Consider the following 144,179-nt stretch of genomic DNA (forward strand, 5'->3'; position numbering starts at 1 on the left):
AAACTGCCTCACTGCCGTCCGTCCTGACTTCAGATTCTGGTGAAGGGGACATTGTACTCAACAGGGAAATCAGATTGTAGCTCGAACAGAACACTCTCCTTCTTGTGGGATTCTTCCATCACCCTCCACCTCTTAAATGAGAGTGTGCCTGCACCCCCCTACCCCATAGTGGAGCAAAAGCTTTTGTGTTGCGCTCTCCTCCAAGCTACCCAGTCCCAGCCCCCTCTCGAATATCTGTCTTCTTGGAGTGTAGATGGTCCATGTTGCCTACATCTCCCGGATGAGGCTGGCTTTTCTGATTAGTTTAAGTTTGCCTTTATTAACAGAACTAGAGTACGTTCTTACTTGCTACTGTGACTTAGCAGTAGTGAAATAGTACTTCGGACTTACTGTGATAAATATATTCCCAGCCCTCATTATTCTCCCAGTGTTCTGTGAGGTGTTGATACAGGGGGGAAGGGACGGCAAAGGCCAACTGGGCTAGTGCCCTTTGCGGTTTGCAGAGTGCTTTTTATGTTTGTTCTATTGGTCTCTCACAACAATCCTATGAACTAAGTATATTGCTTCCTCCATTCTATAGATAAGGAAACAAGCCCCCCCCCCCAATATTAAACACTTTGCCAGCCACATAGTCAAAAATAACAAAGCTGGGACTCAAATCCAGTCTTTCTGACTCTGCCCACTGGGACATAGCATCTTTCAGCTTCGGGAGGCTTCTTGACTTGCAAGGGTCAGTCCAAAGTGGCTAAACCAGTACCAGGACTGACCCAGCAACCCTCCTTCTCTGTATAAGACCTTTTCTTCTAAACCTCTTGGGAGTTCTTAAGACACCATTCTAAAGGTTCTCTTTAAGGATGTTCTTAGATACACATTTATTTTAAAAATCCCCAGGCTTTCACAAGCTTTTACTTATTAAGCAAAGCTCTAAGGGAAAAAAATAGAAGGCTAATAATTCAGATGCACATTTGCATACATTACATAAGGCTTCTATAAGGGGTAAGGTTCTCTAGTTGCAGGCTTATTTTAAGTTTTAATGGGATGACTTTGACAGAGCAGAAATAGCAGGCTTCGTACCAGCTCAGTGACTTAGGTGGCAAAGGCATTTCTGCGGTGGAAAGTGGGGCTCCTCATCTCATCTCATCTTGGGAGGCAACACTGGATTTCTCTTGTTGATCTCCGGCTGGGATGATTAACAACCATTTGCTTGGCTTTCATCTCCCCTGGCTGGGGCTTTGCTTTCATCTCATTCATTGCTCCAAACCCTCCCTCTCTTCAACTTTTTTTTTTTTTTTAAGATTTTATTTATTTATCTGAAAGAGAGAGTGTGTTTGTGTGCAAGCAGGAGGAGGGTAGTGAGCAGAGGGAAAGGGAGACAGATACTGCCCACTAAGCTTGGATCCTGATTCCAGTGGGCTGGATCCAGGGGGACCCTGGGATCATGACCTGAGCAGAAGTCAGATGCTTAGCAGACTGAGCCACCCAGGCACCCCCTTGCTTCAACTTTTAATGCACATTTGAGATATGTCAGCCTCCCTAAGTTATTTTTACACAAGCAGAGCAAGAAACCACGGAGTCACTCCTTGGAGCCCACCACATCTGGTTTGCTTAGGCAAAAACAATACTCCCTCAGCCATCCTTATTTTTAAAGCAGACAGACTCCTTCCACAAGGACTTGGGAGACTTAAAATGTTGGAGAAGGGGATGAGGGAGTGAGTGGCCCAGATGACTCAGATGTGGAACTGTAGGTGTTTATTTTCTATCTTGATCTTTGTGACTGCAGCCCCAAAACACAGTACAGTGACTTAGGCTTTGCAGTTGACATAGCTGATCTCAGATACTTTGCATGCTTCCATCATCCTATCAATAGTAACCTTTTCCCTCTTGGGGGACATTGTGGGGCTCCGTGTCCCTCTCAATCTTCATGCTTCTCGACTCCTATATGCAACTTATATTTACATGGGTCACTCTTAATTTCAGCAAAGTCTCTCTCTGAAAAGGCTTCATTTTATATTACTCAGATGCTCATGTTTTCACTGCCTCTGGAAGTACAAGCTTACCGATGCTTGTCTTTCGGTGTTATTCTAAGGTAACAAATCATTTTTCATATTGAAAACTAGATTCTTGATCTCACAAACTCTCTGGAGTGAACCTAGGCAGTCTCCACTTCCAATTCTCCCCGCTCTGTTGAGTGAATGAACCCCATCTTTGCTCCTACTGTCCCTTTGCAAGAAATGTTTGTCTTTCAAAAGGCATAGAGTTAGCTCTCAGTAAATGTTCAAGGAAAAAAAAAAAAATCCTACGGCCGCAATGCTAGTTGGTGGTGGTTAAAACTAAAATTAGATCCCAATCTCACTTAAACAAGTATTTTTTTATGAAGAAATACATTAACATAGGTTAGGACATTTGGACAACATCCAGCCCCTTTCAAAGCTCCAGGCATGAAATGTCTCTCCTGGGATCCCAGGAGCTGGATCATCCCTTTCTCTTAATCCACCCAACCTCCCCTCCCTGCCTTCTGATCTCCATGGGGAGATTCCTTTTGCTTAGAAAGTGACAGATAAAGTCAGGCGAGGAGCCTCCATCATGTTCTGGGCTAGATGATCTCAAAGGGCACAGCCAGCCTGGCTTTCTAGGTCCTCAGGCCCTTTGCAAAATCATGCCTACTGGGTTAAGAGTTCAGGCTCTGGAACCAGGCCTCATTCAAACCTCAGCTCTGCAACACACCAGCAGACTGAGAGGAGGGACAGAAACCAATATAGACGTGCAGATAATTTAACCTCTGCCCATCTCTTTCTTTCTTTTTTCTTTCTTTCTTTTCTTTTTTTTTTTTTTAAATAAATCAAGGGTTGTCATGGATGTACTTCTTACAGGTGAGGATTAAAGAGGAGGAGGCCCATAAAATCCATATCACAGAACCAGGATGTGAGATATGGAAGAATCCCAGTAAAGGCTACTGCGTATTTTTGCCAAACAGACAAAAATTCAGAGGCCATAAGGGAAAAAAAAAAAAATCAAGATAATGAGGAATGAATGAAAGCAAATTTCAAGAATGAATATCAGTGGCACTCATAGTTCTGTTAAAGGGGGAAAAAATGAAATATGCAGGCATAGTATGAAAGACTATAAATATATCTAGATGATTAACATCAAAAAGAAGGATTTTTGTTGCTGTTATTGTTCATGAGCTTTGCCAAATAAAACTGTGGCTTTTATTACATTTGCAAGCCTGTTAATTAGAGTCCTATTGGCAAAATCTACCCTTTTTGATATCCTCAGTAAATGAATTTGGGGATCAGCGATGCATAGAAGGAGTTAAACATCCCTTTCCTCCTGATTTCACTATATCACTTGCAGAATCTCTAGGATAAACTACAGAGACTAAAAACTTTTACAAAATAGCAGAAAATGTTTTTGGAGAGCAAAGCCTATGGTGGGGTGCTCTGACTCTATGAAACATATGGGAGCCTGCGTTACTAACTTGAGTAGACCTGGGCTGTGGCAGAAAGGCTCAACTTTGTACTTCAGTCCTGGAAATGTATCAGATAACCTGGCTGGTTTGTACAATTTCTGCAAGTCCATAAAAAACGATGCAGGTTACTTTCCCGAGCAAATGTGTCCTTCGTGTCCACTATATACAGCACACTGCCTGTGGTGTGGGGAATCCAGGGATGAGTAAAACAGCCATTCCCTACGGACTGAAGTAAGACACAATGTTGCAAACACCGTGATCCACAGGCGCCCTGGGTCCCATCAGTAGTGCGCTTCTCTCTGGCTACAAGATAGGGAGACGCTTCCCAGGATAAAAATACCGTCTGGCATCCAACACGTGCTGATTGATCAATCAATAATCCCCCCAGAAGGGAATCTCTCATACTGCCATGCTAGGGGGCTTAAAGTCCCTCTGAGACCTGTCACCAATTTTAAAAGTAGGGTCTTAAATTAGCAAAAAGAAGACATGTTTATCCGATCAGCATATGGCAGAAAGTTGGGAGAGAGTTAGCGAATTGACGATGAAAGTAAGATTCGGAAAGATCGAGCAGGCTGGGAGGATGGCCTGAAACCAAGAAAAATGTAAAAATTTGTATTAAAAAACCAAATATATAAAAACAGGAGGAGAGAGAGAACTGGCTGGGAAGCAGCCTATGTGAGAAGACATAGGGAATGATTAACTAGAAGTTCTTCTTGGTTTGACTACAGGCTTCTTTAACGAAACCAAATGTCATCATTAAACCGTAGTTTCCTTCAGGGCAGGGATCGCATCTTAAGTATTTTAATAGCCCTTCTTTGCCGACCATAGGACAAATACAGAGTATGCGCTCTATAGAACTTTCTTAAACGGGGTCAAAAGTGAAAAAGCTTAAAGCAATAGGGCTCCACTAAGGAAGGGGCTGTGGTCCGAAGCCCCAGGAAAGGCTGTCCACGCTCCTCTCCTGGACGACTTTCCTGAGGCTGCTCTGGGCTTTCTCCTCTGGTCGCCTTAAGCTGATAACCAAAATTAGAATCCTCTGTGTGACTTAGAAGGCTGACCTGATGCCTCCTGACCTCTGACCTCTGACTTGAGGGGACTCTGCTTCCTCACCCAGCTCCAGTTTTTCGGTTCCTCCAAGACCCCTGAAGGAGGGCTGGGCTCTGCAGGAAAGACTCCTCCCTCCAGCCCACCTCACACACGTATTCTACCTGCTTCTCCTGCCTCCCTCTGACATGTTGCTTTAACTAACTCAGGGAACCACTCCCTGAACGGCAGCCCAGAGCCCAGCTCTCTACTGTACGCTCTCCTGGTTCCCAACCATATGTGCTTTCTAGCCCTATCTGCAGTCCTCATTCAACGTCAGGCTCAGCCACGACACTTGCTGCTACACCATGAACTCCATGAGGGCAGAGACGTTGGCCGTCCTGCATCTCCACCACTGTATCCCGAGTCCCTAGGCTGGTGTTTCACAAACTTGAGTGCCCATGAGTGACCTGGGGGACACTGGTAAGCTGCGGATTCTGATTCAGCAGGTCTGGGGTAACACTTGACACTGCATTTGTTCCAGATGATGCTGATAGTACTGGTTTTCTGATTGACTTTGAGAGGCCATGTCCGGCAGTTCATGGATGCTCCCTGCCTTTAAACCAGCCCCTTCTTTCCATCCTTCCAGGCCTTCACGGGATCCCCTCATATCTCTCACTCAGATGCTCTGGTCCCCCAGCGGCTCTTCCTGCCTCTGTTCTTCCTAGAGGTCCAGCTCCTGGGCCACACACCTTCAAGCGTCCTTCTGCAATGTAAGCCTAATTATGTTTCTCCCCTTTTTTTAAAATTGTTAGAGACAGGGACACCTGGGTGACTCAGTCGGTTAAGCGTCTGTCTTCGGCTCAGGTCATGATCGCGGATCCTGGGATCGAGTCCCACGTCGGGCTCCCTGCTCAGCAGGGGGTCTGCTTCTCTCTCTGCCTGCCACTCCCCCTGCTGGTGCTCTCTCTCTCTCTCTCTCTGACAAATAAATAAATAAGTAATCTTTAAATAAATAAATAAAAACTTTATTTTTTTATATGACTTTTTTTTTTTTTTTTTTTAATAAAAGACTGCCTGTCACCTTGTAGGAAGAAGAAACAAATGAAAACCGAGTTTCTCAGTCTGGCCTTCAAGTCTTAACCCTGCCTACTTTTCTGGTCCTACCTCTTCTGCGTCACCAATCCTGCACCCACTCTCTCGGCCTCTCAAAGCTTTTGTGGATCCTTGAACTCACGAGGCGGTGCCATCCCTCCCTACCTTAGCTGGGGCAGTTGACTTTCCTTGGATTACCCTCTCCAGCTCCATCTGCCTGTCGGAAATCCACACTCCTGATCCTCTGTGAGAAGCATCTCTAGTATTCTTCTCTCATGGAGAATTGGCTGCTCCCCAAATTGGTTCTGCAGCAGCTCCTTGTGCTAAACCAGTTCATTTACAAGGCGGCCTTCTCCTTCCTGCCGTGAGTCCTCCAAGTACAAAATGGCGTCTCATTCATCCCTATAACCTTCATGCCTGGCACGTGGCTGGTACGTCAGGCTTGTGTAATGTTACCGTGCTCTGCTCCAAATGCAATATTTTAAGGGGGATTCTTGGACACAGTGGAGTCCTTCTAAGGAAGGATCATTGGTATTGGTCCAAAATTCCGATGAGAAACAGTTCAAACAATGATCTAAACATGAAGCCTAGAGAAGATGTGCTGACACATAGTAGGTGTTCAATAAATATTTATGGACTGAATGAGCAAATGAGCCATAAGAGCTCTCTTCATTATGGAACGCTGAAGTAAAGGAAAGATTGCATGCATTCTGAATTATCTGTAGGTCAGGAGCTCAAACATTATATCAAAGGCAGATATCTCAGTCCAATAAAAAGAATGAATTTTTAACAAGACCAAGATGTACCAAATTTCACTTTCTCTAGGAGCCACCCAAGTGATCTCATTCTTTTTCAAATATAAAAACTAAGTGATACGACTTAAGTCTCTGGACCAGTGAGAGTTATTTTTGTGGCAAATGACAGGGAAAAAAATTAAGTCGTGTGTGATTTATTGCCTCAGATGGAGTCATTAGGTGTCCCTCTTTCTCCTTCCAGCTCTGGCCTTCCCCTGTGCTGACTTCAGTGTAAAGACCCCCTGGCCCTGTAACTCCAGCTCGCTTCTCCCAGAACAAGGGAAGGACATTCCCCCACCCTACAGCTCTTCTGAAGGAACCTTCTGGAACTGTGGCCAAGAGAAGCCCATGGCCCCAGGAAAGTGGTTCTCTGATAGAACAGAGAATCACATAACAATGTTGGATCCAGTGCACCTGAGGGAGGGGGACAGACACAGGGCTGAGAATGGAAGAGAGGGCAATTTCCCAGACTAAAACGGGCTAAGAATTTACCCACAGGAAAAATAAAAGCAGGAGGACGAAACCACAGTTTGCCCCCACGGCCTAGATACTTGCTTCAACAATAAAACATGTAACTGCATTCAATATTCCATTTCTTGCACATAATATAAATTTGGTTGACAACCACTGGTTATTAAATACACCCAAGCAATTCAACCTACATTTTACTAACCTGGTAAGAATTCACTAACCAAAGGACTTTTGTGCATTGACCTTCTTTATTCATTTCTTCAAAAAAAATTTATTGTATTGAGGATATAATGATGAGAAAAACTGTCCTCATGAAGCTTACAATCTCATAGAGCAGGCAAAGAAGGACAAAAAAAATCACAGAGCAGGTGGCAAGTAGTGTGAGGAAATAACCTATCTCCATATGATCGTATCAAGATACAAAAAGATAAAGCCAAAGTTTAATCAAGCTTCTTCGTGACTAAATATCCATTTTCTCTGCTAACCTGACCAGCTGCCTCTTGATGATACAGATTGGAAGGAAAGTTATTTCTTGCTGAAGTAATTTCAGTGTTTCCCTGGCCCCCCAGAAGAAGAAATGCTATCCGCTGGCTTGGAGCACTCAGTTTCAAACCCAACAAACACTCACGGACGTCCCATCGTGGACACTGAAGTCACCACCTCCAGAGCACAGAAAACAGCAGATTACTTTGATGAAATGAGCGGCTCCTATCCGTGGCTGGGTCTCTGAAGAATAAAAAAAGGAGAAAGTGAGGAAAAAAGCAATGTCTCGATTCCCACACCGTTTAATTCCTTATGTCACCTGTTCTTCCGACTCTGGTCCTGTTTCCCTTATTTCTCTCAGGCGGATGCTTTGAACCTCTACCATGATCCCACAAGGGGTAGGACCTGTCAGATGTGCCCTTTGCTGTGGACATTCTTTGCTCCATCTGTAGTGACACGGCTTCCTTCCTTCATACCTTCCGTCAGAATCTGCAGTAAGGTTTGAATGATACTCTTCCCTCAGGTGGAGAACACCGATGCTCTATTTTACTTGCCTCTCCAGCCTCGATCGTGTGTTTCAAGTTAGTTAGGTCCTGGATGATGGCAGGGGTTGTTGGGTTACAAAGTTTCCCAGGATTCTGTTCTCTGCCTTTCGCCTGATTTTTAAAAATTTTTCCTGTTGCTTATCGAAATCTGAGCAGTTATTAAGAAGCACACCGTACTTAAACTGAGTTGGGGAACATCTAGGAAATCACTCTGGATTATTTCGTTATCCCTCTTACAGGAAGCCCAGATGTGCTACACTCAGGTGATCTAAGAGGCAAGGGGTTCCATGGTAATTGCTGGACCACAATGTGGGCCCAGCTGGGCTGACATTTTAATTTGTCTCTTTTGTGGCTTCCATTATCCTGGGGACCAAGGTATAAACGTGTCTGGAATCACAATATGTGGAAAGTTAGTAAAATTTTGGAACAGTGCCAGGACCATTCAGTGCTTGGGATGGATTTCTTGGAGTCTCTCCAAATGTACGGGCCGTCCATTGTGCCATGTGGCCAGACTTGAGTCTAGAGAGACAATTAAGATGAAATTATGTTTACTGCAGCCTAGTTGCACAATGGAAAAAAACTGAGGTGAGTGGTCTGGAGGAGGTTGCTTCTGTGTTTTAGAAGACTTTCAAAGGTTCCACAGAGGAATGATGCTTGAGTGTGGTGAAGTTTGGGGATGCTTAGAAAGCAGTTACGGTATAAATATAAAAGGTGATTTAAAGGGGAGATGATGGCTGAGGCTGGAAAGGCTCTGGGTTTTTGGCAACTGTGCCGTCTCCTGAAAATGAAGGTGACTTGATATGATAAACAAAAGCATGGGATTCTGGTTTGGCCTGGGTTGGTAACCTAGCTTCCCCACTTGTTGGCTGTAAGTTTCTGAAAAAGTTGGTTGCTTCTCAGAAAAGCTACAGTATCATGAAGTTAGGGCTAAATTAGTTAATACATACAAAACTTTTAGTATAATGACTGGCACTACGAAGTGTTCTGCCAAGCCTTATAAGGAGACAGTCTAAAACGTTCTATAAATCCAGGGGTTTATAAGGCTTTTGGGGTCTCAAAATTTCCTAGGAACTTGATGAAAACTATGGGTCCTTGTGCCGCAGGGGAAAATGTGCATATACAAAATTTTTGTGCATGATTTTAGGGAATTCAAAGACACAAGGCTGTATAAACATAGACTTTAGGTTAAGATCCTTTGCTCTAGGGCTAGGTCCATTCCAAAAAAGAGAAAGTCCTCTGTTTTATTCATTTTGTATAATTTTTGATCATTTATAATCACAGGTACATAGCTTTTTAGATGAGGAGGGATTTTTTTTTTAATATTTTATTTATTTATTTGACAGAGAGCCAGACATAGCACCAGCAGGGGGAGGGGCAGAGGCAGAGGGAGAAGCAGGCTCTCTGCTGGGCAGGGAGCCAGAGGCGGGGCTCCATCCCAGTATGCTGGGATCATGACCTGAGCCAAAGGCAGATGTTTAACCTACCGAGCCACCCAGGCGCCTCTGAGGAAGGGATTTTAGCTAGTCTAAATCCCTTCCCCCTTTTTTGGAATAACAACATTAAAATCCTAAGAAAATACCTGGTGTTTCAGATAAACAGGGAATTGTATCAATTTTACATTTCTATAATTTAAAAAATCAGTTCTCTTTTTATCACCTACTCTTCATTTTGAGATATTCTGTAATATCTCGTATACAAGATATTCTTGTATTTCCCCTCTCTTCCTAACCCTGTACTCTGAAATACATCGCCCTCAGAAGCTCACGTCCGTTCAAAGCTCCATGATGAATACAAGGATCGTTTACTCTGTGTATTTTAACTAGCATATCAAAACCTACTCTGCTGTACCCATTTGATATTGTGCTATTTGTTGAACTGTACTACTGGAGTATAACTTCATCAGGTAGGAATTTGTATGAAAAGAGTTATCAAATACCTATAATGGGATGGGCTTGATTCCTTCCTCCTAGGATGCACAAATGAATAGAACCCAGACAAAGATGTGTGTCTCAGACTGCTTATAGTCTCACAATAAAAATGATCTTTTCTTTTGGACAATTATGACTGGGTTGAGATTCAATTCATGGATGGGAACTGAGGTATAACCTGCAAGTTTTCAGCCAAGTGAATGTCACCAAAGCCTCCATTGCCATCCCTCAAGGACACCTGCCTTCATTTGTTTAAACAATTGTTGGCAGCATGGGCACCATTAAACACAAAATAGCCAAAGTGTGTCTGGGCAAAATCCCATCCATAACTCCCCCCTCTGGCAGGAGCCAAGAACAGTAGCGGTGAATCGGCCCCGTTCGGGAGCTCATCCCCTGGTTTTTTCACTGCAAAATGTATTTTAGCACTTCTATTTCGCTTCCAGGATACTTTGGGTGACTTTTGAGGAGAAGGTGAGCAAGAGAGCAAAGGTCCTGGGGTTTGGTAGTTTGTTGTAGTTAGAATGGAGCAGGGAATATGGCTGACAATGTGGAAAAGCAGCAGATTAATCCAAGGGAGAGACTGGAACATGAAAAACTGGAAGTAGCTTGGATTAAGTGATGGGCAGAAGGCAAGAGACAGTAAAAGGCTTTGAAATGTTGTACTCTTGTACTCTTGTTCAATCTGCTTCTGGATCCCCAGACGCAGTGCGACACAAAGTCAGTGTCACTAACATTTCCCTGGGATCTACGGCCTCTGGGCAACTCACCAGACCTCCCTCAGAATGTTACTGCAGGCCCAGAGACAAAGGACAAAGACAACAGAGTTGAGGTGGTGCTGGCAGGTTGGGGCAAGCCTCCAGTCACCTCAGCTTCTTGTCCTGTTTAGGGGGACAGACCCCAGGGCTCCATTCTGAAGCTACTTTGGATGGCCAACGTTACAGGAACTATGGCTCCAACACACCCATATATTTGCCTTCCCTACTTTGCTTTTTCTACCTAGAAAAAAGTCTTACCCCTTTTTGCTAACCTCCACATCTAGAACCCTATCCCTGTCTGGCTAAGTATGCTCCCTAGTTCTTGGGGAAAGGGGAGACAGTCTTCTTGGTGTTATCAGAAGAATCCAACTCAGACTTGCTTCAGCCCTTTCTTACCTGAGATGTCCTGTGCACTGGGCTAAGAACCATAGTGGAAAAGCAAAAGTTATGTTCATGACATCGAGGAAGGTGAAATCAACCTAATGAGTTGCGTCATTTGCTCAAGAGAACACAAGCATTTACTTATGATTTGGTAATGCAGGGACCTTCCTTATATGCACCCATAATTTGCAAGCCACAATATTTTTGGCAGATGACTTGCTTATCTCCTCTCCCAGGGAACGCTTTGACAGACAACAGTATAAATATCCTGTAGCCTGGGCCCTTGGTTTCGTAAACAACCAGGAAAGAAGCAAGGCATTTTGCCTGATGACCAAGGAAGACTCACAAATAGGCTTCTATAAACAGAGGGCAATTGTAAAAGGGAAAGATGACAGAAGCGACAGCTTGGTCCATCCTTTAAATATCTTGCCCATGACACCACCCAAAGGACCCTCTCAGCCCAGACCCATATTTTAAAAAACCAGACCTATTAATATAGTTGGGCTCTTGCTCGAGTCATACAGAATACATCAGGCAAATTTCTTTCATGATTTTGTTCACAACACAAGAGGTAGTTACCTCCCACAGACTAAAACTGGAGATCCTTAGCTATGGGCTAGTAGGCAAAACACTTTGAATATTTCGAGGCACGCTATCTCAGAATTCCAGCTTTTCGGCGGAAATCATATGAGCTGGCCAACTGCAATTCATCAGTTAAAACCCTAAATAATAATGGTGACTGGCTATCTCTAGCTTAGAAAAAAAGAATTTATCCAGCACAAGACCAATAAAGGTATATATACATCTATGCACATGTGCACACACTCACCTGTACACACGCACGAGCCCAAGTCCAGAACAGATCATCTTTCTTCACCTAGAGGAGGTTAGAATGATGAATACATTGCTGTCATCTCATTTCTGCAAGCACTTAGGTTCTTTAATAGTCGACGTTATCTCTGACAGGGAGTTTTCTATCTTGGAATGTGATTGGATAGGCTAATGGAAAACAAAAATGTTCTTTGCAAACACAAGGGCAATAAAGATGCTTAATGATAAACCTTGCATGTTATCAAGTACTCAAGGCCCCTTTTAAATCAAAGCAAGCAATGGTAAATGGTATCAGGAAACCCAGAACATTAAAATTCAAGTAAATTTCAATTCCTCTTGGAAAACAGAATGATTGTTGTATGAAACCTTCTAAAAATAGTGATAGCTAGCATTTGCTCAGTACTCATAATCGGAGGAGCACTGTTCTATGCACTTTGCATATATTTTTTCATTTAGTCCTCAAAAAAACCCTCTAAAGTACTAAAAAATGAAATTTGAAGACTTTTGACCAGTGACTAGATGATACAATCCTGTGACGGAAAAAAATTTTTCAGTTTCACCCTTACAGAGCTCTTAGACAATATATTTCAAGTCATAGCTAAAGTTATCCTTGTATCGTAGGTGAATGTTTCCATGTGCTTCCATTCCTCAGCACTCTAGTTCCCGGTAGCCATAGGCATCTCTGAATGTTCATGCTTTCTCAAAGAAGTAGAAAATGCAAAGTGACCAGTCTTGTCTCTTCGGAAGTAGAGTTATCTCATCCACAGCAAGTGCAATGTAACCAAAGACTTCCAGGATTGCTCAGGGAGAAGCACCATTTCCTTTGGTTCTGCATCCACGTTTCCAAAGGTGTGGCAAGGCACACCTGTAAAGACGATCCTCATTAATAAGGTGAGGTATTGCCTTCATTTTCTAAGGGCTTAACATAAACTCAGAACTATTTACCTAGGAGATAAAAGGTCAAGGGTTGCTGAGCTGCAGATGAGCATAATATAAAGGAGAGAAAGAGAGAAGGGGAAGGAGAAAGGAGAGAGAGAGAATGAGAGAGACTGATCTCAGCAAGGGGAAGAAGTAGGGGCTCCCGCACAGACAAGGCATATGAGGCACGGGAATGAAAACTAAGAAAAGCCCAGATCTATTAAGGCTAGTGATAGGCTCTACACAAACAGCTGTCATTTAGGCACTTACCACACCTGGTAAATTAAAGCAAATCAAAACACTTATTATACATGGGGGTTGCCTGGGTGACTCAGTCGGGGTTAAACGTCTGCCTTTGGCTTGGGTCATGATCCTGGGGTCCCGGGATCCAGCCCCGCATTGGGCTCCCTGCTCATATATGTTTATATTTCCAAAACAAAGTGGCCTCCTAGAATATGTCTGATCCCCTTTATGCCTCATGAAGACCACCACAGTGATCTTTAACCTGCAATTTGACACAAAGTTACCTTCGTTCACTTTATCTTCTTCCTCAGCTACTTCATTCTTGGAAACTTTTGAGGAAATTGAACTTTGATTTGTTTCTTTTTACTTTTAAAAAATCTTTTGGTTCAAAAAACCCTCGACCATCATTAAACTGGGCCAGGATGCATTAAGTCTGAATAAAGGACAAAGAATGGGAAGGGAGAATGCTTTTTGCCTCTCTTCACATAAACACATTAGAATCACTTTGGCATTAAACATGAAGGGGAGAAGAAGCTTGGGTAATGGATGACTGATCCCTACTCTCCAACTAAGAAGGCAAAAAGTTTCTAAAAACTTTGAGGTTTATGCAGAGCAGACTTTTTTAATGAAATGTGGGCTGTAAGAATTTTTTATGTGCAAAAACCAAAATGGGGTTTTCTGGCACAGTGAGTTCTAGTTCTTGCTTTGGGAATGTCTGACTTTCACATCCATTTACTAATGAGAACTAAAAGCAATATTTCATATTTGTAAGTGCTTGACATGAAAATGAAGGAAGACTGTTTCAGTCAATCTTGTTTGGTTGAAAGAAAGAGAGGTGCAGTCAAGTTACTTCACAGAGTTGGCACTGGGAGAAGATGAGATGGGGGGAAGGGAATTGTTTCAAGAACTACCCAGCAAGGACCGGACAAGAAACACACCAGGACTGGAGGCACCCCTAAGTAATCCTGTCTTACCGCCTTCACTTTCTTTCTGTGTGTTACTCCGGCTTCCTCAACCTTCACTATCTCTTCCGATCCTTCAAAGTTTGAGCCCGCATATGGTTCACGGCATCCTCCCACAATCTGACGTGGATGCCAACTGGCTGAGTGTCTTAGCTTCCCATTGCCAAATCTCCAAGACAGGCATCTGATTGGCCCCACTTATCATTTTAAGCTAGTCTATACAGATGGCTGGCCGGGTTACAGAAAGGGCTGCCTTCAAATCAAGTGTCTACCCTTTGGTCCACTCATTTGAGACAAGGGACAAACACGTAGCCTGGAGCATGACTATTTAGAAGGATTTCTTTAGAGGAGTATTTGGATGGGACAGGTTGAGATAAAAATCTCTACTTTGCCAACAGAATATGTGGAAACCAGTGTACTCATCTTCCTTCTGAGAGGAGCTTATCTCAGCTAATCACCTTCATCACCTCTACCACCAGTCCATCTACCACTGTCTCCACGACTGACCAAGCGCCTAGGAATCTGCATACTTCGATATCAAAGCATGAGGAATTCCAACAGAGTGCCAACAACAGTATTTTTCATGTTCCAGGACCACTCAATGGTTTTATTTTAGAGTAACACGCCAGTGAGCAATAAAATATTCAAATAGGGATAATAGATATTACTCTACCTACTCCCATGGCATGTATATTAATAGGAATTCAATTAATGCAGGTGCCCAAACTGTATTGGTGAGTGTTGGGAGATCTAAGTCAGCTGACCTCAGCATTTGGTAACCTAATACAGAGAATTAGTTCAAAGAATATTTGTAATAGGGACGCTTGGGTGGTTCAGTTGGTTAAGTTTCTGCCTCAGCTCAGATCAGGATCCCAGGGTCCAGGGATTGAGTCCCACATTGGGCTCCCAGCTCAGTGGGGAGGCTGCTTCTCCCCCGCCTGCCGCTCCCTCTGTTTGTGCTCTCTGACAAATAAATAAATAAAATCTTAAAAAAAGAAAAAGAGTATTTGCAATAATGACTAATTGTAAATGCCAAGGCAGGGTTGCAAAAGACTATAAACCCTGGCATCAAGCAAATATGGTTTCAAATCACAGCTGTCTTATAATAACTGTGAGACTTTGGCAAAACTGCTACTCCCCATAAATCATTTGTAAAGTGGATATAATAATGACCCCTTCATAGGAGTTTTGTATACAGTTAGGCAAGAGAATGTTTATAATATTATTTTTAAAAATAAATATTTAGACAAGAAAATTTAGGCGTAAGTTATTGCAAAATGGAACGTAGTAAGCTCTCAATAAATAGCAGTAATGGTTCCTATTACTATCACTATTTTGAGTATAATATCCTTACCATGGCTGTTATGGGGATGGAGGAATAGAGATGAGAGTTATGAGGATTATCTTCAAACACTACACAGTCTTAAGAGTGATGATATAGACCTGTGTATTAGAAGTGGGGCATACCTAGAATTTGCACATGCACAAGTGGAATTCAGCAGAATGGTGGAGTAAGTGGGAAATGTTATGTGTGAAATAATCTTCAGTGATAGTCTCTAATCAGGAAAAGGAGGTTTAAATTCTGGCGAATTCTTCATAGGGATCATGGCTCTTCGAAAAGAAAGGATTGCTCCTAGTGTAAAAGTTTATCTGTGGTAATGTAAAAAGCCAGGATGCCTCGGATTTTCATAACCGGGACATGAACTCCATGGAAAGCATCAAGAACTGCAAATGGAAAGGACCCACTGGATGGAATACCTGGAAGTCACGGTCAGAAACCAGGGGACAGCCCACTGCTTGGGGGTACATTTCACTTCCCCGGGGAAGCCTAAACCAGGCTAGAGTCCCCGGCTGTATGTTTTCTTCCTGTGTTTTCCCTACTAAAATACTCACTACACAAAGGCATGACTTGTTTAAAGTCCATCTTCTGTGCTAGGTTGGAAAATCTGTAAGACCCTGACTCGCTATTCATAACTTTATATCCGCAACTAGCACCTACTGGTACATGGTAGGTATGCCACGAACACACGCCAAGTGAATGAGTACAGGAATGCAAGAATGAATTCAGTAATGTACGTGGAATTCAGAGGTGATTTCATCATATATTGTTCTGCATTTTTCTCTAATATTTATAAGGGTTAGTCCTGACTTCCTGTTGACATTATAAATTGCATTGAGACACAGCAAGAATTTTGCATCCTATGTCTCTACCACTACAAGACATCCAATTACAGGCATAAATCCTCAAAGGGTCTTTCTAAGCTCTTTGCTAATAATCTTTCTTACCCTCTACTCTCCATATCCTATCTTCTATTTTCTATATCAATGCAGAGATTACACCTCAGTCTCACTATTAGATTGTAAACAGGACTTTGGTTATTTTTATCACCAGGACTTACTGCTTGGTAAAGGTCCCATAAATAAATGAGTGAGTAAGGGAATATTTGGACAGCATATATTTCAAAGCATACTATCAAAATGTGCAGCCTTCTAGAACTTCACAAATTGCTGTTGTGTTCCAAGCTTACCATTTGTGTAGAAATATAACCTCTCAAGCCAACATTTTATATTTGAAATGTCTCTTTGTTGTTACCATTCACACAAATGTTGAAAGTTTCTTCTTGATAACAAGGCAAATTTTACCTTTGCGTGAAAATATTTTTTAAAGATTTATTCATTTGAGAGAGAAAGAGAGAGTGTGTGTGTGCATGTATATGAGCATAACGAGGGGGAAGGGAGAGAGGGAGAGAGGGAATCTCCAGCAGACTCTCTGCTGAGTGCAGAGCCCAATGTGGGGCTCGATCGCAAGACCCTGAGATCATGACCTGAGGTGAAACTACGAGTTAGACGCTTAACTGGCTGAGCCACCCAGGCATCCCTGCATGAAATATTTTTTATAATTTTAGGATAACTAGAAAACTTCTGTTGGTAAAAATAACATACCCACTTGCTTTCTAGTTAACAAACTCTGAGACATCCAATCATTTCATTCAATAAGCTTTTTTGAGCACCTCTTAGGTTTCAAGCACTTGAATTACTCAGATGTCCCTGGAGAAGGTCAAAGTCTTCATGTAGCATAGTCACCGTCAGAGGGTCTGAAGATTGAAGTGTAGACTGTTCTTTTTCAAGGATCCCTTCAGTCTCACCTTGGTCCTGCACATTGACTCCTGCAAAGCCCTCACAATAGACCACTACCTGTATTGAAGACTTCTGAGTCTGCAAAGGTAATTCCTCTATATTCCCACTAATTAGACCCTGGTCCCAAACTTCCGTACTATCATGTGGATTTTTTTCTACTTTATTCATCCACCTTCCTTTTTAACACCTAGACAGCATATTTCACAATAATCTTTCCTTAAAATATATAAAATATCTCTCTGTCAGTGTTTCCTCATCTCTAAAAGAAGGGTATATAGAATTTGGGACAATGCAATGGATTCAGAATACCAAGGAGACAAACGGGCTAACAAGGAGAAATAATCCCTGAGTGACAAAGGAAAACCAACACAACTCTAGCAATTTTGAGGAGAGAACAAGTTTTACTTTCTTCTTGTCCACTTGAAGAAATGCTCCTACTTCCATATCCTGCTTACACTAGATTCTCATGGAAATACCGAGACAAAACAGATCCACAGAATTTTAGGGCTCGAAGGGGTCTTTGCAATTCTCTACTCCAACATGGATTAGCCACAAATATAATGAACTTTAAGCCTTAGGGTCCATCACTAGCATTGGCCCCTCCCAAGGCCTTGGGAGAGGTCTAAGCAATGTGTTCACATGGTCACATTTTTAATTAAACATAACCATTATTGGTAAAGACCACAGTCTCTGCAGCCCAGCCCACCTCCTTCAAACTCACCCTCACGCTGGGGGAACTGGGAAAGCTGTGGGCATTTGTGTTGTTCTGGCTAGGGATCTATTGAGGTGGAGGTAATATTGGCCTGGGTTTACTGGGTTATATACACATACACGTGGATCTCAGCCATTTTAGCGTGTGGCTGTTCCTTTGAGCTGTTCCAGTGTAAGGATGAATTCTAAATAGTTCCACTGTCCATTGGGCCAATTTACTGGCACCAGGTCCCAAAGATGTAGGATTAGGGGCTATTTCATTATATATATATATATATATATAATTGAATTGAATATATATATATAATTGAATATATATAGTCAATATATATAATTGAATATATATAATGAAATAGCCCCTAATCCTACATCTTTGGGACCTGGTACCAGTGCACTGGAAAGGGATGGTAGGGAAAAGATAAAATTACCTTTCTATTCTCTCTGGAGAGAAGAATATTGCAAAAATCATTGTCATATGAAGAAGAAATCAGCCCCCCAAATGTGGGAAATATGTAATAAAGGGTTGTCTCAGATAGCTAATTAATAAACATTTATTTGAATTTTGTGATGTTTATGGTATTTTTACCCTTTTAAAATTCATTGTGATTTTGTTACTGATTTTAAGTATTCACTTTCATAACTAATTTTGCATCTAAAATTTTATTTTATTTTTCTTAAAAAAAGGATTATATAAGCATTAGTCTCCCTAAAACCCGGATTTGGCCCTTGGCCTACTTAATCACCTCTTCACATTTAATAGGTGAGGCCAGACCATATCACATAGTTCACAGCAGTCCTGAACTAACCTAGGTCTTCTGGCTTTCTGTTCATTGCTATTTTAACCTATATTATATTACTTTTTTTTTTTTTTAGATTTTATTTATTTATTTGACAGACAGAGATCACAAGTAGGAAGAGAGACAGGCAGAGAGAGATGGGGAAGCAGGCTCCCCAACAAGCAGTGAGCCCGATGCGGGGCTCGATCCCAGGATGCCGGGATCATGACCCGAACCGAAGGCAGAGGCTTTAAACCACTGAGCCACCCAGGTGCCCCCACATTATCTTTCTTTTGAGAAGTACCCAAAATCTTTTTAACTCTTTTTAAGAACTTTTAAAGGTCTCCACTTAAAAAAAAAAGGCAAATAAGAAAAAAAAATCCCCTGACCACAGTATGTAATAATAATAAACACTTATATAGCATTTCTTATATGTTAGGCATTGTTCGAAAGTGTTTTACATATAGCTCATTTAGTCCTCAAAACAACTCTGTGACTAAGGTAGTATAATATCCTCATTTTCAGAACAGAAGTTTGTCCATAGATTGGCTAAGTAAGTACAGCAAGGTCACAGTGAGCGGAGACCAGAACATCCTCTGTATTGTGGAGCTAGCAGCAAACATTTTCTGAGACCTTACAAATGTTCTAAGCATTTTGTTGAGAGCTGTAGTGCATTATCTCATTCAATCTTTACAATTGCCTGTTAAGATAAGCAGCATTATGACCTTGTCTCAGAAAGGAGAAACGGAAATGTAGAGAAATTAAAGGACTTGCCCAAGGTCATGTGTCTCACAAGGGGCAAAGTCAGTACTCAACGGCCCAAACCTGACTCTAGGGCCAGGGCTTTTAGTCTCTACATGATAATGTCCATCAAAGAAAACACTTTCAATGTCCTTCTACTATTGCCATATTCTCTGTGGTCCCTCTCTCCTAAAGTTACAATTAGAATGGGTACGTGGGCAGAATTAAAGACTGGGGTTAGCAGCATAAAGGACATAGTAACCCGCTTGGACATCTCTCCTCCGACTTGTGGGATACACACACACATACATATAATCCCATTGTATACACACACACATTTGGATCTTAGTGGAGTATGTATGTGTTCTTTGGAAAATGAGCTCTGGTAAGAATTTTCTTGGTGGAGATGTGGAGCGGGTTGGTGAGGGCATGTACCTGTGTATGATTTTCTGGGCATCTGATCCCTGTCCTCAACATTGGTTGTCCCTTAGAGATGGCAAATTTATTTTTGTTTCATATTCTGTGATAAAGGTAAGAATGGCAATCAGCAGATTAGTGATGGAGATGCCGAAGAAAGTTTATAGAGGCTGCAAATCCCTACACATGGCAAAAAGAGAACATAAATACAGGGGCAAAATGTAACCCCCAGGCAGTGACAGTGACCTTGGTAAAGTAGAGAGTACTTCAAACCCAAATAGCAGGTACTGGGCTCCAGCAGGTACCAGATCACACAATTTTTCAAGAAAAACTGGAAATCTAGACTTGGGGTGTAAAATCTCACTTGTAAAAATTTTAAAGTAATTTTATTTTTTTATTTATTTTTTTTTTTTCCAATAAAAACCCCCTATGCTGGCTCACATTGTGGAGGCAAACAAACAACAACAAACCCCACCATCCGTAGGCCTCTCCCTGGACGTCTGCTTTGTATGGAGTTAAAATGCAGGGAACTCTGAAATGGGAAATTACAAGAAACAACGGACAGAAATTTGGATCTTGGTAGAATAGTGGTTCTTTGAAAAATGAGCTTCAGTAAGAATTTTCTTGGTGGGGGTGGGTGATTCTGGGTGTGGGATGGAAATGGGCACAAAAGCCATAGCCCCTTTGGATCAGATCCTCTTAATTTCTCCTTTGGAGTAGTAATGGTCTTGGGCCTTGGGAAAAAAAAAAAAATAGCAGGAATCTAATTAACAGCTCAAAGGGAGCAATCAATTTACAATTGTGTGAAGTGCAAATTCCTTTGTGCACAAAACAAATTACAGTATTTGCAAATTTGTAAATAATGCAGCACTTTCTGCTATCCAAATGCTTTGGGTGCCCCAGGGAGAAGGGAAAAGAAGTCTGAGAACGCAAAATGTTAGAAAATGACCTATTGTCTCAACAAATGGAATTTTAAAAATATCTTTAGCAATTGATTTTTTTCAATTGAATCCTTATTTAGGAACTATAATGAGGCCCAGTTCTTAGGTCAGTAGGAGAATATTTAGAGAAGTAAACAATTTCAAGTCCAAAAGTCACAGCATGTTATTAACAGGGTACCTTCTTTCAAAATTACTGAACAGGAAAAATGGCCCCCAACCCTCCCTACACATTGAGTTTCTGGCAAGAACTTCCATTTTATAAAGGCAATAGCAAGGCCCAGTCATAGTAATCATTATGTTCAATGTCAGACAAGGAATTGGTGATAGATAAGGACATGAATCCAGCCAATCTGCTCTGAAGCAATGGTTTTGTGAAATGCTCAATTCACAAATATTTACTGGGGCCCTTTTATAAGATGCTATCACTGTTATTCGAGATTCAAAAGATACCCTGAAGAATGAATGGTGTATTTAGGAAAGTAACACATTATTTTTTTCCAAGATTTTTAAATCTTGGAAATAAAATAAATCATTATTCTTTTCCAAGATTTTACCTGTTGAGCTAGGAATTGAGAATACAAAGTAGGGGTGCCTGGGTGGCTCAGTCGGTTAAGCGTCTGTCTTCGGCTCATGTCATGATCCCAGGGTCCTGGGATCAGCCCCGTCTGCTTCTCCCTCATTTTCTGCTGCTCCCCGCCCCAAATAAATAAATTAAGTCTTAAAAGAAGAAGAAGATGAAGATGAAAAGAAAAAGAGAATACAAAGTAAATGTAACTTCATCCCTGCCCTCAAGGTGTTCACAATCTAATGAGAAAACAGAATTTAAGCCAATCATTTCAATACTGAGATTGTGCTAAAGAAGAGATAAGAAGAGATAAGAAGAGGGTGACACTATAGACAACTTGGACAAGTGCTTGACTCCACCAGAAGATCTTTCTTTTTCTTTCTTTCTTTCTTTCTTTCTTTCTTTCTTTCTTTCTTTCTTTTTAATTTATTTATTTGACAGAGAGGGAGCTCACAAGCAGGCAGAAAGGCAGGCAGAGAGAGAGGGGGAAGCAGGCTTCCTGCCGAGCGGAGAGCCGGATGCGGATGCGGGGCTCAATCCCAGGACCTAAACCGAAGGCAGAGGCCCAACCCACTGAGCACCCAGGCGCCCCCACCAGAAGATCTTTCATCAGGAGATGAAAATCACCAGGTGGAAGGGCAAGGAAAGCATTGGAAGTGGAGGTGAGTGGACTATTTATGGGCCTGAAGCCGGCAAGTGACAGTTCAGATGTGTGCTTTCCAAATGATTCTCTTCCCTGTGTTCTCATTCACTGTGAGATGAGTGCAAATTGGTTAAACCTATCCACAAAATATTTTAGCAAATTGTACCAAGAGCCTTAAAACATATTCACATCCTTTCAGTTAGAAATTCCATATCTAGGAATCAGAGGGGCTGCCAGAAACTTATGTATGAGGAGGCTTATCATAGCATTATTTATAACCATGAAGAACTGGAAACAGCTTCTATGTTCAATAATGGGGTAATGGCTAAAGAACGTCCTATGTGTGTGGGGTGGATGTATCACCTTTTAAGAAATATTTCAAAACAAGCAAAAATTATTTCTAAAAACAATGTCAGTTAATAAAGTATCATCCTAATTTTGTAATAAGAAAGTTAAAAAGTAGTTCTCAATGTTGGTTGTAATTTTCACCCATATCTTACTTTTCTGAAGGTCTTTCTTATTTTATACATACCAGACAGCAAAAGGGAGGAAGTTTCTCCTTATCCTGTGTGAAATCAAAAGAACTGCTTTTTGTTTTCTTCCCTCTCAAGAGTGTGATCCAGGGATTCACAAGTCACTCTCTTAAGTCATATTCTCTTTATGCTATCCAGGCTGGTTAGAAAAGAAAGGGAGACCAGGTGAAAAGTGGAAGAGAAAGGAAGGATCCAGAAGTTGAACACTGACATGAGCACAGTGAAGGACGGTGGGAGAGTCGGGCTTGTGAGGACCAAAAGAAAGGGTGAAGGTTTGTGCTGAGAATGAGTTACTGGATTGAAGATTTTAGGGGTGAAACATAGACACATATAAAAGGGTTCAATATAAGAAATGTCACAATGCAGCACACCCTTAAATGTCAAATAAATGTCCCTCTGGATAATTAATGTTACAAAAATTTGGAGGAGTTTGGTGGAGAGAGCCATTTTTGGGTCACCTACATGGATCAATGAAGCTATTCCCCTAAAAACTCCCTTTAGCCATCTTTGTCAGAGCAAACAAAGCTGTAGATTACACTCTCCTGGCCATCCTTTCTGGAGAACTTAGTTATGGAGAGCTCAAAGAACATCATTGTGAAGGGATTTTAACTACTAAGAGGAAAAGTTATATGAAGGATATGATTGCAACCAATTTGAATCTAAAATACTATCTGAGAAAATTCAATCTCTGCACAAAAATTCACTTCACCCTTCAATATCTCCTATCCTTTAAAATGTATTCACATAAAATCTGCTTTACAAGAGAGAACCAGCCAGGAACATAGCCCAAGAAATTTACCACTAAATGGGGACACATATGTGTTTCAGTTCTTAGGAAAACTGTGCCTTGCTAACTTTCTCCCTGGATTTCTCCATTCTCTGCATTGAAGAGCAGGTGGTGATTTCTCTCCTTACCTAATCTTCTTGCTGTTACACTTTCTGATCGTTAAGCACCTTCCCCACACCATTGCTATTCTAGGTTATATATGTCTACAACAGCATCAAGGGATCTTTGGCTATCACTAGTTAAATGGATCAACACATTTACCCAACCACAAAACTCAGACCCTTCAGGGGTTTTCCAGTCGATTTTAATCTAATCAAACCTGGCACTGGCAGATTTCCACTTCCTTTGTTCCTTGTGTAGATTTTGGTGTATGTGTGTGTTGGTCTCTAAAAGGGACAGAGGAGGCAGCTGTTGAAAAATGAGATTGACAGTTTTAACCACACAATTTGGTCTAATAGCTTTGATATGCTAAACTTGCTAGCTCCTCCAAGTGTACCTTTCTGATTTTGCATTACAACACCACACTGAATCCCTAAGGAAACCAGGGTTTTTCGTTTGTTTGTTTGTTTGTTCGCGTGTGTGTGTGTGTGTGTGTGTGTGTGTGTTAATTAAAAAGAAAAGGAAGAAAAGAAAGAAATGCAAACCAGTGAAACAGTTCTTTTACATCATCTCCAGATTCATTCTGCGGACCGCAGGCCTTCACAAATCCCGGCCCACTAGAGATCTTTAAAAAAGGAGAAGCTGAGAATACAGATCATGTTCTGAAGAGCGAAAACAGGTGATGTCATAACGCACAGTCCTGTGTGGTCACAGCCAGGGGCGGGTGGGGAGCTCGGGCTCCAGTGAGCACGGAGCTCCACGCCAGTGGGTGAAGCAAGTTGTCTCCGGGGCCAGGAGGACACCGGTGGGGACCCGGCACCAATCAGGTTCTCGCTCGGCGCCTGCCTTTGTTCTCACTGGGGAGCAGGTTTCCGGGAGTCTCGCGTCGGGAACCCGCATTGGACCCGCACGCGCGTTGCTGGCCTCCTCGAGACACTTGGCTACCCCTTCGCCTGTCCACCCCCCCAAACTCTGCCAGCCAGAGCTTTCCCCAATTTCATGTGCCCTCTCTCCCTAGAGCGTGGACGCCAAAATCCTGACTCACCATTTTTAGCTTTGGAAGAGGCAAGTCCAGCCCAATAGTTTACAGACGATTTGTTCTCTGAACCTTTCTTCCCGAGCAAGGCTCTGTGTTCTCCATGTTTCTGATCAACTGTCTCAGAAAGGACCGCTGGGTGAGAGGATAAACCTGTCTTTTTGGCCCTTTCGTGCTGGACAAATAAAGGAACTTTCACTGCTGAAAGGACTGCGAGAAGGTACTTCAGATGGAGGAGAAAACCGCTAAACCGGAGGTTTTGTGTCCACCCCCCCACACACACACACAACTCAATTAGTGGCGTTAATAGATTTCAGACGTCTACCCCTACCCCCCTCCCCACCCAAGACTCAGGTAATTGGTCTTTTGCAAAACAAGGCTCAAGCAAGATACATGATGCAGAAAGTTCTCTGAGATCCCTGGATGGCAAGCATTACGTGACTGCAGTCCTCTTTACAGCTAAGCTATGATTCTGGCTAAGAGAAACCCTAATCACTGCCCTGATAGTGTGAACGTTTTAGCTACCGCCTCTCTCCCGTCCCCAGCCTTTCTCAAGAAGCCAGGAAATATTTAGCTCAGTCTGAGACCCTCTAGCGAGGCTCTAGCTCCCAGTTTTTTATCTCACTCTCCTTACCATTTTTGCAGGGACCTGGAGAAGGGGGCGTGGCTTGTCTTCGGGGAGGGGCTGGGCTTCCAGGGATGTTTTGCATACGACACACCCTCTTCCTCCTATTGGCGGAGGAGCACAAACTGTATTCCCTTCCACCCCACTACCTAACTAACCCGCCATCTCTCTCCAGTTCCGAGCCTCGGAGATAAACTTAACTTGCCCGGAGATTCAAGGCGTCCTCGGCCTCTGTGATTGGCCGGCGTGGCTCCCAACCGGGCTCTGGTTGCTCATTGGCTGCGGGCTAAAGGCCCAGGGGCGTGGCCGGGGCTGTCCGACTGGCGGGAGGGGGCGGTACCGGAGCGTGGAGGTGGTGAAGGTGGTGGGGAGACGGGGGCGGGGCCGCACTGAGGCGCTGCGGCGGCGGCGGAGGCGGCGGCAGCGGTGGCGGCTGCTCGTCCTAGCCTGGCGGGGGCGGGGGTCTGGAGGATGGGGGCGGGAGGAACAACGGGCCGGTGAGGAGCAGCCGCCGCCGTCTCCGCCGGCGCTTCGGCAGCCGCCGCGGTGGTCGCCTCGGGCAGCGCCGCTCGTTCTCGGGCAGTCGCCTCCCATCCCGACATTCCGCCCGGGGGAGGCTGAGGCTGAAGCGCAGCCGGCGGCAGGGGGACGGTCCGACTCCGCAGCGGCGCGGGCGGCCGCAGTGATACCCGGCCCCGGCCCCGCCGTCCGTCCTCTCCTTCGGCGCCCGCAGCCACGATGAACCGGGGCGGCAGCAGCCCGTCGGCCGCCGCCAACTACCTGCTCTGTACCAACTGCCGGAAAGTGCTGCGGAAGGTACGGGCTCGGCCTGGGGTCCAGCCCGAGAGGGGCGCTTCCTGCCGGCGGGGCTCGGGCTGCTCGGCCCCGGGGCGCACTGTTGGGGCGAGGCTCAAAGGGATCCCCCGGCACCTTCCCCACGCCGGGACCGACGAAGGGGGCGTGGGTTGAGGGTGGAGGTTTGCACTGCTGCGTTTTATCTCCGCCGGGACAGATGCTAGTCCCGAGGGGTTGGGGATTTATTCCCCGCCCCCCGATTTTCTTTTTGCTGCCAGTAGTCTGTTTTTCGGCTCACCTCCCTGCCTTGCCACCTCCGGCCTGCTCCTCGGGCTGAGAGAGGGAGCGATCCTCCTCCGGGTGCTGTGGGTGGAGGTCGGTGCGGAATCTGAAGCCTGGTCTGGTCTTGAGGAACCTGGCTCCCTCTTTGCTGTGTGGCTAACTCTTGGCGGGGGTGGTTTTTGTTTATTTGGTCGTTTCTGCCTTTCTTGTGCGCTCTCCCTTAACACGCCTTTTTGCATTCTCCCGACGGCAGTCTTGTGTCTATAGTTCAGTCTTAAAAGGAACTGGTAAAGCAGCTTGAACTTTATGCCCATGGGAAATGCTATTCGACCTTACAGTTCCTCTGGGGTTGGGGGAGGAGGAGACAGAGGTGGACGCGGGTTATCACTCCTCAGCAGTACCCCCCCCGCCCCCGCCCCGTGTAGGTCCAGAAAAATCAGACGTACAAGTCAGCTTATTGCTTCCCCGAGTGACTGATAGAAAGTTTACTCCAGAATTGTTTAGCTTACTTGGCTTAATCACTCCGTTAAGGGATGGGGGAGGGGAATGAGAAGATGTCGCTTTAGACCGAGAAAAGCTTTTAATCAGACTTGAACGGCCTCCACTGGGTAATATAATAATCACTTTCTTTTTCTCCAAACTGTATTTTTACATTTCATTAAGCGGAAACAGTAGTTGAGGTGCTTCTGTTTGTCCAGTACAAATGAATTAAAATTGCTGAGCTGTGCAAATGCATCGGGACTGAAAGGCTAAGACGAATACGGCACCGTTTTTAGTCAGTTTCTCCAAATACAGTGCAATTGGGACTGTTATTTATATATTAAAAATAGAAAGAAAGCATGTAAGTAAGCAAGCTGAAATATTTGCGCTCTTTGTCCAAAAACTGTTTTTCTTCCTCTGTGGGTCAGGCCAAGTGCCAATCAAAGTTGTTTTTCAAGCTTCTTTTCCCTGCAGTAGGGCTGCTGCTTTTTCCCCCCACTATTTTGAGAGCATGAAGAAAGCAAAAGGATTGCAGATTTGAAGTTAATCGAACGGTTAAATATGCCTTAAATTGTGTTTATTGGATATGTTTCTCTTGAAACAGATTTTTATTAAATGTGCATGTTGAGCATGTGCAGTTATTTTTTCCATAAACTCTGGGATCAAATTACAGTTGATACTTGCTCAGCTCATTGTAGGGCAGCTTGTGAGAAATGTAATGGATCAGAAGTGCAGATCAGCTTAGTTGAATGTTAACTCTTTCACTTCAGGGTCAGATGTCATATGAAACTAGCTTTTTAAAAAAATATATTATTATTATTTCCTGACTTCAAAAGTGGTAAGTTATATCTTTAACATGAAAAGATTGTTGGTTGAGACACATCTGATTAAACTCAGGCCTGGTTAAAATAACAGCTAGTTGTTTTGTTTTGTTTTAACTGAATAAGGAACAAAAGGACTATATTGACTTTGACTTTTTTTTTTAAATGGCTCTGGCAATTTGGTAGGCTAATAAAATGTTTGGAGGTGATATTACGCTTCAAAATCTCGTTTTTCTTTAAAGAGAACCATGGCTATGGATCCATCATCACTCTTTGCTGGCATTCTTTATATCTTTCTCTTAGCTTTTAAGAAACTTATTTCTGTTTGCCTAGAAAGAACATCCTCATTTCTAGTCATTCTTAAAAGAAAGAGGTATATGGAAAATGGATATTCACTATTTTCATATTTTGTAATTGCTATGTACCTCTGCCAATATTCCAGCTTTTAGTAACTCCAAGGTATTTAATATTGATTCATGCAGTAGCATGAAATAACTTTAGATGGAAATGGAATTGTTTGAGCCAGTTATGACATGACTTGGCAATATTTGTAGCTTTTAAAGAGTGCTATTCTTAAGTGCTTTAAAAGATACCAAGTGTTTAGCATTTTAAATTCTTCATCATTCTAAAAATAGCATGTAAGAGTTTATTTCTAATAAAGATGATTTTCTTTTTGATAGAAACTATATAACTTTAAAATTCATCTGTAACTCTGAAAGTGTGATTCTTTGAATTTATCTTGTTTTCCACTTAATAAAGTGTTCAGTAATAACCAAGTGAGTCATAGCATTTTGAATTTTAGTTCAGTTCATAATGAAGAATGAAACTCATGCACACCCAGTGTGAATTACTCTTTGCTGTTATAATCCTCATTAATGATGGGGAAAGAGTCACCTTTTATGTGGCATGAAGCTTTTTTCTTTAAGTAGCTTAATTTGTTGCAATGTGTTGAATTTGGAGGGAGGGGACTTCAAAAGGAACTGGATTCACCTTCAATGAAATAACTTGGTTTAAACAATGTCCAAAAATTGAGTTATATATTGTATGAGAGTCACATACATTATTAGAAGTGCTTTTACAATTTTGATTCAGTGTCTTCCAAAGTAGAAAGACTTCTTAAAATATTGAATATGCCTAATTTGGTAGCCTAGGTTAGTAAAAAGAACATATTTCCCATACAGGGAAACAAATGAAGGAACAACAAACTATCCTCACATCTATAACTCTTTCTAAGTTCTGTTATCAATGAAATAATTCAATAAAATTTTTAATAAAAAAGGAAATGCTTCCACTTACTTTGGAAAAGTTAATGAGTTCTGAAGTAAAATACATGTTTCTTGAAGAAATTCCGGTGACAACTGGATAAATTTCAAAGTGGAGTACCAAACTGCATTAAGGTAGGTAACTGTCAGTCCACTAATCTTCTGATGAATGAAAGGGGACATATTACAATGTTTTTGAGTATGGAGCTGCCAGTGCTAGTGAAGTGAATAAAATTGCACTTTAACATTTAAAAATTCTTAATGTGTTTAGGTAGTTTTAGAGATAGATTTTTGTTGGGTATTGCATTATTCCACTTTGTTTCTATAATCAATTATTTTGGCAACTTTTTGGTGGTTTTTAAGCGAGAGGACTCCAAAAATAAAATGGGAAATACTAAATTGAACCATATGAACCTCACTTTTATAATTAAAATTGTCAATTAATAGCAATTTTATAAGGTTCATTCAGTAGAATGTAGAGTGTAATTGCTTTGGCTGATTTTTGTAGCTGTACTCTTGGTTAATTAGGTTTCTTATATATACATATATTTTTTTATTGTCAAAATCAGTTTTTTACTAATTTATCTTTTTACTTATTTTATCTTAGTTTATCTTAACTAGGTAGAGATGAAGCAGTGAATATATGATAGCAAACCATTATACAATGGTTTTCAAGCTGCTTTTTAGAAAGCCCTAAAATGCCTTTTTAAATACAATTACACTTATTCTTAAGTTGTAACTTAAAAATACAGCTACACCAAAATATGTTTTACCAAATTTTAACAAATTGTTTTAAAAGTTATCTTTTGTTACAAGATTATTATGTGCAGGCTGTGAATTAAAGCTTGTTCTGCTATGCTTATACATGTATTTGAACCTTTTTGTTAATATGCTATTGATAAGAAAGATGGTTAAAAAAATATCCTTCCCACGTGTATCTACTCGTTATATTTCTACTGTTATAGTTTTATTTGTTAACAAACTTCCTGTTAACAGTAATTGTTGCTTCATAACTAAAACACATTAAAATCATTGTTTTGTATATTTATATATTGCATAGTTCAGATCCAATTGAAATTTCATTTGTAAAAGGGATTCTGTTACTTCTCCCACCTTCCCACCCCCTGGGAACTGCCAAAACATACCTTCTAATGTAGTGATGGGGGAAGCCACTAGATGTGCTCATGGTCTCTCATAGATCTTGTAGTTTGGTACGTCTCTGGCAGGTCTTTTAATTTGGGGCAAATTAGTTAATTTCCTTGAAGACAAATTTTTTTCTGTAAAATGTAGATAATTTCTGTTTGACTTAAAGGTTGCTGCATAGCTCGAGAGAGAGAATGTGTTAAAGTGCTTGGTAAACCATGAAGTGTAACTTATAAGAAACATATGAGCTTATTTATTTTTCCAGGTCACTGTAGTTCTTTGTGAGTTACAGCAATATATTTCAGTACATAGTGAGTAATTTGGTTAGTCTTCACTTTTCTGTCCTTTTTAACTATGATGTCTGTAAATGAGAGGTAAAGATACTATGCTTTGGTTAGAATGATCAACATACTGGTTTTTGATTTGCATATTTCTATTTATACTTATTCCTCCCCCTCTTATGTACTAATCCAGTGCATTGCTTTTATTTTTTTTAGTAATTAGATAAAATGAAATCGCCTTTTCAACACTTCGGCAGATGAGGAAAATTAGTATTTAGTTTGAAAGGACTAAAAAGTCAAAGATGACTATATTTAATAGAAGTTGGGGATATCTAGGGTAAAGCAAAGAATAGTTCTAATTTAGGGAAAGAGTTATGGGAGGAAAGGTGTCAGTCTCTTCTCCCCATCTCTACCCCATTTTTCCCTTTCGAAAGTATTCGGTAATAACTCAAGTTTTGTCTAGACTTTCATTCACTGTTTTTAGAGTGCTTTCACATTATCTCAGTTGCTTCTCACAGAAAATTTAAGTGCCATGCCTGTATCCTACAACTAGTAAAAGGGTCCATTTAATTCTTAGAACCACTTCTGTAATAAAACAATATTCTTATGGTCCCCTGAAGTATTGAAGCTGCCAGGGAATATCTTCAGTGACTGTGAACGGCTCTAGATCCTCCAAACACTCCACCTGGCCATTCTTTATGGCAATGAATGTCGTCAGTGGTTCTTCAGTGAGTAAAAATGCTCATTTTTGAGCAAATGTTTATCAAAAGCCTACATGGGTAAAAGATCCATTGGAAGTGCAAGCTAGGCAAATAGATTTTAATATAATAGGGTAGAGAAGGTTCAGTTTCCTGATAGGGTTTCAGATTCCACGTTGTAAGGAACTATTAGGAAGCTCAGCTTGTGGAGTTTTGGTGCGCTATCAAAGAAGCATATTCACGGTTAACTCCTTCATTTCCCGACTTCTTAATGTGTGTGTGAGGCCAGATTTTCCTCTCATACTTCAATCAAAACATTGCAACAGATTGAATACAGAGTCAGATATAAAATTCAGCTGTCTTCTATTAAACAGATACTAAAGAGATCTGCAAGCCATAAATGTCACTCTGCTCACTATTTTTTTGTTTTGGAAAATAAAGTTATTTTCCTAAAAATATGTGCCTTATGTTAACATGTAATGGATTTATTATTTTAAGTGAATTAACATTTAACATTTTCTGAGTTTTAATTCCTAATATAGTAAATATTGACAGTTATAATCCATACACAAAATCTCTTTGGTTCCCTCTGAAATTTTTAAGAGTGTGAAGGAATTCCAAGACCAGAACATTTGAGAACTGTTGAGCCAGAGTTCATATACATGTATGGTGCATATAAATGTAATTCTCAGGAATCTATGGGGAAAACAAAAGGCAGATACCGCTCACAGAAAATGTAGATGAGGCCAACCCAGTCACCTCTATTCTGTGTGAGGATCACTTGCAGAGGCTGCCCAGCACCTTTTCAGTGACATCGTAGAAGCTTCTCCACTCTCACAGTAAGAGTTAGGCTAACTAGAAATGATCTTTATTTTTCGTGAGCATCCCCTTACCTGGTAAAAACCAGGGAGGGGGACAAACACGTCTCTGGCTCTGAGAGAATATTGTAAGTACTCGGCAATGAAGAACGGTCAGATCCAAAGATTTTGTCCATTGTGTTCTAATCAGCTGGCTCTTGGCTGAAAAGGAAAGGTTCAGAGTAGTCGGGTTGGCCTTTTTTCTTGAAAGTTGAGACATGTGGGAGAAGCAACAGAAGAAGAGACAAGAAAGAATCGGAGAAGTATTACTGTAGACTGCTGATAACAAGCATTGCTAGAATAAAGGAAAAGAAAACCACCACTGTAGATAGGCGATAGGACAGCTCAATGTGGGAGTCCCTAAATACTGCAATCCTCAAAGACAGGGCGTTTTCTATTTTGCATATAGGGGGTGCAGGTTACTCTGTCCGCACAAGCTACAACAGACAGTCACCTGCAGTTCAGTGTGGTCTTGAAGGCATGGGCATAAGGCTCTATTTATTCGATTAGATCTGGTGAGACCTGTAAATGACGACCAGTATCTAGACTATCCCTACGATACCACTGTGGTGGGGGGCAGGGATGGGGGAGGAGGTGGGATTCATCCATATACAGTAAATACATGGCAAAACCAAAATGATTGGTGATGTGTCCCACACAGTTACCTTAAGTGCATAAGTAGATGAGGTATAAACTACTTAAAAATATATATCCTATACCATCTAAGTCTACAGTTAACATGTAGAATTCTGATTTGTCTTTCAAAAATCTTCAGAGCTTGTGACATCTCCAAAGTGTTTCCTGATCTTTAAACCACTTTCCTTCTAGCTCCTCAGGACGGCTGTTCTGCCCAAATATACTGCATTTATCATACTTAACACATTAAACTGTAATTAACAATTATTTACATATATCTTTCCCCTACTAGGTTTCCTCTTATTTGGGATCTAGTTAACAGAAAGTTTATTTTTAGCAAAATTAGAATTCTCATTTAAAGATCTGTTGCTCTTATAAACATTGGCAGTATACTTATATTGAATATAATATAATCTGATAAAATGAGAACTTTTCTCATTTTCCAGAATAGGTTTGATATTTGTCTGATATGTCTGGTCTTTACAGTCATATTTTGTTCTCTACGAAGAAAGAACACTTTGAGTTCAGTGGCAAAGATGACTTTACCATCTTCATGACCATGGGAATGTTTCAGTGAAATAAGCCATGTTTTGGAGGGAGTTCAGATAGGGGGCTGGAATGTCAGTTCACTAAGAGGGTCAGGACAATGGCCTTAGCTATTGGTCTTTTTCAGAAATGTAAAATAGCCATTGCTTTGTTATGGACATATACTCTACCTCCTGGAATGTGCTAGGTTCCGTAAGGGATGGCAGTTTCGGAATACTAAGGACCTACCTTCAAACTTCCAAGATTCCCTGTAGGCCCCTTTCTAAGGTTCTTTTCACATATTATTCTGGCTAAGCCTTTCCCTCTTCCACTTCCCCCAAGCCCTTTATTTTGGAAATCTCCCAAGCCAGCTGTGATCCCCTTGGCCAGCAAGCACTCCCTTGGTAACTGAACCAGACAACTCTTCCTGGGCCTGGTCTGCCCCTTAGTTAGCCCTTACTTTTTTAGATCCACCCAGAAGTGAGTCACTTTTTGGTCTATGGGCCAGGATATTGACTGCCCCCGGAGGGACACATGAATATTATGGGATGTTTCATGGTGGTTTGGAATAACCTTGCATTTTGTTGCTCAAAGCTTCCAATAAGGAGTAATGGGCATTTAACCTTAGATTTCATGAAGAATGTATTAAATATATCATATATGAATAAGGGTGAACAAGTATAAAAATGGCTGATTTAGGGCCATGTTATTTCCTGGACCAGAGATTTCTTAAAGTGTAAAATATACATTTGAGTGAGACTTATTTTTTGTACTAATTACAACTACTTGTAGTGGAGGTAGGTATATGTTCTCATTTCTAGGTACATATTTTATTTTTACATCTTCCGCTCTTGCAAAGATGAAACTAGTAGCTTGAAGAAATGGAATTTCTCTTTCCAATTATAGATATAGGCTGAATATTGAGAAGGCTGAAATTAACCTCCTGGCTAACTAAAGCTGGATTCTGTGAAAGATTATTGTAATTACCTGAGATCATAACCCTTAGTCTTGAAGTGCATTTTATAATGTCAGTAACGATACTAGCTTCTTTTTTTTTTTTTTAAGGTTTTATTTATTTGACAGAGAGGGAGCACAAGCAGGGGGAGCAGCAGGCAAAGGGAGAAGGAGAAGCAGACTCCCTGCTCAACAGGGAGCCAGATGTGGGGCTCCATCCCACACGCCCAACTGACTGAGCCACCCAGGCGACCCACTAGCTTCTTTTGAATACCTCCTGTGTGCCATAAACTTAACTGTATAAGCCCTGCATATGTATCACATTTAATCATCATGATGATCCGAAAAGAATTATTACATTTTATGGTTGAAGAGTTAGGGCTCAGAGAGCTTTAATTACTTGTTTAAGGTCATAGTACCAATAGGTGGTAGACTCAGGATTTGAAACCAGGTCTATCTCCTTATACAGATACAAACACCGAATTTCCTTACATTACACGTTTTCTTTATGGAACAAGTTTTACAAAATGTGAAATTAATAAAACTTACTAGGACTTGATTCATCAAGAGATTAATAGGGATTTCAAATTCAGATATTTTCTACTCTATTTTTATATTAGGAATGCAAATTTCTTTAAAAGATTAAATCGATTGACAAATTGAGATTCTCATCGAAAGTTTTGGCCTATCTAGTTAGCTCTGTTACCTAGGTCTGTTGTTAATTATTTGATCATTCTTCCTAATCCCAGGATGGATTTTTCCTAACTTTCCAGCAAACATTGACCTATTTCTTTTGCCAATCAGTCATTCATTAGTTCAGCAACACTGATGCATTCAATACTGCTGACATAGATCTGACACAAGACATTGTCTAGAAACATTTTGAGTGTTTTGTTTCTTGAGTAGGACCTCTAAAGAAATGTTCTCAATTTTTAGTGACATTTTGCAGTAAAAAAGAGTTATTTATGAAGATGTAACATAAATGCTCATTTCCACCATATTCCATATTGGCTTTCTGTGGTAAGGCAAAAATGATGCTAGAAGGAAGCCCAGATCCTGGGACTGGTGTCCGGCCACTGGCCTCCCCTTACCTACCTTTTGTATGCGACTTACAGAGGAGTTACCATTGTTACAAAGGGTTTATGTTGGGGAGAGGAGTTTGTGGGAAGATGTGGTCCTGCTATTTGTAAATTAGAACTCTTGAGAGTCTCTCCATAAAAACACAGTAAGATATCTAGTTAACTACTATTCATATTACAGTTATATTAACACACCTTTACTCATTAGCTTGGAAACCTAACCACTAGGTATAACATTGTCTCCAGGGGAAATTGCATTCCAAAATCTAAGTAACTGCTTCACTGGAGGGCTTTCCTAACTTAAATGCTTAACAGTAAAAAGGGTAAATGATTTTGACCAAAAATATTTTGTCATATGTTCCCTCTGAGACTATGTTTGGTTATTGTGTCTAACAGGAAAATTCCGTGGATGCAGTTCTACCCAGTATTCAAGTAGCAGTTGAAATGAAGAAGGGGATAAATATTGGGTGATGGTGAGGTGTTGGGATAACCAAGGGACCAACATCAAGCTGGCTTATCCTTGTATGCTTTATACTTTCTTCCTATGGCTCTGGCCCAGCACAGTTCATTTTAAGCTGGGTGGGATATTTTTTACTTTACATTTTGTCTTTAAGGTAATATAAATGAAAAAAAAATTTAACCCCTCAGAAAGTTTCCTTCTTTATATGAGATTAGGGATTTAACTTGTATATCTTAATTTTTTTGGTATAAATTAATAAAGGAAAACACACCCAGCAAATTTACTCCACCAAAACGGGATTAAAACAAAAATCACCTAAGCTAAAGGTATCTCAGCACTAAATCCCAAATAATATTCAAATTCTTTTCTATAAACCTTTTTGTATAATAGATTAGCTGAAATTAGTGAATTCTTGGGGGGGGTGCAGAATATCTGTGTTGTACTTTTATTTTTTAATAGAGTATGACCTATATAGTTAATAATTTGTAAGCTATTGTTTTATACTGGGTAGCTATTAAGATAACCACAAGGTCTAAGTTTTAATATTCTTTAGGCAAAGTGCATTGTTGAATACCCAAGACTAGTATGAATTCATAAGTGTTCTTTTATGCAAGAGACCTACTTAGTATTTAGTGCCCTTAAAAATGGGGGAAAATATATGTTTAGGCAAATATGAATGTGAAAACAATTCTCTTTTTCCGTAAAATTACATACATTGCCATTTTATGCTTATTCTGTATCTCAATGTTACTACTCCTTCATGGCCTTCATACTTTTAAACAGGCAAGAAATGTAAAGGCTGCTAACATTTATAAACCACTCACATATTATATGAATATCTGTCATTCTTTTATATATTCATTCAGCAAACCTCAGATGCTCCTACCTGTTAAGTGCTGAAAACACAGACAGTGAGGACATCAGGGTTCTTGGCGTAAGCTGGGTGATGATACAGCCTACATCTGGATCTCCGAAAGAGAGCTTCACTAATTATGCCCCTCATTTGACAGATGGTATAGTGTTTGGCAAATTTCTTCTGCAGAGGACTAGATAGTGAATATTTTAGGTTCACAAGCCCAAAGTTTCCGTGCAACAACAACTCAACTCTGTCCTTGGATGGCAAAACCAGCCATAGACAACTCATAGAGAATAAGCATAAAATGGGAATGTATATATTTTTATCAAAAAAGAATTGTTTTTACATTTTTATTTGCCTAAACACATATTTCCCCTCATTCTTAAGGGCACTAAATACTAAGTATGTCTCTTGCATAAAGGAATACTTAGGAATGGATGTGGCTTTTATTCTGATAAAACTTTATGGACACTGCAGTTGTAATTTTATATTATTTTCCCATGTCATGAATATGCTTTTGGGTTTGTTTGTTTTTTTCAATTATTTAAAAATATAAAACCCAGGCAGTAAAAAAAGAGATGGCAGGCTGGATGTAGCCAGCAGTCTAGCTAGCTGACCTCTTGGTGTAGGGGACAGTGCAGGGAAGTGGGCATCAGAGGCCTAGATTAGCTGACTTTTCTGGATTGTGCCTGCTCATTACTAACATATAGACAGTATATTACCTCCCTAAAAAAAGAAAAATTCCTATATCATTCGAACTGTATTTTCATTAGTGCAAAATGAATCCAAAGTTGACTATGAATAAACAGCAAATCTGCAAAAACATCTAATTAGAATGACTTGTCTTTAGTACCTGGTTAGATAACATAATTTGAATCTATCCAAAGTAAAATTTCAAAAAATCTGTAAATACTAAATATCCTTGAAAGCACATTTGTTAGGCCATTAAACACTTATAAACACAGAGTCCCCCCCCCCCTTTTTTTTTTAAGCTATTTTGCAGTAACTCCATGTCATACCTTGTTGGGTTTTTAGTAGGAGTGCCATTATATATTCCACAGCCTTACATTTTAATTACAGTTACATTTTGAGAATTTTGCAAAACCTAACTAGTGAATGATTTGATTTGAGAGAACATAGTGCAAAACTGGTTGCTTAAGAAATGTGTTCTTTGTGCTGGTCAGAATCCCCATGTTAGGATTTCAGAGCTCTGTCATCCATAGTGTCTTTGAGGTCTTGAGTGAGTAGAAAATAGGATAGTTCCCTAGACGCTTCTTATGACTACAGATGGGCAACGCAACACGCATCATACTTTTTCTATAGTGAATTTTAAAGTGTTGAATTCATTGTCTTAATTTCTCCACCAACATTAACATAGTGGCATTCAAGAACTGTGTCATATGGTAAGTGAGACAAACACATACTCCAGAGCTGACAAGGGTAGTACCCGAGTGCTGGGATGGGCAGTATGTGTGTGGAGAGGGTAATTCAGTGGAAACAAACCCCTCCTCTGGTGAGCAGAAGTGATGGCTGTCAATAATTCAAAAATGGAAAATCGTTAATTATTCAGGATACTTTTTAAGATGAAGAGTTTTAAGATTTCACACCGAGTATTTAGTCAGTGAATATAAAATGGCACCATTTACCAGGGTTGCACCCTTGTAAAACCATCAGTATATGGTGTCTTCCATGGTTGAGATCTAATGATGTCTAGAGCAATGACAAAGCTAGTACCAAGTGCAAGATTCAGACCCTGAATCAGAATTTTCACTGAAGTGAAGGTTGACAGACAAGCTGTGCATTTTAATATTGTGTGCTTCATACTAGATCTGGTAGGGAGTTCTTTTGACCAACTCTTGTTATGATTGCATATTGTTATGATTCTATATGAGAGAATTAAATTTCTGTAACCCAAGTACTGATATGTATGATTATGCTTATCTAGTTCTCTTTTATGTTATGAAGTAATCACTAATCTGGTGTTCTTGGTTTTATTTTTAAAGTATAATTGATATACATTATATTAGTTTCAGGTGTACAGCATAATGCTTAGATATTTGTATACCTTGCTGAATGATCACCACAATAAGTCTAGCTACCGCCTGACACCACACAAAGTTATGACATTTTTTTTTCTTGTGATGAGCACTTTGAAGATTTACTTTCTTAGCAACTTTCCATTGTGCTGCCAGTAGTACAGTCACCATGCTGTATAGTCCATCCCCACTACTTATTTATTTTATAGCTGGAAATTTGTGCTTCTTGATCCCCATCACCAATTTTGCCCACTCTTCCACTGTCTTCTCCCCTGTATCTCTCCTCTCCACCCATCTAGTCTCTGTATGAGTTTTATTTTTTGTGTGTTCATTTATTTTTTTAGATTTCCAAGAGTTAACTGAAACCATACAGTATTTGTCTTCCTCTGTCTGACTAATTTCACATGGCATAATAACCTCAAGGTCTCTCCTTGTTGCAAAGGACAAGCTTTTAGTCTTTTTCATGGCTGAGTGGTATTCCATCATATATATATATATATATATATATACACACACATACACACACACACACACACACACACACACACACACGGGACATCATCTTTGTCCATTCATTCATCAGTGGGCATTTAGGTTATGTCCTTGTCTTGGCTGTTGTAAATAATGCTTTCGTGAACTAGAGATGCAGATACCTTTTTAGGTGTTAGGCTTATTGTTCTCTTAAGATAAACACCCAGAGGTGGAATTGCTGGGTCATATGACAGTTCTACTTTCAATTTTTTTGAGGAGCCTCCATACTGTCCTCTATAGTAGCTGTATCAATCTACATTCCCACCACCAATATACAAGGGTTCCCTTCTCTTGTCCTTTTGATGATAGCTATTCTGACAGGTGCAAGGTGATATCTCATTGTGGTTTTGATTTATTTGCATTTCCCTGGTGATGAGTGGTGTTGAGCATCTCTTCATGTGCCTATGGACCATCTTAATGTCTTTGGGAAAATGTCTATTTAGATCCTCTGCTCATTTTTTAAATTGGGTTGTTTGGAGGTTTTTGTTACTGTACCAGTTTTTTATATACTTTCAGTATTAACCTCTCTTCAGATATATGATTTGCAAATATTTTCTCCCATTCAGTGGGTTGCCTTTATATTTTGGTTTCCTTTGCTGTGCAGAAGCTTTTTAGTTTGATGTAGTCCCACTTGTTTATTTTTGCTCTTATTGCCTTTGCCTTTGGAGTCAGATTAAAAAAACAAAAACAAAAACAAAAACAAGAATGATGTCAAAGAGATTAACACCATTGTTTTCTTCTAGGAGTTACATGGCTTCTAGTTTTACATTCAGGTCTTTCATCCATTTTGAGTCAGTTTTTGTGTATGGATTAGGATAGTGGTCCAATTTCCTTCTTTTGTGTGTGGCTGTCCAGTTTTCCCAGCACCAATTTTAGAAGAGATTGTCCTTCCCCACTGTATGTTCTTGCCTCCTTTGTTGTAAAGTAATTGACAATATATGCTTGGGTTTATTTCTGGGCTCTCTATTCTGTTCCATTGATCTACATATCTGTTTTATGCCAATACTATACTATTTTGATTACCAGAGCTTTGTAATAGATGAAATCAGGGAGTGTGATCTTTACTCTTTTCCTCAAGATTGCTTTGGCTGTTCTGGATCTTTTGTGGCTCCACATAAATTTTAGGATTGATGCACTTGGGTTTCTAAAACAAATCCTATGATGTAAAAGCAGCTATTCATGGAAAATAATTTACTTTTAATTGATGGTAAGCTTTTAAAGGTAAGTACATCTATGTGTTTTTTTCTTTTGTTTCCTTTACTAATGGTCTTTATTAAAGCGATTGCAGAGAATGTTTGTCACAGTGGCAAATGGAAAGAATTGATCATTAATGAGTACCTTGATGATAACTCCATTTAACTTCAGATATTTATAGAAACAGTTGAATTTTTTAAAAAACTGAGTAAGAAACTCACTCAGAATCCTACTATCAGTATGCTATCAGATGTTACAGCTTTTGCTTTAGAATGCCACTAAAGTCTGAACTTGCCCTGCCTGTACATTTTAATAGTTTTAGCTTTTAATAAACCACAATGTTACCACTTATCAAAGGTACTCTGGTGTCATGAGAATGAAGTAGTTTGTCTACCGGTACTTCTAGCTAGCTCATTACTTTGTCAGTGACAGGTATACATTTCATACCCATAAAATAGTAGAGGAGTATATTGTTATTATAAAAGGATACTTCTTTTTATTCTATCTTTATAGTCATTTAATGCATTTTAGTGTTTATGGATAATCAACTATTTGACAGGGCTGTAGAGCACTTGAAAACCAAAATGCAATGTCCTGTCAGTTGTAGATCAATTCAATATAAGGGATGTCTCAAATGAAAATGTAAGTCAGTGGGAAAGCTAGATTGAACTCCCAGAAATATTGATACATACGTTTTCTGGATCATATGTAAATGCATAATTGGCTTACAGTTATTTCTAAGAAAACATTTACATTCAATTACTAAGTTTCTCCACACAAGTTTATAGTAGATAGCTGCTTTTCAAGGCCAGTTGAATCCACAGGAGACGCAACCTTCTTTTGCTGGTCAAGGGTTTGTTTTCCTGAATGTCATTGTAACCCCAGCAGCTGCCTAACCACTGGATAACAAGTGTTAGGAATTAACTTGGTTTTGATTGAATGGATATCCTTTCCAAATTGCTAAGATTGACTGTCCTCCCCCAGACCCACCCCTGAGACCGAAGCTGTTGTTTTATTTAAAATGGTTCCTTTGGGGAAAGATGGAAGTGATATATTAACAGAATAACAATTCTGTAAGCTAATAAGCCTATTTAATGTCCAGGACAATGGTTCTTGAAGTGTGGTCCTGGAACCAGGAACATCAGCATCACCTGGGAGTTTGTTAGAGATGCACTATTTGGGGCCCTGACCCAGCTCTGCTGAATCAGAAATTTTGGAGGTGAGGCCTGCCCATTTGTTTTGTAAAAACCCCTCCAGGTGATCCTGATGGGTTCTTAAGGATTGAGAACCACTGGTATACAGTTATTAACCAAATGCTTCTACAAATCAAAATTTTATGTGTTCATCTTATTTCCAATATGCATTATCGATTGTTTGAGAAATGGGGTAAGAAGAGGAAATTGTTTCAAATTAAGTCAGTATGAAATCCCTACTCTTTATAGATAATAAAGAGTATCAGCTCTAGAATCAGAAAGATTTCTTTGCCTGTTTAAAAAAATACAGATTTGAGACCATCTGGTACAACATGCTCTTACCCTAAGAAATATAATGTCTTATTTTATTGTTGCTGGATTCTGAACTTTAGCTTAAGGGAAAAAAAGAGAGTTGGGTTTTAGAAGCTGTTTTATGACTGAACTCAAATGAAAATATCTTTTGAAATTGCTTATTTACATAAAAATAGTGTTTTAGTACCAACATTGATAGACTTGGATGGGTCTCACCATCTTAAATTATTTTTATTTCACAGAAGATTATAATTTTGGACCTTCTTTTTTTTTCCTGAAACAGAAAGAGAAGTGATAATATTTGTCCTAAAGACAGGTTTAGTATTGAAAGATTGGAAGTTTTTGATTGTTTTGTTTGTTTGTTTGTTTTGTTTTGAGTCCCTTAGACAAATTTAAACATACGTGTAAATTATGGATATTCCTCTTTACCTATAAACTCGTTGCTTACTCTTCAATTACAGATGGGATGTCAGAAAGCCAAATCAGGAAGTCTGAAAATTAACACAAAGGAAACTTATGGAATGTCTCTTATACATGGGCTTTCTATAAATCCAAAGGATAAAAGGTTGCTCTTTGAAAGGAAAAATTGCTTCGGCCAGTTGCAGTTCTCTCTAGGATAGTAAACAGAAATAATTTTATCTTCTTATTTGGTTGCATATAATTTTGAGGTAATGGGAGTTTTTCTCTTATCGTCTCTAGCTTAGTGGTAAAATCTAACCTGTGTTGACCTTTCTCAAGAAAAATAACAAACTGTATTAAATTGCCCCCTACTCCTAAATTTCTATTTATGTGTCTGCTGCCCCCAGAACCATATGTAATTACTTAATTCTAACCCATGGAGAGTGATGCTTTTCTATTGACCACTTTTCTATCCTTCTGCGAGGAAAGGACTAATATAGTACCTTAAATAGAACTGTCTCCATGGCAATGGGCAGTCAGCTTTTGACTTTGAGACTCATAAAAAAGGAAATTTAGAAAGGCATTTTCATGGTCTAAAATAGCAGTGCAGCAAAAGGAAGGTATGAGAATATTTCCTGTCAGTTATTGCCTGTCTGATGAAGCTAGCATAACGTGTTTTTTTTTTTTACATAGCACTTTTCATCTGAGCATTTCAAAATGCTATACAACAATCCTTCCCTTAATTAAGGAGCAATAATTATTATCTTCAGATTAATGGAAAATTTGAGCAGCTCAGATATAAGTTTAGGATTGGGGCCCCTGCTTGAGGAAAAAAAGGTTGCTTAGCTCTAGTTGTAATTTTATTCTCATAAAGAATAAAAATACTAAATTATGGGTCATTCTTGATTATATTTAAATAGAATTCTCCGGGGAACACTGGAAGCAGTGACAAGATTAAAAATAAAAGCAACACTTCGTGCCTATTTTTTCCCCCAACTGCTTCCTATAATTTTGTGTCTACAGATCACTTAGGAGACTCCACTGGCAACCTGCCTGCCTTCCTTGTTCCCTCTTGCATCCATACCTACTTAAGAGGAAAAACTTTGGTTCTCACTGTTGGGCCACCTCACCTTCCATAAAGGTCCGTGAGAGTGCTGTTTAGTAGAAGCTAAAGAATAAAACCACATTATCATCTGTAATCTTTTGTCTTTTCTGTATGTATTTCCTTCTCAACTAAGCCTTATCTCAGTAAGGGTTCATTTCCAGGTGAATCATCTCTTACTTTTTAAAGTATCATCAGTAAATGCTTCCTGGTCTGAGGTTACTCTTAATAAGGGAATCAACTGAACAGATATGTGACCTAAATGCAGTCATATACTGGACTGCTCTTTGGATTAGATTTGTGCGTTGAAGTGAATAGTGAATGTATTGTCCATAATAGGTTATTGAGTAGAAAAGTCTGGGTTTCTTTTTTTAAAGGATATCCTTTGACGTCATATGACTTCGTATCATTTTCATTCTTAAAAAGGTAAAGAAACTAGAAGGTGGACTCCAGGGGTGCCTGGGTGGCTCAGTCAGTTGGGCATCTGACTCTTGATTTCAGTTCAGGTCATGATCTTGGGGTCCTGAGATCAAGTCCCACATTGGGCTCCATGCTCAGCAGGGAGTTGGCTTGAGATTCTCTCCCTCTCTGACCCCACTCACACCCACGCTCACTCGCTCTCTAAAATAATTACTTAAAAAAGAAGTGTGGACTCAAATTAGTAATGTCAATTCCCGGGCGATGGGATTGATTGCTGGAAATTATTTTTATCATTTACTTCCTGTTATTGTCTTTTGTTTCCCCAATAAATGTGTATTTCATAAAAATTTTAAGAACTATTACTATTTTGAAATAAGTAAAACAAATAATTTCAGTGCAGAGAGCAAATCCAAATGAGATGATAAATTAAAGGCCCATTGAGACATAAACAAAAGCTCATAGATATAATAGATATCCATAGTAGCTGTGGTAATTGCCAGGGAATAATACTGTGTTTGCAGGTGGTTCATAAGGACTGAAACGTGTAGACATCGATGTGTACAATCTGGAAATGAATGAAGGTATTGTAGCTATCTGGATAGCAGTTTCCGTTCTGTTATCATATGTGTCATTCCAAAATTTCTCTTTAGGAACCTGTTGTACTTACTAGTATTTAAACAGAAATTTAGTTTTTTTTCTTTTTAAATTTGAATTCAAAAGATAGCTGCTATTGTATTGCTCTACTTTTAGACTATATGGGAGATAAGACTTCTTGTACAAATTCCAAGAATTTCTCAAATATTTAATTTGACTATTATATGTTAATCTCGAGGTGTTACTCATTAAGACCTAAGGATAAGGAAAGATGGTTACCGTATGAAATAATTTATTTTTTATGATTTATTTGTTTATTTATTTGAAAGCAAGAGCAAGACGGCTTGTGACAGCAGGGGGAGGGCAAGAGGGAGAGAGAAAGAGAATCTCAAGCAAACTCCCCACTGAGCAAGAGCCAGACTCGGGGCTCCATCTGGGTACCCTGCGATCATGAGAACCGGAGTCAAAGCCAGAGGCTTAGCTGACTGAGCCACCCGGGTGCCCCTGAAACAATTTAATTTACAGTTATTTAATTTATATTTATATTCCCGCATTTTTGAAGAATAAAAGGGCATACAAAATATGACCTAGGTTTCAGTTACTATGTGGTTGGAGAGAAATATATTTTCTGAATAGCTAAGTAAGGAGGTAAAAATGGAAAACATATTATTTTGGCTTTTTACAGATATTCATCAACTGTTACTTTAATAACAGTTATGAAGGCATGAATAAAATGTCAATCATGTAAATACAGTGTGTGGAAAAGACTAGTTAAGTATTAAATATCTTTTTAATTTTCAAAGCAGAGTGATGTGGTCTTGGTGACTGTATTTTTAAGAATTTTTTCAGTCTAAATTTGAATTCTTGAAAATGATCATCTACTCATTAAAGAGTATCTATAACTAGTTACTGTGTTAGTGAGTGTTCCTCACTTAAGTGGCTATATTTTCCAATTCTGTTTTCCATTTTTAATTGAGATATTTGATGAGCAAAATTTTGAATTAAGGGACTACTGTGAGCCAATGAATAGTTTTATAAATTCAGTCTATTTTATAAATCTTTCCTTTAACTTGTTAGTTGATGTTTAAACGTTTTGACTAATTACATTGTGCTTTGTGAACTCAATATTGACTAATTCTAATAATAGCAGATATGTAGCTGATAATGTGACACTGTTCTAAGAAGTCTACGGATATTCACTCATATAATTATTGTCATGACTTGTTTTAATGGCTTCTTACTTACCCCTTTGGTGAGGGAGAGATCCCCAACTTTGGGTCATAGGACGGCCAGACACACAACACCCAGCACTGGACAGATGAGATCGGCAGTTTGTTCTACCTACTCACAGCCCAGGGAAAGAAAACACTGTACACCCCGCAGGGCTGCATGGAGGTTGCACTCAGGAGTGAAAAACTAAGGACTGTGGGTGGGAGGCTTTGTCATATCAAGAGGTTGAGATACCCCTTGGTTCTTGTGGGACTCTGTGATTGGCTTGTTTGAATAATTCCATGGACTGGTGGGGAATCGAAACTTGCTAGTTGGGGAAAAGCATAATGGTACCTGGTCCATGTGGTAAGGAGGGATGTTTGGTCTGGGGACCTTACCCATGTGAACAGCGTGAGGATGGGAATTTATAGTTAGGTTATTTGAGATCCTACTTATTTTATCAGATGTCAAAGCAGCTCATAATGTTGAGCCTTAATTTTAGGCTTTGCACCATACCACCCTTTGAGGTAGGTGTTATTATTATCCTTATTTCATGGATGAGGATATCAGGTACACAAAGTAACTTGCTTAAAACTATGACCACCGTACCTTCAAGGATTTTCTTATATGTTTTCTTTCCTTCAACCTAGATAGAAATTCTCAGTACCCCAAAAGAACAGAAAAGTATATAGAAATGAACTGACCCAGTGTTTTTATTACTAATTGCTGAGTTTTCATCTAAGTGCCCTGATGATTGTATTTCCTTTCCTTTTATAAGTCTGTAAACTCTAATATAGTGAGATACATTTGCATTTCTTGAGTGAGAGTTGTGAGACATAGTTCTCAACCAAGAAAGGTGATAGTTTTCGGTTTTCCTCTTCTAAGAGTGTTGGATACAGAATAATTGATAATTTGGACTTCATTCCACCTAGTATAGAAGGATGGTCTACTGGTCTCCATTTCTAAAGGCTAGTGTTTCTGTAAGTTATATATTTAATAAATACATAGAATGTCTTTTGGTTGATAGGAATTTTGCTGGTTTGCTTGATTACAACTTTAGAACTTGCAGACTTGATTTATCACTACTGTTTAACTAACGGAATTTGTGTACACACCAGGAAGTAATTGATTATTATCTGAGATATATATCCTATTTTTTTACTCTAATGATATCAGGGTATCTCAATTTTCTTGATAAAATTGTTTATCTTTTTTTGTGAATCTGGCTTTCAAATAATTCAAATCTAACTATAAATTGCCTAAATTAACTCCGTTGTTTTTTTTTAAATAGGGCCAGGTCTTTGATATAAGGAAGACAAGTGTTTATTTATAGAGTATTATTTATAATAAACTATATGATAGGATTGAAAGCAGATTTTCCATACTTGAGTTTCTCTCCCTTCATCTTGCCCAAGTTAACTTTTTGCCCATGAAAAAATTCCAAGTCTTGAGTCTGGCATAGTGGGATAATAATAATAAATGTCTTTAGTCTTCCTTTCTGTCTTAAAAAGAGCTGCATTTAAGTGATATAGTGTTAGAATGCAAAATTCTGTCCATTCTGGTGTAGCTCTTAGGCAAATTTGTTCCAGTTGATATGGAAGGGAATGATTTGGGCATAATGGTGAATTCTACATTTACTTTGTGCAATTTCATCTGTGAGAAACATGAGGTAAATTCATTAAAGTGCACCCATCTGACCTGAGCTACCTAGGAATAACCCCTCCCACCCCACTCCCCCAAACACACATGTACCTCAAACATCTGCCCTCTACCTCAGCGCACCAATGTTAGGAGCTCTGCCCATCCTCCTCTGGTGTGAGGCCTTCCATTGGATTTCACATCATCCTCTTTCCACTGCTTTGTAACTCAAAAGTGGGTGTGGAGAGGGTTATAGTACTAACAGTAAATTACTTTGGTTCTTAATGAAGGTCTCGGGGAAACATAATCCAGAATGTAGGAAAATTAGTAAATCTTGTCAGAAATTCTACCTGAAATTTGAATATAAGGCTGCTTTTCATTTGGGGCCTACTATATTCCTGACACAGTACTAGGCTATTTTTCGTACCTTATCTCATTCGATCCTTGTAACAATCTCTTAAGGTTGAGATCCCCGCTATATGAAAGAATAAATTAAGGCTGGAAGAGATTAAATATTTACCTGCTTCTTTAATGCTTCAGTATTCCTGTTGTATTACTTCTCTTTTCCTCAAGGGAAATGTGTATTTTGAAACACGTGTCTATCTTTTTGTAATAGGAAAAACATGATCATCTTGTTTTCTAAATTACAAAATCACATTTTCTGGGGAAAAAAGCTTGTTAGCTGTTGTGGAGAAGGACACCATAGCCTTATAACTTGTAGAATATTGCATGCAGGACTTACAAATCTGTATTTTGTGTTTTGCCACTACAGAAATAAATGTTATTTCAGTGCTTAGCAGTGAAATTAAGGTTTCATATAACATCCTTATTTGAAAATTTAATTAGTTTCACTAAGAAATCAAATAATAGCATTTATAAAATACAAAAGAAACTATTGACTCCTGAAATACAAAAGTCTGTTTTGGTATGTTAAAAGTATTTACAAATATTTGCCAACTAAATTCTGCTTAAGTAATCACATATCTAGTCAGACTTACTAATAATAACTTTATTTACATGAAGGGTAGAGTGACTTAACATTGCTAAGGTCACTTCTACTCTTGATCATAATATAAAATCATCATTTGATTAGTCTCTGAATCAAGTTCTGTTGGTTTGGAAAGGTACTTTGTGTTTGTGAACTTAGTTTGTAGGTCTTGGTTCCACTTGTAATTGTGCCTAAAGAACTGGTTGTTCCCACTCTAATACACTCATCTTGGAACAAAGGTAGGCTGGGGTGCAACTAAGAAAACTAAAAGTTTTTGCTTTTTGAAAGTAAAGTTAGGCTTTGAAGAATTATCAATAAAAACTCATGGGGAAGACCTGTAGCTTCAACCTTTGCCAGTTGGTTGTGGGGTTTTCTGGAACCTAGCTGCCATATTGGAGGAAGCAAAAGCAGCCATTTTGGAGGAGAAGCATGGCACTCCAGCCAAAAGGCAGCACCAACCAGCCAGATGAGGGAGGCATCCTGTCTTAGTGGCCAACCCATCAATTCTGATCACTGTATACATGTTAGGCATACTGATGGTCACGTGACTCTTCTTTTAGAAGAGAAAAATGTGGGTTTTTTGAAGATTGCATTCTAGTGAAGAAATAGCTGTATTTGAAGATCTGTTAAGATTATATGAACTCCCTAAAAAATAAATTATGGACAATAAAGACTCACTAATATATAGAGGCCTAATAATCCTTAATGGTGGAGATAAAATTCTACAATACATTTCTTAATAGAAAATCTGAAAACAACAAGTCCATACATCATTTTGTGAGGACTTGGAAAAATCGTTTACAATAATAGAGATTTTTAATCCTATAAAGCAACATGAATCCTTATAGGTTGTGGATTTTTTTTATTTAATTTAAAAATTTTGTTAGAGTATGGTATGTCTTCTCAACTGGATCATTTATACAGAACAGAAAATGTAGAACATTGAAAACATTTTTAAATAAATTTAAAGTGAAAGTTATTCTGTTATAAAAATATGTCAGTTATGTAGTATATCTGTAATAAGGTTTATTTTCTAATCTTGGTTTCATGACATTTTACCAAAAATTCAAAATCTGAGTTTATCAGCTTTTTAAGAGATTAAGTAAAATGGTTATTTAAAAAAATATTTGTTTTAAACTAGTAAAAATAATGAGAAGGTAATTTTAAGGTATTTTGGTTATTTGTTTCTGAAGACTTTTTTTAGAGATGCTTACCGCATTTTGTATGACCAGAGAATGGGAATACAAAAAGGGCCTTAGAGATGATCTGTTTCATTTTTCAAGTGAGAAAATTGATGCCCTGGAAATTGAACAGGTTCTCTCAGTGCTAAAGAAGAATGTAGGTTTTTGGTACCTTTTCATCATATCACTTTGCCGGTAGCATTTAGTTACACACTGTTGTGTTTACCATTGTTTGAGGTGCTTATGTCTAATTTCACCAGCTAGTTTGTAAAATCCTTTAGGCACCTTTTCTACTTTTTATAGTCTTAAAAGTGCTATTACACAAGCTGTTTAACAATGAAGAATTCAGGGGCACCTGGGTGGCTCAGTCAGTCAGTTGAGTGTCTGCCTTCAGCTCAGGTCATGATCCCGGGGTCCTGGGATCGAGCCCCACATCGGGCTCCTTGCGCATCAGGGAGCCTGCTTCTCCCTCTCCCTCTGCCTCTCTCTCCCCCTCTTTCTCAAATAAGTAAATATTTTTTTTTTTTTTAATGAAGAATCCAGTTAGTGCAAACTGATTTGTTGTTTGGTTGTTTGATTTGAATGTGTGTTTTTAACTTAGAATGCTCTGGATCCCATTTGATATCTTTTTAATGCTAAAAAATTAGTAAAACTTACATCATATGAATGTGCATCTTTATTTTTTTCTAAGGTTTTGTTTCTATTTATTTGAGAGAGAGAGAGAGCAGGAGAGAGAGCACAAGCTAGGGGAGAGGCAGAGGGAGAGAGAAGCAGGGGCTCCATCCCAGGACCCTGGGATCATGACCTGAGCTTCGCAGAGGCAGACACTTAACCAATAGACCCACCCAAGAGCCCCTCTCATCTCTGAGTTGATTAAAAAACTAGGGATTAATATACTAACACTGAGGCCTGAAAAACAGGCTGTCCTTAGTTAACATAAGTTAAATTAGTTACACAGAATGATAAAGAAGAGAAAGGTGTGTGAATAGCATCTATATAGAAGTTAATCTGGAAAAATGGGAGGAGATATCAGGAGAATAACAAATTAAAGACAGTCTTTTTTGATAATTAGAAGATACCTTCCATGGATTTTAATTGTAACGTAATTATAGCTCTTTCAACCAAAACTATACTCTGAGAATTTTGTTGCCCAAACAAATTCCAAACGTTTGGATGTGGGATGATTCTATTCAGTTGTGATTGTTTGTGTGTGTGTGAGTGTGTGTCTTAGGACTAGCCTGAGTCCAGGATGACAATAATTGTTTAAGGCAGGGGGTGCCTGGATGGCTTAGTCAGTTGGGTGTCTGCCTTTATTTCGGGCCATGATCCTGGGGTCCTGGGATTGAACCTCACTTAGAGCCCCATGCCTGGCTCCCTGCTCGCTAGGGAATCTGCTTTCTCCATTTGCCTCTCCGTCTGCCTGTACTCGTTCTTCCTCTCTGAGGTAAATGAATAAAATCTTTAAAAAATTGTTTAAGGTGGTCATTGCCCCAAAAGAGCTACTTAATATCATCATTAAATGTGTAATCGTCTCAGTAATATATCGAGATGTTATGGGGTCAGTCAACATTTGCTGAGCACTGGATCTGAATTTATGATCAAGTAAAGTGGAATTACTTCTAGAATTAAATAAGTGAAGTAGAAGACAAAGCTATGTAAAGGTAGATCAGGTGTCATTTAAGTGAGAAACCAGAAGAAGGTACAAACTTGCTGTTGAATGATTCAATATAGAGAATGTAGGAACTGAGTTGGGCCTGTGGAGAGAAGTTAGTAACACCGTGATAAATATGATGAAGAAGAGACGTGGCATTCCCCAGGTGGAGGTTCAAGGACAAAGGAACAAAGGTACAGAAATATGCAAAGGAGGGTTTGGGAGTCAGCAGATCAGGGTAGTTGAAGCCAGGTGTTTATGGTAGGACCACTTGGAAAACAAGCATTGGAAAGCTAGATAAGGGCCAGAATATGAAAAACTTCACCCTCTTTCTACCACCTTCCCTCCCCTTCCCACCGCACAGCTGGGGATACAATGGTGTATAGTAATGGGATAGTGGTGGTGGAGGTGGGACACATATTAGTCACTGACAGAGACTTTGTGAACAGGTGGTGAGAAGTTGCCATTAAATGTTAGCGTGTTCAGCCTAACAGGAAGTTTGAGTCCTTAAATGCAGATGAAAATAAACACTTGACTCTTGCCAGTCTCCTCTCCCTAAAACTTATATCCTTCTATATTCCTGCCTTATACAATTATATCAATAGATTATTCGAGTCATCCTAAATCTGAGCTGCCCCTTCTCTTGATTTCTTTTCTATCACTTGGTACCACCATTATTCATCCATCCAGTCACTTGGCAGGAAACCTAGACTTCTCTCACTCCTTCCCCCTCCTACCCAGTCAGCCCCTCCATACTGTTTATTCTGTCTCCTAAATAGCTCTCAACAGAATGCCTTTTAATCCACACTGTTTAGTGAACTCATATCTTCTCTCTCCTAGAAATTATAGGAGCCCTCTAACAGGTGTTACGTTCTCCAGACAACCCCATGTCTCTTTGATGTGAGAAATACTTTCTTAAAAGATAAATATAATCTGTTTAATATTGTCTGTTGTTCATATGAAGTCCAGGCTCTTTGGTCTGGCATTCATGGTGTGATTCTTGCCTATCTCTCTAGGCTTATTCCTTGAGAGAGGTTCAAGGATCAGGTCGAACAGTATATAATTCCCGAAACATGTCATGACTTTGCATATTCTGTTCCTTTTACCTGGAATATTGTACGCATATACACCCATCTATTTTCTAGATGGCCTGACACATTTCCATGCCTTTCTAGAGATCTGTCCCATTGGGAAGGCTCTTTTGATCCATCCCCTTGCAGGCAGGGTTAGGTACTTCTGTTTTGGTCGTCTCCCTTATAGCTCCTAATGTCTATTGTAATTGTACATCCATATTTATTTACGTGATGTTTGCTTGAGGTCAGCACTTACGCTTTATCTTCGTACTCCCAGTCCTTAGCCCAAGACCTTTCAAATAAACTTTTAGAAAGAAAACTTCTGGGGGGGCGCCTGGCGTGGGGGGGTCAGTTGATTGAGCAGCTGCCTTCTGCTCGGGTCATGATCCCAGAATCCTGGGATTGAGTCCTACATCGGGCTTCCTGCTTGGCGGGGAGTCTGCTTCTCCCTCTGCCACTCCCCCTGTCTTGTGCTTTCTTGCTCGCTCTCTCTCTCTCTCCAATAAATAAATAAAATTTATTTTATTTATCATAAAAAACATAAGCTATACAAAAGATCATAAAAAACATCAAGCTATACAAAAGCAGAAAATACCATACACCAAACCTCCAAAAGCCGTCACCAAATTCAGTATTGCAAGATACTGCCACTTCATCAATCCAGTGCTGTTATTGTCGCTGAGGTAATTTAAATTAATTAAATCTCAAAGCCATTTTCTTTTACCCCTGCTACATTAGCATCTAAAGTATATGAATGCATTCTTGTATAACTACAATGGGAATTATCACACCTAACAAAATTGGCAATAATTGTGTGATATCTTGTAATATTTCATGTTATTCAGTTTCCTCTCATTGTTCCATGTCTTTTTAGAGTTGACTTTTTCTGACTTAAGTTCTCTGAAACTGTGTCTTTGAAGTCTGTCTTCAGAATAGGCTCTCCTCTTTTGTTGCTCCTGCTGTTTTTTGTTTTGTTTTGTTTTTTTTCCATGCCTTTAACCAGTTGGGTCAGTTGTCCTATAGGATCTTTCATAATCGGGATATTTTTCTGTTTTCTCATGTTGTCTTTTAACTTTGCCTCTCACCCTCTGTTTCCTGTTAATTTGAAATCTGGACTGAAAGCTTGATTAGATTCGGTTTCGAGTTATTTTTAGTACATAGACATTTTCCTCGTCCTTTTTTATGGCTGTATCGATGGGTTAGATTCTCAGAAGTGAGATTACTGGGTCAAAGGATAAATGCATGTGTAATATTTCCAGACATTGTTAAATTCCTGTCCCTGAGAGTTGTTGGATTCTTGCATTCCCACAATTTTTGAGAGTGTCCATTCCCTCATAGTCTTGTCAATAAATACTATGTTGCCTAACTTGGTTATTTGCCAATCTGTTATATGAAATATAATGTTTGTTTTCTCTTTTTATGAGTAATTTCTTCTGTTAATGCCTGTTCCTTGTCCAGTTTTTTTTCTTTGGTTTTGCTTTTTTCCTGTTGATTTTTGGGAGCTCCTTAAACAATTAGAGAAGTAACTATTGTTTGGGGTAAAATTTCAGGTGTTTGTCATCTGATTTTGCCTATGGTGTTTTTGTAACGTGTAAAAGGTGTGTGTGTGTGTGTGTGTGTGTGTGTGTGTGTGTGTGTGTGTTTGAATTACCAGTTCCAGATACAGAGTCATAATTACAAATGTTCCATTGGTTTGTGAATCTGTTCATATGCCAACACAACTCCTAATTATAGAAATATATTTTACTATATGGTAGGGGCTGCATCCCTCCTAAATTGTGCTTTTCCTACAGGGTTTTCTTGATTGTTTGTATGTACTTCATCGATTGAAAGTTTATTTTACAAATGAGCACTTCCATAGAAGTTCTATGACCTTGTAGTAATGAGAAAACCAAAACATCATAATTGTTCTAAGAGCTTCTTGATACTTTGTCTTACTGTGAAGGTGAAATGTAGCAATCTTTTGCAAATGACTGAAACCATTTATAAGGCTACCTAACTCTCTTTTAATTAGGTAACCTTATAAATGGTTTCAGTCATTTGCAAAAAGACTTATCTTTTAAGTCTCTTTCAAAATAGAGACTGTGCACAGAGCCCTGCAGGCAAAGCAGATGTGTGACTGAGTTGTGAGCCACACTAGTCATTTTATTGAACACCATTTGCACGTGAAAAATGACTGATGGTTACTCAGACTTGGTTATCTGGCAGTTTCGATAACTAAGTCACAAAAACTAACCAAGTGAGCCTGCCACTTTGAGGAAAACAACTGACAGAACTTATTGCTCATGATAAAATGTGAGCTTTCATGAGAAAAGAATTTTTGAAAACTGCTATCCTCTACCATGAGCTTGACCACTTCTCCATACTTACAGATGCCTCTGATGTGATGAGTGGTGGTATTAACAAATTTTATTTTTAATATTATAGGTATCACTATTTTAAAAACTTGCAAAGCTCAAGGAGCCAATACTTTCTAAATGACCAGTGGTTAACATTACAAAATCATATGTGGGTAAATGATCCCTTTATTACAAAATAAGCCAATGGATTTTAATGCAGCACAGTAAGAAACTTATTAATAAGGCTTCAGATTGTACATTGCAACAAACTTATAAAAGCTACCATTTGTCCAGTTTTAGTGTAGTATCAAAGAATGTGCAAAATGGTGTGCAAAGGCTATTAAAATAGACCTCTTCCAATTACATCTTTGTGAAGGCCAGACTTCATTCATGTTGTACAATCACTACAACAGATAGCAACATTTTGAATGCAGAAGCAAATATAAGACTCCAGTTCTTTTTAATTAAGCCAGATATTTGCTCAAATGTAAAATAATGCTCCTTTTCTCAAAGATTTTTTGCTGCTGTCTAATTTTCCAAAAAATTCACTTGTGTTAACATGTAATAGATTTATTACTTCTGTTTTTAGTTTTAAATGAATAAATACTTCAAAATGTTCTTTGGTTTAATTTCTTACATGGTAACTATTGATAGATATTACTTACATAAAAGCTTTTGGAGTCAATAATTTTTAGTATAAAGAGGTCCTGATATCAAAAAGTTTGTGAACCATCCACTGAAATGAGCATAACGGGTGCCTGGGTGGCTCAGTCAGTTGAGCGTTGGGACCCTTGATTTCAGCTCAGGTCATGATCTCAGGGTTGGGGAGTCTGCTTGAGATTTTCCCTCTCCCTCCCTCCCCCCATTCATCTTGTGCTCTCATCTCTCTTTCTAAACTAAATAAATAAATCTTTAATAAAAAAAAATGAGCATAACAACTCATGGTTTTAATTGTAATTTCAATAGGCTTTAAATTTACCTATGCTCATTAAAGCACAGTTTTGTAGTTCTCTGTTTGTAGACTTAGGGGTTGACACCGTAGATCAGAAATGAAGTTAATGAGAATTAACTATTAGATTATGATTATTATTTTATTATTCAGATCAGACTTTCTATTCCAGGCAAGACTTAAAACACGACTGTTCTTTCCAAAACGAAACAAAAACTTCTGTTTTTCTTTTAAATTTCATTACAACTAAAGTTGAATGTAATTCAGTGTAAAATCGAACACACTTTAATATGCTCAGCTGTTGTGTTCCTGGGAGGCTGTGAAAGGTACTTTCTCAATTTAAATTAGACCGTAAGTTTCTTGTTATTTTTTTTTACTACTCAGTGTGTAAAGAAGTATTGGTTTTCAGGTGGTTAAAATGCTGATGTTTTGTAAATCTACAAATCAATTGTATTTGATGTTTTTCTCCTGATTCCTCTAAGGTAAGCAAGTGATCTGTATTTTGTTAATCATCCTGTTTTGAAAGATCTGGAAACTGTGCCGGTATCCTGTGTTGCATTAGAATAACCTAAAGGCCTTTTGATTTTGTTACAACCTAGGTGGTAGATGCTGAGTTTAGAAGACTGATTTAAAACTGTGTTTCCCTGGGATACCCAGGTGGCACAATCGGTTAAGCATCTGATTCTTGGTTTTGGGTCAAGTCATGACCTCAGGGCTCAGTGCTCAGACTCTCTCTTCCCCTCCCCCTCTCCCGCTGCCCCTTCCCCTTGCATGCTCTGTCTCTCAAATAAATAAGTAAATCTTTTAAAAAATGAAACTGTTTCCTTCATATACCAAGGAAACTACATTCATAGCATTTTGTTTGTTTGTTTCTTCAAAAGTCTTACTTTCTCAAACTCCCAATTTTAATTTCCTTTAATTAGGACCTAATTTTAATAGTAAAACTTAACTAAAATCAAGGAGAGTTTTTATTACACAATACAAAACTTGAAACATTGTTTGTAGAGAAGTAAAGCCCTTCTTAGTACTTTTGTGGGACTTGAGGAGAGATCCTGTAATTGGTAGCAGGAAAGTATATTGTCTATATGTTAATAGAGAAGTACAGAGTTAGGTAGTTATTATGGACTCCCATTATCTCAGATACAAAGAGTAATAGTCCTCTCCTCGTTGTCTTGGGCTTGAGCCCAAAATTTTAATAACATGTTTAGCAAGTGTATTTCTTAGTTCCGCATCTCTTAAAAAAAAAAAAAAAAAAGTGCTCAACACTGAAAAGCTTATAGAGGAGCGTTTGTTGTTCCGGATTATTAGTGTCACAGCATGTAATAATATTATTACTGATTTCTAGAAAATATTTCAAATTATGGGAAATTTCAGATATTATTTGTTTTATCAATATAAGAAAATAAACAGGAAAAAGTGTCACATAGGGAACCCAGGGGGTGCAGGGAAAGTAATGGATTGATGTCCAGGACTGTTTATGAGTTTGACTTACTGTTGTTTCTCACTAAGAAGACAGACAATGGCCTCAAGTGCACAGGATACTTTTGCCCTGAAGCAAAAGTCTGTACCAGACTCCTGTCCCCCATTGTTTTCATGCTGCTGTGCTATCACACTACAGATACTGTATCAGAAATTGATCTTGCTCTTTAAGGAGCTTATTTATTATTTGAAAGGAGTGAAAAGATAACGGTATATGTTAATAGTTATAAAAGAGAGAAACACAATTGTGAATCTTAAGAATAGGTTTGAATTCAAAGCAGGTCTGGGGAATTGGTAGCAGTGGAGGGGAGACCAAAGGAGATGATACTTGAGCCAGGTCTTAAAGGGGGAATGGATAGAATTTCAATAGACATCAAAAAGGCAAGGCAGAGTCTCAGGAAGCTCTGGTTAAATATATCTAAGTTCCACAGAATACAGAAAAGACCTGTCGTATTAGAACTACCGATTTTTAGGGGCACCTGGGTGGCTCAGTCAGCTAAGCGTCTGCCTCTGGCTCAGGTCATGATCTCAGGCTCAGGGATCGAGTCCCGGGGTGGACTCCCGCAGCTAGCAGTGGGAGGAAGGCCCTCTCCTTCTGCCCCTCCTGACCCCCCAGCTCTCTTTCTCTCTCTCTGTCTCAAATAAATAAGTAAAATCTTTTAAAAGAACTACCAACTTTTAATTTATAGGTGAAACTAACTTGATAGATTTATGCTACTTTGTGGCATTACATGGAAAGTGGAAAAGGATGTGTGTTCTTTACTGCTTGCCTCTGGATGGCCTTGGACACGAACATGATTTTAGATTTACTTCCAGTTTAAAGGATTAGCTTATAGTATGATGCTACTCAAGTAATTTAAGACTGTCCCAGCCCCATATTTTATTTTATTTTATTTTATTTTATTTTATTTTATGAGAGAGAGATTGAGAATCCTAAGTAGGCTTCACACCGAATGTGGAGCCCGATGACGTGGGGCTCAATCTTAAAACCCTGAGATCATGACCTGAGCAGAAATCAAGAGTTGGATGCTTAGCTGGCTGAGCCACCCAGACGCCTCTCCCATATTTGCTTTTAATATTACTACCTTTATAAGTTGGTGTCAGTCTGTGGTTGTACAGGGTGCTAGTGGTCCTTTTGTTTTTACAAGTTTGCTATTTCATAGTCTGTATAAAAATAGAAAAACTTGCCTGCACTTTGCATGGAGTTCACCATGTGTTCTAATGAATAAAATTTAAGAGATTTTTGTTACTAGCCAAGGGAAAGCTCATTTAAAAATTCAGCTATATTGCAGTGCAAGTTTAACTCATTAGCTCCCCTTTGCTATATGGATATACGTGTTTAATTATTTTATTGATGGGATGAGGCCCATTCATCTTTGTGTACTTGAATGATGCTGCTACAGCAACTATTATTACTGATTTCTGCTCAATAATAGTCCTACTTAGTAGGTGAATTAATGTATCTTTAGGCCCACTGTTGGTAAAACACATTTACCAAATGGTTCCTACAAAACGGCACACCAAGGTTTTTTGTTTTTTTTTTTTAATGAGAGTTGCTTAATCATGATGCCTCATTTCTTGGAACTAATTTTTTGAAAAATAAAATAGAAAAAAAAATTCTGTTATTCAAATGATCATTACGTAAAACTTTAAAAAATGGACCAGATGTTTATCTCACACTGTAGTCTGTATTAAGTTGAAATGCTCAAAGATGGACAAGACACTATGCAGGACCACCAGGAGCTGACGGCTTAGCAGGGGAGTGAGAAGGTAAAGAAATCGCTAAAGTACACTGCATGGGGGCACCTGGGTTGTTCAGTTGGTTAAGCATCTGGCTTTGTCTCAGGTCATGGTCTCAGGGTCCTGGGATCAAGCCCCATGTTGGGCTCCCTGCCCAGAGAGTAGCCTGCGTCTCCCTTTCCCTTCACCCCTCCCCGCCAAAAAATAAATAAAATCTTTACAAAAAAATACACTGGATAAGTGCATTGCTTTTAGTGGAAGATTTTGAGATTTCAAGGTAAAATTTCAGGCAGTATGTGTTCGTAAGGAATCGCTGAAATTCAAAGTTAGCAAGGTCTTTGCATGTTCTTCCAGTGACTCTGGCCGGGTTCGAGCTGTTGTTGCTAGAGGGACTTGGTAGGCTTCATTTTACTACGTGTGTTAAAAAGAGTCCACTTCCGGTCTCAGGCCCTGGAAATGAGGCAGGGTCTCCCACCTGTGAAGGGGAATTTTGAGCGCTCTTTGGAGTATCAGTGCATCTCTGCCACGCGCTATGATGCCTGGCAGGGCTCCTGATGTCAGTGGTTCTTTGCACACCCTAGCTCCAAGTCATAGGAGAGATTTTGGCAGGATTTGAAAGGTTCCCATCGTTGGTGCTATTGCCATTTTCCGCTACCAGATCTTTTCTCACAAAATGACCTTGGATCTCAGTTATTATATCATGCAGGTCAACACATATCTTAATCTAGTGTAGGAGAAGTCACAACTTTGTTAAATTGTCTTTTAGGCCATTTAGGTGGTGGGAACACAACGTATATTCCAGATCATTACAGAAATTTAAATTTGAGTTTACTGTAAAATTACCAGTCTGTTATAATTAATCTTAGAGCCTGTTCTTTTCTCCTTTAGGTAGTGATAAGAGTTTTTAATCTCCTTATTCCTTTCCATTTGCCCTTTTCCTCTGAAATATGCAATGTCATCAATTTCTCTAAACCCAGGCCTTATCCCTGAAATTGTCTGCCAAGGAACAAAAAGATGGCATCAGCATTACCTAACAGCATGTCCATCTCTGCCCTTCCTGCGGTAGTTTGTGCCAAAGTCAAACACCTGTAAAGAGTAGAAGGAGACTCAACAACTGAAATGTACTGTTCATATTGATCATTGCAGTTGGCTTTCTTATAGTCACAATTAAAATTTTTGCTTGGGCCATGTGTTTCATAGGCAGGATGCTTTGTCATTGTTGTATGTTAAAAAAATGAGTGTTGAAGGTATTAAATTGCCTTCTTGGGATTTCCTTCCTTACTTATTTATTATTTTGTTTTAAATAAGTTCCACACCCAATGTGGGGCTTGAACTTGCAACCCTGAGATTAAGAGTCACATGGTCTACCAACTGAGCCAGCCATGCGCCCCCTCAGGCTATCTTTAAAAGCTATGGGATCAGTGTGCACTCTGGAGTCAGATTTCTGTTTTGCCATAATTTTTACATAATTTTTATATGGAGTCAGATTTCTGTTTTGCCATAAATTTTATATAATCAGTGTGCACTCTGGAGTCAGATTCCTGTTTTGCCATAATTTTTATATGAAGATTTTAAAAACCTCTCAAGTGTCTCTGTGTAAAGTTAATGATACATATTACTCAATATTTTCTCTCCTAAAGAGATAAATTCATACGTACTTTTTACATTTTAATAAATGGGATGTGCGTGTGTTTTGCTTTCCTGTGATAAACTGGTGAGATAAGTGAAAATGAAATTTAATAATTTTAAAGTATTTAGGAGCAGGAACTTGTAGCACTTAATTCTGCAGGATAATCAGCTTTTTAGGGCCACATATTTTGTTGATTACCTCTAAAAACTCATAATTTTAAGAATTCCTGACTTCCAAGTATCTGAAATTGATTTATATAAAGTTATCTGGCAAATTGCTTAGCTGTTACATGTCAAAAGAAGCCATTTTCTAAATGTAATTAATCTTCATCCTTACAGTGTTTTGTTTTCTAGCAGATAATGACTTAATAGGCATAATCTCCACTGATGAATCTCACACATAACTTCTTTCAGCTATAATAACATACCTGAAAAATGAAACTTTCCTCATGGTAGCATTCTTGACCTTACAACCCTTGTAGGACAATCTTAGAACACATAGAACTGACAGAGTCTCGGTTCCTATTTTATACCTAGTTTTCTTGATTGAAATTATGGAATTTTATGGAAAAAATTTAAACAAATCCTGTGACTACTGTCTAAGACATTTGAAAACAAAGCCTACTTACATTTACTATTGTTTAAAGTTTCTTAAAATTCTCTGTGCCCTTTTATTTTTTAACACGAAAGTCAGCATTTTAGAGATGCTCTTTTTACATAGTGATTTGAACATTATCATCAAATTGAGATTCCGAAGAATGGTATCTTCCAACTTTAGTGCCATTGTAGTTGTTGGTTTTCCAGTTTTAATATGCAAATCAATTTTTATTTTATTTCTATAGTTACTTGTTTAAAAAAGAGTTATTTATTTATTAGAGAGAAAAAGCACGAGTGGTGGGCCCCAGGGAGGGGCAGAGAGAAGGGGAGAGTCTCAAGCAGGCTCCCTGCTGAGCATGGAGCCCAACATGGGCCTCAATCCCTGGACCCCGTGATCATGACCTGAGCAAAAATCAAGAGTTAACTGCTTAACTGACTGAACCACCCGTACCCCTAAAGTTACTTTAATACATGTTTATTATGTTTTTGTTCATTCCTCAGATTTTAACCATTTTGTATCTTTGCATCATCCCAGCTGCCAAAATCAGGACTAAGTGATGCTATGGAGCAATGCTGTACCACAGACACTTTGGCGATGATTAGAAAAATCCTAGATTTGCATTGTGCAAATCTCAGTAGCCACCTGTGACTGTTGTACACCCTCAAAGGTCAGGAATGCAATTTGGGTGCTGCATTTTTTAACTTTATTTAAAGTTAACTTAAATGGAAATAGCCACATGTGACTATTGTAATAGATAATGCAGCTAAAAAACTCGAGAGCTAGCTTTGGGAATTTAGATTTTTTTTTAACTTTTTTTTTTTTTTTTTTTTTTTTTAAGTAATCTCTGCACCGTACGTGGGGCTTTTTCTCACAACCCCGAGATCAAGAGTCACATGCTCCACCAACTGAGCCAGCCAGGCACCCTGGGATTTTAGACTTTCACAGAAACAAAACAAGGCCATTGTACAAGAATCGCTGGTGTGATCAAAGCCATTTGCTTCTGCAGAATAAGATATCAGCTTTATACTTAAAAAGAGGAAAATATGGCGGTGTTATTCCTCAAAATTAGTGCGACTGCAGGTGACTTTCACTTCTAGAACAACCCTTGAGTTCTATTAGGGCAGCGTCTGTTGAGAAAATATAGCTATTCTTATTTGGGGTGTTTGGTCTTGTTTTACATCAGGGGAAATTGGCAGAAAGAAAACTAAAACTAAGACCTCATTTTGAATTATGCATTGCATTTTTTATGTGTTATCTTCTCAAAGCCTCCCCACAAGAGGGAAAGCTAAGACGCTGAATTGATATGATTCTCAGTTGTGAGGGGAAACTGTTTCTCAATTCTTATGGCTGAGGAGGGTCTGTGGAGAGGATGACTTAAAGATTGAGTGGGGAAAAGGCAGTTAACAGGGTTTGGCAACTGCTGGAACGCAGGCTCCTGGGATGAGAAGTCAAAGCTAACTCTCCATTGGAACCAAGGCTACTGCTACGTGTGGTGACTTTACAACTCAATCAGGAAAGTGAGAAGGAACAGTGGGTTTGATGTAGAAGATTTTTTTTTTAAGATTTCATTTATTTATTTGAGAGAGTGTACAACTGGGGCGAGGGGCAGAGGGAGAAGGAGAAGCAGGACCCTCCTGTTCCCTCCCCCCACTGCTCAGCAGGAAGCCCCACTTGTGGCTTGATCCCAGGACCCTGAGATGATGACCTGAGCTGAAGTCAGACGTCCCAGAAGAATGGTTTCAAACGTGTTGATTTTAAGGTGCAAAAATTACAAACAGATGAACTCAACGGCAGCTCAGAATGCCCCACAGCCAGACTGCAGGGCCAGGAAGAGCTAGCTCTGAGCTAGAGAACAGGATTCAGGAGTCAGTTGCCTGGCTTGCCCATTTTCAGTTCACATGCCCTTTTTTCCCTGCTCTCCACCCCCTACCGCCCACCTCCCGCTACAGGGAGTGTCACACAACTCAGTAATTCGGTTTTATGGAAAGAAGATGTAAACCCTAGAAAAGAATGCTGACTTGAGAGAATGAATAGTAATGAAAGAAATGTCAGGGATGTCCAGGGAAAGTGTACGAGCGGTCAAGGACTCCGTAGGATGGGTGCTCCAGTGTGAGAGAGGCAACCAAGAGTGGAGTTGCACAGGAGACAGATCTGAATGGTGCGAGGAAGCAAGAAGGCTGGGGCTTATGTAAGGAGCATCTCAGCTGGGATCTGAAGAGTGTGCTGACATAAAAAGCACCAAGTAGTGGTTGCCAAGGGCTGGGGGGTGAGGGAAATGTGGAGTTGTTGTTCAATGGGTATAAGGTTTCAGTTACGCAAGATAAGAAAGTCCTAGACATCTGTTGTCCAACACTGTCCTTACAGTGAGCAATTCTGTGCTGTACATTTGATTTGTCAACATGGCAGATCTCATGGTATGTGTTTTTTTACCATAATTTTGTAAAAGGGAGAGAAAGGTTTTCTTTTTCTGGAGACTGTTCTAAGAGCAGAAATTGAGACAGGGATTCTTGGAACTGGCTGATTGTTTGTTTGTTTGTTTGTTTTTCCTGAATTACCCTTATTTGGATTCACTCTTAATTTGGTTGAGGGCATTTCTGCAATGACATTAAAATGCTTGGTTATGGGATTGAGTAGTTGTGATCATCAAATCAATAACTCTGCAGAGAAATCATTTATCATTTCAAAAAGCCATTAAAATGCCAAAGATGTGTTTTGAGTTTGTTTTTTGTTTTTTTTTTTTTAATTTAAATGAAGACTCTAGAGCAGTGCTATTTGGTAGAACTTTCTGCATCGCTGCAGGGGAATGTCGGCACTGTCCTTTATGTTGTTAGCCATGGATGTATGTGGTGGTTGAGCACATGAAATGTGACTAGCATGGTTGAGGAGCTGTACCTTTAGCTTTAATTTTAATTAATTTAAATGTCATCCCATGTGACTGATGGCTACTGTACAAGGCAACATAGGCCTAGAGACTTCAGAAAAGTTAATCAGGTAGCAACTTGGTCCTGGGCATTTTGGATTTGAAATAAAAGCTGAGGAAAGAAGAAAATAAATACAATTTTAAAAAGAATAAAAATTTAAAAAGCTGAGGAAAGGTGTCACAGGGTATTACAGGAGACCAGAGCTTCAGCTTAGGGTTTGAAGATGAATCTTTGGGATATGGTGCCATCCTCTTTCTTTTGGGTTTGACCTTATCAACTTTCAAAACATAGAGACAGAAAGTAGGTGGGCTGAGGGGTGTGGTACTTAGAAAAAGGAGTTCACAGTAGAATTTATGAGCTGCCATGATCATTTTTTCAATTTTGCTTTTCATCTTCTTATAAATATACAAAGCAGCTAACTGAGACGGTACTAAAATCCTCACCAGAAAAGGTGCTCCTTTTATAGAAGCAGGAACTAAGCTGATCATTTCAGTAGTGGTGCCATTTAAAAAACGTAACCGAAGAAGGATACATGATGGCAAAACTTACAAATGATGTTAGTTTTCAAGGGCACCAGGGTGGCTCCGTTGGTTAAGCATCTGGTTCTTGGTTTCCACTCAGGTCATGATCTCAGGGTCATGAGATCGAGCCCCACCCCAGGCTCCATGCTCACTGCAGATTTTGCTTGTCCCTCTCTCTCTGCCCCTCCCCATGCTCGCACGCTCTCTCTCTCTCAAATAAATAAAAATCTTTTTTTTAAAAATGATGTTAGTTTTCCCTTCCCTTCAGTGTTTAAGTAGCTCTCTTAGGTCAGCCCACATCATCTCTCCCCGGGGCTATTGCAGTAACTGCCCAACTGGGGAGTTTCTGTTAGTTGGTTTGTTTGTGTTAGTCCCAGGCTCAAGGGCTACATCACCCCCAGACTGTATTATTTAAAAAAAAAACTATTATTTAAAATATTGTATTATTATTAATTATATTACACATCTCAATGTAAGAAATTTTACCTCAGATATCATGAAAATTTTCAATCACATTTTTGGATGCTGTTTTTCACTTTTGAAGTGAATTAGTTAAGTGAGTGTTTTCTCAGCTAATGAACCATAACCATTTTATTACCATAAAATTGGTAAAAGATTTTTGTTAGCACCTTTGCGGTTTGCAACAAGAACTTTAAGGCTATTTGACCTAACGCTCAGGAAATCCACATCGGGGATTCTTCTAAAGAACCTATCCTGAATACCACAGTCTGCCCTCAAATCTCTTTATACAAAGATCCTCATCATAGCGTTATTCATAATAGTGAAAACTGGACATAACTTCAATGTTCAACGAAAGGGGGATGACTGAGCAAGTGGTAATTGTTAAAATGATCTCTTCCTTCATCACCGTGGGTATGCATCTGCTCTGGGCTCTGTCATATGCCGCGTGGTTGGCTGTAGGCATTTCTGTCAGGTTAATCCTTATTTGTGTCTGGCACGTTGTAGATTCTCAATGTTTGCTGACTAAATGAGCAAACGAATGTTGACACAAATGAAATTGAGTCTCTGTTGCTTCTTATCAGTTGGTCAAACGAAGAGATGTTATGTTCTTTGAAGTGCAGCAGTGGACACTTCCATTTGTTATGAAGACTTATTTCAGATTTGAACATCTTCTGTTCCAGAAAATATTATGGTAGGCAGAATAACAATTTCAAGCATGTAATGGTAAAGTCGGTTGATAAATGTCTCAAAGCTGATTTTTACAAACAAATCATATTAGTAATCATTCTTTGTCTCCCAAAGTCCCTTCATACGCTTTTGGTTTTTCTCTCCATGTCTTTTCTCTGAATTTTATGTATTTTTTATAAATATAAACAAAAACCCCCACTTACCTTCCCATTGGCATTTTTTCTCCTCAAACCTGTGGTAGGTCCTCACAATCAGTTTCTCTTAACTGCTCTATTCATTTGAAATGATTCGTCATCAAGGAAATTGCTTTTCACATAGGACTGCATTAGGCTGTATTACAGAGAGTATTTGAAATGTTGTTTCCTATAACTCACAGCAGCTAGCAGAGGGAAGAAATCTGTTATTTTCTTTTAAATTATTTTTCTGGGTAAAACTAGATTTGGGTTGATGTAGACAGGAAATGCCGATATTAGAATTTCTAAATCACTCCTTTTTACATGGAGTCTTCTAGTATTTTTGACCAGTAGGTTAAGATATATTTGTCATCACTTTATAAATACAACCTAAATGCCTGGTCCTTTCTGAAACCTGAGCCGGTTTAGGTTATCATTACTCAATATATTTATTCCGATAGAATTCTGAAAATTGAAGGAGGTTGTGTGCCATGCTCATCAGAGCAGGGACCCTCCCTCTTTTGCTTGCTCTCTATCCTCTGAGTCTGTCACAGTACCTGATCAGATTCTCAAAAAAATCACTCAACGCCTGGCTGTCTCCTTTTGTCCGTTGGTTTTGTAACTGCTGTTCATTGAAGTAAGGGGTTGGGGGTTGCCTGGGTGGCTCAGTCATTAAGCATACATATACGCGTTTGGCTCAGGTCATGATCCCAGGGTCCTGGGAACTAAAAGCCCCACATGAGGCTCCCTGCTCAGCGGGAAGCCTGCTTCTCCCTCTCCTACTCCCCCAGCTTGTGTTCCCTCTCTGGCTGTGTCTCTGTCAAATAAATAAATAAAAATCTTAAAAAAATAAAAGCAATGGATTAGAATAACTATTTTGTGTTTGGTAGGCTCTTTGATTTTAAGGAACAAAAAAGACTCCAGTTACCTCATGGAGAGAGAAAGAGGACAGGATGGAAGGGAGGAAAAGACACAGGAGAGCCCATGATTAGACTTGACTTCGCTGGTCACCCTATAGAAACGCTAGTGCTTTTCCCCTTAGCACCAGACATGTGTTAATGCATCTTTATTGTGTTCTCTGCCTCTTTTTCTGAGTGCTATGTTGTTGCTCTTCTTGTTGTCAGGGTCCATTACTTGCATATACCTCCAGTAACTCTAGAATCTTAACCCATCCAACAAATTGCCCTGTTGTGTTTGGGCAGAACTTCTACATCAAAGCACCCATAGGCGGCAGATCTCTTTCTATGCTGATTCGTCTGATCTGCTCTGGACAAGAGACAAGGTCACATGAAACAGATATTGCCAACATTGGATAAGGAACCATTTACAGTCACTTCCTCGGTGTGGAAGTTGCCTGAGGAGGGCTTGGTGGCACCTGAAGCTTAATGCACTCTTTTCCAGGAGACTCTGTTCTCATGTTCTTCAGTTTCCCACACAGTCTTTATAATCTTTGCAAACCATGGCTGAGTCCCTATTTTGTTTTTATTGAAGTTTAATTGGCATACATTATACTAGTTTCAGGTGTACCACATAATGATTCGACATTTGTATACACTCCAAAATGATCACCCCCTTAAGCCGAGTTACCATCTGTTACCCCACACAGTGACACATTTTTTGGTCTTGTGATGAAAACCTTTAAGATTTACTTTCTTAGTAAGTTTCAGATTTGCTATGCAATATTATTGACTGTAGTCACCACACTGTATATCACATCCCTGTGACTTGCTGATTTTATAACTGGAAGTTAGTACCTCTTTAACCCCTTCACCAGTCTGCCCACCTCTACACCCTTCCCCCTCTGGCAACCACCAACCTATTTTCCCTATCTGGAGGTTTGGTTTAGTTTTGTGTGTTCGTTCATCTGTTTCATCATTTGGATTCCATATGTAAGTGAAATCACTCCATATTTATCTTTCTCTAACTTACATCACTTAGACTAATACCCTCAAGGTCTGTCTGTGTTGTCGCAAATGGAAGGATTTCTTTGTCTTTTATGGCTGAGGGGTAATCCATTGTATATGTACAGTATACCACATCTTCTTTATCCATTCACTCATTCATGAATAGATTATTTCCATACCTTGATTATTGTAAATAATGCTGCAATAAACACAGAGGTGTATATATTTTTTTCTAATTAGTGTTTTCATTTTCTTCATATAAACACCCAGAAGTAGAATGGTTGGATCATAGGGTAGTTCTGTTTTTAATTTTTTGAGGACCCTCCATCCTATCTTCCACTGTGGCTGCCCCAGTTTGTATTCCCTATAGCAGGGCACTGGGGTTCCCTTTTCTCCACATCATCATCAACACTTGTTGTTTCTAGCATTTTTGAGTTTAGCCATTCTGACAGGTGTGAGGTGATATCTCGTTGTTGTTTTGATTTGCATTTCCCTGATGATGAGTGAGGTTGAGCATCTCGTCATGTATCCACTGGTCGTCTGAATGTCTTCTCTGGAAAAATGTCTATTCTGGTCCTCTGCCCATTTTTTAAATTGAACTTTTGCTTTTGCTTTTGAATTATATGAGTCTGTTATGTATTTTGGATATTAACCTTTTATCAGGTACATGATTTACAAATATCTTCTCCCATTCAGTAGATTGCCTTATTATTTTGTTGATGGTTTCCTTCGCTGTGCAGAAGCTTTTTAGTCTGATGTAGTCCCACCTGTTTATTTTTGCTTTTGTTGCCTTTGCCTTTGGAGTCGGATCCAAAAAAAATAACGCTAAGAGCAATGTCAAGGAGCTCACCGCCAATGTTTTCTTTTAGGAGTTATATGGTTTTTGGTCTTACATCCAAGTCTTTAATCCATTTTGAGCCAATTTTTGTGTATGGTGTAAGCATAGTCCATGTTTTTATGTTACAGTTTTAAAGGGCTTCTTTTTTAGAACTTCAGAATATTGCTTACAGTATAGAAAATTAAGTAGCCATGTCTCCTCTCTCTCTCCTCCTGGCTAAGAAGGACTTTAGAGCCCTGAGAGCCTCTCTCTGACTATTCCAGCTTTCCAACATGCCTGCAGAGAAGGAAGTTATTACCTAATTGGAATGTTTGCAGCTTTATAGATATCACACTTAAATGGGGTTACCAAAATATTTTTTAATTTAAAAAAATTAACAAAAAAAATAAAAACTTCAAATAAATCAAAACTTAGAATACCACTGACAATCTCCCAGTTAGTCCTCAATAGAATAGCAAGTGGGCCAATATGGATTGCTAAGTTCTCCATTTCTTACCTTAAGTTAACCTCTACTTCTCCAACTTTTACATTTTTCTTACTTAAAGCTTCAAAACTTTATATTAGATATGTCTATTCCTATTTTATTGTGGAAAAAGAACCCCACAGGTCAGGTCATTACTTTGGGGAATTGCATGGAATCCTCTGATTTCAACCTAGGAGCTTCCAGATTGAGGTCTAACAGTACAGTAGGATACTGTTAGATATGATTTTATTATGGAGATCAACAGTTTCAGTCACGTCAACTATGGGCTGAAAATCTCCAGGGCTGTAGAAGATGACTGAGGGAAATGAAATTTTGGACTGAGGTAGGCACTTGTCCCATTATCCTTTTTTTTTTTTTCTCGTTTTTATTTTTATTCCAGTTAGTTAATATACAGTGTTCAAATTAATTTCAGGTGTACAATATAGTGATTCACTAATTCTGTCCATCAGCTGGTGCTCATCCCAAGTGCTCTCCTTCATCCCCATCCCCTATCTCACCCATCCCCCCAGCTGCCTCCCCCTGGTGACCCATCAGTTTGCTCCCTACAGTTGAGAGTCTGGTTCTTGATTCATCTCTCTATCTCTCATTTTTTTTCCCTTTGCATGTTTGTTTTGTTTCTTAAATTTCACATATGAGTGAAATCATATGGCGTTTGTCTTCCTCTGAGTGACTTATTTAGCTCAGCATTATACTCTCTGACTCCATCCATGTTGTTGCAAATGGCAAGATTTCATTCTTTTTGTGGTGGAATAATATCCTGTTGTGTATATATACTATACCCTCTTTATCCACTTATGAATCAACGGACACTTGGGTGGCTTCCGTATGTTGGCTATTGTAAATTATGCTGCTATAAACATAGGGAAGCATGTATCCTTTTGCATTAGTGTTCTTGTGTTCTTTGGGTAAATAGCTAATCGTGTGATTGCTGGATCATAAGTTCAGTTTCTAACTTTTTGAGGAACTTGCCCCATTATCTTATTCACACATTAGCCCTGTGGATTTTCTGTGATCTGAGACCTGTCCCTTATTTTGATTTCATGTTCTATTTATTCAGTTTGTTTCAGTACCTCAGCAATTTATTTGCACCAATTTAACTTTAATTAGAATGTCATCATTAACACATAAAACTTTTCTTTTGAAAACAGGATAAAAGAATCAGAGTATCTCAGCCCTTGACAAGAGGACCAAGTGCCTTTATTCCAGAGAAGGAAGTAAGTTTATCTGTCTTAAAATACATTAAGTGTGATATGAAAAAATAACTGGATTGTATCAAAGAATATCTCCATTTTTAATAGGGGAGTAAACCTGTGTTTTGCTTTTTGTTCCTTATTTCTATTTCAGAGAACCACAGAGACACTTTCTTTTGAACTTCACTTAAAAGTTTATGTGTTTAGTAATCTGCCATCTTATTTTAGAGTTGGTTAAGAGTTAGAGTTCTGCAAGGTTAGAAAAAAGTGAATTTTACCATATTTGATTTCAAATATAACTTTTCTGAACAAAGCTATTAACAGTAATAAAGTTTCTTTTAAATAAAGTTTAATATTAACCCAAAGGTTTTAGGTTTTTAAATGTCCACTGTTTCATGGTGATTATAGGTTTCATAAATGTTAAGAAAATATACTTTGAGTTGAAAAAATGAGTTTCCCAACTAAACCTATTAAGCAGAATATCATTAGTAGTTACTAATTTAATGACATTAGTCGTTACTAATTTAACGACATTAGTCGTTACATTATACGTAACGTAATGACATTACATCATTAGTCGTTACTCTTTTGTTTATTTTGGTTCTAAGAAGTCTCTTGGAGAGAATGTCAATTCAGTCTGTACGGTATGTACCTTTAGTTGGGGGGGGCGGGAAGCAAGATGGTAATTTCAAGAAGGAGAGGTCGTAAAATGACAATCAAGAGAAGATTTGTGCCTTTTTGTTGGTATACATCCTTATGAAAGATCCCAGCAAAGTGCCCGACATCCTAGATTCCTAGATGCCTCTCAGATAGATACTTGAGCTAAGAAAACTTTAAGAACCACTAAACTGGGGAGTTTTTCTCTGCTGGAGGAGTTATTGCCTTATTGAATACGATTGTATATCCTGATTCACTACTGCAAAGACATTTATCTTAAAGCACCAGCATTATTCCTATATTGTTCTGAAAGCAGTCAACAGAGATACACAGAGCACCTGTTATGTGCCAGGCATTATCTTAAAAGAAGGAATGAATAAAATTCGAAAAATACATGCCAGGTCCTTGCCAGAGTCAGTAGTCCTACATCTTCATTTTGCTTTTTGAGTGACCTTACCATCTGAATGGAAAGGTTAAAGGAATGTTAACAGTCATGTTAACATGGGAAACATGTTAACAAGTTAACATTGGGAACTCCATCTCTAGCTGATCTAGATGGGACCAGTCGTTACAGAAAGGACTGTGTTTGTGCCTGTTTTCTCCTACAGCATAGGGATCTTGGTGGAGTGATTACCTCATCTACATAAAGACTTCCTGAAACATTTTTTTTCACGCTATATATTGAAGGTAAGGTGGTTTGCAGAAGCCACCGCTGTTCTCAGGACCTCTTGCATTTGTTTACGCCTTTGGCATTGCTTAAACAAAAGAGATTCTGCTGGAGAAGACAAAACAAAATTAACAAATATTCTATGTTTAATTACATGTGGTTAATCCAGAGCTTATTGTTTTTAACATCACTTGGTCCCTATAGTTGACAAAATGGGGGGAAATGAGCAAATGAAAGTGTACTTGGCTTTATAACTAGTTGAACTGAAATTGCTTTTTTTACGCCATTGTAATTAACATTTCCTCACAGTTCACACTTTCCAAACGTTCTATTTCCTTTGGGATTACGTCTTCCTCGGTCAATAGTGCCTTTGTATAATTTGTACTTATTTTTCAGAAGAGACTGTGAAGCCAGACTTAAAAAGTAAACAGTTTCTAATAACAGTATGGATCTCTGGGAAGACCAGTAGTCTGGACTTTAGGAAATCTGGATTCTAGACCAGGCTCTGCGGTTAACTAGGTGCATGAGCTCGAATTTAATTTTGAATCTGAAATAAGAAATGTATTCTTAAGTCTAGAATTCTAATTCTAAAATATCAATAAATAATGAACCAGTCCTAGAAATATTCATCTCATGTCCATTAATTCCCACAGAGCCGGGTCCTTCTACAAGGTGCTAATAAGCTCTTAACACCTTCAGACCCAATTCTTGGTGTGATGCCCAAGCTGTCACTGTGTATAAAGCTACATATAATAATCTATTTTTGAGAAAGCTCTTTTGAGTCCCTGGGATAGAGGATGTCCATTTTCATAACCAACCTTGTTTTTAACAATTAATACAATAGGCTGAAAATAGGAATCACAGTATTCTAGTGTCCTTATTAATTTTTCAATTAACACTTTCCTACAAATTATCATGTTTTCCTTTGTCCCTAAAAAGATTTCAGAAAGCTTTTTATTTTATGTTGAACAAAAACAAGCACAAGATCAGACTGAAACTCTTGTCTTAAGACAATGTGATTAAATATCTTCGTAGGCCGTTGGGATAAAATTGTAACTGTGGGAATCGAATACCACCGCTTCCCGCTCCACCAGTTGGCGTGATAACGGCCAGGCAAGTGGGCCCTGGAAATTGTGCCTTCCGCGCCGGGCAGAGCAGATGGAAGCTGCTTTTCTCCGAGTTCAGAGCTGTGTGTTTGATGATTTGACATTTGTTGTTTAATAAATTGCGGTCCCAGAGCCAAAAACGAGCGGTGCTTTTTTCTTTCCTTTTTTTTTTTTTTTAAATTTCTGTCGCTGGTATGAGCAACTGCGTAATTTCAGGGTCTGTTCCTACCCAGAGAACATTCGCTTGCTTCCAGAGTGGCATCATGTGTGTAAACAAAAGATCCATTGCTTCCCAGTACTCATTGTGTGCTTCTCCATCACCAGGTTGTCCAAGCGAACACGGTGGATGAGCGTACGAACTTTCTTGTGGAAGAGTACTCTACTTCCGGCCGCCTGGACAACATCACGCAGGTCATGAGTTTGCATACTCAGTACCTGGAGTCTTTCCTGCGGAGCCAGTTCTATATGCTGCGCATGGATGGTCCCCTTCCTCTACCGCACAGGCACTACATCGCGATAATGGTGCGCCCGCTTCCCGGCTGCCTGTGCTCCCGCCACACCGCCCTTGCTCGTCCCTTCTCCCCGCTCCTAGTGTGTGTGTGTATTTGTGTGTAGAGCTCAGTACCCTTTTCTAGAAATAAGACTTGAAGAAGCCTGTGGTCTTTAGGATACCGCGTGTCTGGGATGCATTTGGAATGCTTTACATGCCTTAAAGGTCCAGTTTCTCCTTGAATTTTCAGTTTATTCACCTATGGTTGATGACACTAGTAGGGTCCAAGGGATTATCCCTAAGATCCCACAGGTCGTGTCTTGGCTCTTGATGCCTTGTTTTTTATTATTAATATAAAACAGGTTGGTTGTGACGTCTGATTTAGTCATTTTCTACTTGAAGAATGTTACTGGTTTGGCCAGAGGAGAGGAGAGTATCCATTAGCACCAATGGAGGAAAAATTCTTAAATGAGTCGTAACCCCACTAAATATAGTACTTGCTACAAACTAGTGAACTAGTTAATGTTGTAGTCGGGGCGGGGAGAGAATTATAAATCGGGATGAGAAAGGTAGAAAGGAACAGTGTCACAGGTGGACTATTCCTGGAGAAAAAGACAGAGGACCTGGTCCCAGTGCCCTGTGTTGGGGTGGTTTAGGAGAACAGCTGGCTGGCAGAGGTAGCTGGCAGTCAGCAGGTTCATTTTTCCCACCTTTGATTTGATTATCTTGTTTATGCTCTCATCAGAGTTTTAAACAAGAGAAGGGCAGCGCTCTGTGTTTCTTCACAGACGAACACGACTGAGACTGTAATTCCAGCTTACAGATTTGACCACAGCAAGTTCCCAGGCAGCCTTAGAATGATCATAAACTAAGAGATAAGCAAGATATGGAAAATAGAATGAAGAAACGATACTGTTTTCCTGAGAAGCAGGCCTAGGGAAAGGAGCAGTGAAAAGTCTGCATTGCAAGGATTTCCCAAACTCCCAGTGTCAAGACTGGTTTGACTGCACGGGCAGGAAGGTGTCCGCGAACTTGTCTTATCTCAGTGGGTGAAGTGCCCAGATAAGACCGAAATCGCAGTTATCTTAAAGGGGGTAAGAGGAGCACCCAAATTAGCTGTGTTCTGAATGGGTAGAATACAAGTTAGTGAGATTTTATTGAGTTTTAAATAGAACGTAGTTTATGTCACTTACCATCATGAAATGGACGTGTATGTTCTTGATATAACCAGGAAGTGCATTTGAGGATAATCCACACCCACCTCTGGCTGAGGAGGTAATTGCCTACATGGGACAGTTATTCGCTTGTACAAATATCGACTACGTGTACTGGTTCAAGAATCTATGGTGTATTGTGATAGAAGTTGGAGGAGGAGGAGGAATCTATAAGAAAAGAATTATTGGTGATTAAAATTATTTAACTCCAAATCAATTATCATTATTATTATTGGTTTAGAACTAGTAGAATGTGACACGTACCACGATTGCTATATCAACAGAGTCTTCTTGTGTTTTAGGCTGCAGCTAGACATCAATGTTCCTACCTAATAAACATGCACGTGGATGAATTTTTAAAGACAGGAGGGATTGCTGAGTGGTTGAATGGTTTGGAATATGTGCCGCAAAGACTGAAAAATCTTAATGAAATTAACAAGCTGCTCGCACACAGACCCTGGCTGATCACAAAAGAGCACATTCAGGTACTGAGTGCTGTTTGGAAATGAAAAAGAGATTTGCTCATGATTCTGGCTGAGAGTTCATTTTTCTTTTCTTTCTTTTCCTTTTTTTTTCCTTTTTCCTTTCCTTTTTTTTTTTTTTTTTTTGGTTAAGACTTAATTTTAAAATACTTGCATATTAGAAACTTACAACATAGGCTCTCAGTATATAGAAAAGATAAATGTAGAAAGTCTGTGGGTTAAATTTAAGTACCAATGGATATTCCTCTTAAGGTAATCAATAATGAGCTACCCAGGTGCCTTAGTGAGTGGCCATGAGAAAAGCTGATTTCTGTTTTCAAGCAGGAGGTAGACAAAATAAACTGCACAATGGACTCCCTGGGTTCTCACACCCGTGACCTTGAGTAAATTAACTTCTGTGGACCTCAGTAGCTCCCCCCTTTATAACATGAGGGCCCTAGATTAAATGAGTTCCAGGCTCTTTTCTAGTTCTAACATTTCATAATTTTAAGATCTGCAAATTACAGTTTTGCAAATAAAAAGCGATGTGCCAACTGGTGTGAACACTTCAGTGCCTTTAGAAGCTAGAGCTTAGATGAGAAACAGAGTTGCAATTGACTAGAATACTTGCAGATGGAAAGGGGCTTCCATCAAAGGCACACAGGGTGAGGCCTTGGCACTGTGCTTGGCACTGGGTCACTATTCAATACATAGGTATTTAAATTCCCTGCTTCTAATGAGTAGATATGAGTAGATATGTCTTTGGTTTTGGCTCCTCAGAAACCTCTCGGTTAGACTACATTTTTGTTAGTTGTTTGCCCAGTTAAACCAAACTGAGCTCTTGTCAGTCTCTCTACTCTTAGAAATTGAGTTACCTGTATGGGAATATATGAAGCATAACATTTCCCTCAGCTTTATGTTCTGACTTGATAAGATGTTACTTAGATAGAAGAACTGATCCTTATTTTTATGTCCTATGTTCATTACTTTGTGCCATGTACTTTGGTGGGTCCAAAAAGGTTGACCCTGCCCTTCAGCATACTTGGAATCTAGGGGAAGAAAGAGGGAGAGATAATGACAATAAACACAGCATAGTGGTATATGAAGGTATGAACAGAAAGAATGGGATCAGGAAGTTGCATGAAAGAGGTAACATTTGAGATAGGTCTCAAAGAGTAAGTGGGAATTTTCAAGGAGAGGCGGGTCCGGGTGGGCGGTAGGGGGGGACTTCTGAAACATTGTATGTTGGAAAAGTAACTAACGGCTTCAGGTTACTGACAGTAGGGAAGGTTATGTGAGGTGTGACGGTAGGAGATGGGAAGAATGGGGAGCATGTCCTTTTGACACAATGAGTACTGTATTAAAGAATTTATGTTTTATCCTCAGAAACCTATGTTCTTCAGAGTTATATTACCTTACTTCAGGGGACACAGAAGGCAATCCTTCAAAATGTTGGAAAATTATTTGTGTGTGTGCACCCACATGTATTCTTACCTTAATAAATTTCTCTGTATATTTTACAATATTAGTATTACAGTACATGTGTATGACTCACCTATATAAAATGTTGTACTTTTTAAGTGTTTATTTATAAATAAACATACATACTATCAGAGGTTGGAGTCCCCAACTGTTACTGTCAGAAGTATACGTGATCAAGGGGCAGTGGGTAGCTCAGTCAGTTAAGTGTCCAACTCTCGATTTTGTCTCAGGTCATGACCTCCGGGTCCTGAGATCGAGCCCCATGTAGGGCTCCACACTCAGCACAGACTCTGCTTGGGATTCTCTCTCTCCCTCTCCCTCTACCCCCCCCCCCCGCTCGTGCCCTCTCCCTCTCTCTCTCTCTCTCTAACATAAAATAAAATCTTAAAAAAAGAAAGTAGGTAGTATATGTAGTCAAAAGATTTCGGAGATGAGTATGATGAAGAATTAGGAGTCATCAGAGGTTTTTGAGCGGAGTTGTAATATGAACGTGTGTGGTGATGCAGGAGGTAAGTCACAAGTGGTACGGTCTAGAAACGGGAGTCAATCATAAAGCAATTGCAGTAGTCCACGTGAGAGATGATTTTTTTTTTTTAAGCCAAAGGAGAGATCAGACTGTATGTAAGCATTCTGCATGGAAAGAGACAGGACGTGGTAACTAGCAGAACGTGAAGATGGAGGAGAGGGGAAGGACAGGAGAGTAAGTAAGGTTTCTGCCTTCCTGACTGGGAGAAGGCATGAGCAGGACAGCACACTCTGGGCTGAAAGCAGAATACTGTTAATTCTGGGTAGTGATGTCCAGTTACTGAAGGAAATACAGGTCTGTAACTCAAGATAAAGGATAGATTAGAAACCGGATCAGATAGCTATTGGCAGTAGGCAAAGGTCAAGTTGAAGAAATGAATGATCCATCTGGGGTCGAATAGAGCCAGCCAAGCCAACATTTGGAGACAAGCAGAAAAAGTGGGCTGAGAGGAAGACGGGGAAACGTGCATCTCAGGGGAGAGAGGGTGCAAAAAAAATTTAGTGGAACTGCTGAAGTCAAGGGAGATTAATTTCAAGAAAGGAGGAAGTAAGGAAAGCATAAATCCTACAGAGACCCAATAGGATAACTACTAAAAAGAAATACTTAGATTTGGCCATTGGGAGTCATACCTGACCTTCGCAAAAGTTGTTTTCAGGAGGCTGCTTAAAAAAGAGAACAAATTATAATGAATTAAAGAAACAGAAATGAATGTGAGATGAGAAATTCGAGGTGATGAGTGCTGGCTATCTATCCTTTCATGTTTCGTACTCTTCGAAAGACTGACAAAGGCATTTTAAATTCTACCTGTTTTTTGGAAAAGGCTCTTTGGCAGTATTATGAAAAGTCCTTAAAATATGATTGCCCTCAAAATCCCATTAGGAATTAAAGATGCTATTTATAGCATAGATATAGCAAGGAATGAAGGTGCTATTTATAATAGCAAATAAACAGAAAAAAACTTAGAAGCAATTTGAATATCTAACAGTAAAAAAATGGAGAAATAGCTCTCTACATCCATTTCTATGCAGTATAAAGGCCATGCTCAGTCTAAGACATTGTAGCCTTATGAGAAAAGAACATGTCAAAATGTCAGGTTTGCAAAGCAGAGAAAATTAGAAGTGTTACTCTGATTATATAATTATGCTTATAAAAATAAAATATGGGAAAGTTACCTTAGGGTGGTAGAATCTGATTAATTTTTCCTTTTCCTTTAACTGAGCTTTTGGTAATATATTAAATTTCCTGTGTGTTGGAGGGGAGGGCAGTTAATGGAGAGTAAACCCAAAGAGGTTTCTGGTGGGGGCTTGGCTGTGAAGTGAGCAGAATTTAAAGTGTAGAAATGTAGGGAGCAGAAGAACACGCACGCACATGTGTACCAAGCTAGACAGGACACCGATGGGAAAGACTCTCTGATGTGCTGACAGATGGGATTGGCTCTTGGAGAAAGTGGGGATGAAGACATCATTGTTTTTAATGCCTTCACTTGTGATTCCATCCTTCAGTTGGAGGATCAACTGAAATAGCATACAAAAAAGTGCTTTGAAACTTTTAAAGTTCTTATTCAAAGGTGAGGTAGTAATTCTACTGCTCCTATCCTCTGCCATCAGCTCTTTCTCCATCAGGAAAGGCACCTAAAAGTTGACTTAATGAATTAGGGTTTTGTTTTGTTTTGTTTTGTTTTGTTTTTATGTGACTTTTAAGGTCAAGTCTTTACCTAAAAACCTTAAAGTGGATGGCTTTGCTAGATTATCTTTAAAGGCCCTTCTAGCTTCAGTGTTCTTTGATTCTCTGAACTATCTTATTGAAACAACACAGTATGTAAGCATGCAGAAGATCCATGGTACCTATAAGGAATTCAGAATAATCTACAACTTAATTATATTGTTAGTTTTGCCAGTTGAATATAATGTTGTTTGACCAAAGCCATATCTTTATTACATGAAACATTTTTAAAAGGAAGTTTTAAAAAGGAGTTTTAAAAGTTTAAGTTTGATTGCTATAAATGGACCTAAAAATTTGGTGGATTTTCCATGCTTTCTAAAATTGCTTTGCAGCATTCTGTGGTTTTCATTCTTACTTTGATTCACTTTCTCATTACAGAAACTTGTCAAAACTGGAGAAAATAACTGGTCTCTGCCCGAGCTGGTACACGCTGTAGTCCTACTGGCACATTATCATGCTTTGGCAAGCTTTGTTTTTGGTAGTGGCATCAATCCGGAGAGAGATCCAGAAATCTCCAATGGATTCAGGCTAATATCAGTCAACAATTTCTGTGTTTGTGATCTCGCCAACGATAACAACATAGAGAATGCATCCCTTACAGGCAACAACTTCGGGGTTAGTGTTCTGAACTTTGTTTTTCTTCACTGTTTTGCCTGAAGAGTACCTAGAAAGAGTTTGTCTGACTCAACAGGACATTGTATACTAGAACTATTTCTGTACAACTTTTACTACTGTAAAAACTTAACTTGTACATGAAGTTCTGAATTGTCTTAAAGATAAGGCTTTTAAAGCAAATAGATAGGGGTGCCTCGGTGGCTCAGTCACTTAGGCATCTGCCTTTGGCTCAGGTCGTGATCCTGCGGCCCTAAGACTGAGCTCCCTCCTCAGCAGGGAGTCTGCTTCTCCCTCTGCCCCTGCTCATGCACTCTCTCTCTCTTTTTCAAATAAATAAGTAAATAAAATCTTTGGAAAAAATAATAAAGCAAATAGATATTATGACAAATCATAAGGTCACCTTATTTTTAAAAATAAACTATAACTTAATATATACCAAATGCTCAAATTCTAGATTAAATATATCTATACTTATAAGTTTTCTAGATTTATAACTGCAGCAAAAACATCATACTCTGGAAAACGTTTGAATCTGTCATTTGATTTTCTTTGGCATTAATGGAAAACCCACTTAGGAACTTAAGGGTCCACACCTCTGTACATAGTCAGGTGGCATTTACTAGACAGGGACCTTTACCGGAATAATTCTTGGTATTACTAACACCCAACACCGTCTTACCTGGCTCCAGATTGTCGATTCCCTAAGTGAGCTAGAGGCCTTGATGGACAGAATGAAGAGACTTCGAGAAGAGAGGGAAGATGAAGAGGCATCTCAGGAAGAAATGACCACTCGTTTTGAGAAGGAGAAGAAGGAAAGTCTTTTTGTGGTCTCTGGAGACACTTTTCACTCCTTTCCACATTCAGGTGAGCTCCCCCAGCCCGCCCTGTACTGTCTGCCTTTGGGTTGTTGCATCACTGACAGACCACATTCCATGTTTTCCATACGGATCTGTAAAAGTGCCTCTACTACCATGTCCCTTTTATTTCCTCCTCCTACAGCCCCCCCGATGCTATTCCCCACCCCTTCTTTTGGTGCATCTTTGAATACACTCCAGGTCCAGTTGAGAGGGACTCCCAACCTTGTAGTCCACACTCATCCTGGATAAAACGCGATTTGAAGCCAGAGCAGTTGCCTGTAAAGCTAGACAGAGATACCTAATTTGTTCTACTTTTCTGATGTTTTTAAGTGATAAGTGAAATCCTCTTTCAATAGATAAAATTAAAAAAAAAAAAAACAACACATGCATCTCTGCCTTTTTTTGCGTGTGGGGAGTATGTGGGAGGATTGTTCTTGTGCTGCTACTTTTCCAGATTAGTTCTAAAATTACATTGTACTCGCATTTGCATTTCTTTGGAGACATCTTTGGGATTTTATAAAAATGCATTATTTAGGTCATTTTCTTATACTGAATTTGAAGGAATTCATTCTGTATTAAAAGCTAGACGTCTTTGCTCTAGTCTTAAAAAGATACTTTTTAACCCCCTAATACTCTAAGAGACTTTGAATTAGACAGTTTTTCAGTCATGACTAAAAAGATATTGAACACCACATAGTAAATATTATTAAAATAGCCCTGGGGCGCCTGAGTGGTTCAGTCAGTTGAGTATCTGACTCTTGGTTTCAGCTCAGGTCATGATCTCAGGGCCATGAGATTGAGCCCCAAGGAGTCTGCTTGAGATTCTCTCTCTCCATCTCCCTGTGTCCCTCCCTCTACTCTGTCTCTTTCTCTCTTTAAAAAAAATAAAATAAGTCTTTTAAAGAATAGCATTGACAGTAGAAAACTGAAGCCCTCCAAAGTCATCAATCTACATAACATTTTAAAAATAGAGTTCCATTGGTTTAAGAAATGTTTAGTCTTAAGGCCAATCAGTCTCATAAATTCCAAGGGTAACTGATTGGGCCATAACTTGTTTGTTAATGTTAAACATAGCATTGACCAGTAGTTCTCAGAAGTTTCGCCAGAAAGAACAAAAACCCTTTCTATCATCTCCCCTGTGGTCTTTTTTATGAAAGATTTTATCCACCACATTGACTATATTAAGTTCAAGTTTCTCAGAGCTTCTAAGCAGCAGGAAATCCCAAATAAAGAAACTTGGTGTTTTAGTTATTGCCTTAATATCCATTCTGCAGTTACTGAGTACTCTTTATGGTCTCAGCCCTGTAGTGGGTACTAAGGTTTTCAGGCTAAATAAGAGACGATTCCTGCCTTCCGGGCGCTTTCCTTGCTGGTGGGAGAGAAACAATTTCAATCCATAGCAGAGTGTGAGCAGTATATGAACCTAGAAGAGGACCCTGAATCCAGCCTCAGTGGGGAAAGACTGTGCATAAAAGGGATCCTCGAGGAAGACTTCCTCCAGTCTTAGGGACTCGAATGCAAGGGAGTCAGGCAGCGGCTGGCATTGGTGGTAAATAATCGATGGAGCCAAGGCCCCCCTGCTAAGGAAACAGGATGCCAGGCACAGGAGCGAGTGGGCATAAATCATGAAGCAGGTAATGTCATCACATAGGCCTGTTAGGTAACCAGAGGCTTTATCATGATAACCTTTCTAGCCTTAAGAAGCATGCAGCCTGTCGTATTTTGGACATTTTGAGCTAACAGGCCCGTAAAACCTGAAGTCTGGAGATGTCTAGTACACTGCTTCTTAACCTTCCATTGCATTGAGTCACTTGGGAATCTCACCGAAAGGCAGATTCTGATTCAGTCTGGTCTAGGACCTGAGAGGACACATGGCTCTCATTCCTCCACGGGGTGGCCAGGCTGCCAGTCTACAAACCACCCGCAGTAATGAGGGCCTGGCAGATGGTCTGAAGGTCAGGACAGGCTTTTAAACTCCAGAAAAAATTTTGGAAATTATCAGCATATGATTGGGCGTTAAAACCAGGATAGTTGTTTATAAAAACCATCCAGAGGGAACACCTGGGACAGAGGAAAATCATAAGCCTAGGATGAACCTTCAAGGGAAACCAAGATTATAAAATGTAAAGATTTTTATTAAGGCTAGTAATCTCTATTTGCTTTTAACCCACTGAGCCACCCAGGCACCCCTCTATTTGCTTTTAGACATTAATTTTTAAGAGCTTCTCGAACATCACTAGAGCTTGAGGGATATAAATGTTTTTTTTCCCTTAGTCGTTTTTTAATGTTGAAAATAGATTTTGTTTCCTGCTATGGTGAGTGCTGTGAAGTGTGTAAACCTGGCGATTCACAGACCTGTACCCCGGGGGCTATACATTATATGTTTATAAAAAAATAAAAAAATTATTTTAAAAACTAGATTTTGTTTCTTTAATCAAAGCTCTTCTGAGAGCTTCTTTTGTTTTGTTTTGTTTTGTTTTGTTTTCTTATTGAGTAGACTCCACACCCAGCATGGAGCCCAACGTGGGGCTTGAACTCATGACCCCAAGATGAAGCCCCGAGCTGAGATCAAGAGTTGGACACTTAACTGACTGAGCTACCCAGATGCCCCTTGAAAATATATTTTGGGCTCCCGCCTCTACCTTCTTGGATCCTTGAGCAGGGACTCCTGCTTCGTTAGTGAATTTTGACTAGCAAGTCTTAGGTTCTCGCCAAAAATTATGTTCTAGTTTTGACAGAAGAGGCTGTATCATTTGTAAATCGGACAAAGAAATAAGTCATTTCGTTGTTTACCCTTCAGCATTCCCAGTTGTACATTTACTGGTCACACAAAGGTAACAGAAAAATGATTCTGTGGAGTAGCTACATGAGTCCTTTTTATAACCTTACCATGTTTTAAAATGGAAATAGAAATGTATTTTTTTCTATAATGAATTTCTTGGTTTGACCCGTGTGATAAAGCATTCCAGATTCCGTGTGGAGATTCTAAGAATAGCTGTTCAAGCCTTTGGAAGAAAATAAATGTTTAAAATGTTCTACAGAGGTAGTATTCCATAGCTTGGTAAGAGTTAACCAGCTCTTACTCTTTTTTTGTTTTTCAAGTTAGAAGGCTGTTCCGTTACTATAATAGAGCGTTTTTTTATATTATGTTTGGGACAGCAGAATTGAGCCAATGTGCAAAATGCTATTTCCTTTGAGTCCAGACTTGGAAATATTTGTTTAGTTAGAATTAAATTGGAGGGGCGCCTGGGTGGCTCAGAGGGTTAAGCCTCTGCCTTCGGCTCAGGTCTAGCCCCGCATCGCATCGGGCTCTCTGCTCAGCAGGGAGCCTGCTTCCCCCTCTACCTCTGCCTGCCTCTCTGCCTGCTTGTGATCTCTGTCTGTCAAATAAATAAATAAAATCTAAAAAAAAAAAAAAAAAAGAATTGAAATTGGAGTTTTAGATTTGTTGATCAGAGTACTGATCTTAACTTCTTAAATTTGAAAAAAAGGATCTGTAGTTTGAGAGACCTGTGTACATTTCTTTCTATGAACAAAATGGTCTAGAAGACAGGTCTTGACTGACTCCTAATTTTAAAATGAATAAATGGATATTATTCATAGGATAAATTCTATCTTGTTGGAGTCCAGGTGCTCATTATTGTTTATTTTAAAATGTTTCAAAGTCGTATGACAAGTTGAAAATGTTTACGGGCAAATCAGAAACTAACATCAACATCAAATGAACCAGCTGTGTGATCTTCCACTCCAGAATCGGTATTTGCCCAGTGAAATCAACTGCTTGTGCAGTGTGGGTGGAGAGATCACATCAGGGGAGAAACTTGTTTTGCAGACTTTAGTTCTCACTCACCATCCTGGGTTTGATTTTACCTCACAGCCCACAAAACTCCTAGTGTTCTTAGCAGGGTCGGTGATCGCTAACCACATTTTTGATTTTTTTTTTTTTTTTTGCTTTGTTTCTGTTGATTAGTATGTGATGGACTGAATTAAGGAAAACATAACCTCATTCATAAATATGGAGAGACAAAACATTGAAAACACCATTTTTCACGTGTTTCCATTTACCCGAACAGAGTTCTGCAGCCCAAGGAGACAAAGCAGCTGTCGTGGGTTGGGCTAGGGATAAGCCCGAGATTTCACTTTAGAAAACTGAAAGTCACTTAAAAGCTTCAGATCAGATTAAGTAGTTCAGAGTTCACAAATTTTCCACACCATCCTAAACTAATTTGCGTTGTAGTTCTTACTTACGGTACAGACAGTGCTATTAGTACATATAGTTAGTTTACTAATTTCTTAAGAAGGTATTTCTTTTTGCATTAATAAAACAAAAAATTGATATTAAGCATATAGCATAGTACCTGGTATATATTAAGTACTCAGCAGGGACGCCTGGGTGGCTCAGTCAGTTAAATGTCTGCCTTTGGCTCAAGTCATGTCCCCGAGTCCTGGGATCAAGTCCCACATCAGGCTCCCTGCTCAGCGGGGAGACTGCTTCTCCCTCTGCCCTGCCACTCTCCCTGCCTGGGCTCTCACAACAAACAAATTAAAAAAATGCTCAACAAATGTCAGTCTCTTTGCATCATGGGTAATAAAGAAGTGAGGTAAGAATTTTAATATTTCCAGAGTTGGATAGCCTTGGTAGTTGATCTTTCCTGACATTATCAAGCACCCTATTAGTCCATGGCAGTGACCTAAGGATTCAACCTTGTGAGGAAAGTGTAATTATTGCTAGGATTTTCATGAAATAGCAAAGAGTAAGATAATGAAGGCACTACTAATTTACTACATCTTTTGGATGAATTACTGTAATTGTAACTGTTCTTTTAAACTCATGACTGTCCAGTTCTTATGCCATCAAATTGTTGAGGTGGGGCGCCTGAATGACTCAGTAGGTTAAGCGTCTGCCTTCAGCTCAGGTCGTGATCTCGGGGTCCTGGGATGGAGCCCCGAGTAGGGCTTTCTGCTCAGCAAGGAGTCTGCTTCTCTCTCTCCCTGTGCCCCTCTCACCACCTCATGGTTGTACTATCTTTCTCTCTCTCAAGTAAGTAAATAAAATGCTAAAAAATTGTTTTAGAAACTGTTTAATAATTGTTTATTAATTATTAAGTATTACATTTATTTGATATTGATTAAAATTCTTAATAAGAAAATATTCTTTGCATAGAAGGAGCCTTTTTTTAAATTTTGAAAACATTATGTTCATTTTCTAGAATAGGAGTTGGTAAATAAAAGCTGTTCATTCCCTTTCGGTGATTGAAATCAGAAAAAAGTAATTATAAAGACAGACTAACTACCCAAAAAAAAAAGTGAGTTAGAATCTTCTTGAAGGAAAATTAACATGCATTGGGCACTTAAATTTTTCAGTGGTAGATTTTTAATATTATCAAGTATGCAGAAGTCAGCCATCTGAAAAGATTGTTGTAGTCTTCCTATCTTCCTGAATGCCACTTATAATATTCTGATCACAATCTCATCAACACATTGTTTTACTTCGTACTTTATATGCCTTTTTATTTCCATGTACATAGAAAAGCGCAGGTGGGTTAGGTGTAAAACTCAATGGATTTTCTCAAACTGACCCTTCCTATTCTAGTGTCCAAGCCAACTCTGAATAATGGTGGCACCCAGAAGGTCACTTTCCTCCTTGTTCCAATTCCCTTCCCAGACCTTCTCCCTAAATGCCTCTTTGTGAGCCAAAAATGGATGAGATTGCACTGATTTTCAGCATGAACACATCCATATGAAGTACCGTTAAATTTTAACAAAATCTATCTTAACATTAAAGTCCACTCAAGTTATCTTCACCTTCCTGTCTTCTCTTTCCCCATACCCCACTTCATCAAGTAAGAGTTCAAAAAATATTTAAGTTCTGTCCTCAAAGCACTGTGCCATCTTCCTCTTCTGAATAAGGAAAGCTAGGATATTGATTCTTCACTGCTACTGCTTAGCTGTTTCAGTGGAGTCGTTTTTGCCCAGACAAGTACAGTTAAATGTTAAGATTGCCAGTATTTGGTAACGCAATTGAATTGAAATTGAATTCAAACGTAAGCCAGGAAGTCAATATTGTCACTTCAAAAATCCATGGGAGGGTCACCTGGGTGGCTCAGTGGTTAAAGCCTCTGCCTTCGGCTCAGGTCATGATCTCAGGGTCCTGGGATCGAGTCCCGCATCGGGCTCTCTGCTCAGCGGGGAGCCTGCCTCCTCCTCCTGTCTCTCTCTGCCTGCCTCTCTGCCTACTTGTGATCTGTCTGTCAAATAAATTAAAAAAAAAAAATCCATGGGAAAGCTAAAAAGTGGAAGGAAATGGAGCATTTCATTGTTCTATACACAGTTTCCTTTATTCTAGATTGCTCATTATTGTCCTCAGATTTTGAAGATGACATGATTATAACATCTGATGTCTCCCGATATATTGAAGACCCTGGTTTTGGGTATGAGGACTTTGCCAGACGAGGAGAAGAACATTTGCCAACATTCCGAGCTCAGGTATAAGATGCCTTTAACTCAGAGAAACTAGAGAAGAAATATTGTCGTTTTAACTGTGAAATGTTGAGATGTAAGTCCATTGGCTTCTAAATTGATAGAGTCTGTAGATCTTTTTATGTAATCTCGTTTTTGGCCCAGTCTAATTTGATCTCCTAGTAGATAAATTATTATTTCAATGTTTCCCCCTCTAAGAAGGCAAAAGGAAATGGTTTCATTTGGTTACTTGCAACATTACATGGTAATTGTATAATATTCATACCCTTTTTTTTCTTAAGGAGCAGGGAGAAAATCAAGCAATAAAGATACATTTATAATAAAATGGCATTTTGTAGTAAGATCATATACCAGTAGTTCTAGTTCTCTCTAGTTCTCTAGTTCTCTCCCAAAGAGAGTGGAAGTTTGAATTAAGACAGACTCCTTTGCACTTGTTTCACTAATCTGCTAATTGTCCATGTCACTGAGTAGGTTTGGTCACACGGGAATTTTCTCAGATTTCCTGGGGATCTTCCAGATAAGGATGTAGTTTGCATAGTACCCAACCTCAGGGGGAGGCCAGAGTTCATCACCAATATGTCCAACCAGGGACCCCACTGAGGAAACCGCATGGCGCTCTGATCCAGGAACCGATGTGAAGGGTTCTTAGTAAGGCTGTCAACTTAGAATACATTTGAAATATCTTCACTTCCTTGCTTCAGTACTTGTTTCCCACAAACATGGAATTTAAATGGAGACTGCCCATTTGGTAACTGGATACAATTTCTTCTTTCAGGACTATACCTGGGAAAATCATGGGTTCTCCCTGGTGAACAGACTTTATTCTGACATTGGACATCTTCTTGATGAGAAGTTCCGCATGGTCTACAATCTCACCTATAACACTATGGCCTCCCATGAGGATGTTGATACAACCACGCTGCGCAGAGCTTTATTTAACTACGTTCACTGTATGTTTGGAATCAGGTACGTTCGTCGTCGAGACCATTTTAAACATTTCTAAGTGACAGTTCTGACCCAAGTTTTGCTCCTGTCCTTTTTAGTGCTATAGAGCCCTGGGGAGAAAAATACTACAAGTGGACTTCTGATTTTGAAAAATGACTTCCAGTTTATAGAACATTTTTCCTTGTTTGACTGTTTGGAATCTTAGCATGCACCTGTAAATACAGTAATGAGAATTTACTAAGGAGGAGGAAAAAAGTATCAGTAATCATTGGGGGATACAATAGAATCAGACTCAATTTAAGTATCCTTCCTGGAAGAATTAGGCAGTTAAGGAACGTGTATTATGCCTCTTTGGCCCACTGTAATAAATGCTGGTTTGTTTGTTTATTTTTAAAGGAATGGTAATTAGGGTATAAATAAAACTGGGATAGATTGTATCTTCATAAAGCTCACATAAGAACACTGAAATGAAACTATCAGTCAATATAAATTAATGGCCTCTAAATTTAGAAAATTGGCATGGAGAGGACAGTGAGTAAATGAGTGAGTGAGATTGAATGGTCTAATCAGGAAAGCTTTTTTGGGAGAATGTGCCTTTTTGAGCTGGGTTTTGAAGGCGTTTATGGAGATAGATTTGCAAAAGAAAAAATGCCCAGTTATGAATACATTCAATTTGACTCTACTTTCTCCTTTCTAATATAGTCACAGAAAGCCTTTATGGCATGGAGTTAGAATTCAATTTGCTAAGCAAAGTATTTTCTATCATTTTAATGTAAAAAAATTTTCCTGAAACATCAGCTAATAGTCAAGCATTCTACCTAGAAGACACTGGCACAATGGTAGTTAACTATGCTGTTTGCTCATTTATCATTCCAGATAATAACTTAACACTGAATCATCACATTTTAAAACACGTACGTCATAACTACCTACTTTAAGAAAAATAAATACTAATAATTGAATTCAATTGTGATAAATTATGTTTAAGACGATACATGACAAATGTTATAGTGATTATATTAACATGTTGGATGCTACCAAATAAAGCTCATATAAGATTTTTGAATTTTTATTTTTTAACTAAGCATATGTTTGGGTTAAAAATTAACTGAAGGGGCGCCTGGGTGGCTCAGTGGGTTAAGCCTCTGCCTTTGGCTCAGGTCATGATCCCAAGGTCCTGGGATGGAGCCCTGCATTGGGCTCTCTGCTCAGCGGGGAGCCTGCTTCCTCCTCTCTCTCTCTCTCTCTCTGCCTCTCTGCCTACTTGTGATCTCTGTGACCTGCGGGTAAATCTAAAAAGCAAAACCAGGAAACAGAAACAGACTGATATAGAGAACAAACTGATGGCTGTGGGGGGAGAGGTTTGATTTTTACAAATTACTAAAAATAATTTAGTATTTTGATAATCTAATGTTGGTATTTTCCAGGCTTTTAGCAGTCATTTTCACTAAATGGGTAAAGGGGATCGAGAGGTCAAAGTTTCGGTTACAAAGTAAGTAAGTCATGGAGATGCAGTGTCTCAGCCCAGGGACTCCAGTCAGTAAGATTGTAATGACTTTGTATGGTGACAGATGGTTACTACATTGGTGGGGAGCATTTTATGGAGCATATTAATGCTGAACCACTGTGTCCTACACCTATCACTCATATCATATGGTATGTCAACTATAAATAAAAATAAAAGTTCCTTGTTCCCGGGGCCCCTGGGTGTCTCAGTCGGTTAAGCATCCAACTCTTGATCTCAGCTCTGGTCTTGATCTCAGGGTCGTGAGTTCAAGCCCCTACTTAAAAAAAAAAATTCTTCCTTCTCTCTTTTGCAAAACCAACTTTACCCTCTTCACTGGATCTTTCCCATCAGTATATACACACTGCTGTGACTTCTCTCATCTTTAGAAAAAAATTCCTTTCTTCCTCCTTCTTTGCCTTCTACTAGCCTTTGCCTTGTCTTCCTGCTCCCACACACAGCCCATCTCTTTGACAAAGTGTTGTTTACTTGCTCGCTATTTTATCCCTCATTCTGTCTTGAATGCACTACAGCACCACACCAACAAAACCCCTCTTGGGTGAGGTTGCCTGTGACCCTCCTCACGCCTGCTCCCAGGGCTCAGGGCCCAGTTCCTGTCGCATTTGATTTGTCAGCAGCATGGGACACAGTGGGTCACTCCCTCTGCCCCCCACCTCAGGGCTCTCCACTGACACCTTCTCCTCAGAGAACAGCCTTGCCCCCTCCCTAAAAAGCGCAGCTTTTCTTCTCACAGCCTCCTTTCCCTTTCCCTCCACAGCAGTGAACACCCCCCGACAGATCACATGCTTGTCTATGTTTTAACTTTCTTCTCCAATAGGATTGAAACTCCATGGGACTGGAGATCTTTGTTTATTCTGTTCATCTCTGTATCGCCAGTGCCTAGAAAGCTCCATGGAAAGGACACAGCACCTAACGGGCACCGAGAAATATTTGTGACAACAATTAGTTAATGAGTTTTTGGTATTGAATTGCTAGACCATAAACATCTCTTGATACCAACATAGAAATCAGAAATTTTGGTTTTTTCATTTGTCTTTGGCCTGTAGGTATGATGACTATGATTATGGAGAAGTTAATCAATTACTTGAACGAAGCCTGAAGGTTTACATTAAGACAGTGACCTGCTATCCGGAGAGAACCACCAAACGCATGTACGATAGTTACTGGCGTCAGTTCAAGCACTCAGAAAAGGTGTGTTTCATGACTTGACGTTATAGACCCCTTAGGCTTGTGTCTCGTATAATTAGTAACGATCAGCAAACATTATACAGGAAAATACTGGTAAGTTAGTGCCATTAAAGAAAAGAAGTGACATCATTCAGCTGTCTTTTCAAAATGTGTTTAAATTCCGGTTTATTGAATATTAACTAAATTTTGGTTCTGTGTTTCGGCCAACATGGTGGGTACAGCACACTTGTAGCATCAGCCTTTGAAAGGCTGGGTCCAGATATTGATATTTTTAAAGTACCTTTAGGAAAATGTCTACCATTCTCATGATTCATAAAAATCAAGCCTAATGATTGGGCCAGGCCCAGAAGGAATGTCGGATTAGAGATTAACTCTAGCCACTAGAGTTGACTTATTAGAACAACAGTTTCTCATTCCAACTTGGTAATTTAGTATTTTGATAATCTAATGCATGACCTTTGGGCCAAATGTATGTACCATTATATAAGAATATTTCTTTGGATGAAATGTATAGAAATCATTATTTAAGACCTAATAAATGTTAAGGATCTCTACCAACATTATAGTGTAAGAACCTTATATCCTAGGTCTTTTCAACCTGTAAGTCGAAGAATCTTCCATTTATACCAGTTTCTAAGATTTTGAGAGTAAGAAAATCTCTTTAGGGTCCCAATAGTCACTAGTTAATTCTATGACCTTGGCAGAGGATGTTACAACCTCCAAACCTAACTGATTTTTTTGAAGCCTCAGAGACAATCCCACATCAGATAAATACCTGTGTTACTGCCAGCATGACTTCTTGATAGATCTCTATGCCCTGTTTATATGTTTGCATAAGATTCTCTCCCTTTACCAGGCTGTATCTAGAAATTCTCTTAACTCATCAAGAGAATATACCTAACAGCATGTCTAACCTGTAGAACATTATCAAAATAAATGTAATATCAAAAACATTGTAGTAAATTTCAAAATAAAAAGTGGATATTCATTTTAATCTATCAGCTAGGGTGTATCTCCCCCAAAACTTAGAGAGGCTTGTTCACAGTTGTATCAGAAAGACTACAGGGAAGCTACCCAAATCTAACAAGGACCAGACGCTAATTACAAACTGCTTTCGGCTTCAGGTTTTCACCTTAGGATCTTTCAAGGATCCAGTAAGAAATATTGTTTAAAAATGTTGCTTAAAAGCTTTCCAAGTAATGAACATAGGCTCTAATGAGTGTAGAGCTGATTTTTAGACCTCTAAGATTTAGACCTATAAGATTTGATGACTGAAAGATAGTAGCACTTGCAGGAAAGTTGTCATTTATAAATAAATATATATATACATATACATATGTATATATATATATATCATTAACATATAATGTATTATTTCTTTCAGGGGTACAGGTCTGTTATTTATCAGTCTTACACAATTCACAGCACTCACCATAGCACATACCCTCCTCATTGTCCATCAGCCAGCCACCCTATCCCTCCCACCCACTCCCCTCCAGCAATCCTCAGTTTGTTTCCTGAGATTAAGAGTCTCTTATGGTATGTCTCCCTCTGCAGTCCCATCTTGTTTTGTTTTTCCCTCCCTTCCCCCCATGACCCCCCCGCCCTACCTCTCAAATTTCTCATATCAGTGAGATCATATGATGATAATTTTCTTTCTCTGATTGACTTATTTCACTTAGCGTAATAGCCTCTATTGCAAATGGCAAGATTTGGGGGTTTTTGATGGCTGCATAGTATTCCTGTGTGTGTGTGTGTGTGTGTGTGTGTGTGTGTGTGTGTGTGTTTTAAAAAGTTATTGCATAATCCAGGAGATTGATTGGCTTTTCCTAATATATATATTGACATAATGATTGGTATTTTCCAGGCTTTTAGCAGTCATTTTCACTGCTCACAAGACCCATTGTTTTTTTTTTTAATAGCTTTCGTCATGAACGTTACATCATTTATGTGTGTAGATAACACCCATTTGCATGGTAAACCTTCATGAATGTCTGATATGTTTAAAGGAAAAAAGTAGGTTTTTTTCAGTTGTTTATACCGGTCACTAAGGAGATAACATTTTCATTTCTAGGTTCATGTGAATCTACTTCTAATGGAAGCACGGATGCAGGCTGAACTCCTTTATGCGCTTCGTGCCATAACTCGACATTTGACCTGATAGCATCATCACCCAGCGAACATGTCATACGTGTGGAAAGACCTTTTCACACAAGACACACATCAGAAGCTGTTTGTGATGTAGCATCAAAAATTTTTCAATTCTCTAGTGGCAAAGTTTAGCCGTTCTTTCTGGCGGCTGTAATGTGCAATGACGTGTTTTCTTTTTCTTGATGCTTAACATTACTAACAATTGCAAAAATAATACTGAGGAGCACTACTTTGCATTGTTTTATAGCTGGATTTTTTGGATACTGATCATAAATCATGAACTTGGTTTATTAATGCTTAACTTCAGCGCTTTGGGGTTTGTACGTATGTGTATTCTTTTCTTTCCTTTTTTTTTTTTTTTTTTTTTTGAGTAAGGAAAAAGCGCTTACAATCTGCTCAAGCAATTGTTTTTCAGCTAGTGGAATTCAGCACAGAATGACCTCCTCTGGCCATTCTAAACTTTAATGTTGTGTCCTAAATCTGGTGGAGGAGAAGCATGCGCTGTTGAACTAAGCTGCTCACAGGACACGTGTCTGTGTCCCCAGGAGATTATTTGTCAGGCACTGTTTGTGGGGGATTTTTTTGTTTGTTTTTGGGTTTTTTTGTTTGTTTTTTGTTTTGTTTTGGTTTTGGTTTTTTTTACTGCTATTGGCGATAACGTGAAATGTGATACAGCCATTGTCCATAATTTAATGTGAAATTAATCATGATGAATTCTATAGCATGCTACTGAAATGCCAAATTCAGCTGTTTTCTTTCTCTTCGGAAACACAAGTTTCCGTTTTCCATATCAGATGTATATATTAAAAGTGAAATTATGCACAATCCTTTCTATCACGGACAGCCATCCTCGGTCACAGGGGTAATCAGTGTTCACAGAGCTGCTCACAGTTCATTCGGTCGGCACGTCCTAGCCTGTACCCACACAAGATTGACCAAAAAGTTTCTTTGCACATTTTTCTTTTCTCATAGTGTTTTCTGTATTGCAGTTAAGCAGAGGAAGGTTAATATACTTGTATTTTTTTCCTAGTAGGCCTTTAGAACTTCTTTCCTGTTATTTTCCTTCTAATAGGTTCAACAGTTGAATATTCAGAGGTAAAAATTGTGTTTCTATGCATTAATGTGATTGAACAGCAACAACAAAAAAAAGTGCAATATGTTGGGAAAAAGTACTCCGCGGAACTCCCCGCCACCCCCCCACCATTACGTCATTGCAGAAGTGTCCTTTTGAACAGAGCCATAAAGAAATTTGTTCCAATTTCTTTATCGCACAAGGCTTTTGCCTTACTGGGGTTGAACGATATTCTTTTCCTAATGCCAAAGCACCCCCTTCCCCAGGGGAAAAAAATCTCTTTGGACAACTGGTTTTAAAAAAATATCAAGTCTTAGGGGAGGAATAAGCATCCAGAAAGTCACATTTTTGCATTGGTTTATGTTGCTTGATTAGACTATCTTCACAGAGCACAACCTTATGTGTTTATAGCTTTAATTTGTCTTGTGTTAATGAACCAGTGAAGTGCCTGAAGAGATGCTCACAGCTATCCAGTAGGACACGACCGCACTGCTTAAACACTTTTTGGTTAATTAAGGGTGACTTGAATTTTAAACATGCTGATTTAAAACAAACAAACAAAAAAAAAAAACTGCTCCATTTGTTCATAGTAAATAATATTGTCGAAATTCTCCATTGGGGTTCCCACAAAGCTTTCGTCTTAGACTTACTTCCTGACTTGTTCTGTAGGAGTTTTTGTCACGAAAGAATCGTGGATGAGTGTTTTCTTTGGCCCATCCATCCGTCATCCATTTCTGGTACAACACGTTAGGTTGCTTCCTTTTAGATTTTGTTCCAGACAAGAAAATAGAAAGGTGACTGTAAGCCTACAAACATGAGGCTGTTCTGCATTTTTCGATCCCAGGATCTCGTGTGAGGAAAAAAATCACTAATATTTTTTAAGACAGGGTGGTTTATTTAAAGATACTATTCAGAGAATTCATGCCAGATCTCTTCTGTTTAAATGCATATACCATATGTTGATTTTATTCAGCATCACGTTGTACAGAGATGTATTAACTGCAAGGAAAGTGGGAAAATGACAAAACATAGATGATAGCATAAATGTTCATTTGATGTCCCCAACCTTAGAACTTTTCGAGTTGGGGATGTCTTTTGTTCTTAACATCTGGGTTTGGTTCTTGTTGTTTTGTTTTGTTTCCTTTGCCTACAGTCCTTTCATTTAATAGCCCTCTATATTGTGCAGGTGACCTGTGTTACAGGATTAGAAATGATCTTTATGAAAGGAAAAAGAGAAATTCTCACAGAACATCATATGAGCTTTAGACCAAAAGGGGAAACAAGGTTTAAGTAACGAAAATGGCCACTTAGTTTTTGTCTTTTATTTTTTTACCCCCAGAAATGTAAGTAGTTGGAGTTTGGGTTTTGGAAATATTTAGTGCCTTTACTAGATCTCTTTTCTAGCAAAGTTTCTTTTTAGCTCCGCATTGATCTATCTCCTCAGTAATCAGGAACCTAAGTCGACTTGGACCTATAAACAAAAACAAAACAATATATTTATGAACCTCAGTGAACCAGCCTAGAAAAATCAACTTCCGGGGGTGCTAGGGCACCCCCAGTAAGCTACAGCACGTGCAGCATTCCGGGGCATGAATACCATTTTAAACAAGTTTGCTGGGAACCTTCTCTAACGCAAACTTGAAATTCTGATGTGGTTTTCCAGGGTGGTATTTTTTCAGAGTATTGAATTTACTATGTAGTAATTTATAGTATAGCTTTTTATATTAAAATGTGATATTTTTAAAAGAGATATCTGGTTCAATTGGTGTAACGACGTGATTCTACAGTATGCTAACCTACACCTGGGGGCTCACATTGTGCCAAACTTTAAACATGCAAGTGTACTTGGGGAAAAAAAAAAGCACATGCGAATGTGAATTCTCTGACTTCCTTGCTTATCATGTGAAAATTAGTCTAACAGCCCACCTGTGTATATGCTTGATCGATGTCTATTTACTTCCCAGCTTCAGTAGTAATTCCTGATTTCTCAGATCACCGTAGGAAATACCTGAATACTCTCCCGTCAGAAGGCAACTCTGTTCCGGAAGCGGATCGCTTGGTGGTGGGAGTGGCCCGGCAGCCGCCCCATTGATCCTTCAGTTTAGACCCCCTCAGATGGACTCACGATAATCAGCAGCAAAGAGGCTTTCTGAGATGAGACCACCTGTTACCTTCTTTACCTTCTTGAACCACATGTGTTATCTCAGTCCCAGGAAGAATCTTCATCCCATCTGGGGTACTTTTACCATAAAAGATGACTAATGTGGAATCAAGGCCATGGCCTTGGCCTTTAATTATGGCTTTAAACCCAAATAATGGCAGAGCAATGCAGGGCTCTTTTAGAACAGAAAACTCAGTGGAAACTTTCTGTTAAAACAATATTTGAACCATAGCCCCCATTTCAATTGTGTTATAAAGTCTCCTAAAGTTCTTAAATTCTTCTGAAGACTAAACACCATTATTCCAGAGCAGTTTTTTTTTTTTCTCCTCTTCCACCTTACAGAGTTTTTTAATCCAAAAATCTTGGATTTTTATGCCATGGCAAAATAAAATGATTGGCAAAAAATTAAAGATCTATACTTAAAAATAGTTCACCATGCATATATGACCATAAGATTCTTTTAAACTCTTAAAGACAACTAGTTCGTCAAGGGAAAAAAAATAACAAATTTCAGTGCATGTGATAGAAATGATTTGCACTGTGATAGTAAAATGAGGTTTTTGTTTTGTGTTGTGTTGTGTTTTGAAGACAATTCGAAATCATTCCTCTGAAAAGCAAGACCTTAAACTCTTTATCTAACAGTCTTTTTCTTCTTTTCTGCAAATAGGCGGTCTTGCATGAAGTAAAAAGTACACAACAATAATGATATATGAACAGTACCTGGAATTTTCTTGGTGGTGTAATTCCACAGCACCCTAAGAGACATGCGGCCCCTCAGTTCAGATCGAGTGCAAAGTTACTTAATTTGTCTCATCAGAACCCACTCGCGGTGGCCGTCATCTTTTTCTGTTTCCCTACTGTATCCCTCTGGAGACTGAGAATCAAATTATGGAGTCTTTCCTCAGAACAGTACTGTAACATGAATGTATTCCTCTCAGTCACCAGAATTTAAATGCCTCCGTGTGTGGAGCTGATTTCCATGCTAATTTGGCTTTGTGAGCAATGTCCACTCAGGTGAGACCTAGAACAAAAGCAGCTGTGGCGAAATGGACCCTAGAGGCAGAGGCAGAGAGAGCCCTGTGAGGAGGGAAGAGGTTGTCAAAGAACACATGGAACATCACTCTGAGTGTGGCCATCCTCAGCATCCTACACCTAGTATCAAGGAACCTTACCTTGTGGGAGTTCCGACCCACATTCGGTCCACCCTTCCTGCCTGCTTTCTTTCCCCCAAGTGCCTCAACCTTCTCCACGCTTGCTTCCCCCCCTCCCGCCCCTGCCCTCAGCCCACCTTGGCCACCATCCAAGCCAAACATCACCAGCCACCTGCTGATAGTCACCAGCATTTACTTTTCTGAGTTACTTTTTCTCCACTCATTAAGAACAGGACTTTGTCCCAGCTCTCCTACATGCCTCAACCGTCCAGCTACATTTTGGCTAACCTTCGCCCTGGACACCCTACCAGATACCATGCAGCACCAAGTGGAGTCCTGTCCATCCCATACTCTTTTCCCCTTTCCCGACTGCCAAAATATCTTGCTGTCCTCTACCTCATCCCCAAAGAGCCTATAAATTCAGAGTATCCAACCTTTTCATGGATTCACTCTCTGTTGTTCAGTAATGCTACTTCCATATTTTAATAAATCGTAGAAGATTTTTGCCTTCTATCAAAGTAGAAGTCTTTATATTTATACATGATACAGAAATGGAACTATTTCTATCATGCAGAACTTAGCATTTAGTGGGACTTTAACATGACTGAGTTGCCATCCTAAACTGGATCTATATTAGGGAATAAATACTGGTGTCAGTCCAAGTTATTTGAATGTACATTTAAAATTCTCTAGCAATCCAGATCGATCCATAACCCTTCAGTGGAACAGGAACCTTCTGGCATAGAAACGGCTGGTGTTTCAGAGACTTCTTTGATTGCTGTCGCTTGGGCCAGTTCTTAATAGAAGGACATGCGACAAAGGGTGTTCAGGCGATCCCATTGGATCACACAAGCCTATTTGATATATAAGATGGAAAAAATACCACAAAATTGGGTACATCAGAGTTTGGACAAGCTTTCCTGGGTCAGACTAAGCTGCTCATCCCCTTCCTTACCCTGCTGTCATGGGGGTGGGGGAGGGGATAGGACAGAAAAGGAATGCATTGACTTTGTAGTCTGTCTTCCCCTGGCTGCATTTCAGGTCTAGCCAGACTCTGTCACTAAGGAACACGTGCACAGAGGAGGAAGCAGCAAGTTCTTCCTCTCCAGCCAGTGCCCGTGCTGTGTCCTTCATGGATGGAAACCCTGTCAGGTTTCTAACAGGGGGTGTGTAGCTCTGCCATGGTTGTCTGACCTGAGGATGAAACACTCTGTTTGGAAGTAGAAAATATTACAATCTGAGGTGGTATTCGAATGCTGTACACTCTGTTCCTGAGCAACCCAGCCGGACAGCAGAGTCTAGTGAAATGCCTTCAGGGGCCCAGGAGTGAATCAATGTTTCGTTAAGAAATGAGACTTAATAATAGACGCTGAAGGGACTGTTTTTACTAAATCATACATCCTGAGGTGTTCGTTCTAGCTTTAAATTCATTATGACTGCACCACCATGAAGTAGAGAATTGAAAAAGGAAAAATCTGGGAGTGGGGGGACTAGAAGGAATATCTGATTTTTTCCCAGTGCTTGTGGAAATCTTTGAGATAATGAAACGTACCTTATAAAATAGCCCTTAGAACAAACACCCCATTCTACTTATAGCTGATAGGACAACATCAAACATGAGTAAGTCTAAGTAGGATAAATAGAATTTTTGGTATATAAATTTGCTAAAACAGTCTATTTTTCTTGTACCCCTCGGTTGAACCTCTTAAAAAAAATGAATGTATAATTTCCACAGAAAGATTATCAAAGGGAGAGAGAACCTCTGGTCTTAAATGCTGAAGTATTGTTCACGACTTCTGAGTGGCTGAGTGTGTGCCTTACAACACTTAGCAAATGAAAGTGGCTCTACATCTCTTTCTTAAATTAATCGGTCTTTACAGATTTCCACAGACTTCCAAATCTCATCAGGAAAGATCAAAAGGAAGGATAAAGGAAACCCATCAGCTGGGTAGGAAGACATTTCGTTTGTGATGTTGAGAGACTGTTTTCTCTTTTCTGAATTTCACGAGTTCTCTAAAAGGAAAGGCAAGAGTTCAGTGGTACCCTTCTTTGTCAAGGACAGTGAGCCAAACTCTCTCTAGGGCATGTTTGCTTTGCATCCATAGATCTTCTCCGGAAAGAAAATACGGTTTTTCCCCTTCCTCTTCCTCTTCATATCTACTCTTTTCAGCCCAAATTAAGATAGACACAGGAAGCCAACCAAGCCAGTCTGGCATCTTCTCCATGCTAATAGAATAGTCCCATCCACGTGCACCGTCTGAGCGAGGTGACAGAGAACCCCATCAGGTCAACTCAGAACATGGCCTTGCTCCTCAGATTAGCTCCTTTGAACCCGAAAATAACTTTCCTGGTCATGGAAGAACTGGATGTATCCTTTAGCTTATCAAATAGGATTTGAACTTGAAATCTCTTTTTAAAAAAAAAAAAAAATCCTGGTTGTTGCAGGGCGGCTACATGATGAATGTATATATTAAGACTTTGTAGCTGAATTGCACATGAAATCTGATTGCCAACTTCTTGACTTTCAATTTTAGACATCCTTTTATCCTTCAGTTGTGAGCGATATATGTAGCATGCTGTGAAATGTCTATTATAGTTCTTTAATTCATCAGTATTAATACAGATTTATCTTTTGCGTTCCTTGGTACTTTTTATTCAATGTAATCAGAAGCTGTGATGTTTTGCCTTTGTAGTCCTGTGCTTTGTTACTGTAATTTTTTTTTTTTTACGAAGCACGTGACTTTGGACTAATGTGAGGCAGATGACATGATCTTTGAGACTGCTATATAGGTCAGTCTTACTATATAAGGTTTTCAATTAGAATAAGCTTTTATCAAATAGATCATTGATGCAACTTAGGATTCACACAGGTTTCAGCGTCAAACGGCGGTCCTGTATTTATAGTTTCAATTCTGGAAATAGCAGACTTGATAAACAGCCACTTTAAACTCATTCTGGCAAACCAGACCCTGCTCTAGATGTAGTCGTCTAAGGTAGTTAACCATATAAGCCTTTTCAACTATATTATGCCCTCCACGGGAGTCAGCCGTAAAGGAGTTTATAGAAACCATGAAAGCTTTTTGTATGTATAAGTAGGTTTTATTTTTCTTATGTTGCCGATTTTACAATTCTGACTAAAGCTGACCTGAATGGATCAGTTTATGTGTAATATTGGAGTGCTTTAATGGCTTTTTTTTTTTTTTTTGGAGGGATGGGTAATATTATTTGAACAGATGCAGAAGGAACTGTTAGTGGGTCAAGACAAACACATTTGAAATAAAGGAACTGTGTATTAAACATGTTAACAACAATTCATAACTGCACTTTTTATGACATTTTGAAAATCTATTTATAGGTACAGAACAATGGGTTTTGTTAAACTGTATCACATTTATACTTGCAGAAATTTATTTCATTGTTATTAGTAGGAATTTTATTGGTTCAATAAAATTGGCAAAACTGAACTCTGATTATTTGCTTTATATATATTTATCTTTACACTGGAGTAACATTCTTGCCTAGGTTCATTTCTGCATGATATTGAGACGTGCTTTTGGAAACACATCAGAATTGTCTTTTTTTTTTCCGTTTATTCCCGACCCACAGTTTTTTGGGTGATATTTCTTATAATCACTCGATATTGCATTAATGGAATATTATGATAGCCTAAGTGGTGCAAAATATATAATTATTGCTGCCTTTTAAAATGTCTGTTGTGGTCACAGAAAGAGGCACATTAATTTCACTACTGTCTCTTGTTAGCCAAAATGGTAATGCAGAATGGGAAAGGGGCATTGAACCTGGGGTCAGAGCCTGGCTTTAAAAACTTTTTCTTCTCATTCTAATACTAGCTTTGTGACCTTAGAAGTAATTTAATCTCTGGGAACCTTGATTTCCACACCACAATCTGAAGGGAACAGTACCTTCTTGATGTGGTTGTTGGAGAATGAGGTGAAATGTAATCATGTATTTGAAATATACAGAACGGTAGCGGGTTTCAAAGGGTAGATGAGAAAGCTTGACAACAGTGTTGTTTCTAATTGAAATAAAGAGGTGGGAAGGACAACAGATGGGGAAGGGGAGGTTATTCACCTGTAATGGGCAGGGATGGTAAGGTCTCAAGGAGATATGGAAGACGGGCTTTTGGAAAGCTACAGAGAATGTGTAAAGCCTTTCATGCAAGTCCTAATTTTGACTTATGCTGATTACATAAAAATTCGTATCAAAGGCGAGAGCTCTCCCCTTGTGCCCTGTGTCCAGCTGTCCACTGACAATTGGCAGAACTCAGGTCCTTGCTGATGAGAGCCTGTCTCTTTCAATAATAGACAACATCTAGGGGAGAGAAAGGGGACATATCCAGCAAACTCAGCAGCTCAGCCCTTCCTCAAGACACCCGCCCCCCACCCCAAAGAATCCGCCTTTTTGACACTTGTTCCCTGGGAATTTATCAACTTTGAACCATTCTTCAAAGTGAAATAAAAGTCCAGGTTTCTGTGTGTGCTTTGTCCTTTCACATGCGCAATCTCGTTTACTCCTCGGGTTAACTTTGGGAAGAATTGTTACCTCCATTTTACAGGTGAGGAAACTTGAGTATCAGAGAGTCTCGCTCAGGGAGGGTTTGACCTTCTGTCCTTCTAATACCACTTCCTATAAGGAACTTCCTTCCTTAGTTCAGTCTAAGTTTCTTGCATGATGGTGTAAATACTACCAACACGACATTGTACTTGAAAACTTAAAGGATAGTCTATGCTCCAAACAAGAGGTTAGATAACTTTCCTATCCGGCTAACTTGCAACTTTTTTTATTAAAAAAAATCGGGTTTCTTTCCTCTAATCATTTAGGGGCACTTTGATTTAAAAGATGGTCCCCAAGGGGGAAGGTTCCCAAACCAATTATATCAAATCTGTACTTGTAAATTCAAAGGCTAAGAATTTACCCCACGAGAACAATAAGCCTGATCCTAGAGAAGACTCAGGAAAGCTTAAAACCATATTACATTTCTATTGTTAGCACCATTCCACCAAATGGGAAGTCACCAGTTCAAAGTCATAGTTGCTAACGCACCTCACTTTCTCACACAAAAGACGTCTCTTGTCCCTCATCTCACATCTTTGACATGTTTCAAAACACAGGTGAGCAAATCTTTCCCTAGAACTCTTTTGAAAGCAGCTGAGGCAAGACTTCATACTCCTTCTGGCACAAGCCTGCTCTTAAAATGAACGTGAATAAATCCTTACTCTTCATATCAAGGTGAAATTTAGGAAAAAGGGCCCAGTTACAGAACTCTCCACCACCCGTTGGCTCTCTCCCTCACTTGCCCAGAGGCATTAGGGCACGTTCTTTCAACACCATTGCACAGTCACAGTAGCCCCTTGCTGATCCAGGTTCAGCGGGGGAACATGTCTGGTGGCCTTGGGACTACTGACGTCTGGCTTCTGCTCACCACCCTCCTCAGGGGGGCTGCCCTGAGTGCTAGTGTAGGATGCCAGAGGGAACTGCCTTTGCAAGAGGTATGTGAAATGCTGAGAGTGAAGAGTTAACCCCTGACCATAAGGACAGGATGGACGCTTCCTTCTTTTAATCTCCCAGGCAATGGTCTAGAGACTCCTAGGGCCTGGAGAATCAAGGACTGGCCCAACTCTATTGCCTTTTCCTCCTTCCCTCCTCCCTCCCCTGCCCTCTCCACTTTCTCCAGTCTCCTAAACAGTGGTTTCCGGCTTTGCTTCCAGGATAGCCTAGACCAAGATAAGGCAGTACAGGATAGGAATTTAGAAAACACATCCCAGAATAAATTCAAATCTCAACGCCAGCATTGCTAGCTGTCTGGCCAGGACCAAGTTACCTAATCCTGTGGTTTCTTAAGTTCCTCTTCTGTAAAATGCAGATAACAGTATGAAGGAGGGCCTAGCCCCTGTCCTTAAGAAAGGGGAAGTGTGGGTAGGAAGAAGCTAGCTTAGGGACATCAGACAACAGAGGAAAGAATAAGGGAGTAGTTCGTATAGCAGGGAGTCACAAAACTATCGTTTATCAAGAACCTTCTAAATGTTAGGAACTTTAAATACATTAGTTTTATTACAGTCACCCTTCAAGTAGGTATCTCCCCCCTTGAAAGCATTAAAAAAAAAAATAGGTGAAAAAAATAAGCGACTTGTTTAAGGTCAAACAGGTGAATGGTAGAACATTCTCAGGTCTGTTTCATTTTAGTTGCTGCTCTGTTTCGTCTTTGCCAAATAAAGAGGAAAGTCTTTCTCTTTGTTTGGTGTCTTCAGTGAAGGTTTAACTGGTAGAACTGGTAAGATTTGGGTTCGCAGAGATTAAGGAACAGCACAATTAGGCAGAGACGACCGAGGGAGCAAAAACCCGAAGTACAATATTCAGGCCAGATGTGTAAGGCTTTGCATTAGATGAATTTAGAAAATGTCATTTGCTCAGACCATGCAAGGTTGTCACGGTCAGGCTAAAGCACTGTATTTATTCATTCGGAAAAGGAGATGAAAGCCATTTTCGGTAGGTCTTGAGCACAGGAATGGATGCGTCCCACTTTGAAACCATAGCATCACCTTGACAACCAGAGCCTGCCTAGAATTTCAGGGGCTCATGGAAACAAGATGTGCAAAGTAAGTGCAATGCCATCTTTAGGAAGTTTTCAGCCTGAATACTTTTGCCCCTCCCCTCTGACGATGTACGCCAGGCTCCCATCGGTAAAGTATAAGATCCCTGCAAGCACACTATGGCCACGCAATGTCATCCCTTCCCACACAAAAGCCTTCCGAAGCCCAGGACCAATGTGGAGCCATTAGAATTCCATGCCTTTGAGCTAGGCATTGCCCAAACAGGCAAAGTTTAAGTAATAGATGTGGGAGATTGCTTAAGTGCAACAGTTAATGTCCTTCTAGCAGCCACCATCTTTGGACTAGAACTCGACAACTTCTCTCATCAAGAGGTGGAATCTACTTCTCTTGAATCTGTGTTCATCAGGTGGTTTGACTTTTCCAACAGTGCGGCAGCAGCGACATGGTACGAGTTGCAGACCTAGGTTCTGAGACACCTTGCATGCTTCTGCTGTCTCTCAGAATCCTGTTGTGTCTGGGGCCAGCCTGCTGGAGGATGAGACGTCGGCAGCCTGCTGAGTTGTTCCAGGTGCTCTGGCCAAGGCCAGGGTTGGAGAAACCCACCCAAGATCAGTAACGACATTAGCCTACCTACAACTGATTGCTCACTCGCCAAGCCCAGTCCAGATCAGAGGAATCTCCCAGGCAACCCAGACGCATGAGCAAAACTCATTTTTTTTTAAAGTTTTGTTTGTTTGTTTTGTTTTGTTTTTGAGAGAGAGAGAAAGAGTTTGAGAGAGATTTTGTGTGTGCAAGTGCCTGTGTGTGAGCATGAGCTGGGGGAGAGGCAGAGGGAGAGGGAGAAGTAGGCTCCCCACTAATGGTAGATCCTCACACGGGGCTCAGTCCCAGGACCCCAAGATCATGCCCCGAGCCAAAGTCAGATGCTTAACCGACCGAGTCACCCAGGTGCCCCAAAGCTCACTATTTCTGATTGTGCTACTGAGGTTCTGTGGTTGCATATTCCACAGCACGATTATGAGAATAGGTAGCAATATGATGGAAATGCTGGAGGCAGTCAGTACCGCATCCCATACAGAATCTGGACTGGGAAATTTCTCCTAGCACAGTTTACTAAGGATAGCCTTGGGGAATAGTCTTAAGGATTTTCATTTATATGTCTAGAGTTCATGTAGGTAGTAACTTAAAAATCAGCCCTCTGCTCATCCCTGTTCTCAGAATGTTCATCTTCCTGGGGTTAAAATAGATCACATTCCTATTAAGCTTGTTCTTGGGTCCTCACCCCAATATTTTGGACTCTAAACATGACTGCGCCTGTTAACTGGACCAGTGAGTTCAGGGCAGAAATACCCAAACTTTGGAGTATAAGAATCACTGAGGAACTTGTTAAAAATCCAGATTCATGGAACCACCCCTAGCAATTGTGATTCAGCGAGTATCGGCCAGAGACTAGGAGCATCCTTTTTAAAAAAGCATCCAGATAACTGGCAGTCATGCGGTCAGACTTTGAAGCAAAACGGCTGGGTCATAAGATCTTTCCAGTTCTGAATGTACCAAAACTACAATACAGGTGCATACCACAGGATAGTCTTTGAAGTCTGCAAAAAGAAAAAGGAAAAAAGCAAATCAAACCACAGAAGGACAAGTGGATACAGAAAATAATCATGAAATCATGCGTGCGGGAAGGGCACAAGGGAAAGGAAATTTTTCTCCTGGCTTTTCACTGAGCGTTCCTGCTATACTTTTATTTCTTCCTTGGGTGGAATGTAGGTCAAATTAATAGTTCTTGACCATGATGCCCTCAGAACCCCCTGGGGACTTTAAAAATACTAATATCTGAGAACTGATCACCCACCCTGAGATTCGGTTGGAATTAGTTAGAGTTACACCCAGAACATTTGGTCTTTTTTTTTTTTTCAAGATTTTATTTATTTGTCGGGGAGAGAGAGAAGAGAGAGCACAAGCAGGGGGAACATCAGGCAGAGTGAGAAACAGGGTCCCCACTGAGCAAGAAGCCCGATGCAGGACTCGATCCCAGGACCCTGGGATCATGACCTGAGCCCAAGGCAGAAGCTTAACCCACTGAGCCACCCAGGTGCCCCAGGACATCTGGTTTTGAAATCTCTCCTGGTGATTCCAATGTCCAGCACATTTTGAGAACTCAGTGGGCAGAATTAAAAACACATTCCACTGAATGGATGTCTTCCTAACAGTGGAAAAAATTGCATCCCTGATTTACCGCTCTGACCTGCAGACAATGGGGAGGACACAGTCAGATTAGGCACAAATGAAAAGGAATTCCCTGTTGCTTTGAAGACCACATTCTTAGGGGGACTCTCAGCAGTTGCTGGGAAGGTGAACGTGGAAACACACACCCATTTCCCAGGACCCCAAGGAAAAGACGGCAAGTGCCCATTCTTGACCTGTGAGCAGAATGCTTTTGTAGACTGAAGTCATTCTAGATTGTTCTACATTTTTATATTCATGTGTCTAAATTTCTATGTATCTCTAGGTGCACAAGCCACGTGGTGTCTTCTGTCACTGCTCTTCTCCCTATCACTTTGTGGTTAGAATGAAATAGAGCCATGAAAACAAGACATTGAATCCTTAAAAACTAAATGGACTGTGCTCCATCACAGTCCAAATTGTGGTTCTCAGACCTTCTCTGAGCATCAGAATCTATAGAGAAGAGTGTTTTAAATGAACATTCCCAGAAATACCCAGACTTACCGGATTAGATTGGAAGGTGAGGACTCATGTGATTTCCCTACTGCTAAGCTCCACACACACATTTTTTTGTGTGCACTAGGCACCATCCTTCAGAAATCTCCTTTGGAGAAGCATGTGCCCTTGGATGTGGGAGGCCGAAATAAGGCTTGAGACAAGGACCAAACCAGGCCCTGACTTGTGCCTCCTTTAAAGTCCGAATAACCTAGCAAAAGGTTTAGGACGGGAAAAGTTGAGTAGCACTGAGAAAGGGTCTGTGCTATGTGTTGTGCGCTCGCCTATGTGACTTCCCACACGCTTGCTAAACAAATGAGAACAATTCAGTTGGGGTCATAAGTTCGTGGCTGGTCCTTGCTGCCCTAGTACAGCCCATAAATTACTTTCAGGTTTGCTGTATCAATACAGAACAATTGTACTGGCATCAGCCATTTGGCGTCATGAGGTCTGCTTATAGTCAAGTGTGAAACTTATTATGGGAACTCGTGGTTGTTTAACTAGACACAGATGTATTGCTTCTCCTATTGTAATATCACTATATATATGGCCTTAATGCTTTGAATAAACTTAGCACTGTTGGACATCCTCCTCAGTGCTCCTCCTGCCCCCATCTCTCTGCTTCTCGAGTTCTTTTCTTCATCCTCTTACCTTCACGTTCCTGGTCGATTTGTCACACCGGCCGCGACAATGGACAATGTTATCCACAGTCACATGGCCTGAGGTCTGCTTTGACTGTCCATACGCTCTCTGTGCTCAGTGTATGACTGGAACACCAGATGGCATCTAGGGGCTGACCGAGAGCAGGGGAGGGGGAGGTTGTGGGCTGCAGAAGACCCTGCACCCTGACTTTGGGCCCCGGGCATGGTGGTGATGCACGCAGTCAGCTGGTACAGCCCCTCCATGTCCTGGGCCTTATGGGGCTGTTAGCTGCTTGGAGCTCTCCAGAAGGAACATGTCCCTTCTTGCCTCATAATAGTAGATTCTACCCAAATCCTTCCACTGAGCCCTTTCTGCATAAAACAGGATTCTGTAACTAGACTTCTTTCGACTCAGTTCTGCCTGTAGCCCCCAGGATTCAGGAGAAGGTAAAGCGCCCCCAGATTCCAACGTGAAATGATGTCCCGTGTACTGATGACCAGCAACAGAGGTGACCCACTCCTCTTGTGACCCCTCCTACAGCCCCACTCCTGGCTATGGAAGAGCCAAGAGAGAAAGGCAGGAAGAGAACATTTCTTCAGCGAGAACTGGGTTTGAGTCCCCGCTCCCTTCATGGAGACCACTCTAAGGAATTTCTACAGTGGTGTGGAGTTTAGGGAAACTTAACAGACTGCTCTACAACTCTAATCTAAAGGAAAGCCCGCAGCTAAACTGCACTCCTGAGTGTCCCTCACTTGTGGGCCCATACAGGACGGACGCCAAGGGCCCTCCAGCACCTGGCATGCCAGGAGGCCGGATCTCCTTGCAGGCCAAGAGCAGACCATCGGAGGTAACCAGGCTGGGGCATCTTGAAGGGACGTGGTCTAAGAGGGGGCCCTGCCAGAGGGAGATGCCTCACCCCACATGAAGGCCAGATTGGGGCATCTGCAGGAGACCACCCCAGAATATATCTCCCGAGTCCCCCTACTGTGGTCAAGGCTGTTGGCTGTTAGTGTAAGAGCAACGAAATCTACGGCAGAGTTTTGAATGGCGCGTGTGGAGGAGGGAAGAATGACAGCCACGTGATCGCATTTGAATTTCAAGAACGTTCTGGCAAGAGCATGGAGAATGGAGGCACCAGAATAGAAGTGTGAAGGCTGGTGAAGGAGGTAGGCAGGGGGGAGAGGAGCAGGGAGCATGGACTGGGGTGGATGCAGCAGAGAGGGGGAGAAGGAGAGGGATCTGGGGACAGATAAGGAGCCACTGGGATCAGACAGGGTGGGGGGCAGGGTTAGACAATAAGGAGGAGTCAGGATGACTCCCAGTGTCCCGCCTGGCCCAAGCAGCTGTCCAGTGGAGTCACTTACTCAGAGAACTCCAGGAAGGGGCCAAGCAGTAGGGAAGAGGCGTGTGTCTTTGCCTTGGTCACGGGAATTTGGGGTGCCTTTAAGACATACAAAGATGTCATGTGGGGACCTGACGCTTAGGATGGCTTAGGACCTGATGGCTTAGGAGGGAGAGTGAGAATGAACATGACCTGAGAGCCGGCCTCCAGGGACTCAACAGTGAAGGCCAGGCAGTGGAGAAGGCACTTAAGCAGGAAAAGGGGGTAACGCAGGAACACCCAGAGATGCAGGCTGTAGGTCCACCCACCCCGCATGCGCTCATGGCTAGCTACCCAACCGGGGATAAGGAGACACGCAGCCTGCCAATGTGGAGTTTCCCTGAACTACAAATCAGAGGAAGTGTTGTAAAGGAAAAGGCAGGGAATAAGGTTGATTTGGGGGAGGGCATAGAAGGGTTGTCGGAGGAGGCCACGTGTCTGCAGATCAGCCCCTTGACATGGAGAGACATGTCCATGGAGACAGCTCTCTAAGGAGAGACAGCTGTTCCAATGCCACAGGATCCACACTGATTTCTTCAACATCTGGATTGAAGATACCAGGGCCCAGTGAACGGGAAGGGCTTCGGGGGGTGGGTTCCCTGGGGCCCACTGTCTGCTTCCTCATGGGGGTGGTTCTCCCCTCCCCAGCAACTTGCCAGGAGGGGTTAAGGACCCACAGGTACCTAATGACCAAGTGTCTTTGACCAGTGAATGTCTCCCAAAAGAAGGGGAGAACCAGGTGAACTGACCCAGGACCCAAATGCCTGGGCCAAAGGTGAATGGGGGGAAGAGGAGCTACCACGGGGCCTGGGCCAATGAGAAGATGTCTGGGCACTTGGTCACAGCCTGGGGACAGGGACAGTCCACCTGAACCCCAAGGCAGTCAAACCCTTGTTCCAAGCAAAGTGGCCCAAAGGGTGTCAGTTAACACCCAGCCCTGCCACGGGTTGTCACGGCAATTTTTGTGGTGAGGACAGCAAGGAGTTACATGGCCTTGGGGATACAGCCGAGGAGTCCCCCCGCCCAGGCTGCCTGAAATACACCCCAAACTCAAGGTGGACTCTTTCACCCAAGGTCCCCGTCGACTGATTTACTGGGTTCCTTTAATCTAATTCTTTTCCATGTAAATGGTATGGCATTGTTCATATACAATCCAATTTAGTGAGGCAAATAGGAAGCACTGTGTTAGGGCAGTGGCCTTAAACACTGAGAAGGCACCAAGTCTCAGGGAAGAGAGTCCTTAGGCTCCGGACTCAGACTCTAAGTCCAGCTCCGCCACCTGCTGGCTCCGCCCCCACTGAGTCAGTGACCTTGGCCAAATGACGCAGGGCCCATCTTCCTTCTTGTCTTATAGACCAGGACAATAGAATTTCCTTCCCAAGGGTGTTTTGAGAATTCAGTGACATAATGCCTGAAAAGGACTTGATGTTAATAGTAGTAATAATAATGATGCTAATATCGATTGAGCACTTCTGGTACCCCAGATACGGTCAACGTGGCTGATATGTATGAAGGGATGAATGACCTATGACGTGGAACTCAAGGCCTTCCTGGTCCACACTCCTCCCTTGCACCCTCACTCCCTCCCCAAGTCAGATACCAGACCTTCGTTCCAGCCACACTGGCCTCTGGTCCTTCCTAACAGGCCCCACCTTCTCTCCACTCTCTCTGAGGCACTCTCCAGTTGGTTCCATCCCACCTTCTTGCTCTACCCAACTCCTACTCACCTTTCAGGTGCAAATCAAATATCCCCAAATACCCCAGCGGGTCTTTGAAGCCGCCTCTGCTGCCCACAGGGCAGGCTGTCAGCTTCACCCTCTCTGCACTCCCACACACTTCCTCCACACCCGAATGAGAGTGGTAAACACAAGGGCCAAGCAGGGCACTGAAGGACCTCAACTTTTTAAACTCATCAAAGCGCCATGAAACCTATAGTGTAGTTTTGTAATTAACTTTGTTTTAGGATACAAAATGTCAGGCACAGAGAAGTTAAGTAACTTGCCCAATGTCACACAGCCCATAAGCAGCAGAACAGGTACACAAACCCCCTGGGAAATTCTGATTGCAAAGCCGGTGCCATAAACAGCACACTGGGTTCAGGGTGCCTAAGTCTCTCTCCTCCATGTGAGGCTGGGAGAGTAGGAGCTGGGGACTGGGGGTGCCGGAGGTGGGGGACGGGAGGGATATGACTGTGTTTCATTCTGTGTCCCCGCCCCTTACTCCCTTCACCCCCCTCCCTGTACCTGGCAAACAAGCACATGCAACCTCCTTCCCCCAATTATTATAGGAAAAACCACTAATCCAGGAAAATTCACCCATGTGTCCTGGTCTTTTCTTTCTGTCCCTGATTTCTGATTGGGAAATTGTGCTATGAGTCCTGTCCAAGGGGCCAAGTACAGTCTCTTTGAAGTTGATATATAAAAAGAACTTCTAGTTCATCCAGTTTTTGTTGTTGTTGTTGTTGTTGTTGTTGTTTTAAGCCATTTCCCCGCCTTGGAGAAATCTGGAGCCTAACTCTAAACAGAGACATAGCATTGGTCGCGACATCTTTTCCCATTGAAAAGAAGGGATTCTGTTTTTAAAGAAAAGAGTAGTAGGGGTGCCTGGGTGGCTCAGTGGGTTAAGCCTCTGTCTTCGGCTCAGGTCATGATCTCAGGGTCCTAGGATTGAGTCCCACATTGGCTCTGCCTGCCTCTCCGCCTACTTGTAATCTCTCTCTCTCTCTGCCAAATGAATTAAATTAAGTTAAATTAAATTAACTTTTTAAAAAAAATAAGGAAAGAAAAGAATAACAGCGGAACTCAAAAGGCCCCTTCCTGGCACGTGCACCCGAATGTTTATAGCAGCAATGTCTACAATAGCCAAACTATGGAAAGAACCTAGATGTCCATCAACAGAGGAATGGATAAAGAAGATGTGGTATATATACACAATGGAATACTATGCAGCCATCAAAAGAAATGAAATCTTGCCATTTGCGACGACGTGGATGGAACTAGAGGGTATCATGCTTAGCGAAATAAGTCAATCGGAGAAAGACAACTATCATATGATCTCCCTGATATGAGGGAGAGGAGATGCAACATGGGGGTTAAGGGGGTAGGAGAAGAGTAAATGAAGCAAGATGGGATTGGGAGGGAGACAAACCATAAGTGACTCTTAATCTCACAAAACAAACTGAGGGTTGCTGGGGGGAGGGGGGTTGGGAGAGGGGGGTGGGGTTATTATGGACATTGGGGAGGGTGTGTGCTATGATGAGTGCGGTGAAGTGTGTAAACCTGGCAATTTACAGACCTGTACCCCTGGGGAAAAAAATACATGTTTATAAAAAATAAAATTAAAAAAAAAAAAAGGCCCCTTCCTGGCCAGGCAGCTCCAGGAGGCAGCCGACAAGTCAGAGAAAGGCGAGCTGGCTGAGCCTAGCCCCGCGCTCACACATCTGGGCCAGAATGGAGCTGGGGAGGCCCAATCCCAAGAGGGGAAGGACCCTGGAAAAATCTTCAGAGTTAGCAAGATGGAAAGGTGCCTGTCCCTTCCTTTGCCACCCCCTCGTTTAGTATCTAACTCAGTTATTTCCAGGATTCTTGTGTTTCCCACCGGAAGTGGATCAGGTCTGGGGCCAACTGGTCCTTTGCCCGAATCATCCGTGTTCCTTGCCCTCCCCCACCGACACTTAGAAACAAAAGGTACAGCTTTGCCAAGAATGGCATTCCTTCTAAAACTCCAAGTCTGGCTCAGTTCAACATGCACAAGAGGAGGCCTTTGAAGGTGCTCTGGCTAACTTTCTAATAAAGCAAAACTACCCGGCAGGACAGAGGCCAAAACAGAACACACGTCTTTCAAATTCAGGTCTTAATTGGCTCTGTAAAAAATTGATTTTTTTTTTATCATAGTAGCTTTATTTTTTTATTAACATATAATGTTGTTATTTGAAACCAAAGCTCAAACTCAGGCTGAAACCTCAGATTTGAAAACTGTTTGCAGCTAGAATTGGGAGGCGACCTGGGAGGTGGTCAGGAAATGTGGGGGCGGGGGAAGCACTGGGGGACGGTCGGGCTCCCAGTTCGCTGTGACTGAGTTCATGGGTTCGCACGCTCTTGGCCCCATTGGGAAGTCTATGCTGTCTAGCACGTCTTCATGCTAAAAGTCAGGGTGGAATCTGAAGGTGTCTAACACATAGGATGTCACCCTCTGAGTGATTCATCACCTCCCCGAGGAGAGGGGGCCCAAAGCAAGCAAAGGTCTGTGTATAAAGGACTTGGCACACGATGGGCACCTCTCAAAGTCACCTCCTGTCTGCTCTTTGGGCTGCTGGAGAGGAAGTGATGTGACCATGAGAGGTATTGGTGGGCAGAGAGCAGAGCTTTGACCACAGAGAGGGAAAGTTTGCCATGGGCCCCTGCGGCCACAGGGAAGGGGAGACGACCAGGGGTGAGGTGGGCCGTGGTGTGTGAGCATGAGCTGGCAGATGAGAGGGGGGACTGGAGAGGATGGCAGGACACTCCAGCAGGAGCCCCCAACACCATCTGAGTCTGGGGTTCATCTGAACCTGGGTTCCAGATGGGAAGCCAAACTCTGACAGCTATGGACAGGTGTATTTGTTTGCTCTTTGTTATAACATGATTTATTATACATTTTCAACATCTGAATTTGAATGTCTGAGGTTGGGAAAGATTCGCTCATCAAAAAAAAATTTTTTTCTTTATATTTTCTTTATTTATTTGTCAAAGAGAGAGAGAGAGCAAGAACAAGCAGAGGAGTGGCAGGCAGAGGGAGAAACAGGCTCCGCGCAGAGCAAGGAGTCCCATGCAGGACCGGATCCCAGGACCCCAGGATCATGACCTGATTCAAAGGCAGAAGCTTAACTGACTGACCCATATGTCCCCTCTCTTCAATTTTTTCTCTTTTTAAAATTTACTTATTTGACAGAGAGAGAAAGAGAGATCACAAGTAGGCAGAGAGACAGGCAGAGAGAGAAGGGGAAGCAGGCTCCCCACTGAGCAGAGAGCCCGTTGCGGGGCTCAACCCCAGGACCCTGAGATCATGAACCGAGCCGAAGGCTGATGCTTAACCCACTGAGCCATCCAGGCGCCCCGCCTCTCTTCAATTTTCAGTTCAGCTCCAGACCCCCTTCCTCCTGTTGATCACCCAATTCCTGCATTTATGTTACCTGTCAAGGCAGGTAGGGACTTGATCTTGTGGTTGCAGATAGGTAACAGGAAAACTGGACACTTTCGCAATAATGGAAATGGACTTTCAGAACTCACACTCATAAGTACCATTGGCATTTAAATACAGATGCCCAGTGAAATCTGCATTTCAGGCAAACAACAAAAATATTTTTACTACAAGTATGTCTTAGTGAAAATTATTCATTGTTTTTCCAAAACTCAAACTTAACTAGCCTCTGGTTTTTGGCTTTGGCTGAATCCAGCAATTCTACCCATTTGGCACGGATCAGATTATTGGGAGGAAATAGAGGAGATCAACTGCAGAAGTTGTCCAAGATGCCTCCAGAGAAATAGGCCACCTGTTCCTCTAACTCAGCAGGGAGCTGGACAGGAAGGGAGAGGGTCAGAGCAAAGAATAGACAGATTCTGCAGTTGGTTAGAGATGTGGAGCGAAGGCCCAGAAGCCGCCCAAGACTTAGAGAAACACTATCTACACCGTAGCTCCAGCGCTCCATGGGGCAGGACTCTCCCAGCCTGTTTCCCCATTAGCGCCTCATGGCCTGTGGTGATGTGTAAAGAGACCATGGGAATGTCTTACAGGTGCAGCATAAACAAGGTCCCAGCCCCATTCTTTTCCACATACAGGGCTGCTAAAGTCATGTCTCTTCCATACTGTCCTTGGCCGAGGATTTTGAACACGAGGGTAACATGTCCCCTTCTTCCATTTCCCCATGGGCCCACGCTGCTTGGACCTGTACAGTTCCCCACTCTTCCCAAGAGGCACTCGCAAGCGGTCAGCTTCCTATCCTTGGCGAACTTGAGGACCTTCCCTCTGCTTTTTTAGGGAACCGTTGATAAAAATGTTTCTGAGGGCAGAGTTGGGACAGAGCCCCACAAGCCATAAATCCTGGCCCTCCAGGGGGCCCTTAGTCTGTGATCAAACACTCTATAGGGCCCGTCAAATGCATCTACAGCCACACCTGATTTCTCTGTGCTTGGCCATCAGGAGCAGCCTGCTCCGCTAATGACATAGGCGATGAGTCCAGAGACTGACCCTCCCCTCTGCCCTTTTCTACCTCTGGACTTGGGACAGATCATGTGGCTTTTTTATCCAGAGATAAAGTTTCATTTCACCTTTTGATGTCCTTTTCCTTTAATTGTTTTTTTCTTTCTTCATGTCAATTTTTAGGAGTCGAAACAATTTCTTCCTGAATTACAAATGTTGGAGGCAAACAATGCGATCCCTTGCCTGGATTTCTTCAAATCACCTTGCCTTTGCCCTCGGTGGCTCTGCCTTCCTCGCACACACCCCCTGGATCAGGGCTCCCTCCAGAATGAGGCACCTTTCCTTGGCCTCTGTTGCCACCTGCAGGATCATTTGGGTGGAGAGTTCGGCGACCCTGCGTGCTCCAGGAAAGAGAAGGCAGCCCCAACCTGAAGGCTTCCGGCTTCCGGGGTTGTCAGAGACCTCAGTAGGCACAAACTAACCTCATTATCTCTCTGGAGCTCAGGCTCCGATATTTAATTAGCTGAGTGACTTTGGGCAAGTAATTTCTTTGAGCCTATTTCCTCGTCTCTGAAACATCATTTCACACCCATAATTGCTTTGATCGCGATTGTTGATGGGCCATTCATTCATGTACATATCTGTGAAGCAAACACCATGTCGATACACAGACACACACACAAAAAGCATTCCAGAGGAAATCTCCATCTTACAGTGGCATCCATCAGATCCACAGGAAACTGTCCTTTTGTTGTGACACTTGCTACAACAGAGGCATGACCAAAGTGTCCCGTGAACTAAGAAGTGACCAACTCTGCCAAGTGCAACCAGGGAAGTCCTCACAGTGGAAGAGACATACGAGTTGCCTGTGAAAACACACATCAGAATTCACCAGAATGTGGAAGAACACACAGGAGTTGTTCACTAGATAGAGAACAAGGGAAAGGACATGCCAGAGAGAGGAAGCAAAGAACCAAAATGCTTTTACCTAGATTGCTGTAGAAACTTCCAAGGTGTGACTGAACTTTCAGATCCTGCAGCAGGCTTGGTAGGAGAGAAGTAGAAGGATGGAGAATTTTGCTACCTTCAAAGCAAAGAGATAGCCCCTCACTTTGTGAGCGGTGGGGCCCGGCCCTGCTGGGGGTCTAGCTCATGGAGGAGGGAGAAGAACTGCAAGGTTGGGAAAAGAACATTCTGGGCAGGATCAGGAGGGAGTGGGGTCTGCTTCATGCCCCAGGCTCTACCACCCACTCAGTGTACAACCTTGGCTATGGTAACCATTCTTTCTATGCTCAGAGCGTTGTTGCCAAGATACAATCAAAACTGTTAACACAGTGCCTGACACAGACGTGCTCAAATATATGAACAGCTGGTATGACCACTAGATGTTCAACGTCGGGACATTCTTTTATCTCTCCAAGCCTACTTTCCTCCTCTAGAAGATGAGAAGAACAGTGCTTGCCCACATGCATCGGGAATTCATTGTGAAGGTGCTATCAGGTAATAGAGTCTGTGAAGTTCATATATACCTGAGTTATAAATAAGAATGGGATCCTCAAGCCTGCATCTTAAAAACATACTGAGTGCCTACTGTTTGGAAGGCATTTTCACTTTCATTGCCCCATTTAGTGTTTCCTGACAACCATCTTAACAAGGTAGGCATCCCGTTTTGCTTGCCTTACATGTAAGAATCAGATGTTCTGTGAGCAGGTGCTGGGTTGGAACCGTAAACCAGAGAGGATCACGGGAACTACAGCTGAGCAAAGGGACCAGGCATGATGCGTGTATGGGCAGCCCCAGACTCCGTGCTTACACTCTCATGTCCCACTCGCTGTTTCCAGATCTCTCCAGATCTCAGACCTTCCAGTGCCACCTCTGTGTATCCCGACAGCCCCACATCCCTATCTCCTATCCCTATCTCCTATCTCCAGCCCAGACGTCGCTAGTCAGCTTCTCCACCACTTCTTCCGTTAGACCCTTCCAGCTTAGCATGACCAAGACTCAGCTTGTCAGTGCCTTTCACACAGCTTTCCAGTCTCGGTCCTTCCAGCGGCTTGAAACCATCTTCGATTCCTACCAATCGCACCTCACAGCAGACAGGAATTGTTTTTATTCTAGTTTGAAATGCATACTCACAACGTGACCACTTCTCTCCACCTCCAGTAGCCCCCACCTGGCCCAAGACAACACCCCTCTCCCCTGGGTCCCTGCTGTGGTCATGTTGCTTCAAGATCTCCTACCATCTATTCTCAATGCAGCAAACAATGTAAAAAGCAAATGACCACTCGCTGCTCAAAACCTACAAATGATTCCCCATTTCTTTCACATGAATGCCAAGGTCCATTAAGTTTTTACAAAGCCCTGTAAAATGGGCCCTCTTCCAACAGATATGATTTTGTTTTTATGTGTATTGCTTATTGTCTGACTCGAAGGCCAGCAAATAATCCTTTACTGGCACACAGTGTGGACTCTATAAATATGTGTTGAACGGATAAAATGACCATAGTGGTTAAGTGCTATAAGAAGATGCAGTCTGGTGGCTCCTGGGTGGCTTAGTCGTTAAGCTTCTGCGTTCTGCTCAGGTCCTGATCCTGGGGTCCTGGGATCAAGCCCCGCATCCGGCTCCCTGCTCAGCAGAAAGCCTGCTTCTCCCTCTCCCACTCCCCCTGCTTGTGTTCCCTCTCGCTGTCTCTGTCAAATAAATAATCTTGAAAAAGGAGGAGGAGGAGGATCCCTCTAATAAGAGCCAACTCATAGGGAGAGAGCCAGAATTTCAGCTGGATTTTTATAGCTCCGAAACCAGAGGTTCTTCCACCAAGACAGTGTGCAGTGGAGTGCCTGGCACAGCAGGTGCTTTTATATGCTCCCCAAATTGGCATCTGAGATGATTTCCGGAAACAGGGAAGGTCTTCCCTCAGCCTCCATCAGAGGTTTGCCCGCTAAAGACACACACACCCTGCCTTCCCTGGACCACTTCGTGTGCGTAGACTTCGTAGCTCCTTAAAATGTAAACAGTTCTCAAGAGGAGGAGTAAAAGAAAAGTCAACTGGACCCACGCTGGCTTTGCTAGAGACGAGATGCGTAGCCTACCCCCCCACACACCACCACCCCCCGCCCACGGCGCCTTCCTGCAGGTGATGGAGACGCAGTAAAGGAAGGTACCCAGGTCCCGCCTCACGGGGGAGGTGGGGCGAGAACCTGGAACCAGGCTGCCCTCTGCCGGCGAGCCTGTGGAATCGGCGCACGGTGGAGGAGTGCGGGGGCGGAGGTACCAAGCGCCAACCTCAGCCCCGCTCAACTGTAACCCGACGCCCCTCTTAACACCTCTCAGATGGGGCGCATCGCCAAAAAAGGGGACACGGGGTTTAGGGAAGGGCGGGCCTTACGGTCCCACTGAGATGGGTCAACAGACGGTCCGAGGCTGACGCAGTTGTACCTTTGATTCATCTAATCCTCCGCTTTGCGTTCGCGTCTTCAGCAGCTTCTGCTCCGGCCTCGCCTGGGGAGGGTCTGCGGGATCAGGCCCCGCCGGGGTCTTCAGCGGATCCAGGGAGGCCCAGGGGGCCAATGCGTAATTGTGTGGATGAGAGTGGCCGGTCCTGGGAGTCTAAGGCTTCCCTCGGACTCCCAGGATCCCAGTCCGAAGCCGGGGAAGAACCCGGGCCGGGAGGAGGGACGTGAGGTCCCGAGTACAGGGAGCGCTGGCGGCCCCGCCCGTCGCAGTCCTTCTCCTCCCGCTCGTCTTCCCCGCGGCGGCGGGGGTCACCAGAGATGCAAGGAGCGGGTGGGGGACGCGAGCGGGATGCGGCCGCGCCCTTGGACACGTAGCCCCCTCCGCGGACCGGAGCCCACCTCGGGCCTCCGCCGTCGGACTCGGCCGACGGCGCCGCAGGGCGGGCCCCCTGGGGGCAGGCGGGACCGCCGGGACCCTCGAGAAGCACGGTTCTTGCCCCAGCGCCTCGGGATCCCCCAGACGTCGGACAGCCCCGAGCGCCCTGCCGCCCTCCTGCCCCACCCCAGGGGGTCCCATCGCCGCCCTCGTGGGACCCGGGGGCTGTCGGAGGAGGCGCCAGCAGTCCGGGTAGCGGGGCATGCTGTGTACACCCCCGATCGCAGCTGCCGGACCGCCCGCTTTCGGAACCGAGCCCCTGCTCAGGCTCCTCGTACTGACTGGGACAGGGGAGAGGTTTTCAGCCCAGTTCGGGCCCTGGTGTCCTAAGCATCAGCCTGTCCTTTCTGCGCCGGAAGAAACGGGCAGAGGGGGCTCGGAAGGGCCAGAGGAAGGGACAGTGTTGTCACCTGGCTGCCTCCCCGAGGACCTCGGAACTTGGAGTGGGAAGGGGGAGGGTGCACAGCCTTGATTCAGCTCAAGAAAAGGAGTGGCTCTCCCCCACCCACCCCAGGGGAAAATAAACAGTCTCTGGCATTTTCCTGCATTCCTGATTTTTAACCAAACTATTGTTGAAGGTTGGCCACCATGGGCTGGGTTGGAGGACTTCCCCTCCGGAGCAAACCTACCCACCCCAGGCCCTGGGCGGAGTGGGCGCCTGGCCCAGCCAGCCCTCCAGGAACAATGCCCCTTTGTAGCCCGCCCTCCTAGCCCGAGGCCACCCCTCCACGCCCAGGGCTCCCACTCAGAGGACTCCACTGGAGCTTCACTGTGCTTCCAGGCCTCTGCCTGGGAAGGAAACAAAGTGACCTTCCTAATTGCTGGGGGTAGTGGAAGAGAAGGGAAGAGTGCCTGCGCTTTGAGTGTTGGCAGGCACCTGGCTCCTCCCTACCAGCCTTGTCCAGAGGAATTCTTACTCTCAGGTTCTGTACCAATGCAAGGTCCACAGTCGTGAAACGGTAGGGAGGTCCCAAACCCAGCCCTGTTGTAGAGAAATTATGCATACATATGTACACACGTATACATGTATGAATTTATACACACATGCGTTTTTTACACACACATAAATTAATATATGCATTTATACGTGTACATTTTTTCCTTTCCACCACCCAGGGTTGAGAATTAATGGCGGTTTGATGTTGTTCCCTTTCCATCTAAAGCCTCCAAAACTGTGGCTGGCATTTGCTTGACAGTTCTTCTGTGTGCCCCAGGAAGGAACCCCTCCCTATTCCCTCCTCCCGTCTCCCTCTTTCACCTGCCCCACCTCCTTGGCATAGGCCCCCTGCCTCCTCATTTAGATCTGAGAGGCAGTGCCTTCTGCTTGGGTGTGCCTCCGGAATGGTCCTCTCCCTTCAGGCTCTGGCTTGTCCGTCCTCCCTCAATACTCCTGCCAGTGTCTCAGTCCACTGCCAAGACCTGGGAGGACCTGATCCCTCCCATCTGCTCTGCAAAAGGGCAGAACCTCAGGGGTGCTGGGAATAATGGTTACCCTCTCCACCTTGGGCAACTGTTGGCAGACTCCACAGTCATTCACACAAGCTAGAGCGAGTCCCAGACCAAAGATGACTACCAAAGCCCGGAGCAGTGGATGCTGGCTATGGGGTCACTGAGGGACCACCGACCGAAAGTACAGACTGGGTGACTCCTTGGAAAAATATTCATGTATGGGGTGCTGGTAATTTTGCAGGAGGCAAAAATGAGGTCCTTGAACTCACAGCTCCATACATTTCCAACTTCCCCTCCCACCCCTCCCTTTCCCTGCCTGCACTCCTCCTCTGTTTGCACTGGCTGTGGACCACTTCTTCTTGCCAAATGACTCAGTACAGTGGGAAGTTTTGCTTATTTGAGGGAGGCCTGTATACTCTACAGGTACCAAGACTGTCACACACACACACACACACACACACGCGCGCGCGCGCGCGCGTGCAATTGAATTAAATAAATAAAAATAAAATGCCCAGAAACAGATAACCGATCCTGTGAAATTTACAATCCTTGATATCTGCTGAATGTTCGCATCAACCAAAAGCAAGACCAGGGTAATCCACGTGGGGCTCATGGACCTTAGTAACCTTGAGGCAAGGACGATCAAGGAAATATTGTGCAGGCTCCAGTCTGGCTTGGAATCCTGGTTCTGACACTCGCTGTGTGATCTTGGACCAGTTATTCAGCCTCTCTGAGCTTCAAATTCATCTTCCTCAAAAACAGAATTAATAATTCTTTATCTCAGCAGGGTTGTCGTGAAGAGTAAATGAAATAACACATTTGAAAGTTTCCAACGTACAGCAAGCGCTTAGTAAGTGTTCATTTCATTGTTGGCAGTTCTATTAGAAATGAAGCCAAAAGAGGATTTCCATCATTACATGTCAAAAAAAAACCTCTGGAAATGCGGTCCATCAGAGGTCTTCGGGCCCCTCAAGCAGGACCTAGAGCTATTTTGAACGGAGGAAGTGAAGGTGGGATGAGGACCGGGGGTTCAGGGACTTACCTCCTTCTTGTTTTCTGTTGAAAACAGAAGGTGCAGAAGGAAAAAAACGTGGTTTTCTGGTGCAGAAGGAGAAAACATAGTTTTCTGGCAGCATGAGTATGTTTTGGCAACATTTAAAAAATTGTCCCCCTTTTCTGATAAATGGGCTCAACTCCAGTCTCCTCCCTTCCTTCCTTCCTCCCTTCACCCCTTTCTCCTTCTCCTCCCTCTTCCTCCCCACATTTCCTCATCTGAAACCTGGCAGTCAGAATAATTCATAGGGTCACAAGAAGGGCTGAGTGGGATAACACATTCAATAAATCAGCCCTATCTCCCTTAAGCTGTCTCTTCTTTTCCTCGTCCCTGTTGACTTCTAGTTCTCTCTGCTTCTCCCCCTTCCCATTCTGCACAGAGACGGAAAGTGAGGCTGGACCAGGCCCAGAGACAAAGGGTAGGTCTGGGAAATGTGTGGCTCCTTCATGTCATTCCACCGGATTTGGATGATCGTCATATGATGGGCGGCTAATAGCTTATCACCTAGCAAGCTCCTACCAGCGGCATCGAAGAGTACACAGCTCCTGAATTATTTACTTGTAGGAACTTTTCACTGGGTGTGTGGTCACGGCATGGAGTCCTAGAGTAAATAAACTCAATACTGTAATTTGATTCATTCTGGGGTCATGCCTAAACTCAACAACATTAAAAATGTACCTGTCTGTGCTGAGGACTCCTTGGGCAGGTAGATGAAGGGACTTGCCGTGTTCATCTTAGTGCTTTGTTTGGGCTTAGAGAGGGGGCTTCTCCTTTTGAGAAGTTAGGGCCTGAATGTTCTAGCATGCTACAGGAAAGGCAGCCCTGGTCCAGGGCTATGGCTGGCTGTTCTGGCATGTCAGCATTCCCCACCCCTTGCCCCCCAATGATGCTGCCTCCTTTTATAGTTCAGTCTGGATCAATGGCTTGGCATTGGTTCATTCAGCAACCATTTACTATGATGCCTGCACAAGCTGGGGGGGTGGTGGTGGTAATAAAGACAAGGCCCCTTGCTCAGGACAACTCTGAAGGGCTATCCCGGCTGCAGAGCCCCCCAAGGGCCTCCTGAGTCCTTTGCTATGATAGCAGCAGCTCACCTTTTCCTTTGCTTGATGCTGTGTCCTTACATCCCCTTTCAGGTGATGTCCCTGATCTCATCAGTGACCTTCCTTCATGCTGATCTCATCTCATCGTCTGATTCCTGGGAGTGCCCAAGCTCAACGTGGAGCTGCCTGGAAGGTGGGCTGAGACAGACCGGGGTTTAAATCCTGGCTCTGTCACTTAGTGCCTATGTGATTTGAGGCAAGTTATCTAACCTTTAAAATTTCGCTTTTCAACTGGGGGAAAAGATTTTAGTAAAGATTAAATGAATTTATATAGAGTGTGTAAGTACCTGGATCACTGAAGCAGCTCAAAAATATTAGTTCTTTCTTTAATATTCATTAGACAGGACATCTCAAATCCTACTAGAACTTTCATGTCAAATTTATACATTTTACTAGAATATACTTTTATGTTCTCGAAAACAATACTGCATCTTTGAAGAGGTGACTCGTTATTAACTTTTTAGAACACTGTCTTAAGTGAAGCAAAGTGGTTAAGAAATCAGAGGGAGAGTGGATTTGGTTGCCGGTAAGTGAGCAAACTAACCAAATGACCTAGCGAATCACGGCAAAATATCCTCACGTGTAGAACAGGATATTAACAGTAGATACTTATGACAGATGGTATTTTCCTTGAATGTCTACAGTAATATTTCTCACTCCAGCTGCTCTTCCAGAATGACCTTGTCATTTTGGAGCGCCTGGGTGGCTCAGTCCATTAAGTATCCGCCTTTGGCTCAGGTCATGATTTCAGGGTCCTGGAATTGAGTCTCATATAGGGCTCCCTGCTCAGCAGGGAGTCTGCTGCTCCCTCTCTGCTTATGCTCTCTCTCTCTCTCTCTCTCAAATAAATAAAATCTTTTAAAAGAAAAAATGAAAAATAAAGAAAATGACTTTGCCATTCCTCTGTCAACAGATGACATCTAATTCCCATTCCCCTTGCATCCAGCCTGGCCTCTGCGACTCCCATGATCACAGAATGTTGCAGAAACAATGTTCTGGACCTTCAAGGTTAGATTACATGAGACCAGGTCATTTTGTCTGGGTTTCATGTAACATCCCCGCTGGAAACCAGCCACCATGCTGTGAGAAGGCCAAGGACTTGGAGAAGTTTAGCAGTGGAGATATCTGCTTAACGGCCCAAGCTGACAGACAGCATCAACTACCAGCTAACGGAGAGAGCCATCTTGGATGTCTCGCCCCACTGGGCCATTAGATGCCCACGGCCCCAGCCAACTGTGACTCCATGAGGCCCCAACAAGAATGGCCCTGCTGAGCCCAGTCCAACCACAGAATATGGCAGGGAATAATCAACTGTTGCTTGAAACCACTAAATTATGGGCTGGTTTGTTATGCAGCAGTACAAGCCCAAACTCTACCTCCTAGGGCTCTTGTGAGATGAGACAAGGCAGACAAACGGAAGAAGTGCTTGATCAGTGATTACTACACTCGGAGAAAAGGATAAACTTATTTATATGGGGAGATAGAAGATGGGGACACATAAACTCAATAGTAACCAGACATCTTCTGAATCAATATTTAGTGAGCCCCTGTCCCATGCTCTCTATAAGATCATAAAATCTCTGAGGAGAAAGGAATCTTGGAATTCTTCTAGTTCTACCTGGCCCCCAGGGAGGACATTTCTTCAAGAAAGTTTGCTCAATCCAACAGTTACTTATTAACCCCTGCTCTGTGGGCACTGTCGGAAGCAGAATACCAAGATGACTGAGACCAAGGCCAGACCCAAGCGCAAACGCAGGGACGGCATGACCCAGTGTGGTATCTGCACGTCCCCAGCAGGGAATGGGTGAGCCACCTCATTGTCGGCCAGCTCCGGTCACACACCTTCCCCACGCTCGGGTTCCTGCCCATCTGTTTTTTGCATACCAACTTGTATTTTGAGTGGCAGTTCTCGGGTTCTTTGCCTTCTCGTCCCATATCCTGAAGTCAACTATTTACATAGGCACTTGCCCCTCTCAGCCCAGGCTCCCCCTTCTCAAGGAAGGCAGGCTGGGCCTGGAATTGGACACCGGCCCTCGGACCCTGTGAGGGCGGTCCCTGGGTCTGTTGGCCACCGGGGCCTCAGCTCCTGGAATGACCAAAACCAAAGAAGAGAAACAAAAAGAAGAAGAAAGTGAAGAGAAGAGAACAACGAGAAAATGTATCTCGTTATGTGTGGGTCCAGAAAAATGCCAGAAATTTCCTTCACCAACGATCGTATCAGTCTACGTGCGGCCGTCGGAAGCCCAATCCACATTCATTTCAAACGACAGCCTAAGCGGCTTTCTCAGCCTTCAAAAGTGACATGAAGGCTTTCACAGGCCGGAATTTTCATGGACAGCAGAAACCAGTTGTTTTTTGTTTCTTTGTTTGTTTTAAATCTCGGAAGGGTTCACTCAGCGTTCACTGCAGCCAAGTAGTTAAGAAGCTGCTACAATTTATGAGCCATCCCTGGTTCCCACACACAGACATATCTTATGGCTTCTTAAAATTATCTATAAAAAATGTTTCACACACCATGAGCTTCCCACAGATAGAGGGTTAGGACTTTTATTTTCAATGAGAAACGGAAGTTCCATGGCACAGATGAGAAAGCCCTCGTCTTCTCTTGGGAAAGAGAGGGAGAAGAGAACCCACCAGAATAGTGCTCACAGCTCTCAGAAATCTGCCCTCCTCCTCCTCACCTGATTCACCTGCTGTGAGCTCCGCCCCCACCCCCCAGGTGTTGGGACAGAGCAATTTCACATCCCTTCATCACCCATGAGATCACTTTGGGTCCTCATGCTCTTTCTTCTCCTTTGAAAATGTTATCCCTTGTTTGTACCGATGTTTCTCTGCATGTCTGTAACAGGAGTTTATATACAACCCAACACAGGGTCCTGCTGTTCCGGGATTGCTCTATTTTGTTGCTACAATGTATTCATACCGTGGAGTAGGGGCAGAATCTGTGGAATTACCTCTGGAGACAGAGCCCCCGCCTTCACAAGAGGAAGTCCTAAGAAAAAAAGGAACTTGGTGGGGGACAGGGGAGGCAGTTTTCTGGGAAGTTTGGCCACCGGTGGGGAGACCTCATTGCTGATACATTCTCTTGGCTTGTATGGTTTCTGAGCACTCAAGAACCCCCCTGGATTGAGATGTGTCTAGAGGGTCCTGACAGACCCTCAGAGATGGGTCTGAGGTGTTCTGCTGAGCCCTCCTAGGATGCAAAGGATCAGGGAAATCATGACACCTCTCCTAGAGAGAGATGATCCGCAGAGTCATAACAAGAATGCCTTTGGAAAGACAGACCTTCATTCTCGCTTCCATTTGGCATCAGTCCCAAGGCCCTCCATCTGTTTTCTCATCTGTGCCCGTGCCCCACGAGCAAATCTCCACCATCTTCCTCTTCCTCCTTTTCTGCTCAGGGGTGAAGACAGCTCACATCCTGGTCCGCGACCTCCATCCTCCTGCAGCTGGCCCTGGAAGGCTGCAGCTGCTTTTCTGCAACTCTTGCAAATGAGTCTATGGCTCACAACAGCACGGATGGCAAATGACACATCAAATGGGAGAGGGCACCTGGGTGGCTCAGTTGGTTGGGGGTCTGCCTCCAGCTCAGGTCATGATCCCAGAGTCCTGGGATCCAATCCCATATCAGGATCCCTGCTCAGCAGGGTGTCTGCTCCTCCCTGTCCCTCTGACCCCAACCCCCTCCGGCTTGTGCACTCTCACTCTCTCTCTCTCAAATAAATAAATAAATAAAATCTTTTAGAAAAAAATAAAATAAAGGGCAGGGAGAAGAAACTACGGCAGAGGGGGCACCCAAATTCTCAGTGCTGTGAATTGTATAAGACTGATGGTTCACAGACCTATACCCCTGAAGCAAATAATACATTATATGTTAATAAAAAGTAAATAAATAAAAACAAAATAAAATGTGAATTGATGTCTTTAAAAAAAAAAAGTTTGGCCACGGTCACAGTGTTTACCTGCAGCCCACTAAGCCTGCCTAGCTATTCGGACCTCATCCAAAGGGATTGATTAGGATACTCATTCATTTGTTTGCTGAAGGTTAGGAACAAAACAGTTTTCAGGGATAAGATCTGCTTGCATTTTTTTAGTCATCAAAAAAGAAAACTAAATAGGTCTCGAGTTTCTTTTCTGATCAGTTACATTTTCATTCTGTTCAAGACACTATCTCCCTCAGTGACAATGGACTTCATTTCTCATTATTTTTTTAAAAATTTTTAAAAATATTTTATTTATTCATTTGACAAAGAGAGAGAGAGCAAGAAAGGGAACATAAGCAGGGGGGGCATGGAAGAGGGAGAAGCAGGCTTCCTGTTGAGCAGGGAACCCAATGCGGGGCTCGATCCCAGGACCCTGGGACCATGACCCGAGCCAAAAGCAGATGCTTAACCAACTGAGCCTCCCAGACGCCCTTCATTCCTCATTATAACAACTCATTTCTTCTTTGCTCTTTTCACTGACTCAGTGTGTGAAATAGTTTTCACGTTGCCTTGTGAAGAAAGAAACAGCATGTCCTTATGCTATGTTAGCATTTGGAGAAATGCCTACACAATCTCTAATTTCTCGAAATGAGCAATTCTGAGACTCAGTCCCTATGGAAGTGCACTGAAGGGAGATATGTGTTCATGATCTGATCACCTTCCTTATCTTCTTTGTCCAACATAGCAATGTAGGGCTGGAGACCTGCGTGGGGCAGTGTGAAATGCTTCTCCCAGGAAGAGCATGGCTCAGAGGTCTGTTGCCTGTAAGCATTTGTGATAGTATCAGAACTCTGCCCCTGGACTTCACACCCTGCCTCAAGAGCCTGCCAGTGGAGGTAGGAAGGAGGACACACTGCTCACAACAGGGCTGATGTAACAGAGGCTGTTGAGGAAAGACTTCCTGTGGGCCCAGCGAGGGGCTAAGCATGCCTCGTCCATCTTCTTGCTCTCACATCATGATCCCATTCTCCAGGTCATGTTGTTCTGGGAACATAAATAAAAAGACTAGAAGGCAAGGGCATTTGACGAACGGATAATCAGCGGGTCAACTTGACCATGAGTTCCTTGAGCTTGGGTTCTTCATCTTAATCTCAGTTTTATCTCTGCAGACCAAAACACTGGAATGCTCACTGACCGTTTCTGGGTAGTCTTTAAACAGACTTCAAGGCTAAAGAGAGCAAGAGGCAACTCAGGCTGCCAGTGAAGCCAAAGTCCTGGTTCTTTCCGAGGGAATATTGGATTTTCTCAGAGATGAGTCTGAGCGAGGGACTATACATGTGTTCCATCTGGACCATCTTGCCATCAAACTGGCAGGGCTGTGAGACTCTTCAAGACTACCAGGGCATACTTTTCAGAGTCCTCAGAATGTTTACGATCGGTGCTGCTCAATCTTCATTTTTCTGGAGTAACTCTTCCAGTATCTGAAATCAAATGACCCAAAACAGGCTGGAATTATTCAGGGAAGCCAGGAGATAAGCACCTGTCCCCAACGATGGAGGGTTCTCCTCAGGCCGAACAACAGGTAGACCCCTGTTCGACAATCTCCCCTTTACACAGAGTGGCTGAATGTATTTGTAAATCTGTGTCCCTTCCTTAAGTTTGCAACTTCCCTTCTCAAAATGGAAACTTATTTGGAAATCCTTTGCTCATTTAAAAGCTTTTTGGCAGTAAAAATACATATAAATAATGTCATGCAGGAATGACTGCACTTGTGATCTGCCTTTCTATGAACTCGATTTATTCCTTTCAAAAAGATAAACTCTGACTGTATAGAGCAACACCACAAATTGGTGAGACTCTTCTTCTTAGTCACTTTTGTGAGATCTGTATATATTCAGGGTGTTTTCCATCCCTTTGCAAATTATATTCGTTGGTATTCTCCCCCTGCCCCCAGTCATAGTCTGCAAGGTGTACAGTACAAGCACATAACTGTACTGTTGGCCTACTCTTTGTGCATGGTGGACATGGAGTGTCCAGCAAATGGAGAGTAAATAGAAACTCTAAAGGCCTGGGTGGCTCAGTTGGTTAAGCATCTGTCTTTGGCTGAGGTCGTGATGTCAGGTCCTGGCATCGAGTCCCGCCTTGGGCTCCATGCTCAGCCTCCTTCTCCCTCTGCCTGCCACTCCCACTGCTTGTGTGCTCTCTCTCTCCCTGACAGATTAACAAATAAAATCTTGAGGGGGCGGGGGGAGAAAAGAAACTCTAAAGTTGTATCATCTCACATTTTGCAGCCTGATAATTCTAATTTTGTAAGTTCATTTTCAGACGCCAGGGGAAAATATTTGCACTGAAAACCCAATCATAAACACCTCTTCTCCTCTCCAGATAGCACAGAAAATTCTAAAACAAAGATTTATGTTTCCTGACTCTTGGCAGAGCCCTACCTGCTTCGGGATTGAGAGGGAAGGTCTACAGAGAACACCTAAGTCATTTATTAAAATCTTGAGCTGAGACAGTCCCTTGTAGGAGAAAGCTCAGTGGTTTTAAGTACATGCTTGGGAGCTGGACAGTGGGATGGCAAGACCCAAGTCCATTTGCTGCCATGTAATCTTGGACAAATTGTTAACCTCCCTACCAGCCCTTGGTGCCTTCCTTTATAAAAATCCTCTGTAAAATATAGATGCACTTTAGTAGAGGGTAGAGAACGTAAGTGCTCAATAAAATCTAGGTGGTATTGTTATCGTGACAATTAAGACACCACCCAAGTCCTCTAAACAGCCAGTCGAGTTTCGGAGACTGTGTAATGATGTTATTCCTCAGACTCATCTGATTTCCTACCAATTAAGTCCAACCTTTGCTTCTCCCTTCTATAAAACACTGGGATAATCATGGTAAATAAAATGGCTTTGTGTTTCTAAAGCCTGATCACACTCATTTTCTCATTTGATCTCCACGATAACTCCGTTAATGTAAATGAGGAAAACCTTGTTATCTCCATTTTCTAGGTAAGGGACTGATGGCACAGAGAGGTCAGGTGCTTTGTCCAACTGATAAAAAGTAGAATGGGACTCAAAGCAGTATCTTTGTCTCTGGGATGAGTAGAAGGGGCCTCGGCACGAAGGGTCATCCCCCTAGGTCTAGCTCCCGGCCGCCATGTTCCCTGGTCTATGCCAGTGATCCAGTTTCGCTGCCATCCCTGGGAGTATGCGGACAGGGAACACTTCTCCTCCACTTCCTGGAATTCTGGATCCCCAGTCTGCTGCCTTAGCTCTGAAACTTCAGCATCTGGTATCAGCTTCTTATCATGCCCAAGGTTGTACCAGCAGGTGTTAGTAGGACGCATCTGGCTGGGGCAAGTCATGCTGTTTCTACACATACGAACCCTCCTAAATAACATCTTTGTCTTCTTTAAATATCAACACGCTCACCAAAGTCAACTTCAAAAAAAAAAAAAAAAAAACTGTCACAAGGAAGCATCAGGCTGGAATGGATGGATAAACACTGGCAGGGGAGGGTGTGTCTGTTCTATCAAAGTCCAAAGTAGCTCGAGCTTCCAGGCAGCCAGGCTGGACCCCGAGCACTGAGGCGATGGATTTAAGCATTTGGCAACCTTTCGCATGAGCACCTGCTGTTGTGGGACCATCCCCTTCTGCTCCAGTCCACCAAGTGGGGAAGGGCTCTGCCAAAATATGTGGCCCAGGGAAACTGAAATGACCTAAGATTATAGAACCAACCTTGGCTGTACACCAGAATCCTAAGGCAAAACTTTTAATAAATACTGATGGCAGATCAATTAAATCAGAATCTTTGAGCCTGAGACCCAGCCACCTGTTTTTTTAATACAGCCATATTGATATACATTGTATTATATACATTGTATAATTGGCATGCAATAAACTGCACATAGTTAAAGAGTTTGATGAGTTTTGACATAAATATATATCCTGACCCATCACTACAATCAAGATGTTGGACATGGACATCATCTCCTAAAGTTCCTTCACACCCTTTGTAAATCTTCCCTACCTCCCCCATCCCCACCACCAGGCAAACATGAATCAGCTTTCTGTTGCTATAGATGAATTTATATTTGCTAGAATTTTAATTATATGGAACCATATTGTAACTTCCTTTTCTTTCCTCTGGCTTCATTAGCTCAAAATTATTTTGAGATTTATCCATGTGGTTATGTGTCTATTCCTTTTTTTTTTTAAAGATTTTATTTATTTATCAGAAAGAGAGCACAAGCAGGGGGAGCAGCAGGCTCCCCACTGAGCAAGGAGCCCAATGGAGGACTCGATCCCAGGGCCCCCAGATGATGACCTTAGCCAAAGGCAGACACTTAACCGACTGAGCCACGCAGGCGCCCCATGTCTATTCCTTTTTATTGCCGAGCAGTGTTCTGCTCTGAGATATACCATGGCTTGTTGATCTATTCACTTGTTTCAAAACATCTGTTTCCAGTTTGGGACTATTACAAATAAAGTTACTCTAAATACATATGTGCAAGTCTTTGGGTGTAGGATTTCTTTTTCTTGGATAAACAGCTCAGAGCGGAATGACTGAATCACGTGGTAGGTCTACGTTTAGCGTTTTAAGAGTCTGCTGAACAGATTTGCAAAGTAGTTGTACCATTTTATATTTCCACCAGCAGAACAGAAGAGTTCCAGTGGCTCTATGTCCTCTCCATTCTTGTCAGTGTGGGTGGGTAAGACATCCCACCAGAAATTTAATTTGCATTTTCCTAATAACTGATGGTGTTAAACATCTTTTCATGTGCTCCCCCCACCTTCTTTGACATTAGGTATATCTTTTTTGGAGAAGTGTCCGTTCAAATCTTTAGAGATGGGACCTAAACATCAATTAAACATAAATAAAATCTCCCCGGTGATTCTAAATATCTAGCCAGGGTTAAGCACTACTGTCTTAACTGGAAAATGGAGTGCAAACCTCTCATTTAATCATGCGGGGACTGAAATCTAGAAAGAGATTGGGTTACTTGTAGAGCAAAACAATGAAATCACCCTTAACATTATTGTGGCCACTAGGGACCTATCCTTCACTAACGTGTTTCCGTAAGCTGGACAGCGTATCTACCTGAGCTAAGACTTACTGGTCCATGCTTCAACCTGATCACTGACCATCTCACCTACTTATCTATTTTGTTCTATAATAAAAATTTGAAGGACATGATTGATTTTGAATTTGCGACAGTCTTATGACTATGATGACATGGGAGGGGAAATGGTCTCAGGACTTCCACATCTAGTGCGGACTATACGACTCTAGAGGGCTCCATTCACATAGACTATGGTGTGAAAGGCATCCCTAGAGTTGTTCAGTGTACAGTCTGTACAACCCTATAGGGTGACCTTAAATTCTAAGAGCTGGGTCTCACCTTTAGCTGTGCAATCATAGCAAAGTCCGTTGAATCTCTGAATTTTGGGTTGAAATCTATAAAATTGGGATAATTCATGCTCACAGCATAAATATGAATGAAATGAGTTCATGTTAGGGATTAGCAAACCCAAGTGGCTATGGGAGCTAAGCAAGTAACTTAAATGAATAAAGAGGGTCAGGTCAGGGACACCTGGGTGCTCAGTGGGTTAAGCGGCTGCCTTCAGCTCAGGTCATGATTCCAAGGTCCAGGGATGGCGAGTCCCACATCTGGCTCCTTGCTCAGCAGGGAGTCTGCTTCTCCCCCTGCCTGCATCTCCCCCTGCTTGTGCCCTCTCTGACAAAAAATAATAAACAAAAAAAAATTTTTTTAAAAAGGGTCAGGTCAGAGAGGTGAGAAAGAAATGAAGGGTTCCTGACAAACTGTCTGCTCAGCTCGAGCCAATTACAGCCTTGTAAAAATGCTGGCATGCAGCGACCAGAGCTTCCGTTTCTTAAAGGAAGTCAAAACCCAAAATATCTGTGGTCAAACGTGGTCCAGAGAGGAATGTGAAAGGGCTTTCTGAATTATGCCACCTTATGTATTTACAGGGCGCCACTGTACAGCTTAACTCAAACTGTGGGTCAGTCTGGCGTTTATCTTGCACCCCTCCTCTCAGCATTACAGGCAACCCGACCTACGAAGCCAGGTCACGATTCAAAGTTTGTATGGTTGGAATGGGATTGAAAAAGAGGTGGTAGGTCAGTTGAGACTTAATGGCACTAAGCTAAAATAACCTGGTGCGTTCATTTCACAGGGCAGGTGATGGATTGGATTTGGAACTGCTCCAAGAGCAAGTTGCCAAGCCTTCCTCTCCTGTGGCTAGTACTCATTCTGGGCATGGTCAGTGTCTGTCACGGTGACCTTTCTTTCTCTGCCATTCTAGGGCTGATCAATTCCTTCTCTGTGGGAAACACCTTTTCTATGTCTTAATGCACTCAGTTGGATTATAAAGTTGCTGTGCGGGGAATGACTCCCAGTGACTCAAGCGCTGAGCGCTGGTCACACGCATATCCTCCCCATTCTGCTTCCAGTGATGTCACCCTGACAGCTGGAAATTAGCCACGGTGCGTGAATCTATACTAGAGAAACTGGCAAATGTTACAAATCAGGTTTATCCCTCCCACCCCCACTAACTGGCACATCCCCGGTTATGAGGGTCACAGACCCTGCAGCTTCTTACCTCTTCCACATGTATGTTTCTCCTTTGATCTGTTATGGGCTGATCTTCTAGTTGACACATAGCAATTTGCTAGCATTATTTCTAAGATCTTAGAGAGGACCTCACTTTGTCCTCAATCCTCCCATTAAAGGAAGGGCTCACCTGGGCCAGACTCTGACCCCATGGGAACCTGATCTAAGACAGAGGCTTCCCACCACACCCCTCGCCTATCAAAACAATTCCTGTATGTAGGCATCACCCCAGCTGGTAGGAAGGATTTCGTGAGATCATTTATTCTAACCAGCTAGTATTGCCACGGTGTGCTAACTCTCCTCGGGCTCTTTGTATCTTTACATGAAACAGAGATAGCCCAAGGGAAGAGACTCAAGGGGTGAGATCCCCCCACACCAGGCAGCGATCAAGGAGCTCTATGACGTTCTTACATGCTCTCGGGTTGGCTTCCAACTTGGAGTAACCCTGCCAATGAATTGTGTGAGTCTGGGAAGAAGAAATGCTAATAATAATAATAATGATAATGAGATGATGAGATGAGGGTTCACTGTCCTTCCCGGTAATGTCCCAGGGAATTTCTCTGACTTTTGGTAACCCTCAAATAGAAGCAATAAACTAATAAAACTTGATTGGGATCTCTGTGACTCAGTGAGAGAAAATTCCTGTTGAAAAGCAAAGATTTATTACCTGCAACTTGGCAAGGCCCGACGGATGGCTCTGTCCCTCCCTTCTCATTTTGCAGTGACATCCAGAAAAAGTACAGTAGCCCTGAGAAAGTGCATTCAGGTGTCATTACCTCTGGAGGCAGTGAACGGGTTACCCTTGGATCTGCCTAATCAACACATATCTTAGGGAAATACACACGTGAGAGAGGCTCCAAACACACAAACCTGGAAGCTGTGGTCTGGTATTCTTGGGGATGGGTGGTGACTCAGTGGCAGGCCAGGGCTGGCCTTCAGTTTGTAGGCTGGTCTGGGCGGCTTCTGTCCGCTCTCAGAGGCTCCCCTGTGGCTTTTCACTCTCTGGCATGTTTCTTGTTCATCAGCTCTATTGTTACGTGACTCATGGAGTGTCTTCTTTTCAACACCTAATATCCCAGGGACTGCTGACTCAGACATGAGGAAAAGGCATGAGCTGTGCACTGAGCAGTTCTACTGAAGACAGGATTTATTGGTTTTGAGAAAACAGACTTAAGGAAAGATAAGAGGCAGAGAATCCTAAGGACCTTAAATCCAGACCCTTCCCAGGACATTATGTTCAATGTTTTGCCAAACACAGTCTTTGGCTAAACCACTTTTACTTTCCAGAAATCTGCTTTAATTTTCATTTATATCTACTCATGTTTTAAAATATGAACTATGCATCGGTTTTGGAGGAAATAGAATCAACACTTGAGCCTCCTATAATAATAAATCTTTGATACTTTATAGGTTACAAAGCTTATAATCTCATTTGATCCTTACAGAAACCCTATGAGGTTGATATCTTTATTTGGAGAGTTTCCCCCCCCCCCAAAAAATGTCATAGGAGCACAAAGACTTGAACCCGGTCTATAGAATCCAGACTGCCAGGCTAAAAAATGAAACAACACACCAAAAAATCCCGAACTCATGCCCTAGCTCTTTATGGAAGCACTTTAGTGCAGAACTCATAGCAAATTTGATCTTGAACTCCTTTTCCCTCCCAAAGATGCCCCAAATTCTGGGAGCTCTTGTTAGGACATGGCCTTTCCTGTGGCAGTGAGTCTCTAGGTAGTGATGTTCCAGATTGGGGTAGCATTATTCAATACAGCCCTGCATGCAACTTTTCTCCACACCCATGAAGTTTAAAAAAAGTTTTTTTATGGAATATTGGTCCATCTTAGTGAATGTGTCCTTTTCCTACCCAAAAAAAAGAATAAAAAACTCCCTAAGATGCCAGCAGCCCTAGACTCCTACCTTGAAAGTCTAGTAACTGTGGGTGTGCCGTCTAGCACTCTAGTCCACACAATGTCTGGGAAGGTTGGAGGAATCCCCCTAGGTGAAAGTACTTCTGCAAACTCTAGGGTTCTGGTAAGTGGATCTACCATTTTCAGATGAAAAAGAAGCCAGTAAACTGTTTCAGATGGGCCAGGCATATGCAAAATTTTACATATATTTAGGAAAGGTTTACTGACTTGCAAGAGAATCTTAATGAGTGCTGGTTCAAGGCATCACTCTGCCCCACCACCAAATCACTGCATTTATTCTCAAAGCCCTTTGCATTAAGCAAGAATTACGTTTTTCTAATGCTTTTAAAGTCAATTTATCTCTGGTCAGTTGCATAAGTGAAAGTCCCCTTGTTAGCCTTATAAACTTCTCCCCCATTACCCAGGAGCCTTCTGGTGTGCTCAGGAAGTAGGGTTCCTCCTGGTGGGGGCTGTCTGAGCAGCTGTCCAGAGGGAAGGGGCTCTGGGTTGGAAAAGTGATCTTTCAGGAGGTAGAACTATGTCAAGATAAAAAGAAGTGAGGCTGGTCCTGCAGTGTGGAGTCTTGGAAACACGGAAAGTACTTCATACGTGTATCAGTTGGAGCAGGAGGCAGAGAAGGGTGGAAAGATGCCCAAGTGGGTGGCCAAGAGGAGTGGAACTCATCAATGAAAAGGTTTAGTTCAAGGGCCCAGTCCATATGCTCTGAGCATCAGCCAGTACGACTCTTTTTTAATGTTTGAACCAGAGGGATCCATGAAGTGGGCCAACTGATGACACAAAGAATAAGCAGACCTCTTATCATTTCTTAATTAATGATCAAAATTATCTTTTGGTTCATCCGATGAGTATGGATTCTTCTTTATAGAAATAATCTCTTATTTTGAAAGGTATGCGATCTTCAGAGATAACATCCAGAGTCCGAACATGCTGTCAGCATCTGCTCTGGATGAAGGTATTAAAGATCAGCTTGTCTTTGAGCACTACTTCCTGATGCCTTAACTCACAAGAGGCTGAAGAATAAAGAAGAGTGACTATTTACCGTAAGGGCTATCATGCTTTCCGGTCACCGAAATGTACATACCCTCTGTGTGTACTTACCTCTCTTCCAAGAACAGGTTCTTGGGAAGCTGAGCCTGTTATAAAACCATGGACTTGGCAAGGAAGGGGCCTGGAGAGAAAACTCCTCTCTTCCAGTGTCCAGATATGCTCGTGCCCCACTTCTGGTCCAGCCTCACCTCTTTCTCCAGATAACTCTGACACCAGATGCTCTGGATGCCTTCACTTTCATTCACGACCTCAACTCCCAGACTGTACTTTAACGCCAGGCTTTCCAGCTGTGATCTAGAACTATCCTGACCTCTAGGGCAACTTCTGGGTAATTTCATCCAAGAGCATGGCTGTTATTACCAACAATAGCTGTACCAACAAGAATCAACCTTTACTGAGCACTTACCATGTGACAGCCATGTAATGAACCCTCACTGTCTTCATTAATTCACTGAATTCCCATAACAACCCTCTGAGGTTGGTACTGATAATTAGCCCCATTTCACAGAGGAGGAAGCCGAGGATTTGGGTGGTAACTTGTCCAATACCACATAGTCATTAAAGGGTGAAGCCATTTAGGATTCCTTCACAGATTCTGAATCACATAGAAAATTACAAGGTTTGAGCCTAAGTCATTTTGACTCCACAGTCTGGGCTCAACCACTAAATACTCCCTCCAGAAGTGACCTTGACCCACCTCTCCAGAGCGTCTGGCTGTGGACTCCTACATACCGAACACAGCCAACGAATGCGAGTCGTCGTGAGGGATTTCTTTGTTGAAATTTAAGCTTAACAATAATTAGTTTGGAGTGTAGTTATTAGAAAGCAAGCCACGATCTGGGGGAAATTACCTACAGAAAGAGACAGGGAAAAGTCTGAGAACGTATGGGAGTCAAGCAGTCCATGCTGTGTGGCTCCTGGTGTAACATTTTGAAAACACACATATTATGTGGTGAGCTCAGGTGAAATGCTGAAGACGACACAGTGTCACACCTCAGACCCTGCCCAAATGGGACGACAGCCAAGAAGTACCTGCACCCAAGATGGGACACCCTACCAAAGGCCACAGAGAAGCCTGGATCCCCGAGAGACTGCTAATTATTTCTCATGTTGTAGGGGTTTCCTAATGAATAAACCAAAAAATAAGTGTCTTTGTAATTTTCTTTGTGATTCAGAACCAGTGGAATAAGACTTTGGTGTTTATTTCAGGACATGCCACAATACCTAGTGTCCCAAATAGCTTTTCAGAGGAAAGAACATTGAACAGTAGTTCAGGCCTCTTTCACTGATCTAACCTTCTCGTTCGATTCTGAAAACCTTTTTTTTAAAGATTTTATTTGAAAGAGAGAGAGAGCATGTGCATGCACAAGTTGGGCAGGGGGAGAGAGCGGATGGAGAAGCAGGCTCTCCACTGAGCAAGGAGCCTGTTGTGGGGCTCAAGCCCAGGACCCTGAGATCATGACCTGAGCCGAAGGCAGATGCTTAACCAGCTGGGCCACCCAGCTGCCCCCAAAACATTTCTTAAACAAACTTAGATGTGAGCAGAAAACTGCCAGGGTTGATGTGGATAAAGAAGAAAATGGGAAAAAAATAAAAATCACAGATAATCCCCAAAGCTCATTTCAACCATTAGCATTTTCCTCTTTTAGATATCTTATGGTTAATAATACAGATAGGCTGATAAGATGGATGGATGGAAGAGCTAATGAGTTGTCAATGATTACTTTATTGAGCATTGCAAGGTACACAGCATTGTACATAGCCTGAAAATGTCAAGGTGACTTTTGTCACACCCTGTTAAGGCTTCCCTCATTTCCATGGTCTTGCGGGCTTTCTTCCTGTGCTCCAGGGAGCACGTGCTGGAACCGATTCTGCAGCACTCCCTACACCATGTTTCAGCGGTCAACGGCACCGTGGGTCTGCCCCACTAGGTTTCTGGACTCCTCCAAGACAGGGTCCACATATTGCTGGTCTCTGCAACCTTCATGTTCAAATCAAGGTTTTGAATCTTGGACGGGATCCATGTTTGACATATGAATGACCGATGGAATGATGAGTGCTTCATTCTAGGTCCTTCTCCCAACTCCCTAGTCTGCATGTAGGTGGAAATGCTGATGGGGAGTGAGAAGCCAATATTCAAAAGGCACAATGGAAAAGAGGGGGGAGGGGCAAAGGCGTGGTTCATCGACAGACTAGAATTAGCTCTGTAATAATGAAGAGTTGACTTCCCCAGGGCCCGAAAACATAACAGAGCGACAGAAAAATCTTCCAAGCTAAAGACAGGGGTCATCAATCCAAATTCTCACCTCAAAGCTCAAAGCAGCTTGGGAGGACCATCCAGCCACCTGCGGGTGTCAGTGTCCGTAAATCAGGCTCAGCTACCTCACCCTAAGGGTTTATTTTGCCTTATTATCCGTTCCCAGATTTCACAAAAGGCCACTCAAAAATAAATAAGACACTAAACAACTAGAAGTGAAAAGAAGGCATTTCCAAATGGCTCTCAAGAGGCGGTTTGGATGCCCTGTTCCTTGCCTGGTGCCAAGGGGTTCAAGCTTCCATAGATGCCCTCTCTGGGCCTATCAGTATGCAAACACATACTGTGAGGGAACAAACATTCTTCGGGGGGGGCAGGAAGCATGGTGCTGTGCATGGACGGCTAACGGTTTCATCCCATAGGCTCAATCCATCTGATTGATGAGCCAGGGCCTGGGCTCTGTTGGTTGGATGATGGAAAAAACCCAGGGAGGCAGCTGAGTACTGACACACACACCACCATATCTGACATCCCAGGTGTGATGGGACATGTGTGAAAGACATTGGCTCCTGATCTGCCACGAGCCAGCAGAGAAACTAAAGACAAGCCTGGTGCCTCCCTGTGCCTCAGTTTCTTTATCAGTTGAAGCTTTGGCCAGACCATCTATCTGGCAGCTTCAAAGATTCCCTTCCTTTCATCCAGCAGGATTCTTGACCCATCAGTACCAAGGCAAACCCTCACCCTTCCATGTACCTCCACGCAGCTGAAATGAAGGGAGGCCCACTACAGAGTCTCACACTCACAAACAGAAGTGTTGCTAAAATGCTGCTTAAGATTCTTGGATAAGTCTAGTGCATACCCCCTACCATGGACCAGTCTGGTGTTCATAATCCCCAACACTATCTCACCAATTGATCTACTTTGGGGGTGATTCAATTATTTTTCTCCAAAATGGAACTCACTACACTCACATTTCTGGTCTACCTACCTACTGGAAGTATTGTTTCTCTCCATTATCCCCTCCTTGTTGCCTTCTAGATCCCAGGTGTTTACAACTAACTTTCAGATGAATGGTACTCTACACCCCAATGTCAGTATTTTACATTTGGCCCATGGCCCATTTCTACCTCCTGGCAACTCTTTAAAATGTTCAGAAAAATCCAGATGATTCCATCTCAGCTGTGGAAGGCAGAGCAGTTTGGAAGACAGCTGCATTCTCCTTTAGGGCAAGATTTAAAATGATAAGTGCTTGATCAGATTAGCTCCCAAATCAAAATTGCATTAATGGAAGAGTTGTGTTTTCTAGCCTCAAACACACTTATAAAATGAATTACCTAAGACATGGTGATTCTTAATCAAGTTTATGCTTATATAAACTTATATAAGTATATGGTTTTGTTTTTGTTTTTTTTTCCTAGAATAGTTGTTTTCTTCTTCTGTGGCGCTTCTGTACACATTTATACCAAAACAATCATTTAAGGATAGAGGTCAGAGTATTTTACTATAATGAGTACTCATCTGATGCATAACAAAGACTGACCTAGAATGCTGGAGAGTACAAATTTTCCTATTGGCTAACATATCAGTCTTTGAGCTCATTCTTGTCAGCCAGAGACTTAATCTATGTCAAGTTAATCCAAGCTTAGCTAAGGATTCTCAGACCTACACCACCTACTCAGAGCAGGGTTCTGACCCTTGTACTCTCCTCTTTATGCCCAAGAAGACTGTGCTACACTGTTCAAAGGGCAAACAATTTTTGCCCTTGCATTCAAACTTTGTTATGCCACATTTAACACAAAATGCTTATCATTACCTAAAAGAAAAATGCAGCAAAACTCATCTTGGGAGGGGAAAAAAAAAAACTAAACACACACGCATGCACACACACACACATATACAAACAAAAACAAAAAACACAAAAACTTACAGGTCCTTCAAAGCCATGGAAAGCTCAGGGATATTAGCAAATCTTTATCCCTAAGAAAGTTATTTCAACAAGAAAGCATGTCTGCACTTCACCAAGGTCAGCTGAGTTGGAGAGAAAGAGAAGCGAATGAAAACAAATCGACCAGCAGCATTATATAAGTTGTGCCTTACACCTCATAACAGAAACACGATTCCCATCCCACTCTCTCAGAAACTCTTTGGGTTAAAGTTGTCTCCTTCCTAATTCTTCCCTTCTCTGTAATTCCTAGTTATCACAAATGAATACCAGAGTATCTCAGGTGGTCCATCTAGCAGCAGAGTGAAGGAAGATTCCAATGGTTTGGAAGTTTGCCCATATCCCACAGATGACCTACCTACCCATAATCCCATTCTCAACATCTCCCTTTGGTCAAGTCTAAATTATATCATCTTCCTTTGCAAAACATGCAAATACCCCTACCACAGGCCAAGATATAAAGTAATTGACGGCAAACAGAAACCCATTGTAAAGACAAAATATTCCAGCGTTCTCTATTAAAAAAAAAAAAAAATCAAATTCAATGTAACTGGACCCTGCTAGTGTTTTTGAGTTCTATAACTCCCTTGAATTGTCAAAAGTAACCCGGTAGCCAATCCTCTTGCAGATACTAAAAATAACCTGAAACAGGCTCCCCATAGTGCCAAAAGCAGCGTCAAAGAGCAGAGAGAGGGTGCCGCCCAGGCCCATGGCGATGTCCTTGCACACAAGTGGAACCGCGCCTATGGTGTGCATGGGGAAAGTGGCCACGTCCATGAGGACTCGGACCGGAATGCCCAGAACGCGGCAAACAGCCTTCAGCAGACAACAAAGGATCCGGAGAACCGCCCTGATGATTTTGACCATGACTTTGAGTACCTTCCAGGGAATGCTGGCCAACTCCTCCCCGATGGCCAAGAAGTAGGAGACCGTGGCTGAACCCAAGCGGTAAAGGCAACTTTCTATGCCGTTACACACTTGCTTGGTAACAAACCACAGGACGTACACAGTGTTCTTCAGGACGCCCACGGCAACGTAATAAAGTAGTTGGAAAAGCTTGATGACAGGGGTGGCGAGGAGGCCCATCAGCTTGCCCAGAAGGCCCCTCCCCTCTTCAGCCGGCTCCGGAGGCAGCAGCGCGGAGCCCTGGCCCTGGGGGCCGGAGAGAGGACGAGCGTCCTCTTTGGTCTGCGCCGTTCGCTCTTCATCCTGGACTTGGTTAACCACTTCCAGGATTTTTTTCATTCTCTCCGTGTCCTGTTGGGCCTCGCCGCAGTTGTCCTGGAACAGCCGGGGGCTGGACGGCAGCAGTTTCTCGAGCTCGGGCACCATCACGTCCTCTATGATGTCACCGTCGCGCGCGTGCTGGACGAAGCCCATAGCCCAGCCGGCCCCGGGCGCGGCGCAGCAGGCGGCCAGCCAGACAAACGCGGGGATGGCCACTCTGTCCTTGACCTTGCGGCGGGAGGGCACGGCGCCAGCGAGGATATACAGGTCCGCCCCGCCGCCGCACTGCGGGGTCAGGGCCCGCTCCATCAGGCTGCGCAGATCCCGGTACCACCGCTCGCGGAAGGACGGGGCCATCGGAGCTGCGTTTGTGAGCGCGAACGTAGCCACTTGGAAATCATCGCTAAGGGAGACCGGGTACACCTGTCCGCTTTGGTCATCGGAGTCCAAGTAATCTGTGCTGAGGGCTTGCTGGCTTCCCAGGCTGTTCACAGAGGTGATGGCATCAGCCTCATCACTCGCCTCCTCGAGGTGGCTGGTGGGGTCGTCGATCTGAAAGAAGAGAGCAAATGTTGAGACGCATCCTGTTCCCTGGAGAAAGGGGGCCCCTGGATCGCCTGCACTTGAAGCTGGGGCTCTAGAGAAGTCCCTAGGGCACCAGCCCTCCCAGCGCCCCGGTGGGGAAGGGCTTGTTTCTCTGGTGCACACACACTCCTTCCTAGTATCCCAGGACCCAGGTGTTTGGAAGCAGCTGCAGAAGAGGCTGTTTCCTATTTTACTCCCTATGTACACTCCGCCCTTTCTCTGTAGGAAGACTCTCTCTCCCTCTCTCCCTCTCTCTCTCTCTCTCTCTCTCTCTCGCACACACACAGATTGGGTATATGAAGCCCCTCTACTATATCATTTATTAAACATTAAATCCCAGGGTCTTAGAACAGTCTGCTCACTGACCTCCACTGACAGACATGCCCATTGCGATTCCTGCTGCTTGTATTAAAACCGGTTTTTTAACCTATGACAAAACTTTCTCCCGGGCGCCTGGGTGGCTCAGTGGGTTAAGCCGCTGCCTTCGGCTCAGGTCATGATCTCAGGGTCCTGGGATCAAGCCCCACATCGGGCTCTCTCCTCAGCGGGGAGCCTGCTTCCCTTTCTCTCTCCCTGCCTGCCTTTCTGCCTACTTGTGATCTCTGTCTGTGAAAGAAAGAAAGAAAGAATCTTTAAAAAAAAAAAAAAAAAAAAAACTTTCTTCTGCTCCCAGGCTCACTAGTATTTGAATGTCACTCATTAAAGAACCATCTGAATAGCTAAATAAAATCAGAATAACAGCTCCCCTTCATCACTGGCCTTACTTAACTCTACAGATCAGCCCCATAAGTCTCGGTAGGCTTCCCTTTCTGAAGGAATGTCAGTGTGTATGTAACTAAAATACCAAACTCACCTATGGGAAACAGGACTAAATATAGAGTATTTGATTTAGAGAGTCTAATATATTCTTTGAGACATGGTCGTGTAAAGGGCAGTGTATTTTTCCATGCTCTCTGCAGACACAGTTTAATGATCTGGCTATTGCCATTATAGTAAATTACTGACAACACTGCTCCCTGAAGACAAAAATACGCCTGTGATGTAAGAGGTAATTTCAGATCACATTTCTGGATTACACTTGCCCTTCGGCAAGCACCACTAATCTTGCTCTTTGGTTTCCCAGCGGAACCTCTGGACTGAGGGACGGGTACAAAGCTCACTCTGTGTGCTCTACCTCCCTGTGGACCTGGTCCCCCTAGGCTGCCCACGTCATTTGATACAGTTCCTGCGTTTAATGGAAATTTTCTTCCCTAATCACAACATGCTAAGTAGGTTTTAGAAAAATGAACTCTTCCCCCTCCAGCATCCTACTCCATAAATAATCTTATAATAAATTCCTTTTCGAATTTAGTATCAAGAAAAAAATGGTTTCTCTCTCTGAGTCGGTCTCTGTACCAGATAGTAAAAGCTCTTGAAACCCATGGGGTTTCTGTTTGGGAATTAACTGAAAGGAGACTTTCAGAGTTCCCGCCAACATGCATGTAAGAAAAAGAAACTAATTGGGTGCCTGGGTGGCTCAGTGGGTTAAGCCTCTGCCTTCAGCTGGGGTCATGATCTCAGGGTCCTGGGACTGAGCCCCGCATTGGGCTCTCTGCTCAGCGGAGAGCCTGCTTCCCCCACCTCCCACCCCCGCCTGTCTCTCTGCCTACCTGTGATCTCTCTCTCTGCCAAATGAATAAATAAAATCTTAAAAAAAAAAAAAACTAATTTAGAGAATTGCAAAGGAGGGGCACCTGGGTGGCTCAGTCGGTTAAGCGTCTGCCTTTGGTTCAGGTCATGGGCATCGGGCTCCCTACTCAGTGGGGAGTCTGCTTCTCCCTCTCTCCCTCTCTCCCTCACCCACCCTGCACGTGCTTGCTCTCTCAAATAAATAAAATCATAAAAAAAAAAAAATCACAAAGGAGGACTAGAAGGGAACTATCCATCTATTCAACAATATTTATTGAGCATATATTACATGTGACCAGGACTAGGGAAGGAAGCAGTAGCATGGTAACCCCCACACCCCATGCCCCCGTCAATACTTATACGCCAGGCCTTCTTCTGAAAACTTCACACGTATTAAAACAGCAAGTGGCTATGCTAAGTCTTCACTCATTTAAACTCACCAAAAAACTAGGTACTATGGCACTGCTATCACCTTTGGATAAATGAAGACACTGAGGCACATCAAGCGTGAGCAGCCTAGTCTAGGTCACACAGTGAGGGATGGCAACACCACTCAAACACACCAAGCCCAGCCCCACGGCTGGTGACCTTAATCACTGCTTTATGTGCCTCCAACTATACCTTCATAACATAAAGAAATACACCATCTCTTTGGGGAAACAAGACATAGATACAAAGTTAAATAGGAAACCAAGATAACGGTGCCTGCAGATTACCCTAAATGCTGCAGAAGTGAGATAAAGAAAAAGAGCTAACGAATTCCAAAGGAAGGAAGGGCACCAGTCAAGGATGACTTCTTTTTTTTTTTTTAATTTTTTTTGTTTTTTGAAGATTTTATTTATTTATTTGACAGACAGAGATCACAAGCAGGCAGAGAGGCAGACAGAAGAGAGAGGAGGAAGCAGGTTCCCTGCTGAGCAGAGAGCCCGATGTGGGACTCGATCCCAGGACCCCGAGATCATGACCTGAGCCGAAGGCAGAGGCTTAACCCACTGAGCCACCCAGGCACCCCCAAGGATGACTTCTTACTTCTTAGAGAAGACAGAAGCTGAGGCAGGATTCGAAGGATACACAAGACTTCCATAAATGTAGAGACACACAAAGGTCAGTGAGGCTTAAGAAGACTTCTAGACCAAGGCATGGGGGCAGAGACCAGCGGCCTGTGAAAATAGGATTCTTTCTCTCTCTTTTTTTAAAGATTTATTATTTTGGGGATGGTGAGGAGGAGAGAGAGAGAAAGATTCTCCATCAGACTCCCTGCTGAACATGGGGCCTGAAATGGGGCTTGATCTCACCACCCTGAGATCACAACCCGAGCTAAAGTCAAGAGTCGGACATTCAACTGACTGAGCCAGCCTGGTACCCCCAAAAATAGGATTCTAAGTAAGGACAAGCGAAAGGCTGAATTGGAAAGAACGGTAGGAAGCAGAGTATAAATGATCTGATACACAGAAAACTCACCATAGGAAAATTATCTCGACTAGGGAGTGCCCACTGTGCACCAGGCACCGCGGAAAAGGCTCTACACAGAGCATCTTTTTAATCCTAACAGGATCCCCATGGCCTCAGATATGGCAAGAACTGTAAAGCAAGTTTGCCAATAATTACAATTTGGAAAGCACTGCCATGGGGGCATTTACTCTTCACATAATCCAAGGGGCGAGGCACTATCTCCGTTTGACATACAGGAAAGTGCAAACTCAGAGAAGTGATAGGGACAAGGTCACCCAATATGTAAGTGGCAGGCTGAGGTTTATATCCAGCTTCACAGACTCCAAAGCCCCAGCCCCAGGCCAGCAGCAGCCCACGCCCCTGGGCGAGGAAGGGAGCATGAGAGCCACACTTCGGCCGTGCTGGAGGACAGGCAAGGGACATGGGAAACACAGAGCTGCAGGAGAATCAAGTACCTTGGGTCACATCAGAAGCCAGGGGAGGAGAAAGCTTTGGCTAGAGAAGGTCAATAGTGTGGCCCCCGCTGCAGAGAGGAAAGGGAAGGATGGAGACAATGAGCAAAGTCTTTGATGATTGAGAATCCTTAGTGA

The 144,179-nt window shown here is 41.7% G+C and overlaps 2 protein-coding genes across 4 annotated transcripts in view; one reads left to right on the forward strand and one right to left on the reverse strand.

The window, feature by feature from the left end:
- The first annotated feature begins 25,369 nt into the window (after window positions 1–25,369).
- SESN3 (sestrin 3) lies at window positions 25,370–92,385 on the forward strand. Of its 3 annotated transcripts, none has more exons than XM_032852757.1 (10): window positions 25,370–25,726; window positions 69,433–69,498; window positions 72,229–72,426; window positions 73,911–74,093; window positions 78,178–78,414; window positions 79,104–79,278; window positions 85,618–85,757; window positions 86,527–86,717; window positions 89,268–89,412; window positions 91,484–92,385. In XM_032852757.1, exons 1-10 carry the CDS (start codon window positions 25,649–25,651, stop codon window positions 91,568–91,570), a joined length of 1,500 nt encoding a protein of 499 aa, XP_032708648.1. In that variant the 5' UTR covers window positions 25,370–25,648; the 3' UTR covers window positions 91,571–92,385. The 3 variants fall into 3 exon arrangements, with proteins under 3 accessions (XP_032708648.1, XP_032708649.1, XP_032708650.1); XM_032852758.1 differs by having other exon boundaries at window positions 25,372–25,726; window positions 85,639–85,757; XM_032852759.1 differs by lacking the exon at window positions 25,370–25,726 and adding an exon at window positions 61,254–61,272.
- Window positions 92,386–138,159: 45,774 nt separating this feature from the next.
- The window catches only part of ENDOD1 (endonuclease domain containing 1), a 26,033-nt gene continuing 20,013 nt past the window's right edge, over window positions 138,160–144,179 (reverse strand). The window contains exon 2 of the mRNA XM_032852760.1: window positions 138,160–140,436. Coding sequence (XP_032708651.1) covers window positions 139,234–140,436 — 1,203 coding nt within the window. The 3' untranslated portion in view covers window positions 138,160–139,233. The remainder of the gene's footprint in view (window positions 140,437–144,179) is intronic.

The sequence above is a fragment of the Lontra canadensis genome, unplaced genomic scaffold (genome assembly GCF_010015895.1).
Source record: "Lontra canadensis isolate GAN:19392208 unplaced genomic scaffold, GSC_riverotter_1.0 scaffold7, whole genome shotgun sequence".
Classification (NCBI taxonomy): Eukaryota; Metazoa; Chordata; class Mammalia; order Carnivora; family Mustelidae; genus Lontra; species Lontra canadensis.

Coding starts and splice junctions, on each gene's coding strand:
- SESN3 (XM_032852757.1), top strand. CDS start 25,649: ATGAACCGGGGCGGCAGCAGCCCGTCGGCCGCCGCCAACTACCTGCTC. Junction 85,758..86,526: donor TGCCAACATTCCGAGCTCAG/GTATAAGATGCC, acceptor TTCTTCTTTCAG/GACTATACCTGGGAAAATCA. Junction 86,718..89,267: donor CACTGTATGTTTGGAATCAG/GTACGTTCGTCG, acceptor TTTGGCCTGTAG/GTATGATGACTATGATTATG.